At 37.3% G+C, this 144179-nt stretch overlaps 2 protein-coding genes across 4 annotated transcripts; one reads left to right on the top strand and one right to left on the bottom strand.

Moving 5' to 3' along the window:
* Positions 1-42522: 42522 nt before the first annotated feature.
* LOC141941990 (cytosolic beta-glucosidase-like) lies at positions 42523-77190 on the bottom strand. Its single transcript, XM_074864929.1, is given in 12 exon segments — positions 42523-42622; positions 42624-42655; positions 43004-43080; positions 43465-43587; positions 43590-43690; positions 43692-43737; positions 43740-43817; positions 43820-44007; positions 44009-44054; positions 49045-49272; positions 53441-53513; positions 76987-77190. Coding segments are annotated over 12 exon segments (1296 nt in total).
* Positions 77191-83124: 5934 nt separating this feature from the next.
* On the top strand, positions 83125-143564 carry ADGRA3 (adhesion G protein-coupled receptor A3). Of its 3 annotated transcripts, XM_074865905.1 has the most exons (19): positions 83125-83437; positions 98159-98230; positions 106284-106355; positions 107609-107680; positions 108561-108632; positions 110200-110360; positions 112301-112514; positions 113461-113625; positions 120084-120285; positions 123292-123441; positions 126142-126303; positions 126570-126773; positions 127838-128051; positions 128207-128415; positions 133196-133320; positions 133852-133975; positions 138210-138355; positions 141687-141782; positions 141984-143564. In XM_074865905.1, exons 1-19 carry the CDS (start codon positions 83172-83174, stop codon positions 143224-143226), a joined length of 3969 nt encoding a protein of 1322 aa, XP_074722006.1. In that variant the 5' UTR covers positions 83125-83171; the 3' UTR covers positions 143227-143564. The 3 variants fall into 3 exon arrangements, with proteins under 3 accessions (XP_074722006.1, XP_074722007.1, XP_074722008.1); XM_074865907.1 differs by lacking the exons at positions 83125-83437; positions 98159-98230; positions 106284-106355 and adding an exon at positions 106763-106825; XM_074865906.1 differs by lacking the exons at positions 83125-83437; positions 98159-98230; positions 106284-106355; positions 107609-107680 and adding an exon at positions 98800-98868.
* The last annotated feature ends 615 nt before the right edge of the window (positions 143565-144179 follow it).

Here is a 144179-nt window from a genome sequence, read left to right as displayed (position 1 = left end):
CATTAAGCTCAAAGCATTACAAACATGTCAAAAACTGAAAGATTTTTATACAGAACTAAATATTGTTCAGTGATAAAAATAGCTTTCTTAATTCTTGGTTAAACAGAAGAGAAGTACCCTAAGGGTAGTAAAGGGCCTTATCAGCAGAGAACAATAAAAAAACTGATGGAGGGAAGTAATCTTTCTCATCTCGGAGGAACTACTATAGTTGTTAACATTATACCTGTTGCAGTTTATCTATATGCAAGACCCTACAGTATCTTTCAGATTAATTTAGCATCTTAGGAATCCATTATACCTTTTGGAAAAGTGACTCAATTTGGAGATTCCTAGCATGTGTAAATGAAGGCAGTAGCTTTCATTTCAGAACAGCCTGCACGCAGTAAATATTTGAATGATGTGGTGCAGTTGTGAGTCTTTTACAAATATTTGACAGCAGCAATTGTATAAATCTCCATTATGACTTTGATAAAAAAAATTTAAAACATAGAAGGGTTGACTTTCATATTTGGGAAAGTGAAAGATTGAGAATATCTCTCTGTTTACTGCAAGCTCTTTACATAGCTCCTGTTGCCACAGACCCAGGCACAAGAAGCCTGCTTTGCAGCTCATGGGCTTCAGTCCCATCACCTTTGAAGTCCATGGCACAGGCTGCACTGATTGTATCAGATCAGGGTGAAGCAGCAGCTCCTGAGAGGCTGAGAAAGCAAGGTTTTTCTGCTCCAAACAGAATTAGGCTCCTCTGTGTCAGAGCCCTGGACAAATTTCTGAACAAAACCGTGTGAGTTCATCTTACACATGGCTGCCATTGCTTCCAGTCTCTGATCCAGAATAAGTCCTTGTAAGGCATCACGTCCTGCTTTGGATTGCTTATCAAATGCCATAGATCAGCTGAAACACAGAAGTCTAGCTGTTTATACCTCTCCCTAAGAAACTTTTGATTTTAACTTTACCATGTTTGCTCTTAGCCGAAAATTTGATGTCCCTAGAACTTAAAATAAAACCCATTCATCAGGTGCAAGATCAGTGATGGTGAGAATAACATATTTATCGTGCTGTAGGCAGACTTTAGGACACCTTTGTCATATATACTCCAAAATAAAAGGTCTGTGACATTTATAAATGTAATCTCTCCCAGCACACAAACCTTGAGGAACAGATCTAGACTAAATGTGCTATAATGATTATTAGGATAAATAATCAGAATAATTATGAGATGGCTAGTTAGTTTCAGTATGTGGAGGATGAATTTTTTGTCAAGTTAAGGTAGAGGCAACTATCTAAAGAGACAATGCAAATGCTTTAATTGCACACTATACAGTGTTTTGCCTAAGGTTTAGTCCTATAGTCAAATATCAGACCAATGAGTGAAATTTAAATACAGAAACCAGATACTACTACAGCTTGTGAGAAATAATTCCCTAACCAAAGGAGGGGAGGCATTCAGGAAGTCACTTTAAGAGACAAAGCTATCAGTCATAAACAGGCAGGCAAACTATGACGCTTCCCTGGTAATAATAAAAGCACTTACCTCTGTTTCAACTACACGGACTTCTCTTTGCTTTGGACCCATACATACTTCTCAGGAGAAGATAAATTCACATGTAATGTATCACTGGTTTTCAATTTCATTGTGATGAACCCACAGGGTGGATTACATAGTCCATCCTGTGTTTTACAGAAGAGCTAAATTACACCGTGCCCTCTATGTGGTCCAGGGGATATTGATTAGATCGTTTCAGAGTTCCAAGAAGAATAAGAAAATGTACTGAGTTTCCTCATCTACATATTTTCTTTTAATCTTTCCAATTTCTGGCAATAATTAGTTTGCAGAAGTCAACAAGACATTTATTTTCTTGCTTGAAATACCACACTTGCATTTTTATAAGAGACTTCAGGAGATCTGGGAATGTATTCTTCACATAGAAGCTTAACAAAAAGTCTTTGAGAACTCTTGTTCCTTATTCTTTTATTAGGCTGAATAACAGACATTTTCTTAATGCCTGTTTGCTTGCAACTTGTATGTACACAGTTATGTGAAAAAAGAAAGACCACAGAGACACTCCAATATTACAGGGTAAGCTGAAGTGAGAAATGCTTAATGCCATTCCAGAGTTTCACTGGCAAAAAGCTGCAAATGAAAATTATTACAATGAGTATAAAATTATTATAAAACTGTCACATTTCTAATATTTCATATCACTTCTGACCATAAGGTCCACAGCTATAAAAGCAGTATCTTTTACTCTTCAATGTGCATGGATGATGGTTTGCATTCTTCAGGGCTTATCATGTTAAAATGCCTTTAATTATGACTCAGATAGCTGTTCAGAATGCACTCTTAAACCTCTTCAAGGTCAAAACCTTCCTTCTTGCTGATCCTCAGATCATCATTCTTTGATTTCTGTTTCACTGACATAATATCTCTACTATTCTTGGGAATCACTATACTGCTGCGTAGGCCGTGCTGGCATATGATTACATCAACTGTCCCTAAAGGTTCAGGTGCTGTTTGCTGATGTCTGTTTCTCCTCTGCTAATCCTTAAAGGTCAGATAGATTGAAAACTAATGTATGTTCATACTTCATATTTGAAAAAGGTAGTAATATTGCTAAGTTACTGTTTCTTTTTTTCCCCTGCAGCTGGGGACATGAATATCAAACATATGGTAAACAGAAGAAGCATCTTACAAACTTGTGTTTTTGATGACATATAGTAATGAAAATGAGAAAGAAATGATTAGTTGCCAATCACAACCATAACTATGCACCTTGAGAACCCCAGTCTGTGTGTAGTTTGTGTAGAATTTAAACGATTGCTAGCTATATAGCACACAGTAATAGACTCTACTCCCAAACCATTAATTTAAACTCAGACACAAAAACTCAAAGATGAATCTTCTTCATGGATCACTGCACTTGTTAACAAGTATCAAATAGGATAAATTGTATATTATAGCACTGTCCACTAGCTCTGCTATATTTAAATCTTACAGTGTTTCTATTATTATAACACCCTTTTCTAAGGGAATGATAACATCAACCAGTTAAAATAAAACTGATATAAATTGAAATTTTGCCTTTTATTACATTTGCTCTTCATAAAATATTCTGGACAGTGTATATGTTCAGAACATTAAAGAAGCAAACTTCCAGCAATCTAAAGCAATTCCAAACTTCTCCAATCTTTACGACCTCTCATGCAGATTTCTTCTCAAATACACACAAACACAAGAGGCCCATTGTGAGTAGATTACTGCAAATATGCTTCAGTTCTTTAAATGAATCCATAATACAATATAGTTAAAAAAATGCAACCTACCATACACAGTAAGATAAACAAATATATTAACACTGTTAAATATAAAATTAAGGACTGTCTTCAAAGCCAGTCTGAACGTATATATGTATTTTATTCACATAATTATGAGTCAGAAAAGGAACAGTCCTTTTGAAATGAATAAAAATTAGTAAAACAATGAAATAAAATGCAGTTGTCAGAAAAAAAGACATTAACTTTCATGTAAGACAATAGCTAAGTTTAACAAATTTCCCAGTCCAAACAGACTTTCCAGTATTGATATCTTATTGAAATAAATAGCCAGTCATGTCTTATTAAATCCATATTTACTGGCTTTATATCATTATTCAAAGAGGATATTTTATTCTTCTGGACACTTATAAGACAGCTTTGCTTACCAGCAATTTAAACAGTCCAGTAAATCTTAGTTAGAAACTGTGAAGAAATAATAATATATATTTCTGCAGTCTTTAGAAGATGGAATTAAAAAACTTCCTTTCTTGGTAATAGAGTTATGCACTTAATTCTCTGTCTATTCTACCAAAAATAGAGTGCTCTGTAAAATACAGTGTCAGTTTAAGTGTTACCTTCAGCAAATCTGGTCCAAAAAGAAAAATATAAACAATTTGCAAAGATGCAGTGTCAAGAAGAAAGCATAATGTGTCACAATGGAGAGTATAATAAATTGTTACTGAATTGGTATATATGGATGGACACACACACATCAACTCAGTATACTTGCAAACTACTCTCTTCCTGACTTGACTATGACTTGCGCTGACTACATCTTGTATTTTTGTATGTGTTTTCCTTTGAAACCATAATGGTCAGGAGTGAGTGAATCACTGTTCCCCATCTATTAATCAATTCTATAGATAAATCTACAAAATGAATGAGTAAGATTTTTTAAAACTCTGGTCATATGGGGTTTGTGCATTTGCCTTTTTGTGGTGTCAACTTGAAAGGGACAGATTTTTGCATAGGAATTGTGTAGCTGATTACTCAAAAGTAAGTAGTCTATTTTTATAAGAACTCCCCCTTCTCTTCCTGACCTACAGTAATATCAAATAATTAGCTTTCAAATGTCCTTTGTGCTATATTTTTCTATATGATATTGTGCCCTTTAAAACCAAATATTATTTATAGCACAAAAAGCACAATGATTCCTGACCCAAAACTATATCATTAGAGGAGCCTGAAAGAAGCTAGTCCATCAAAGTGTAGGATATTAAACTGGTTTGTTTGTCTAGAAAATGCAGCCCTTCACACTTTTGTTGTTTTACCTGTAATTAATACTAATTAAGGCTAAGGCTCTCAAATATGAAATGGTTGAGAAAATCTGCAGGGTTTGGTTTCCTATTTGTCAACTTTTATTTGAAAACAGCAGGTTAAATTCCAATCTGAGGAATGTTTAGCCTCAAACTATCATGCAGATTGTTTTATATCTATGTAATTGCCAAAGACTATTTTGGTCAAAATTTCTGAACACTTTTTATTGCTAATTTTGGTAATAAACCTGTTAATTAGTTAATTGTAAAGCATTAGTGAATCAAGTAAAAAGGATCCATCTGTTTATAAAATAAGATTTCTTCTGGGCATAACATTTGCAAACCACAGTGGTAGACACCATTCCACCTATTTATTGATAAAGTCTTTCTCTCCTTTTAGAGCTAAAATGTGACTTTGAAGGAGATTTGTAATATATCACACACAGTTAATACCATCACAATTTTAATAATATCAGGGGGGGCTTGAGAGACCAGAGAAGATCTATACTCCCTCTTCTCTATGTCACTGATGTGAATCTGGCACAGACCGATAACAGCCAGAGATGTGGCCATATGAAACGTGTTCAGTTCTCAGAGCAAATTCACAGTATCTCCAGTTGGAGAAGAATTTTAAGAACACAGCACATTTACCATTGCCATAAGGATTATTTCCATGGGCAGGCTCAGAAGCCAAATGAAGCACCAGGTTTGAGGGAATTTTACCATTGACTTGAATGGGACCAGGATCATAGATTTTTCCAGGTGAATGCATAAGCAGTCTGGGAAGCTTACACTGCTGCTACTTATCTTTTCCATGGCAAATCAAATAGGCTTCTTTTCTCAGAGCTGTCAATGTGGCAGCTTTCATGAGCACTAAATTAATCCTTTAAGGAGAAAACATTTTTTAAAAAAATATAATGTCTTTTCTGATTTAAAGATACTGTAAAAAAAGACCTCTTTTCAATACAGAAAACAAATCTCTTGTATATTCATGTGGATTACAGAGTAGTTTCCATACCAAAATATTACATTTCTTTTATCAGAGCAAAGTAAAGATGATACAATATTCTTGTCTGAGATTAAAAAATATATAAGAATGGAATATTGATAGCAACATACAATATAAAGTAAAAGAGGATTGGATGATGTACTATGGGAGCTGATAAGAATTATATGACTTCTAGCAGAAGTAAAATGACATAAAAAGATACAGACTGGTGGCAATAGGAAATGCGTCTATAAAGGCGATCACAGGAGTAAACAGGGAATGAGTTTGGATAACAGCACACAAGCATTTAAGGGATAATGCTAATTGAATTATGCATTTGTCATGGTTTAACCCGAGCCAGCAACTAAGCCCCACACAGCCACTTGCTTCCTCCCCCCACAGCAGGATGGGGGAGAGGATCAGAAGAGTAAAAGTCAGAAAAGTCATGGGTTGAGATAAAGACTGTTTAATACGTAAAACAAAAGCCATACACACAAACAAAGCAAAATAAGGAATTAATTCACCACTTCCCATTGGCAGGCTGGTGTTTAGCCATCTCCAGGAAAGCAGGGCTCCATCACATGTAATGGTTACTTGGGAGGACAAACACCATCCCTCCAAACGTTAGCCCTTTTTCTTCCCCCAGCTTTATATGATGAACATGACGTCATATGGTCTGGAATATCCCTTTGGTCAGCTGGGGTCAGCTGTCCCGTCTATGTCCCCTCCCAACCTCTTGTGCACCCCCAGACTACTTGCTGGTGAGGTGGGGTGAGAAGCAGAAAGGCCTTGACTCTGTGTAAGCCCTGCTCAGCAATAACGAAAACACCCCAGCGTTATCAACACAGTTTCCAGCACAAATCCAAAACATAGCCCCATACCAGGTACTATAAAGAAAATGAACTCTACTCCAGCCAAAACCAACACGGCATTGTAGCCAATACTAAAAATATCTGAGGCATCTTGGCCTGCAGTGGTAGCCTCCATTGCCCCAGTCTTTCCCCAAGATTTCAAAATCTGCATAAAAGAAGTTGTTAACAGCTGTTTTATCAGTGGCTATTGGGGCCCACTTATTCCACTGTGGATGCAACGGAGCTACAAATGGGTCTCTAAAATGATGGGGAATTAGATCAATTTCAGAGTGGGAAATCATATGAGACCCACTCTAGAAGCTGTGGAGAAAACCACCACACATGGAGAGAGAAAGTGTTGCCTTTTCTTCGTGTGTGACTCATCTAAATCTTGTCACCTAAAATCAGACATCTAATCAAAGCTATTCAGCTAGACTCCTTCTAAGGTTAAAGGAGAGGTCTGGGGACACTTCCAAAGCATTATTCAGTCTTTCCATCTTTCATTTCTGTCTTGGGATGAATACAGTCTGCAGGCTGCTATTAATGTTGAGGTAGAAACCAAGCACCACATCAGTGAATGAACTATGGACCACACTTAAGAAATGACTGGCATGCTTAGAAATTAAGAAGAGAGTCCTGCTACCACTGCAGTTCAAGCCCCTCACTCAGGCAGCTCACCCACACTGTCTGCGGTTCTGCCCCAGAGCATGGATAGAGCAGGTTAGCTGATGCAGCCTGGCAGCCATCTCACATCTGCCTCCTCTCCTGTAGGAGGCCAGCCATTAACACTGACTGAAGAGATAGCTAATAATTAAAGTGTCTACGTTTGGGAGGTCTGAATACTTGTTGCAATGCCTGCTTTCCATATACCTGACCTCTGCAGAGGCATTCGGAGCCTGGAGCAAGATGCCTGGTTTACCCTGGACAGCACCCACGGAAAGAGGGAGATCTGCCAGAGGGGATGTCATCTGGGGAGAGAGGCTAGTGGGAGCCCCAAGCAGGCAGTCAGAGAGCTCAGAGCTTGCCTCAACCTGTGATTCCTCGTGGTAGATCCTACTGCAGGATTAGGCCTCTGGGGGTGTATGAGGGACAAATTTCCCTGTTGAGAAGCAGGATTAGTGGTATGTTTCTGCAGGAGGAGATGGGAACATCCAGCAGCATACTGAGCTGTGCACAGTTCTGAAGCAGGAACTGCGGCTAGACCTTGAGGCCACTACCAAAATACAGCAAGACCGGGCTGGCATGAAATGAACCCATAGACTAAGGGGCAGACACCTTACCATCAGAAGTTTCTTTACAAGCATTTAATCATTGAGACTGCTAGTCAGGTACAACCAGTTTTTGTCTGAACTTGGATGACAGACCCACTGTCATGAGGTATCTGATGAGGAGCAATGACAAAATAAATTATTTGTTAGAAGGGGTAAGGTACAACTCACAGCAGTAATCTTCAGTTGGGAAAATGTCCTTTCCACAATGTCAAAATTTTAAATGGGGAAATATTAATTTGATCTTAGAACATTGAGACGCTTTTGACACAGTCTGTGGAAGGCTGCAGTTAACTGGTGGAGCTGTGCTGCTACAGATGGTTTGGGGAGTAAGGGCACAGACACATCTACAGAAAACATGGGTGGCAGGATGAAACTGAGAGGCTCATTTTTAAAATCCTAACCCTGGGAATGCATGGTCAGGAATATGTTTCCGTGACTTTTGAAGTTATCTTTGGTTCCTCGTGCTTCCTTGAACAATAGTTCTCAGTCCAGGTTATGTAAGAAAGGGGTACAGCATGCTGCTTTATTGCCTGGAATAGAAACTATTGTTTAAAAACAAAAGAAACAACACCTCACCCAAAACACAACAAAAAATCCCACTACATGATTGATAGACTTATTTGAGAGTGGAAGACCAAAGCATTCTGCATCCATCAGAAAAACTGATTTCAAGTGATTTTAGAAGTCACCTTAGGCACCTTAATTTCGAAGAACAGTGAGTAATACTTCTCAGAGTATCATTGTTGTTTGTAGGCTTGAATTGCAAATGTTTTACTAACTACTTTTACTCCAAATCCTGTTACACTACTTTATTATTATATAGTTTCTTATAAATGTTGGTCACTGAGAATCTTAATTTTCAATATAAGCATCATTTAAAACATTTATTTTAAAATATATTGGCTGTACTTTTTTAAACAAGTTAGAAGTATTTTAGGACAGGTTGGGAAGCTACCATCCTTGACAAGACTAATTTAATACTGATCATAAAATTGGTAACAGGGTAAAAAGAATGGAATTACAGGAGGAAATCCACCAATGACAGTTTTAGCCTATTCAGAATAGTACTAATAGAATAGACTGAACAAATCAGGTCTATAAATTTCTGTCAATGAAGAGTACCTATGCAAGGTCTCATGCATCAGCTAAACTTAAACGAGGTCCTTGTACAGACCCTGTGAACAGGAGTGAATTTCACCCTCAACAGTTGAAAAACTACCTTTCATTCTGATTGCACCAGAAAATTAATGCGTTGCATGCTCCAGCAAAACTGAAACTGGTTCAGTCATCAACATAGCCTTTTGAATAACACAGTTTATACTACATTCACAAATAATGTGCTTTCAGGCTAAGTAAAGGATTTTTACTGTTTCCTTGTTAAAATATGGTTAATAAAAATATTGACATGTACAGTGTATCAACTGACATAAGTAGGAGTTATATAATGAAATAAGACCTTGACAATAACATTGTTGAGGCACATGAAGATATACTAGTACAGAAGGAAATGAAGAAAAATACCAGGAAAATTACTGAAACCAAGAAAGCAGAGCTTTAGTAAAAGGCTAAGGAATAGGAGGGGGGAGTGAATGCATGTGGAAAATGCAGCATGTTTTGGGCTTTTTTAGGTAGGAACTGGAACAAAATGGCTAATACAAAGATACTTAGGCTACAGAGAAATGGCACAAGATCACCCAAAGGAAAAAAAAAAAAAAGCAAAGGAGAGAGGCAGTAGAGCATTGAGTTTGAAAAGTACTTTTGAAGAGTATTGCATACTATATCCTTAGCAAGCCTTCTAGTGATGGGGCTCGGAGTCCCATTCCTTGGCTTAAATAACTTCTCACATAGGGCTCATATACTTCAGCCATCTGCAGGAGGGTTGATTTCACTCAATATGCATATTGCATCCTCCTAATTATCCATCTCTTTGTATTAATGATGAAATAATACAATCTTCTATTTTCTCTAATTAAGTTTATTATGGAGACATTTTTATGTGCCTATTTTTGAAAAATGAAATTTCATTAAAAGTCAGTGTATCAGATCTTATTAATTCTATTACATTACAACATGAAACATTTCATCAGGAAAAAAAAAAAAGACTGAATCAAAACCAACCCCAGACTTTGATAATACAGATAAAAAAAATCCAATGCATTCACTTTTCAATCTCATTTTAAATACTGCAAAACTTTCCTCATACAAAGTTTTTAAATCAATAGAGTGTGACTTATCACATTGTCCTACAGAAACATATTTTGTCTACTTTGCTGGGGATTTTTTTCCCCTGAAAACACTATGAAATGCCAATGCATCTCACTAAGCCATTTTTTCGTCTTGTAATTAGGAAAAACTAGATAAATAAATTGATATCAGTTACCTTTGGGAAAACCAGGTTAGACTAAAAGACCTTTTAATAATTGGAGTGGCAGTGCACTTTGCATGCTGTCAGTGCTCAGTGACAATTACTACAAGACAATTGATACACAGTGATGTTTTCTTTGTCATTGCTGGACAGTAGGGACTTTAGTGCCAATGATTTTCTGCCATCATCTGAAAGTGATAGGGGTTTCTGAATGGTTGTAGCAAGATAAAGGATCCCTTGATATCCTGTAGGGGAATTGCAGTGTTTTGCTGCTCTCCTGACATGTTCCATGGCTGTGACTCCAGGGCACACACAACTGAATGGTTTTGCTGAGGTTTGGAGTCTTATGCTTCTTGTGAAGCTACTGCTCAGCATCACCAGTGCATTACTTACACTAAGATCACGTGGGGTGGCAGACAGCAGCAGAAACACTAAGCTGCTGGTGGAGACTGAGACATTTTTATTTTACTATTTCAGAAAAGAAAGTCATAACCCATTTGAACATTTGTACAGGAATATATAGACTGTGTCAGCAGACTGAAAATTTAACTTGTAAAACACACAGTAGAATGACTTGTAGCACATACCTAATTGACTCAAATTGCTTATTTTGGTTTTCTGTAAACCACAAATTTATGTCATATAATTTCATCTCTTTTCCTTGTGCAGCAGTTTGTCATTCTGGAAGACTTCTTGTGCTGGAATGACTGAGATACAGTTTTAAAGGTTTAGGGAGAATAAAGGACTGTTTCTGACAAAGCTTGATTATGTCTATCCATTAACTTAGTATTGTTAATCACTGCAGCTGTGGTCCGTAGACCACTTTTATTCTCCCAGGGCAATGTGGCTCACCCGAAGTCCACCCTCAAAGCTCCTGTCTCTTCTAGGCAACTCTGTGTTGTGGGCAGACAGATTGTCTGTCATTAACAGAAACCTGTTCAGGAACATTGCATCCACCATGCCTCCTGCATTTGGGTTGCTAGATGAGGAGAGAGCAGTGGACATTGCTCTTTCCTCAATATAAGAGACATGGACATACTGGAGACAGTCTAGTGAAGGGCCACAAAAATGATGAAGGGACTGGAGCATCTATCTTGTGAGGAGAGGCTGAGAGAGCTGGACTGTTCAGTCTAGAGAACAGAAGGCTTGAGTCAGGGGATCTTATCAATGTGTGTAAATACCTGAAGAGATAGTGCAAAGACAACAGAGCCAGGCTGTTTTCAGTGGTGCAGGACAAGAGACAATGGACACAAATTTAAATACAGGAAATTCCATTTAAACATAAGAAAGAACTTTTTCACTGTGAGGGTGACCGAGCACTGGCACAGGTTGCCCAGGGAAGATGTGGAGTCTCCATCTTTGGCAATATTCAAAAGCCGTCTGGACATGGTCCTAGGCAACTGGTTCTAGGTGGCCCTTCTTGGGGGAGGGTTGGACACCTCAACCATTCTGTGATTCTGTGCATTGTGGACATGTAAAGAATGAGTGGATAAGTGCACTTTGATGATGTAAATTCATCATCATTTAGGGGAATCTAGTGCTTCCTGTGAGCTAGAGATTCATTGCAAGTAAGGCCAGGAGTGCCTGACTTTATTGCACAGTACTTTGATGCAGATAAGGCATTCACAGGACATGTTGTTTGCAAACAGGACAGTGAGTGATGGGGAGCATTCCAGGACATGGCTTCCCCTGGGGCTGAAACAAGGGTATGTAGCCTGCCAGGCTGAAAAGGTCTAGAGCTATACCTGACATTTGTCAGTGTGACTGGGATCAGGCCTGTAGGTCTACCCTTTCCCCGAGCTGACCTTTGGAAGAAATCAATCCATTTTTGTACCTCCCCTCCCACCTTTCCGAAGTGCATAGCAATAAAGAAAAATATGGGTAAGAGACTAGCAGCATGCCAAAAAGAAATGCAAACCTGGCTGACAGGTGGAGATTTTCAGCAGAATTGTTCAAATAAATGAAAATGAAAAGGTAGCAATATTCAGGAGAAAGGAAACCCAACAACCATGAAATCGTTCCTTTGCTCTGCCAGCTCCAATGAGGATGCTGTGTCAATGATGGCAGTCACACCCACAACACCTGGCCAAACAGCAGGTATCTCTTCTGCACAGTCCTGCCTGGAAAAGATGCATATGGATATTTCTGTCTGCTTGCTGTGAAAAATTCAGTTCAGCAAATAATTCAACAAGTGAGAATAAACAATGTAGATCCAAGATAGTGGATAGGGCACTAGACTAGAAGAATAATTAAGCCTATACGTAACTCAATGTGCTGGTTCTTCTGAGATTTCACTATTCACGTGTACACTATCTTCACAGCCAGACTATAGGCTGTAAATATTTGTTTCTGTGGAAGGCAACATCAAAACCCTTTTAAAGCTCTTCTTTGCCACTAGGGTCTTCTATATAGCCAAAGCTGGTCAAGCAGTATCCCCACAAGGACAAAGAAATACAAGGGGACAGCCAAGCTAGGTGCAATGTGTAGTAAGCAATGTGTAGACAACTCAAACTGAAGGCACGCTTAAAGTCAACTCTCTATCCCCTTCCTGGCTCTAATCAGTTTGCTCTAATTTTGTTCCAGAGTGCCCTCCAGAGGGTAAACACTGACTGTGAAACTGCTCTTAAAATACAGCCTTGAGATGGGCAAGGACATCCCTCTCACTCTGCTCCTGGGTACCCAAGAGACATAGACCCCTTCAGCTCTGTCTCCTCTTCCAAGATTTACCTTTGCAATTGAAACTGAACGCTGAAGCAAGGATGGTGTCAAATTCTGTGTGCCCTAAATGCAAGAATTCAAGGACCTGTCTCACCTGGGACATAGATGCTCCCCCAGTAACAGGGCTTAATGTAACACAAGGACCAAGTTCCTGACTCTCTAGTCAAACTACACCTTTTTGCTTTCTCCATTACTGCTTTCTGCTTACTGTTTAACCACACAATAAAGCCAGAAACACTCCCAGGGAGATTCAACAGCCTTAACACAGTGCCACTGACATGATCTAGAGTGTTCTAGACATCTCCATGAAGCTGGCAAAAATTAAAAAGGATCTGTGAAAGACCCGTGCCTTTCTAGAGTGACAGCTGGGGGTTTGGTGGGATACCCTATAGCATTTAAAATGCCACTGAGCATCTGTATTCATATATCTGAATTGTTCCCTTGTCTGCCCTTTTTAGTGGGATGGATGGAATATAAATGTATGCAACAAATTCTAGTTATGTTACTTGACGCATCCCTATTCACACCATCCAAATAATGCTATGATATGACATATTGCTCATTTAATTGTTCCACATCTTGGGACCTCCCGGACAATTTAGTGAAAGACAGTTTAAGAATTCTATTCAAATTGTTAGTTTGGCCCTTTGGACTCAAGTTACAATGAGTGTCTCGCCTATGATCCAAGTTCAATTTAATTTTTTTACTAGGAGAGAACTCTATTAAAAAAGCTTTCAGTATTGTTTACAACAATAAAAACAGGATAAAATGCCTGCTGTCTTAAAGGCTGATAATGGTACAGAGATTACAAACTGCAGTTTCAATAGAATTGTCTCTGTCTGCTTGAGAAGTGGCCTTTTTACACTATGGGGAAGCTAACTATTTCAGCTATTTCATAATATCAGTAATGAAAGAATTGCTCTTCCATTATAACCCCATTTTATGTTTAAAGCACAAAGCAGAGCCTCTGTTTCATTATTGCTTAATTCCAGAACAAATGTTATCCTCTTCCTTTCAGAGAATTATAAACTGTGTCTTTATTTACTTGCATGGCACAATTTTCACACATTTGACAGACCATTGCTCATGTTCTTCATTGTCACGGTATTAGTGAAATGTAGCATAAGCTCTAAATTTGCAACTGCTGTCCAATCAATAAGAAGATCACACCATCCGAATAATGCTATGATATGTGACATTATCTATTCAACTGTTCTATTTCTTGGGACTTGTGAATACTGTCACATTGAAAATGAACACCATTTGCGCTGACAGATTTTTTCTCTGTTCAACACTTTTAATGAATATATTTCAAAATGAGGTACCAGATTAAATAAATTTCATGTCATATCAAAACAGAGATATTAACATTATTTGTAGCAGCAAAGTTCCAAGTAAATTACATTGAACTTACATATGCACTGCATTTAGCAAGAACAGGGTTTTCAAATAGCATAAATCTTGTTGGATGTCAACTTGCCACAGCAGTGATATGTAGACCTTATTCTCCATATTTTCATGACAAGAACAAAAGTGCGCTTTGGCATAGTTTTCTAATGCATCAAATTAGTATCCAAACCAGAATTTACTGCTAACAAAAAAGTTTACTAAGGGAAGCTCTGTAAACTTCAGTAAAAGACTCCTGTATCTTTTGTTGCTCAAACAAGGCTATTTATCATGCATTCTTGCCATAAAATCTTCTATAGAGACATTTTTCCTGTGGCTATACTATTTTAATGTGTGCATTGGATCTAACAGTCTTGTTCCCTCCATGAGGTATCCTTTCTAACAGAATTATGCCATTTCTGGAAGAATGGCTCATTGATAGGTTCTCAATGGACTTAGTAAGTCTCATCCTACGTGGTAGAGAACACATGGTGTAACAGGAATTACTTGTACAGAGCAAACCAATACTGCCAGCCAGGTCCCACACAGCATGATAATGTACCAAACTTCTGTGAAAAAGTTTAAAAATGGATTCATATTTTGCTGGGTGTGATATCTTGATGCGTGAAGGCTTTCATCGTCTTCAGATAAGTGCACCTTTGTCTTTCAATAGACTGCCCTAACAGGGTTAAATGAAATTTATGGACAATAAGGTAAAGATTAACATTAGGAAGGATTGTGGGAGAATGGTTTATCAAAACTTGTATGATTTCAGAGTGTTTCAGTAACCTATTGTATTGTAAAAAATGAAATTGCGAGAAACGTCATTCTCAGACCTGTACTCACTATTGTTACAGTGCAAGCAAATCAATCTACATTCCATTAAAGTAATAAGAGCTGTATATCGTAAAAATACACTTACAAGAATACTGGAAGTATAATATAGAGTTCCCATCACAGACCCATTTATTTCTGGTGCAGTGGTAAAACCCCATGTTTTCAGTTCTGTCTGACACTAGCTTAATATACAAAGGCATGTAAAACCTGCTGCATGAAAAGACCTGGGGCTGGGTTCCTAGACTGAGGTCCTAGCTCCTAACTCTGCTAGCCATAATATTCAGCAGAGATCTTCCTCATGTCTGCCTCTCTAGATGTACACTAGAACTTGTGAGATGGTCATTCTTTAGTACAGCATTCTTCCAGTTAGCAAGGCAAAATCTTACAGAGGATGAGGTAAGCTTCCTCTCCTTCTTTGGGTGGTTGTCATTCTTTCTGAAGCTAAATGTAACCCATGTAGCCATATTGGGATCACTCTACTTAGTGTGGCAGTCAACAGAGAGAAGATCACCTCTTACTTACTAGCGAAAAAGAAGTAGATGTGTGCAAAAATTAAGGCTGCGTACATATCAAAATTTCAGTGATCAGAAAGTCAATCACATCCTTAACTGCTGGACCATCTCTCCCTAACATAACAATGCTTTTAGAAAGCCCTTTAGAAATTAATCTTTAAGTCTAGCCTAAGGAAGTATTTTTATATCCTTAATTTTAATGAAGAGAAGGTGGAAAAATGTTCAGCATTATAACTAATGTCCTCGCTCTCATTTTGCCCACTTGTAAAACAATAAGTTGGTACTTACATATTAAGTGAAAGCTATATAGAAATAGATTTTGATTGCACATTTAACTAGGTAGACATTTTCCTACTATACAAATAGATAAAATAAGACACAGAAGTTAGCTGACTCTCCTCACTGACACAATAAATTAGGAAATAACTTATCAAACCCTCAAGAGGCACTCTTTGAGAAAAAATATTTAAAATGAAGTAACATGCACATTTTGTTAAGTCTTCAGGAGCCTGGGGTCTCCAACTGTATTTTAAGACTTCAAGTACAATGTACCAACTTTCCAGCATTTGACAATGTCCATTTGCAAATTTTTAGAATTCCTCAACATTAGGTTGTTCTAAGCTGATTTATATGACAGGTTAAGAAGAAACAGATTGTGTACACCTAGAGCAGTTTTATATGAAATGAAAGCTTCTATATTTCTTCCTTTTCACCCAAAAATTGTCACAACACTGTTACAACACAAATAAGTCAAGTTAAAGATGCCATAGTGTGAAGTATTTTTTTAAAAAAGAAACTAATTCTTCAAGAAGACTTAGTACCATATTCTCAGAAAGTCACTGCACTGTAGGGAAAAAGAAATTAAAACATTTTAAGGCTACTTTTGCTTTTCATAGGTTAGCAGTATGAGTTTGCACCAGTCACACAATTCATTGTCTTATGAGTTGTTAAAAATGCCATGTAGAATGATTTCGTTGAACCTCAAGATTTTTATTCAAATATTAAAAATAAAGTGCTGTTTTTATTCTCTCTCTTTTTAATGTTTTTCTCTGAGTTTTATTGTACTTCAGGCTCTGTATTATAAGCCACGAAGGGCAATTATATCCTTAAGTATGGTGATCACTACTGAATATGATACTCCAGGTGAAGTATATAACTAGTAATTAGGCACTATTAATTCTGTTTAGTTTGATTTATAATCTGTTTCTCCAGGAATTAAATATAGTGTTCTATTTGACATGTGTACTGCTTTCAGGAATTCAACAGCATGCTAGAAGAGATTGGTATGGTAATTCCTTGTTGGTCACTACATTGCAGATTTTTTTAAAGTATTAACTGTGAATAAACTATTTTCCCACATATATATATATATAAATATTAATAACTGAAACTTTTGACCTTGACAAACTCTGATCACTAGTACTTGAGCTATCTTGAATCACTTCATTTGTGATATTCTCATTAGATAGTCAAATTAGCTCTAAAATATACCTTCTAATTGCCTCTAAAAAAAATCCTGGTCTCCTGATGAGTTGACATACTGTTCTGACACATGTAGCTGAAATTTTTTTGTATGAAATCTTTTTCAGGTGAAAAAGCCTTTTCCAAAATGAAAATTTTCAGTTAAAATGTGGTTTTGTTTTTCTTTCCTAACAGTGAAACATATCAGATTTCATTTTTATTTATCTTATTTTTAAATTTCATTTTCATTTATTTTAATCTCCCTTTCTTTTGCATCCCTCACTTTTTACTGGTATCTAGTTAGAAGATGTAAAGCAGTAAGAAGCTAGGCAACAGTTCTCTCACATTACAATTATTGTAGAACAGCTAGTATATGATGACTTACAATCTGCAGTAATTTTTTTCTATAAGTGTAAGAAATGAAGAATGAGATTGGTAAGGGGATGTGAATCAAATGGCAAGAGAGAGGGAGAACATGGAAGTCAGGACAGTGTTGTCAGTTAGTACTGTGGTCTTTGCTACCAAGGTAATATCCATATTCTTTGCTTCTGGTAGGAGTCAGGTCCTCCATGTGTTATATTTAAGATATATATAAAAAGGGACTTAGGAAACTCATGTCTCTAGCTTAGGTAGCATCCATGTGGCAATCTTGAAGGTTGGCTGGTACTTCAGATCCTTCTAAGTGCCACAATTTTTGATAGTCGTTGAAGTTTCTCATGCATAGACAGCTCTACTTTTTTGTGTATCCCAGTGTGCACCAGTTCACTCTGGTACCTATGCTTAAGGCCAACGAGAATCTACAGTTAGATGTTATTCCAGCAAACTTATCTCAGGGCCTTAATGCAGCAAAGGGATCAAGGTCAGAGTACCAAGTTCCACTGCCTTTCAAAGCAGAACCTGCAGTGGTATGCCTGCTATATTCATAGTTTGAGGATTACAATCCTCCACCCATTATTATCTGGCTGAAAAATAATTGGGCTGGGGAAAATAAGTTTTCTTAGCCACATTAGTTCCACAATCCTGTTCCACAAGTTAGGAATGTGCCTGAAGAGTCAAGTGAGTGGTGGGGACAAGGCACTGAGGACAGAACGCCTGCTTAGAGCAGTCCAGCTGCTGACAAAACAGATGTGGAACTACAGGCTCCCCTCCACTTGTGATCTGGGCTGGAGGTTCCAGTTCAGCAAAGCACTTAAGCACATATCCAAGAGTCATTAAGGAAGCAGACCTCTGTGTGCACTTGATGTAGAGCTAACATTGTACATCAACTGAGATTCTGCCCCATTAACTACAGAGGACTTAAGCAAGTACTTAAGGACTACAGCCAGAAATGATAAAGTTTGAAAAGATACCTCTCTTCTTCCCAAATCTAGTCGGGACTCATGAGCTACAGAACTAAGTAAGGCTAAATAGTTATGTTTCAGTGGATCACTCATGATTTGTTGCAAAACAGCACAGCTTCAGTGACCTGGTTAGAAGAAAAAAATTTTGTCTTTTCCTCCATCCTCTCTCCTTAATGGTCTGGCTGTTAATATATATCCCTGTGAGATGGGTGAGGTATTTAAATCCTTTCAAGCTGAGGAAAGACATGAATCCAGGTGTTCTACTTCCTAGATTACTGGTCTAACAGGGCCTATTAAATAATGGAGAAAATACTGATACTGTCTTTTTCTTTTAAACAATGACTACAGACATATTCTTGAAAGATTATCAGTCTGTGGCTGCTCTGTCGGATGTAAGGCGCTACACAGCACAGCTAGCCTCAGGATTCTTATCATCTTGCTACAGGAAGACCTCTTCTCTGCTTGCTGGCTTTTCTGTGTCCCATTCTGTGGTCTCCAAATCTACCTCAGTAGGGCCTTGAACTTGGGGATGAAGGACTTAAGTCCTGTCTCAGAGCTAGCCTTCAAGTGCTAGCAAATGGCTGCTATTTGTTGAATTGGGGTCTACAGAGGAAAACTCATGAGAGCTTCAGGAGAAATTTCAGGTCTTGCCACTTTAATCACAAATTGAGAATTAACTAATCACTTTAAAGTTAAACAACTTCTAAAATTACTTTCTATAAACAGATGCACTATTAAAGCTGTTTTGTTTTTAGAGTGATTTTGGATGTTAATTTGAGTGATAAATTAGTAGAGAGCATGAGAAATAAATGTGGCTCTGTGCAAACATTTTTAATTTTTATTTAAACAGAGCAGAAATGAAACATACCCCCTTTAGTACTCAGATGACCTTCCAGATTTCCATGTACAGTATCTACGGATTTTTAAGTATAATTAACAACTTCCATTTCAGTATTTAAGAGCTTCAAGTTCTGTTTCTTTGACAGTCAAAAGCTAATCAATCTTGTTCTCAAATGCTAATACAAGCAATTAAAAATAACATTAATTGAAATACTGCAGGGGCTGTTAGTTTTTTTTTTAACCTCTTGGCAACACTAATTTACAGTACTAATTAGTGAATTGCCCTTTGTATTATAAATCTTTAGAAGGGAGAACTGGCCTTTAAAGCCCAACAGAGAGATGCAGATGGTCACTGTACTTTCAGTAAGCTTTCATGCTACCTATCAGGATATTCACTTCACCACATAGACCAAACATGATGGATTATATTGTTTACAATGAAGAATATTAATTTCTGCAAAGAAAAACGCATTGCCCATTTTTCCTGTTGTAAAACATGCAAATACCCTTTATAGGATAGATGAGATTCTGCCCAGTTGTCCTAATTAGAAGAAAGAGCATAACTACCTCACATGAAACATAGGTAAATGGACAATATGTTATACAACTGAACAAGACAACATATGAAACACAGATAAAAATATATAACACATATTCTTTTTAAACAAGCATAATGGAAAACTGTGCAATTGAAAATTCAAAAGAACAAAAATTAAAATTAAAAACTATCAAGTAACAGTTAAAAAAAGAAATTACTATTTACCTTAACTAATTTTTCAGAAGATCCAGTTTAACGTGTTGGTATGGCATTTTTGCTCTGTAAACCAAGACATTTAGAGTAGTTTCTTTGCCAGAAAATTAACAAAGGCCCAAGGTGACTTTGATTTAGGAACAAGGTTGTGAGTCTTTAGTGATCACACTATAATCCACCCAGATAAGAATCCTGATTCTCCTTGGAAGTACCATTATAGTATCATTATAACACATAAACATGAAAGTACACTTAACTCCCTCTATAGTCACGTAGGCTGATTTTTCCTGTTCTTTTCATGTATTACTGTTGGGGGTTTTGGAAATCTGATAAGAACTTTTAGTTTTTTAGTAACAGGGGAATGGAAGTATATTGCATTGCATTTTCCAGGGAAGTCATCATCTGTGCAAGCAGAATACCTGCAATTATACTGTGTATATACACTGGGCTATAATAATGGGAGGGTGAGAAAAGTTATTGTTTGAAACAGTAAGATGAGAGGTGAAGTGAGGTAGATAACTACAGTAAGGTGTCATATGCACAGTCAATCCCTGAGTGTTTGTGTATGATATACAGGGGTTGGTATTGAAGCTCTGACCTTCCAGAAATGCAAACAATCCTGTTACAGTAGAAAATCATGTTGGGCCCTAATTGCCATCAGGAGAAGTAATTGGTCTGATTGGCTTCCTGCCAATGATGTCATCCCTCACAAGCAGAAAACATACATATGGGGAGACCCCCATTTAAAACTTATAACACATTTAGGGCTCTGGATGTGAAACTACCAATAAAGCAGGCAGCCTTTGAAAAAGAATAGGAAAGTAGATTTTTAGGCCTTTATTGGGATTTCACTGCTTAAACGGTAGGAAAATAGGATAGTAAAGACAGATAAGGTAATGATTAGTTACTAATAAATGTTGATTCAGGTAACCTTTATTTTCATTGTTCCTGTCCTGCTCCTGAAGAAGAGTATTTCTTAGGATCCTCTCCTGTCCAGCTGTGTTCCAGACAAACTTGTGTGTAAATAATCACAGTGAAAATTTGATGATGGCTACAAGTTTATGATCCGGTTCTTTGGCAGAAGCTGCAGTACCCAGAGAATAACGTAGTGGAGCTTCTCCAAAGTGCAGGTTGATGGTAGCCTTAAGAGATCAATATATCTGCACATTAGTAATACTGGGTATATCCACATTAATAGGGATTGTGTTTTTAGCACACATTCAGTTTCTTGTACGCAGAGGCAATACCATTGCCAGCATGGGCTACAGGGTCCACTGTAGGTCTCCTAATGCTGAAATCACCAAGAGAGACAAATTTAAACAATGGCATAAAATTAAACAGAAAAAGATATAGTGTTGATGACATTCTTGGAAGTGAAGTGGTGTGGGACATGGGGAAGCAAAGAACAAGACAAAAATGTAGGGAAAAAAAAAGATTTTGAGATGAGATGAGATGAGATGAGATGAGATGAGATGAGATGAGATGAGATGAGATGAGATGAGATGAGATGGGATGAGATGAGATGGGATGAGATGAAATGAGGAAACCACAGTTTTGTAGTCTAATCTTGATCCCAGCACCACTCTGAAGTAATTGTTGCCAAGGAACCTCAAGTTGTAGGTGGTAGAATCAACTCTGCCATCAGTTGTATCAAAGGTCAAGAAGCTAGCATTATGGCAGAGGCTGGCCAAATACTGAAATACTGTTGCATCTCGTAGCTCTTTTTATTCCTGGATCCTGAGAAACTGAACTGCATAGAGGTGACATGTGCCAGCTACTGGAAAAGAAAGAGCAATTGTAAGATTAACCATCAGTGTAAGATCTGAATGTAAAGCACTTATTTTTCATCTAGTTCCTTCTCCATCTGTAAAATGTGGGATACTTAGCACTCTGAGTCTTAGAAAAGTACTTTAAAGATGAAGCATGAAAGATTATTCTCAAAGTAAAAGCAAAGTATTATTACTTTTTCCTCTTCCCCTCCCTCTCAAATGCCAAAAGGAGAAAAAGAAAGTCTTGATTCAAGGAGAGCAGTTTGATGGAACACTGGAACAGGTAAAGTATATGTGTCTTTGACAAGAAAAGAGAACAAAGCCAACAACCTTACTTGCTTATATATTAAGTCTTCTTGCCTTTTTTGAACAGCTGCAGATTGCAACCATTGTGTATAAGGGTAAAACAACTTGTTTTTAATCTAAGCATCAGAGCTATGTGACTTTTTTCTTTTTTTTTTTCCCTAGGAAGTTACAGTCTTTTCACATTACTTTTTCTTATTGTAAATCCTCTTCATTAAAAAGAGGTTCAACTTTTTTCTCTCCATTGTCAGAAGGTGGCAGCTGCTTAACTAGTGCAATGAACCTCTTACCGTAAGAGTGTGATAAAGCAAGGGGTCACTAACAGAAAAACTGAATCTATGTTAATATATTTTACAGGGATGGAACATCACTTTTTCTGCATTGCTTCTGTCTGAAAACTTTTTGCCTACTCCAGTTTAGGTTGTGGCTTTCTAAATTGGGGTTAATTTGGACTGGCCATAAATTAGGCTGGTGCTCCATGAAATTAAATGCTCCTGAGATACTAATCTGAGAGAGATTTCCCTTTTTTCTTCCCTCTTCTGCAAAGAAAGTGAGCAGCCTGGGCAGTGATGTGCTGCTGGTGCTAAGAGACCCCGTATCAGTACCGCACTGGCATTTTGAAGAGGTGGGGTTTTGTCTTCTGCTGCTCTTTCTCACATAATTTCTCTTGGGAAGGGAAAGCATGTTATCAAAGTTATCAGAGGGATCACACAAAACATACCATAAATTGGACAACATCAAAAGAAATGGTCAGAATTAAAATACAGCACATAATTGCAAATGTGGGTTCATGTTCTTATATTCCAGTTTTAAATGAGTCAATGTCCCAAAATGCAACACTTACTATTTATAACCTGTTTTTGTGAATGTAATCCAGAGGATTAGTCTTTCCTTGCTGTTAATAAGAATTGGCACTAAGATGGGCAGACCCAAACATAACGTTGTTTTACTCATGGAAGTTGTTTAATTTCCCTTCTCTACACTTACACATGCTCTGATGTAGAGTGGGTTAGAGGACTATAGTAGGGCATTAAACTTCTCTCCCTTTCCTTCACTTTTGTCCATTAAAACCAATCTATACAGCATCCTTCTACCTCTCTCCTGTAGAACTAATGAGTGCAAGACAGTGTTTCCTCCTCTTCCCAGCTACATTTTTTCAAGGAAGGCTTGATTTGGGAGACTAATTTGGGGGATGGTTTAGTGTTGTGAAATTCAAGTTGAGTGAAGCACATAATTTAAGATTTTTTTTTTAACGGAACTTTTCGCAAGTTCCTCTCAACGTGACAGTTTTTATGGGATGCCTGTCTGAAGTGCACTGTGTATATATTAAGGACAAGGCTACAAACTAATTCCTAGTTATGTTCTGCAGCACAGTATACTAACAGCATGCATGATTTACCCTCCATACAGCCTCTAACTGTCACATTGCTGTTTAAGTAATACACATATGCTATAAAGCAAATTAGTATAATCACGTTATTACTTGATTTCTCTGTGCTTACATGTGTTTTGGTGCAGATTTTGTTAGATAACTAAGGCACAGTTTAAAGAGCTTCCAGCAACCCTCCAGATCTTTGTTCTTTCATTAATACCAGACTGTATTGCACTCCCCCGTATCATATGTCGGAGGCTTGGCCATATCTGTATTTGTCTGTCTACATAAATATGAAGGTCGATGTGAGACAAAGCTAACTAAAATGATCAAGTAACAATTGCCTGGATTACTATTTGGAGATTTTCTTGGAAAAACTATGAAGAGAAATTTCAACTTTACAATGCAACTTTACAATGCTCATGTAACTTGAATAATCAAAACCAGGCAAAAATGAAGTGAAGAAAACCTGGATTCCTTTGAGTGGTTTAACTAAGAAGATAAAACAAACCTACTTGGCTTCTCTCTTCCATATTGCTAGAAACATAATCATGCATGTCACTAATTATACATATGCATAACTTTTTAACAAAATATAACACAGAAAATCAATCTCTCAAGAGTAAAGGATGTTGCTACCATAAGGCAAAGGGGGAAACTGAAAAAATTAGTCTTTAAAAACACCACTGGGTCCACAGCTGCTACAATTATGTGGATTCAGTAGTGGAAATATGGCTCTGTTTTTGTGACAGGAAAAATATTGCTTGGGTAAAACCCACGAAACACCTGTTGTAATGTGTGAACTGCACAACATTACGCTTTTGTTAGAAAATAAGCCACTGAGGAACTTACAGTACATGCCTGTTTGAGTCCAATAGACTAAACAGGGAAAGAAGTCCCATCATGTGATTTGTCTGTTTGATTTATCATGTGCCTAAATCTTGAGGGAAAAAACTTTTGTGTATCAAACCTCTGCTCAAAACAGTGTTGTATGGAAAGGTAACTGAAACTGACAGGAATGTCTGTTGGTCCAAGGAAGCTGCAACAGATGTGGTAAGCACTGCTCTGCTCTTGTTTCTACTGCTTTTGACTTAAAACTATTAAAAGGGAGGAGCAAAAGCAAATCTAATTCAAAGATGAGACACAAAAATAATATCTACAGTGAACTTTTGATGCACTGCTGCCTTGGTAATGGGATGGTCTCCAAATACAATGAATTTCATGCTGATACTTTGATTAGAAAAACACATTAGGAGCTCATTATTTCTAAGCCCTGAGCACAATTTTCTAACACTGCTAGTTAAATTTTGCACCAGCTCTTGTCTGCATAGCCTAGTCAAGACATTTCCTTTTTTCTTCAGGAAGAGGGGTCACCATTACAAAACTCTATAAAAGATGTTTTTCTTGCAGCTTCAAAGCATGAATGCTTCTTATTCCTGAAGATGTACACAGTACATCACTGTAGAGAGGCCTTCCCTGCTTTTCTTATTCTTGACAAAATTTTGTTTATTTGGGGTATCTTTTCATACCAAACACATCTAACCATAACTGAAGAAAATGTTCCACTACTGGATATTTCTTTAACTGGCTGCTGTGATATCTGGATACTATGATGACAGGCACTTTATAAAGAGGTGTAGATCTCCCTGCCCTTATCATACCATTTATCACTGTGTTTGGAAGATCTCCTAATTACTCTGCCAATGTAGGTGGTCACAGTAGCTGAAGGAGTTGCCTTAGGTATACTGCCAAATATCTAATTTGTCTTGTCATCCTTCACATTAAGTGCCTATTTCTTGTAGGGTCATTTCTCTGTGCTCATTCTCCCTTGATAGTTCTGTTACCTTTGACACCATAGGCCACTTACTGCTCCACAAGAAACTCCCACCCCTAGGTTTATGTGACACCAATTTACTGTTTCTTCATCTGGCTTACAGCATTAGAGAGTTAGTGCTGATGGATTCTCTGTTTCTCTGTCATCATTCCCTTTTCCCTCTTCGCAGTCAGGGTGTCTTTGCCAGCTGTTCTGGACCCACGTATTTCCCAGTGTTAATGACTCTTAAATCTGCTCTTCTGCCTGTCCAGCCTTGCTTCTGTGGTATCTTGTGCTGTACTCCCCACAGCTTCCTTAGATCTTGCATGCCTAAAGATGAATGTGCAGCTTTATCCATGGCAGCTATTCTCCTTATCACCAGCTTATGCATGTGTCTTATGATTATTTTGACTACTCCTTCAGTTCTATCTCCTTGAAATCATTTCCTTGTAAAATATTGTAACCTCCCATCACCGTTCTTCCATTTCCTCTGCCTAAATTTTACCCATTTTTTTTCTCAAGGGACTGAATCGAACTTTCTCTGACCTTTATTCTTCCTTGGCATTGTCTCCTGTTCTATTTGTATAAAACTTGTTCATCAAGGCTATTCCCTACCTCCTTTCAAAATCAGCAAATTTAGCATATGTGTATGCTAAAGTATTTTGAGAATAAATCTGAAAAGTTTAGAAGAGTTTATTTCTTTGGAATATAATATATTTTTAAGCCGTTACGGCCAAAGTATTTGACACAATGAATACTTGTAACACTATCAAAAATGTTTACTTTATACTATGGTGGTAAACTGTGTCTCTGTGATAGCACTGTTCATATCTTCATGAACATGATATAAGATTTTCTACTGCAATGTGTTTTACAGTAATTTCTAATTATTTTCGTCTGGAATTTACAGCTTTAGCAACCAGTAACTTGGGAATGTCGTCTTCCAGCTCAAAGTTTCAGCAAAGATGATCTCTGTATCTAGTCCTCCAAAACTGATGAGAGAGCAGAGGTAAATTTTGAACCCAAGTGTCACATATTGTAGGCAAATATTCCCACAGGCCACATCTGACTACTCTTCCAGCTTCTGTAGATATAGGGGAACATTTTATTTTGCAAATGACAACAGTAATGGCAAAACAGAGAAAATTCTTTTTAATCCTCTCTTATGTAATTACATAGCTGCATAGGAATAGAAACAGTTGAATAAATGACTTATCTGACAGACAACAAGGGCATCTAGGCATGTAAGAGGAAGTTTTCTAATTGGTGATGATGAGTAAATGTTAGGTCATTTTAAGCACATTTTGTCAGATTTGAATCATCATCCTAGCAGTTCATTCAGCAACCAGCTGACCTGCTTTGCAGGTACAAAATACTGAAAGTCTACAGGTGACTGCTCAGAGATTTTAAACAGTGGTACTGCTGAGTATTTTCCACTTTCCTCTATTTTTGCTTTCATATTACAAGCTGCACTGCAACGTTAAACACTGAAGATCAGTCAAGAGGGGTAATGGGAAATAGTGAAAATTTCCTGAGAACAGCATTTTCAAGATGTTGTTCTGAGAGTGACAACTTTATAGCCCCTAATGTCTGCAGGACAAGCAGATTTGTAAGTATCAAAGCAAACACTATCAATGAACCACTTGGCATATTAATAAGGGAAAGAATAGGGGAAAACCCTGGATGTAATGTAATAAACCTGGTTATTACAACCCTGCAGCTTTTATCTGCTTAGAGTCTTAACTGGCAAGTGCTCCAGTACAGCCACTGATGGCCAGGACCATGAATATTCTGAATTATTGAGTAGCAACCCGTTATCCAGGCATGGTTAAAGAGACTGACCTCAAGCTCTGACTGTGCAAGAATCTATAGTAGAGCTTACAACTGTAAAAACAAACAAACAAACAAGCAAAACTTGAAATTTCCATCAATGAGTACCAGCATGGAGGGTTAATTTATAAGGGAAGGCTTAGGTATGCTCAGAGCTGAACTGTGTCCCACCATGACAACCTGACTGTCATTTTCTGTATAAAGCACCTTCTGCTCTCCCTTCTGTAGAGTGTCTTTAGAAATGCTCCCAGCTTTTCAAGATGCTACTATTAACATACATTGGTCTGTGCCCAACCTGAGTTCATCTGCATTAACTATTTAATCTGAGAGATGGCTCTATCTCCCTTTTTTATTCCGTCTTTAGTATACTAACAAAAATGGAAGTGTATGGAATTTGCTATGAAAATACTTGTTCACTGCTAATCTCTTCTTGTCCCTTTGGGTTCCTTTTAAGGAGAGATTGGCTATTCCTTATCAATACAGCTGGCAATATTGGTTTATTTCACACAAATTTGTGAGATCAAGAAACCCACAGAGAGTGTCCCATACAAAAAAGGAAAATGTCAAATCTTGGTTTTCATATTGATTTTATAAAGTCATTGCACATCAACATTTGCATTTACCTAATTTTACAGTGAGTACACTTACTAAGTTGCAGGTGTCAAGGGATTTTTTTCTTATTGGATTGCCATGAATGCTCTTGTTCATCATCAACCAAGCTCATTCTTTCTGAATAAAAGATGGCTTGTACATTTGTACTATGCAATCAATACTTATTCAAAAACTAAGATTCCTCATAGACCACAAAGAGAAAATTATGAAATACACTTCTCTGAAAAGTTCTGGAATTGGTATATTACAGTGTACAGAATCTGTCTCACTACCAAAAAGCATTCAATGATGCAAATGAAATATCAGGCAAATGATATATATGGATTTAAACAGATGTTTAATAACCAAAATTATAAAAAATAACAGTAATTTAATACCACGTGTATTACCACGCCTCATACCTGGACAAAGTTAGCAAATCTGACAGAAACACAAAGGGTAAAAAATTGACCTGAACAATGGAATGAGATTAGACTGAGGCTTAGATTTCAATAGCATCAGCTAAAAAAGCACAAGAGAAAGACCGAAAAAGGAAATCAAAATTCCAGTAATATAAGTGACAATCTGGGTTGCTAACACAGAAGTATAACATAAAGACACCCATACAGCATCTCAATCGTTACACTCTACAAAAGTCTAAATATTTGAATTATATTTCTCTGCAAGGAAATATGCAGAAAGAATCAGGAAATGCTGTCAAAAAATACCTAAAGAAGATTTCAAAATATGTACATCCAGTGAGATTCAAAAGATAGCCCTTCCTTTTTGTGAATGATGAAGGTACTTAGGACCTCCTACTAAATGGAGTGTGTATTCATGTATAATTACATTTTGGTCACATTGATGTTAATGGCAAACCTCTCACTAACTCCAGAATCCCAAATTTCACCTATGTGGCATGTTCAGACATCTTCAGACCACAATTCATGCCTAATAATACCAATCACAAAAATGATGGATATAAATTAGAAAATTTTGTCCCAGCTATACTGATACCATCCTAATGGAGACTTCAAGGTTGTATTGGTGTAACAGAAGGACAGATTTACCATATCATACTTACATACCTAACCAACATTACAGAAACCACACTCTAATCAAATATGTCTGAACTGACATGAAGGCTGGGTTTCAGTACGATTTCCAATTTCTCATTGTAAAAGAAACAATTTAATTTGAGTGTGATTTTTCCTCATCACCAATCAAATGTATATTTTTTTTCTTCAAAGCAAGGTAGGGGCAGGAGGAGAAGAAGCAGAATTAACAGTTCAGTAACACACACTGGCTTCCCCAAAATAGATGGATGAAGACAAGAAGAAAAACATTTTTGGTACTGAAACAGATTTGTGTTTAAAGCCTCTAAGGAATTATTAAAACCCTAATGAATGTTTTTAATTAACATTCACAGTGTCCTTTTAAGTGAAATCATTTAGGAGTTGCAGTGGAAACCTGTTAAACAAATTGCTAGTTGGGAAAAAAATCCAACTCTGCCTGTTAATAGCTCTTCTCTTTCAAATGGCTCCACACAACCCACTCGGCATATCTGTGAACCAACATTGGAAGATTTAACCACTATTTAGGTATTTTTGAAGAGGAGACGTGGGCTAAATTTATACCCAGATGGTGCAAACTGGTGGCTGCACTGCAGATATGCCAGGCTACACCAGCAAATAGATGTCTCTCTGCACCCTGGACTAGTGAAGAGAATAGATACTTTAAATAGATCATTTTCTTTAATAGATCAATATTCTGTTGTTTTACAGATTCAGGTACACACAGTGGTTTGGCTGGTAAAAAAATCAATACACAGATATAGTGTCATTTTTTGCAGCTGGGACCAGTGCAAGGGAGCAGGATGCTGTAGCAGAGTCTCTTCAGCTCATCTCCAGCTAGTCCTCTGCTCCTTTAAAATCGCCCACAATTTGTCAAACTCTGCAGGACTAGCAAAGTGTTCACTGCTCCACAAAAGTGAACCGCTTCTCACCCTGAGAAAGGAAAAAACATCACCTCTGGAGCAGGGCTGTGGTTGTTACTGGTAGGGGGCTAAAACAAGGGTTTGGTTTCACAGTGTCTAGCTTGCTTTTTTTCTGAAATCTTTTGCATAACTGTAGCAACCACGCAGCATATTCATACTTCCAGCTATCCGTGACGAAGAGGGATGTCTCCTGTGTTAGAACACGGTTTGCCTTTGTTGCACACAGTACTGATGCTATCCTACAGCATGTTTTGCATGTAATTTATAAACATTGCTTATAAATTAATAAAATTAAGGTTCTGGAAAACTTTTGTTTAAGTAAAGACATTTTTCATATCATATTAATCTTCTCCATTACAACTTTCAAACAGGTGCACACGGTTTGCTTATTTAAAAGCAATAGATTAAGACTGAGAGAATTAAAATGGACTTTCCATGACTAAAACTGACTAAGGAAAGGATGTAGCAGAACACTGCCACCTCCAGTTACAGATCATGCACAGAATATAGTGTCTATATTATTCAGACACTCAGAATAAATGAAATACAGGCACAAGCTCTGGCAACAGGCTCGGACTGACTGCCAGCGAAGAGGCACTTACACATTTGAGCCTTTGATCACAGCTGACTTTAAAAAAAATAACAAAAACTGATACCACAGAAACAAATAAAGCGCCACTCCCCACATACTAGTAACAGCATGTTGCCATGTTAGCAAAATTCTTATGAGTAGGGACTGTTCAATTAAGGACTCTAATCTCTAACATCAATGCTTTCCCCACTCAGCTTACATTTGGTGTAAGGAAAGGGAATCTACCTTCCTATTTTCCATACATCCTTGCTGTCTAGTTGTCTAGCGTGAACTACTTCTTGAATACTGCTAACATTCTGGGTGATAGCCTATGACATGGGAAAATGCACAGAGGGAGGGAATGTCCAGGCTGAATCATGAGGGTCCATGATCCACAGAAAATAGAGGTGGTGGTTTAAACTGAAGGACTGCATTGATGTGGGTTGCTTTTTTGCCAATGTGAAGAGAGAAGTATTATCCAAATCTATGTAAAACAAGGAGGGCAGAGTTGCATCTGGTGAGATAAAGAGGGTGACTACGGTGGCTGCTACCACTATATGGGTGGTGAAAAGAGATGAAATAATACCAATAAAACATGTGAGAATTCATCTCCTGAGATCCAGGTTGCTAAAATCTCATAAAGTTCCTGTGCATAATATTTCATTATGGCTAGAGCAGAGTTTCCAACTTTTATGTAGCCAAGGTTCATTGCTGCCACACTCTCCTCCTTACCTCTCCTTTCTGTCTAACCTGCCTTGACAACACACGGGAGACCTTTGTCTTCTTGCTTCAGCCACTAAGCCATGCTACACACAGCTCTGCTGTCCATATTGGACTGATATTTTTTCCTCTGTCCCTGCCTCAGCCTGAGACTGCTCTTTGTCTTTTCTTTGGCTGAAATTACATTGGTGTTTACCTGAAACACGTATTGCCTGTCAGATCAGCAATCACAACCGTGTAACACTTGTTATCAGTACAGTGTCATGTTCTGGATATGATTTGTTTGGAGAGTCAGTGAGAAATTGAATGAAGCTGAAAGAAAAACAAACCGATCAAGAGATGGAAAAAATGAATTATGAGTTAAGACCAAGAAAAAAGATACATATGCATGGTCTGGCCAAGTGATGTTTATGGCTGGAAGAGAGGCAACATGGTTACCAACAGTTGTATGAATAAACACAAAAGAGAGAAATTAGCATGGCACTTGGAAACAGTAGCAATAATGGGAAGAAAAGAAGGAAGCATACTGGGATTAAATGACATATATTAGACAGGGGAATTGCTTTCCAAGACTGAGTCTTACAATAATATTAACATTTTACTTTTAAAACAATTTGTGGAATATAATTAACCTTTTAAAAAATCTTGATCTTTAAAGATAAAGCCATTACCATTTCACATCTATATATGATTACATCATTTAAAAACCTATCACTGCCTGCATAGATGACAATGATTCTCAGAGATGAGAACAAGTGAGAACAACCAATGAGCATTAGCATGGAACGTGTTTACCTGTTTTTCTGGACAAAACTTGGGTGGTTTTCTCATTGAAAATAAACATACTGTAAATACAATTATGATGTGAGAAGGGTGGAATTCTTTCAGCCAGAAAAAAAGCAATGTGAAAAGATTTTAGGAAAGTATAAATATTCAAATTAAAAATCTCCCCAAAGAAACAGCTTGACTTTTCTTTACAAAATGAGGCATACATTTTCCAATTGTCCTGACTTCAAAAATTATAATAATTTAAAATAGTCTAAAAATTAAAATTATATATTCTGGACCACTCCATTCCTTTTTTTGTTCTGTTTGTTTGTTTGTTTTAGATTTGTCTGTAGGTCAATAAAATAATTAATTATACAGATCTATTTCCACAAAACCAGTCTCTAATATTCCAAGGGTATACCTTGCACCAGCTTGCTTTTCATGATGTATGGACAGTCATTATAGTCAGCACTTTTAAATTTATAGAATTGAAAACCAAGAGATCATAAGATCATCTAGTTTTATCCTCAGTGAATCACAGGCTTTTAAATTTCACTGGTTTTCCTGGAATGTATCTGAAACTTGTGTTTGGCTAAGGCATATCTTCCAAACTACACCCAGTACTGATGTGAAGGCAAGAGGTGCAGAATCCAGTCCTTCCAATAATTTGTGCCGATATTTAATGGCTTCCACTGTTAAAAAATGTGTCTGATTTCTCATTTGAATTTGTCTGGCATCCAGCCATTGGCTCTTTTTATGCTTTTCTCCACCAGACTAAAGACCGCTTTAGTACCTAGTATATTTTCCCTATGAAGGTACCTGTACACTGTAATCAAGTCACCTCTCAATCTTCTTTTTGATAAGCTAGACAGATTGAGCTCTTTTAGAGTCCCACAGTAAGGCATTTTCTTCAGCTCTCAAATCATTTTTGCAGCTCCTTCCTGAACTCTCTCCCATTTTTCACTGTCCTTTTAAAAAAGTGGACACTAGCACTGATGAAATATTCCAGTAGCTGTCTCACCAGTTCCTTATGCTCTTTGCTGTACTTATTCATCCTCTGAAGAAAGGCAGAGCTAGTCAGAAGGCACCATCTGGTGAGGAAGTCTGACTGGTAGGGGGCAGATTTAAATACTTAAAGAGTAGCAGAGGGGAGGGTGGAATGGGCAAAGGACATTTAAAGACTGACTTGCTAGACTATGATCATTTTTAGTTTCCCCAGGAGGTTAGTGAATTCTTCTTCCTTGGACTCCTACTGCCTGTGTTTAGAAAGGTGAATAGCAGCAGACTATAAAATATGGAAAATGAAAATTTCATTGGGATTACACATGGATGAGGAGAATCAGCATCTGCCTGCTGGAAAACACGGACTAACGAGGATAAGGCAAGCAGGGAATAAAAAAGAGAAATGCCATGATAGTCAAACAAGAACAGAAAAAATCCACAACAGTCAAAAGAATACAAATGGAAAGGGGATTTCAGGACCCTAATTGATGTTGTAACCTATATTAAAAAAGCAGTGAATTACTGAAGTCTCAGAATGCAGGTCCAATATTCAAGCCAATGCCCACCCTGCAGAGCCAACACCTGAGATAGGAGACTGATGATTTTGCCCCATTCTGGCTCTGCAAATTGTATTTCTTAGTGAAGATCCTTTTTAAAACCTTATAGAGGTGTTGAGTAAAGAACAGGATGTAGAACCTGGGAACTGTTTACTTATGCACCCAGCTGATCATAACTGCTGGGGTAGCTCATGAGAAAAAGACTGCCAGACAAGCATAAAGCTGGTTGCTGAGATCAGAGGCGACAGTCTGAGTTGCAGATATAAAAAGCATGCAAGTCCAAGAGAGCTTTCGAATGACTTTCAGAAGCTGCGGAAGCCAAAAGCACTCTCTTCCCCCCTTCTGCAAGGACTAAAGCATTTGTCTCTGGCTCTGAATTCAGCCATGCTTATTCATTCCTTTATGATCTTCAGATTGGATTTCTACAATTCATGGTGACTGAAGAATAAACTTGAAAAGTGCATGACAGCTTCAGTTGTTACAGCAGGAGGCTACTTACTGCTGTGAAGGCATTAGCCCAGGCAGAAAATATACTGCATGAGTTCTTCACTGTAAGTTCTGACCATGTATTCACAGTAGCACAAGCATTGTTTTGCCTTTTTTTTTTTTTTTTTTTTTTTAAATCATCCAGGTAATGAATAAGAATTCATTATAAAGGACACACAATATTTAAAAACATGTAATTTTGAACACTCTGTAAACTTATGCTTCATATAATTTCTTACACTTCCAACAAAGGAGAGTGCAAAGTACTGTTGTTGGGTTTTGACCATCTGACTTTTTTTTAGAAACAACCCAATACCAAAGGCACATACGTACTACAGTTGTTCCTTTTTCTGAAAAATCAAAGTTTTTCTTTGTTGCTTAAGCCCTTTACTAAAGCTCCCATAGCCTCTGCTAATATCCGTATAAACTTTATCCTTTCATACCAGTGTTCCCTGAATTCCAATAAATTAGGCAACACAAAGACCATCAACAGCAAAAATTACACTTTAGGTGAGGAGACAGCCAGTGTTTCTAGGAATTCAAAAGTCTCTGCTATGCTTAACCCATTGGTGTTACCAAGGGAATACAGACAAAGGAAGACTAACATGGAAGTATCTTAAAAACTTCTTAGTAACTGAGACACAGACAAGATATGGTGTGAGATGCAGGAGAAGGAATCTTTCCAGGTATTTTTCCCTTGTTTTGCAAACAACCAGTGCAAGGGCATTTTCTTCTTTCCTTTAATTGGCAATTAATCCCTTGAGCACACCACCAGCAAACACTTGTCATGCAAGTCCAATTCACTCCAGATTTTACCTCCCATGCAAGATGGTGAAAAAAAGCCCTATATTCTGATGCTTCCAAGTCACTTTTACACTGTGTAAATGTGCCAGGGTGCACAATTTGAGAGTAGAACACAGAATTGCTCTAAATATTGGGAAGGTCTTTCAGGTGTTACTTTTCCAGAATAAAATAGTGACACCAACAGAGGGTTCCTCCTCTCAGGGAATAACAAGGAAAATACATTTAACTGCTATATTATTGTAAGAAAATTAAATGTAAAAGTAAATTCTTTGCAAGCATTCATGAACATGATAAAATTAATTCTCCTTTTAGGAACAGCATTTTTTTACATTTACTTCTTTGTGAAGATAAATTGTTAGGGAAGTCTAGAAACTTCATGTAGCTGGTCTTTTGTTACTCTAGCATGAAGAAGTAAAAGCCATGGGTTTTTTCCAATTTATATATTCTAAATTGTGTTGCATCCAGATAGATGCACCATTCTTATAGAGGAATAATGCCTTGTACTTATTTTACTATTTGATGGTTTGATTTTTCATTTCCTAGAAATATAATCATCTACCTTTTTTTCTGGGCAAATTATTCCACCGTGTAATAGAATTATTAACTCCTCAAAAATCTTCTGTTCAAACATCAGACTTGCCTCACTAAGGATAAGCGTCTTTAATATATTTGAAATAGTACCATTTTGTATTTAATTTCCAGCTACTATGTGAGTTCAGCAGATGACTTTCCCATTAGTGTTTTTGAGAGATGTATATCGTGCATTCATGTACATCTTCATATTCTCTGATATGAATGTTTATTTCAAAATGTGTTTGTTAGCAGCAGGAATGTGACATTGCACATACAGAGTCAGAATAGGAGAGTGGAAAAATCCAGGTGCTATTCCTATTATTACCCCATCTGCTTTTTGACCTTAGCTAAATTACACTGAACTTGTGTTACCTCAATTTCCCTAGTTTAAAATTGAGATCGAGATACTTCACTCCCTGTGTAATGAAGCTAAGTATTTCTTTATATAAAAATGGGAGATCCCTTAGCAAAATTGATTCAATGCAAATAAACTAATGCAATGTTATGGTTGAGAATCTGAACAGAGAGCTATCAAAAAATGCAAAGGCAAACTCCCACAGCAATTATGAAGTAGGTCATATTGAATGTATGTGTTAATGCACTGAAGGAACATATAGTTGCTCAGTAAAAATTGCCGTGGCTTTAAACACCCAGTATATGCGAGTTCAAATTCAATACACTGTTATAGCCTGAAAGTTGTATTTTCATTTAATAAGACTTTATAACATGTAATGCATTGTTTGCATTTCATCCAATCACTTCTGATACTGTGCTCTATTGATCAGTATGGTTTCTTTCCTTTCATATTGACATTGTAGCAGCATATACGTAGAACTGCAATGACACTGCTTCATTTGACATTGTAATATTCCCTGTACAGCCGCATTTACATCATTTTCAGCCTTTTAGAATGACAATAACTCCCATGAACTCAAATGATGAGCTATTATTATCACAGAAACATCACAAAAAATAACCAGTTTGGAAGCTGGATAGCAATATATTAGCTATCCAAGCACTTCAAAACACAGATTTTTTTTTTTTTTTTAATATAGCATACCCTAACAAAGGTTCTCTTCTCATTCATTCTCCTATTTGCACTGCTAAAAACCTCTCTTGGAAAAGATCCATTCTTCAGTAACTGTCAAATAAACATAAGGACAATCATATCACAGGTCCATCTACTTAAATGGTCAACAGCAGATATTTAGACAGAAAGATGAGAAGCAGGGCATGAATACTTCCAATAGAAAATACTCAGGAATCATCACTTATGAACATCTTAAGATAAAAGTTGTACCACTACTACTACATTTAATAGCTTTCTCACTAATTTTCTAATACCTTTTGAACCAATTTTCATAATATTTTTGGTAATGAGCTGTGTCCTAAGAAGAAATATGTTTCCTGTTGTATATTAAAATGCAAAATCTCATTTTCTGGAATAGAAGTCTGTGACTAAGAAGTGATAGGTATCTAAATAGAGATGTTTCTTCTAATAAACTGGACTTATCTCTCAACTCCAGGAAAGATGTATGCCTATATGGAAAAGCTTAGCCAAATTGTATTATATATTAACTTAGTTTCTGCTATGAGCTATCCCATATATAATCCCAGGAAAGGCATTTAGAATGCACATAATGGGCCTGAGTTATTTAAAACTGAATTATCTTGAAAAAGGGGAGATTTAAATTAAAAGCTCTCTCAAAGACACAACACTAGCACAGTGCTTTTTTATGCTGTGACTCTGTGGATTCAGTGCATTTTCTCCTGAAAGGTAACTCCAAATGAAGCATGTGGCTTAGAACTGATATCAAACCCGATGATGTTATGTGCAATCCACATCTGATGAATTTAAACTCACAATTTTCATGAAAGTCTGTTTATTCATCATAACGGCTAAAATATCTTCTTTTTATTTGTGAGCGTTTTTTTCCAGTGGAGTTGCCATTATCTTTCATCTTGCACAATAAAAAAACAGAATAAAAAAACTACAGTAGCTACTTCTGATGTGGGGATTATGTTGTATATGTATAAATCACTTCCTAAGGGAAATCTCTAATGTGCAGGTGGTAATAGTTGCCTCTAACTTTCTGCCCAAATAGATATGATTTGGAGATTGGAGACTGGTTAGTTGTGGAGATCCCTAATCTTTGCTTGCACGACAGAGGCAACCAGCAGCAAAGCTGAAGACTCCTGGATTTTGCTTCAACAATGTAGTGGTACTTCTATCTAAGCAAAGCAAATCCTCTGTCTGTAACAAAAGTGATACCCCAAAGGGGGTTCTAGTGGGGACTTAATCACAAGATATCCAGCAGTGGTACAACATCCACAGTGCCTAAATATTTACATTAACCTCTCTGAGGTAACTAGTAGTCACAAAACCTCCCACACAGTATCTCTCCTCTACAGAGCAGAAACTATTCTTGTGCTGCAGTCACCAATGTTTTTGAAAACTAACCATTCACTGGGGGTTGGGGTTGAGTTACTTTTGAATCAAAGCATATCTGAGGTACTGCATGAGGATGTGAAATACTGGTTACATCCAGATTCCCAACAACTTGAACAAAAGTAGCTGCACTACTCAGTCTAGTTACCCTCTTTCTAACATTGCACACAAAGCTCCCGTGTCTTCTGCAGCCCTTTCCCCAGGGCCCATCTGATTGTCCCATAGACATCTAGCATCTGTTGCAGAATCTTGCTTTTAATTTAATCTTTTCAACCAAAATCAAGACACTGGCAAGCAAGAAATCCACTCACATATCTTTGTTTCAGAGAGACGATCTTCTGTGGGTGTACTGACCAGGTTCCCATTACCCTGGTTCCAGTAGAAATCTTCCCAACACAAGCACACAACTATGCTTTGTTACCTTCACTGAAGATATTTTTGAAGGCAGATTACAGAGCATCTTGGAGAAAGGAAATGTTACTTCATAATTTTGCACTGGTTAAGATCTGAAAAAAAAATGCTCACTTTTGCATATTAAAACATTCAGATTAAAGGATTAATGTGAAAAAATTACTTATAAACTTTCAGTAACAAGAAAATACTGCTACAAAGTGGTCATTTCTACTGTCTAGAGGTGATGTCAGACATCTTTCCTAAGAAATTATGTGTGGCTGTTCTTGTCATAATGTGAAGTTATAAACCTGGCATTTAACTGGAACTTCATGGAATCATACTTACGTATGCTGGACCTTTTAAAACTGTATTAAATATCTGATAAATACATTGTTCTATGCTAGCTATATCTTTATGATTTTAGGGGTTTCTCTGTGTGTGTGTGACTGGGGTTTTTTTAAGTTTTGGATCCCTCATAGTATTCACAACAAATTCAGCTTGATTTCAATGCTTCTGCAGTGACTACTGCAAAGCTTCTTAACTTTTACACTATAATGCAGTCAATGTATTTATAGTTCTTGCAAATGTCACATGGCAATGTTGTGCCAGGGACAGCACATCTCAGAGATTCCTTAATATGTCTGCATTGTTGTATTCTATTTGTAGAGGCATTTTTGTCAGCAACAATGAAGAAACAGAGCTGCTGCTGCAGCTCTTTCAATAACATTCAAGTTTATAGTTGACCCAAGGGGCTCACATTATGACATCCATATTTAATTTAACAATAAATCATATTTTCATGGACTACAGTATTGCATTATAACCTCACTGTTTTATGTGCATGGGAATGCAGCAAAAGCAGTCTTATACGTATCTGCAACACAGACTAAATGGTTAGTTCATGAGAGCAAGGTCAAAGTGTACAGTGACGACAATATATAAAAGGTTTTATAACAACTCTTTGAAGTCTGAGGGAAAAAAGGACAAAAAAAGTTGTCCAGAAGGGACTGCATTTAACTTAAGGTATAATTTTTAAAAATCTTAACTGCACCACCTTGCTTACTGTCAGTTTTAGTTCTACTCTGCACTTCCCATTGCAGTCAGCACTCTCTTCTGCTTCATTCAAGAATATTTAAGAAGGAAATTAACACCATCTGAATCTCAAGCTTTATCCATCCCTTTGTCCCTGCAATAATTTCTCCTAATTGCCCTGCATTATTTACTGTTGACCTTCTAGCTGACTCCAAATTAAATGTGCATATATTTTCTATTTACTCCCAAATCTAGTCCTGCTTGTTCACATTTATTCCTGCTCATCTCACTGTTATTTGCCTCTGCCCATATTACATCACATAATCATCAACTTTATTTTCTATTCCTACTAACTTCAACACTCTTTTCAGGGCTTACTTCTTGCAGTCCTCTGCAACCTAAAATTCATTTAATTCATTCTTTTCCCCCATCAGCATTATTAATAATCTTCTACCAGCCAGATTATGGAATAAAACTTCATTGCTCTTCTCCATCAGCTGCCTCTGGCAATAGTTTACCCATTATTTATTTGCACTGCTCTCCTCCATAGACTTTATGAAACTCTATTATCTCTTTTAGAAGGTTCCACTTTTCAAAACTAAGTAGTTTCAATTACCTTGTTATTGGCAGCCTTGATCTTTGGTCTAGATGTCATCCTTAACATACATTACATAAAATTAAGGAAGAGCAACTGTAGTAAAAAGCATTTCACTATTCTGATCCATGTCTCTCTTTACCTTTCATCCAGCTTTCTGTTCATCATCTCTTCATGCATTGTATCTAAATTAGATTTTCTGTTCCTTGGGGTAAGAAGACATCATTTTCATTTTTCTGTAAAGCACCATGCATGCTTACAGCTCTGTAGAGATGCTAAATAAGTATATCCACATTTATTAAAATATTGAAGCTTTTATCTATTCATATAGTGCAGAAGCAACATGGCAGCAGCCATACCCGTTTAAAAACTATTTTCCATCTATAATAGCTATAATGTGATATATTTATAGTTGCAGCATGCTGTTCACTCTCTATTTCCTAGTTCATATTTATGTTGCTCTTTCTGGTCTTATTAACTAACACTGCCCCAAAAATAAAAATCTCAATTTTCTCTGGCTGCATTGAAATATTTTTCTAAAAATAAAGCATAGGTTTAACATACAGCGGTTTTATTATTTAACCATACTGCTTGGGTGAAGGTTGCTGACCAACTCAGGACTGCTCCTGCCCTCCAAAATCTTGTAATTTAAGTAGTCCCGAGAATAGTAAAAACTTTACGAATTTTGGACACCAGTGTTCTTGCTACCTAGCTTGAGAGGCATTGAAGTATCCAATTTTCAGAGTACTAGAGCACAGCTCTTTCTAAAAAACAAGGTCTTGAAAAGGGAAGCTCCTTATTATTTTGAAAATTTTGGCTGAAAAAAATAACATAATTAGTGCAAGCACGTATTATAAAAGTTAGGAGAGTTTTTAATGAAAAAGAAAAAATGAGGATACTATCAATCTAATTACAACATATTAAAATATTTCTATTAATAAGTGCAGTAACAGCTGTAGATACACTCTCCTTTGTAGTCAAGCATATTTATTTCTTGGTTAGACAAAAAAGTAAGTAGGCATGCCCAAATCCCACAGCAGAATCCACACATGCCCCTGTCATGACCCAGAGCTCATTGCATGAATGAGCCTGTACCAATCATTTCAAAAGTTAACTCAAAAGATAAGGAATTATTGTAGAGTAGACTATGCAGAGCAATTAAACTGTTCTGCTTCACATAACACTTAATAAATGCTTAAGCATTTAGGCATTGAATAAAGTGAACATCTTCAAATATCCTGCTTCACAGGATATCTGAGATGAAAACTTGAAATGGGTTGCTCATTTGTGGGTCAGTACATATGGAGTGGCCTTAACAAACTGTTTACTCAGAGTAGCAGGAGAGAAGTTACATGGGCATAATGTTACTGGCATTTCTTCATAGAGTGCCTTACAGCTGATGGAATTCATGTTTATATTATCTTTGCATACAGGGACCTGTTTCAACCACTGTTCCACCATGCTTTTTACTAGAAAAAATGATAAACATCAATCGAACTAATGTCAAACTGCATATGTAACTAAACCTCTGTAAGGTTGCACTGATTATAGTCAGACCGCATACATGTTTAAAAGCTTTGTTGGACTGAAAAAATGGAAAAGGTTCATTTGTTCTTGATGTCTCCCATATAAGCATCTACCTCAGAGCTAGACCCCTTCATTTCCTTCCTATGCATGAAGAGAACTGTGTTAACGAATGCACTAAGGTGTGATCCATTAGACCTACCCTAAACGTTTACTTCAAGACAAGCCATTGTACATTGTAAAACAACTAGATTTGGAAATGAACCCCATTTCAACAAACAGTGAGAACTGGATGTTTATTCATTTCTTTACATCTTCAGAGAAAGTCAAATCCAGAAATCCTCTCCTCAACCTTATACGTAAACAAAATTCCTGGACAAAACTGCTGCTCCATGCCAACTATTACTCTCCAGACATGGCTTGGGGCCAGATATGGCACAGCCCAGGAAGTGCTCTCCAAAGACAGCTAGAAGATGATCTGCCTGTTTCAGATAGAAGTAGGCCCTACCAGTTGGTTTCAGTGTCAGAAAATGGTCCTTTGCATCCTTTGCATCCTAAGTAGTTGAAGAAAAGAAGTTAATTGTCATGGATGACAAGTCTAAATTGCAATTTTAAATGAAAAGGAAGAACATAGAAAGGTAGCTTTTAAATGAACATTTTAATGAAAGTAAGGATAAAATAGAGAATATAAACAGCAAAAGTAAAAAAGAAGCATGAAGATGGCAAAATGGCTTCAAAAAACTATCGAACTATGATATGACATTCAGAATTGTGATCACTTTGCACAAATATAACAGGGAGACTAGCTGTTATCTAAATGAACTGGCATTTTAAAATATAGTTCACTTGATACATAGTGAGATCTACTCCCTGTAAAGTAACCTCAAAGAATACTACCAATAGAATGAAGGTAAGGAAGGAATTTCCAGATTAGAAATTAGATCAACTTTGTTTCTACCAAAATGAATGGTAAAGCATGTTTAAAAATAGCTTCACCAGTGCTGAATACTTTAGGCCATCCTGATATAAAGGCAAAATCTGAGCTATAATGACTTAATGACCCTGTACAGGAATGAATTATTACACTGACCTCATTGTGTATGGGAGGTTGTGTTCTGTAAGGATATTATGAGATGGTCAGGTTTTCAGGAGCACTCAACTTTACATCATTCACAATGAGAAGTATGAATGATAAACACTTTTGAAGATCAATGTGGTTGCTTTGCTCAGTGAAGAACTATGGCCCTACAAAAATGAGTTTAGAAATAATGTATGTATGGACGAACTTTTCATCTGTTTCCATCCCAGGATGGGAAAGCAGGATTAAAAAGACTTGTTTTCTTTTCATCTAAACTTTTTTTTTCTAATCACATCACTCTACTTTGATTTACATGAGTTTTAGCTTCAAGAATCATTGGTCACTGCTAAATGCAAACAAGCACAAAATAAAATTATATTAAGTTTGCACAATTGATCTTTCATCATTTTAAATGGTACCTTTTAAAATTTCCTGTAAACGCAGCCTGAAAAACTTCCATCGTTGACTGTCATCAAGTAGAGCAGGGTCACTTTGGGAAAACCCATTCTGTGATGTAAATTATAGGGTTATTATATGTATCCTAGAACAAGAGAGCAGAAGTTTTATTCAGAACAGATGTAAGAAAGCCCATAAAATCAGATGCATTACCCTCTATCTTTTCTAAGCTACAAACTAAAACTAGTTTTCATCAAATTGCACTGACCCTATTAACTTAATTTTCCATGAGCTGACCTTTTATGACTAACAATGGAAAAGCAAAACTGTGCAAATATCCATGAAGACAGTGAAATGACTTATTTTAATGAGAAGACTAAAATATCTTTTCTGCATTAGCATCTGCTTATTGTCACTGCTCCTTAACCCCTTGGTACTGGCAGTCACCACACATCCCATTGCCAGGAGTAGATGCATGCCAGGAAAGCCTTACTGCTGGCATCAGAAAGATTATTTCTGGAGTTCTAAAGATGATATAACACTGGTGTGTCATTTCAAACTGTAAAATAGCTATCAAATACAAAGGCAATAGGAAAACACTAAGACTTCTACTTTTTATTTTCAGTATGCAAAAATTAGATTAAGACTCCCAAGGTGACTTGTTTATTTATATCTTGTACAATGTCTTATGCCATCCAGATGGGATCCTCAAAAAAACCCCAATCACCAGTATTACTTAGATCCCCTCATTGGCCAACTAATGGTGGTAAAATGTCCTGTGAGCCTTAGGTCATTCCTTGACATAACACAGAAGTCAGTGCAAACCCCGTGGTACTACAGCCAGCCATCAACTTGCAGTTGCAACAGGCCAAGAAGGATCCATTATTTGCTCAGCTTAACAGTCCACTGAAACACTTAGCCTCTTGTCTGTATTTTCCTGGTCTTAAATTTAACAGTTCAGAGCAAAGAAGTCAGCAGTACCCATGATTATAATTTTTTCCTCTTTAGTGAATTCCAGAAGCCTTGATGATAAGTAACCCTGCTTTGAATGCATTGCAGAAATCTGGACTTTGTGATGGCTGGATATTCACCATCAGTAAATATTGTCCTGACAAACCCATCTCAGGTAAAGGACAGGTACCCTTTAGTTGCTTTTTGCTCTGCTACAGAATTTGTTCTACCAATCTGAGTTCAGAGCTATAGACACAAGTCCACACTGTTTTCTCCAAATATCTTATCATAACTGTGTCAGGCTTTAGCATGAACTTTTATCACATTATAAGCTACCTAGTAAGCTCTGGTACCAATGTTGGGGCTATACCTTCTTCATAACCACACATAACAACAACATAAGGCTCATCAATAGTGATCACTCAGTCTCCAAATTCTCTGAAGCTATACTTTGCATGAGTATCAAAGGTCTCCATGATCTTTTCAGATCTCCAGCCACCTTCATCTTCTAAGGACTGAGGTAAGCCAAAGTGATACAGGGAACAGGATGTCATTTGCCAGGTTATTAATGATTTTGCTGTAATAATTGACTCCTGAAAATATTAAAAGAAAGAAAAAAAGGGTTAACTTAATAACTTTATTACATTTTAACACATGAAGAAACCTCTCTGCACATTTTCTCTGTTATGAGATGCAAATATTTCCTCTCAACTGCATACTGACTACTGTTACAAGACCCCAGAGTTGGCAAAAATGCTCAGCACACAAAATCTTCCAACCAGGCAGATAAAATGAAATGAGGATGCAAATTTTCAAAATAGATCAGTGGACAGCAACTTCCTAGAAGAAGTATAATTCTGATGGGTGCTGGTCACATGAAAACATAATCCTTTCATTTAAATGCCTGAATGGCAGCCTGGCTGCATGTACAAGACGCAAGTGTGTTGGAAAAATCCTGACACTTGAGAGCCTGAAGGTAGATTTGTTCTAATGAAAGTATTTCTCTCCCTGAGAACTGTGTCTTTTAAAAAGTTTAGTGCCACACTCAGCAAGGTAACTAAGCTGATCTTTTATGATTTGAACTTGGATAGCTGGGTGAGCTGTTTCCTCTAGACTGTTCCATTCTCCATCACTGTCTGCACCAGCATCATGACAAAGAAGAAACTGTCAATGCATTCAATATTTTGCAATGGTGTGAATTCAATGGTTCCCTCATTAGATCTATATGATCTTTTCATTGGGCTCTACTAGATTTTAGATGGAGTTTAGGGCACTGGTCTCTTTAGCCACAAACTCGAATAGCTTGGCAATAGTTTATCCAAGAAACCAACTCTCTTCCTTTTACACTGTCACTGCTGCAGACTGTTCAGTCCCCCTAATTGCAAGAAGGAATTAGCTCACCTCTCCAAAAGCTCATGACTTCCAACCTTGCTTGTCCCCCTTTGATAAGACAGAGACTAACTTTAATTTCCTGGATGTGTTGTTAAAGCTGGCCAGTACTGGGGATGTATTTCTAGAGGCTTAAAATGAATTCACCCTCTGTTCAGATTTAGCAGTGGCTGACATGAATACGTTTCCTAAAGGACTATTTTTATGCCGCTGAGAGGTCACTGTAAGTTTAAATATCAGGATACCTTAAGCTCTCATACAGGTATTTTTAATTTTGCAAACCAAATCCAAACACAACTGAATTGCTTTTAAGTCTTCTGAAAACACTAGATATTGCAAAACACATCATAAGCTCTGGTTCAAAGAGTATCAATTAGCTTGCTCTTTTACTTGAACTATCTGGTTGAGTGCGGTAATTGGAAAAGGCCAACAGCGGCCTTGAATTATTATTTGCTAAGCTAAGAGGCTCCAGCCAGCAATAGGTCTCCATTGTGCTGGTGGAATGTAGAAATCAGTCAGCCTTTGCTTCAGAGACTTGGGCTAAATATACCAAAGTGCTTAAGAATCTCAGAAACTTAAAATACATAAAAATTTCATGGGTTTTATACTACCACATATACTAATAAGACATAGGTGCTTATGAAATCCCTTATCCCAAGGCCTTGCTGTGTTGAAACCTAGAACTGAGAAAGGTCTAAAGTTGAAAACACAGCAGAAAGGAGGAGGAAGAAGAGTAAGTTGCAAATCTTAACAAAATATATGCTTAGGAAGTTAGGTGTGGCTTAGATTATTATTCTTACCAGTTTCAGAACCAGAGATTTTGTTTAATCCAAAACAGGAAACCTGTTCATTAGTAAATATGTCTCTATGATACTGTACAACATATTCCCTGGTATTTTCACGCTCAGCTTACTATGTATTGATATTTAAAAATGCCAACAGAGAACCCCACTTCTTCTTAAAAGGACAGTATTAGACTTCAGATTATCCTAATTTCAAATGACTGATCACAAGGATTTCTGTCAAATGCCTTTTTAAGACATTTACTGCAGCAATCAATTATGAATCCCAGATTTAGACAGTGCCATCTCTTAAACAAACAGGTGCATACACATCCTTTAGCACAGCAAGACTCAATAAGTTTACAAAGTATTTCACAATAAATCTCACAGGTAGTCTGCTTTTCCTTCTGAATGCAGCACCAGAAAAACACATTAAATTCTGAGGAGATATGTGCCTGTCCCTGAGAAGGCACCTTTGTAAAAGAGGAAAGAATATAACAGAATTCTAAACTTTGTAAAGCAAATTCTTGCAATTTACAGGAGCAATTAGGAGTAAATACTCTTTGTTACTGTTACTTTAGTACAGGGATCTGTTTGACTTCAGTGGAACTGGATATGTGTTAACTGTTTGCTGGTGGGACTACAAGATAACTACATAAACTTAAACTGGGAAAAAAAAAATCCTTTCCTGGTACAGGATCCTGTTCTACTATATTGAGAGTAATCCTTGCCTAGAAGACACTAGAGTTTCTCATTCTAATTTTCAGATTCTAAATTACTTAGTACAATTTATAACATTTAAGTGCAACCAGCTATCATTCATTTTTTACATCTCAATTAACACCAAACTTGAAAAGATTTATGCTTTGTCTTAGGAAATGAAGAGAAATAGAACTGCATCCCTGAAAAATGTAAATGTCAAGCCAAATTTCCAGATTATCTTATACCTTCCAGAGCAGCCTGATTTAGTTTCTATGGCTGTATCTGTGGGTCAGATAGAAACAGAAGTACAGAAGAAAACATTCTGAGAAAGTGTGTATATAAGGGTTTTGTGGATACACCCCAAAATTTAGGAATTACAGACATTAAGGAGCATTTTGTCACAAGAAAGTGAAGGATTGTTCTTTTCTCCTTTCTGCCATCTTCTTTCCCCATCATGATTCCCAACCTTCATGCTGAAGCGAGGCATAACATCAACCCCCCTCCCAGACTCAATACCCCCACATCTACTTCTGTCTCCCTCCACGCTGACACCTGGTGTTTAACAGCTAATTTTTTCTTCTCACGGCACCTTCTAGGGTAAAAATAATTGTACAGAAATACTTTAAAAACAAAGTTGGTGTAAATTTTAACCTAAAACCTGACACATCTTGGGAACAATACACCTACAACATCACTGCTTTAAAAGACCTTACCCCCACTGAGTTAGAAACAGAATGCTTTTAAAGGTTTTCAAAAGTCCTATGTCTTAGGTGTGAAATTGGTAGTGAATCAGTTGGTGTGAATGATTTTATTTGAAAGGACATTGCTCTAAGCTTTCTAATTCTTCACATGCTCTTTGTAAAAATGTTTATATAGAAGATGATGGCCTTTCCATGCTATGCAGTTACAATTGCTTCAACAGATCACTGCACAAGAGAAGTGAACTCCTGCCTAATGAAAGCTGGCCTAGTTGGAGTTCCTCCAATGCCCTTTCGTTAAATGTAAAGTTCATAATATTAATCAGGCAACTGCTTATACTGGGGATCAAGTGAACATGTTATGAAATTACAGCTGAGTTTTGTCAAAATTTTAGCTTTCCTTACCAAGTGCACTCAGAATGTCTGCTTGCTATCTCCCACTCTGATGTCTAAATAACAAAGCCCATTCAGTAGGCAGCTCTGTGGGGTTGTACAGTGCCTGCAGCCCCAGCTGAAGGAATATCAGTACAGGAAGGAAACCACAAGGACTCAGCCAAATTTAAATTCAACACACCACAAAAAGCATTCCTAGGGAAGGGCAAGCTGTGCCAGTGAAAGTGGGCTGCATATTGTAAATTTTGGTGGCAAAGGAAAGGCTTTCATTCAAGACTCTCCGGGATGCTGGCCTGGTTTTTGTTGTCATGGTCTGCAGGGGAAAATGGCTGGTTGGACTGTTTACAACAGATTCACCAGCCCCCCTTTCTGAATTCTTGAAACAAGGGCTCCTCCACTCTCTGGTGAAAACCGTAATCTGCAGGATACAGAGGACAGGCTGCTGCCTATTGAACAGCCAAACTCTACATGACCAAAATTCTGAAGAAGAATATTGCTTCTGCTGGTATCTTCCTAATACAGATCAGCATAAGCTGAAGAACATTTTCTAAGGAATCTTTTCCCTTTGTAGTCTTACATCTTTGCAATCTTCAAACCAGGGAAAGAAAAGAATTGCCAAGGCAAACACTGTCCCAGAAGTATAAAGATATATATCTTCTTGGTAGAACTGAGATTCAGAAGAGTAGGAGACAGAACTGAGATTCAGAGGTTCATCCAAATCTACTTTGCTTTTTTCTCCTCGAAACATTATCTTCCCAGCACACAAGAGACCTCAGCCAACTCCTTTGATTCTCCCATCCTTTCTGGTTCAGTTTCAGTTGCTTTTATTCTTCACAATTCTCTTTATTTCTTCGTTCTTTCATTCCCTACATTCTGTAGGCAAAGCTGTCATTTCCTATCTTTTCCTAGTGAGTGACCTTAATCTTTCCCCCAGTCTATACTAATGGAATTAAAATAAACTAATCAGAAGTGTAACAATTTTTATATCTGACTTCTAGCAATCTGACCAGGTCACTTATGATGTGCTGTAGCCCCTTTCGCTTTTACACTGTCTGCTGAGATTGTGAAAACTCTTCGGAGCAGAGACTGTCTTGTGTTTGTCACAGAACCAAGCACAGTTCCTAGCTGAGTCTGAAGAATCCCCTCTGATTTGCTAAAGAAAATATCTGGGAAAAGCATGTCCCTCTTAGTGCAAAATAGTTGATGTGAAGTTCAGTACATCAGAGTATACTGATAAACTATCTAAATGTATTTGCCAAATAAGATACTTGTCTGTTGTAAGCCATCCAAAAATATCCTCATGGCTAGGATCCCTGTAAGTATAAACATTCTGATAAAGCAAAATGATTCAGAGTTACAATTAAAAAAACTGGAGTAAGCAAAAAGATACATAAGAAACATAATAATAATCCTATCCCAAAAGACTGTGCTATCCAAGGGGATCTAGAATATTAATTAGTAAGTTGTTGCAAACCTATAAAAAATCATCCCATAATTACTCTGAAAAAAGTTGCAATTTCAAAGCTACACTGCAGAATAGCATACTGGATTAATTATGCCAGACTGCAGCAATAACCTTGAATTAAAGCTGCAACCTTCTATTTTTAAGAAACAATTGCCTTTCTGGTTGATGAAACCTGTCGTCCCATCAGGTAACAGACGTGACCAGGAAAGAGAAAAGCGATAATGAGTCAATCCAAGCTGTTTGATACATTTCAAATCTTCCTCCCACAGAGTGTAGCTGCCACAAGCTACATCACCAGTCTGGTTCTTGAAAACTCGATCTCCTCCCTGATGGGTGAATGTGTCCCAGACATTAGGGCCCTTTCCATCTGCATTCCAGCCTTCTGCTTGAAAAACAAAACTTGGTCGTTACACTTTTGACATCAAAAGACATATGTTGAATGTAAATATTTACCACAAAGTAGGCACAAACCCCTCAAAATCCTATGAGCAAAATGAGCAGTATTCCCTCCCCAATCCTTATATCATTTAAAGTAACTAGGAACTTTCAAGCATTAGTATGTATTTGCAGTAGGTTTCGCATTTATTCATTTTTTTCTTGCTGCTAATTATTTAAAAGTCCTGTTTTAAAAAGCATTCAGAGTTCTGACTTCATACTTCCTTAGCCAAAAATTAGATGTTTGCAACTCTTGAGATATTACAGGTTTTCACAAAGGGCATTTTCTAATGCAACTTCCCTTCATAAATGTAAAAGATCAGTCCATATCAAAGAAAACCTTTAGGGTATGAGAAATACACCCAACAAATAGGCACTTATGGCTTTCTGGATGTCCTTTGAAAATCCTGACAGTCTGTTAAAAAGAAAGGAATGCCATTATGAGCCATGGCCCTAGGCATATACAAGCTGAATTAATAACACAGCTCTGCAAAACTTCTGCTTTTTGCTTAGCCAAACGTTCACAGAAATGAATTTTGAATGCTCAAAACCCCTGCACCATTTTCTTCACTTTATAGTTTTGGGGAATTTCTTTGCAATTCCAAAATTGAGATAGACTGATTATCTTTAAAATACTCAAAATTTAGCCGTTTGAGATAACACAGTACTAACATCACATAGTACTTAAACCAAATAAATGCACCTTTCTTCATGACAAGCTTCTTTGTCTTTCCAGAGCAATGCTGTAGCAGAGGCAAACATTTCAATTTTAATATGGAGAGCTCTGTAAACTTACACCCCTGCAAAGTGTGATTTTATCACAAAATTCCAAATAACCCCAAAATGGCCAACCTCATTTATCAGCAAGATTTTTCAGAGCCCCAGTGAATGCACTGTTCCAGGGTTACTCTTCAAAAACTAAAATGACATTGCGTGTTAAAATCCTGTATAAATTAAATATCAGTTGGGTTGTAAGATTAATAACTATATAATAGCTACATATCAATCCTCAATAAAAGTGTTTTAATAATCAATTAGTATCATAGAAATTAGAGATGGAGAACTATTAGGAGGTCATTGAGTCCATCCCCTGCCAACGCAAGATTGCTCCCTTAAGTATATTCAGTACTTAATATACATCTGTCTTATTAAATCTAAGTTTAATGCAAGGTTAAGCATATTGAAGACACTTAATTTAAAGCATTACTAAAATCTGTAATATCACTTCTATAACCTAGCTTTTCAAAGATCATTGTCACATTTCATGTTCTTTACAGAATTTTATTGCAGCACACGAACACTGATACATCTACATTTGGTTGGTCAGTAAATTAAACTCTTATATGGGACAACCTTCAGAGTAGGTCAAATTTTAGATCCAGACAGTTTAAGTTTCTCTTAATCTCAGATTTTATCACAGACTTTGTGCTCTGTTTGTCTGGTCCTTGGAAAAATACAGTACTAAAAGTTTTCTATATCCTGCTTCTGATTTCAAATATGCCTGCTGAAACAGTCATTTTAGAGGAGTGCAGGAAATAACAAATAACAGTAATTCTTTTGTGGTACCTAGAATTTAGAAGCCTTTAAGAGCAGGCTTCCTGAACCATATTGACATGATATAGATCTTTTTTCACTACAGTATGAGTGAAGGGAAACCAAAAGCTTCCACAACAGGCACCTAACACACCTTCATTTAAGAATCAGCAGCTAGAGCAGATGCTGAATGATTTCTTTTTTGTCTGCCTTCCTCCAGCAAAGGAGGTGGGAGGGAGGAGGAGAAGCATCTGATTTTCAGCAGAGTATGACAGTACTACTCCAGTGGTCATTAGCCACTATAAAGCCCTGGCTGGGGCTGTAGCAAACAGATCCACTTTCAAGCTTTCCTCATGCTGTTTAAGGAGCCTCTCTGTACAGTGTAGAGTATCTGACCTAGCTAAATAAAGTGTAGGAAGCAATCTAGCCAAGGCAGCAGAAAGCTCCACATACACTAATGTATCCTGCTGAGCCACAATTAGTTTGCACAGAGCTCTCTCTGCTCTGCTTCAGTGAACCGAGCTTGCACCTCCAAGCTTGCTCAGAAACCTCCACAATACACAGCACTTCATAGTGTAGACATACCCTGAGCTTTAGCGAGCTTTCGCGCCAGGAAAGAACAGTGATGAGGAACTGATTTTACATTTCAAACACATAGGTGAGACGTAGCTGCCAAATCAACCACATAACATGTCATCAAATAATTAATATAAATTATCATGAAACGTGATGCATGTTCCCCATTCTCTGCAGTTATTACAATGGACTAAGACAGAATGTTTTTTCCATTTAAGCGAAGCTAGTGAAGCAGGAATATTACTGATCAGAGTATTTAAGTTTTCACATACTTTTCCAAGTTAGCTATTCTTCTAATTCAGTTGTGCTTTCACCTTTTGGAGTGAAATTTTCTTGGCTTGGTCTCTGCCCAAAAGGTGAAATTTTTTTTGAATTAATGCAGTTCAACTATTTGGCATATGAAAGAAGTGAAGAAAACCACTTTTACCATTACAAGAATTTTTTGCAACTTTTCCCTCTCTCAAAAAAAAAAATATAATAAATCAAGCAGAGAGTTGAAATTTAGCATAGAAATGGCCCTCAGTAAGAAGAAGTGCTTTTGAGTGTTCTGGTGCAAATTGATTTTGATTTGACTGAGTCATGAACCTTTGAAATCTGCACTTTGAGCATGCAGAGCACAATTGGTATGATTTTTTAGCACTTTGAAATATAGAGTGAAGAAGTTTGTGCTGTGCATAAATACATAGCTGACAGTAAAAAATAAAGTAGCCTGTCAGCCCTCGCCTCATCCACTGTGTATCTTGTGATATGTGCAGCAACTGAGTTTGGACTGTACAAGAACTATTGCTTCAATCATGCTGCCTCCAAGTTGGAAGGTGCACAGCTTCCAAAGCTTTCAAGAGGAGGAATTCCCTGTTGAGCTTCTTACTTCTGCGGGAAAAGGGTCATCTGAGTAGTGTCTAGACCACATTATAGATTTTTTTTTTTTTTTTTTTTTTTTTTTTTACATTTCTCCCACTCAGAAGCCTTAGGAAAGCTCATTAAAAGTACATTAAGAGAACATTACAGTTGCACATCTAGCCACTCAAAAGACAGGAAATTATAGTGTCATTCTACATGCACACACAATTCACATTTTAAAAGTTAGTTAGTAGAGCTACGTGCATTGCAGGACTTGAGTTAGACTCTGGCCCAGAGTATTGATTCCCCAGGAACAGTGAGCTGTTCAGTCTATTAGGTAAAGCTAACTGAGCTCGTTAAAAGGTACCAAGCATGGGCAAGTACTCTTGCTTTCAGCAATAACCAAGACCTAAAGGCTACATCCTCAAAGACAATTTTAGATCTACAACTCCCATTTAGGTACTGAAATCAATGGGAGTTAAGTGCCTGTATGCTGCAGGGTATAATATGAGAAAATCAGATCTATATGTATTTTAAAGGTCTGTAAACACACATTCATGAAGGGATAAACTTGGGGGGGGGCAGGGTGCGGTATGGCTGTAGGTGTCTTTGTACCTTATGGGTTTACATTCCCTAGTCTGCCACATATTTTCATATCACGCTGGGCAAACCACTTTATCAGCACCTTCATTCAGTTGGGAACAAGATACATGTCCCTGGGGAGGTCTAACTGTTAATCTCTCAGTTCACTATTTTTTGTAATCTTTGGAGATTAATTCCTAACTGAGGACCACTTGCGAGTACTAATGTCTGATGAGGTAGTTCTCCCATCCAGTTTTGGAACAGCTGATAGTAATCTACTTATATTAGCTCTAGAGAAAGGAAATACTCAAGAACTAGTTGGAAAATTACTTATATCTGCTTTTTTCCTCCCACTCTCAATAGCCAGTGAAAGGCTCCTCCTCCTTTTCCATTACCTAGCCATATTTCTGAGATTTGAAACGTCTTTTACTCTCCTTTTACTGCTCAGATCAGAAGTGCTACATTGATTTGCATCAGATGTAGCATCTATGTAACAAGGCAAAGATCAAACACTCTCCTTCCTGGATCCAGACTTCTTGTTCACTTAAAACTTCCTTAATACTTTAGCAGCTAAAAATTGACACCTTCAATTTGATATGCTGCTGTTGCTGCACCCCAAGCAAATCCAACTGGAAAAGCAATATCCTCTGGCACCGGCTGCAGAGGACAGGCAAATACACAGCATTATGCAATGCTATGGAGATGTGGGCTTCATTTGCAGACAACGGTATCTGGCTCGATCACTCTTCCACTTGTTACAAGCAGATTCTATACTGAAGACAAAAATAAACCCTGTGCAGCTTCACACACTGAAGGGTAAGCCATGCACTTTGCATATCTCAGGATTAAAGTGGAGAGGTTCAGTCAGCTAACAGTGAAAGTGGAAAAGGCAGCAGTGGAAAAGCCTAGTGTGGTCACGGTAAAAGGCTCCACCTAGTACACAAGCATTAGTATGCAGAACAGATGCCTGTTCCCCTTTCCTTCCCCCTCACCTCCCACTTCCCAACCAAAGGACTTTGTGGACCCTCTACTCAACATAAATCCTTTAGCCACCTGGCAAAAAGTAATTTCCACCCCTTTCAGTAAACTTCAAAAACCAGCAGCACCTCTTCTTTTCTGGCATCCAATTTATTTTTTTTTTTCTCCCAACACCAAAACAACTTGCCTGCAGTAGGTGGGAAAGGATGTTTTAGCCATTACATGTTTAGCAGTGGAAACCAATGAGTAGAAGAAGAAGATTTGTATGGGAGTACAGACAGAACAGCTATCTTTTTCCTTCTTTAAAATCCCATGGATGCTCATTTTTTCTAGAGCAGCAATGACAACCTTATGGCATGTGTGCCAGAATCAGCATCTGCATAACAGCCCTCAGGTCTCTTCCTCTACCTTCTGTCAATGCAGTTAGTGCTCTCCTGTCAGCAGGCTGAGAAGGGAGCAGCAGCAGGGGGACAAGTCAGGGTAAGGCTGTAACAAGTGGGATGAGCTGAAAGTAGTTTACTGTCCCTTCCCATAAAACTTCAACACCTGGCACACTAGATGGCACTACTGCAATTTTTTGGGGGGCTTACAGGAGTTTTTCCCCCATTTATTATAATACTATATCCACACTGCTTTTGCCAAGGTCAGCATCTTCAAATATTGGACTGCTAGGCAATAATGTATGACCACTACTATTTTTTCTTCTTTACTCTTCTTGCACCTTTTCGATTTTGAAATCTTTCTGGGTGAGGACCTGCTCCTGCAAAGCGTTATACATGTAAGTAAGTGATATTTTCTTTGATAATAAAAATAAGGCAAACCTTAACATACACAGAAAAGCCCCTAATACAGTTAATGCACATACTTTTGCCAGAAATATACACGATGAAAGAGTCAAATTCTTAGGAAAAAAAATCCTTTGTAGAGATGTAGAGAAGCTGATTTAATTCCAAAGTGCACATTGCAGAACCAGACAGTGCAGATGCAATGCAAAATAAAGCAGGCTTTCACAGCAGGCATGCATTTCCTCAAGTGTCTTTCAAAGAAAAGGTAAAAGCCCCTTGAATACAAAGGAACAAAGGGGGAAATGAGGCACAACATACTAACTTGTTCCCAAAACACACACTGACACATGGTCTAGGCAAACATATGTATCCTTTACGTGTTTTATACAGATGACCAAAAATTGATGCAGTGAACTAGCTAATGTTCTCTGGTTGAAGCAGCCTCCTCAGGTTTTCATTTGCAAGAAGGTAAGCATTGGACAGTTAACAGCAAAACTCATCAGGGACACCTTAAATCATGATTAATAGGTATTAATGAACCAGAGTGATAATGCATATTTTTTACATCATTAAATGTTATTGGTAGGTACCTTTGAAAATGTAAGTAACATTAAATCTTCTCCCAGAAAATCATACAATTCAATTTCACAAGAGATATAATAAATATGTAACTCAATAATAGGGGGAGATGGGCAGACAGGAGATAGTAGCAATAAAAACCCAATAAAAAGTTTTATAAAAATGCTTAACCATAAAAACAAGACTAAAAAGTGTCACTGCTGATTCCCTAGCAGGAATCAACAGAGACAGAGACGGGTTTTAGAAGAGATTGAGTGGGAGGAAAATATTCCGTAAGCAGTCTGGGGAAGAGTGAACAAAATTTGCCTCAGAGGTTAAGGCAGTTTCACAGTAATGAGATAGCAGGCCATGCCAGATAAGTAGGCAGATACTGAAAGATGCAGAGCTTCAAAATTCAGAGAAGCTGAGTTTATAGCAACTAATCTCAAACACTTCTGGCAACCCAATTTCTAGATTTGTGACCCCAATTCTGGTTGTATTTCTGGACTCATGAACCCACTCCTTGTTGCAGTAGTGGGACTTGCAACTATATTTCCACTAGATCCACTGCATGTCATGGTCCCTAGGATGTACCTACCTTCTTACTCCGATAATTTTCCCCGCATCTAGTAAAAAAACTGACCCCAGCCTGAATTTCAATATTTTACTGTCCCATTTTGTTCCACACATATAAGTACAAAACTATAACGGATCTCAGTTCTATCTAGAGGCAAATTTTTTCCAGACTAGGTTTAGGGTTTTTATATTTGCACTGACACAGATTATATGTAACTAAATGAGCTCAAGCCAAGTATTCCCAGGAAAAATCAAGCAGTTCTTGGATATCCAAATATATTTGGACAAAGATATTTTTGGCAAGTCAATAAAGACCAAGAGTAATTGGCCCTGATGCTAAGGGTTGGCAACCTAACTTTATAAAATGCTAGGTTTATATTAAGGTGAAGGATGAGCAGGCTTTAGTGTCAGGCCCTTAAGTCATGTGGGATTAATTATTATCAGAGGAATTATATCTTGTCAAAATGAGTTTTTCCTGACTGCGTCGAAGTTTTCTAATGACATATTATAAATATTTTTAATAGTGTTTACTATGGAATTTAGAAATTAAACTTTGAAGTGGTTGTGAAAATTAAAATCTCTTTCCTGAAATTTTACACTGTGCAGGAAAAGAAGGATATAGCTGCTTTGGAAGCAAGACTGTACATCTCTGAAACAGCCAAAGATAGAAGTTCACATTCTGTGAGTTGTCTTTGTAATTGCTATCCATAAATTTAGCTCCCCTCCCCAGCAACATAATGAAACTGATATTGAGAAAACAAATTTACTAAAACACTTTGAAGTCTGCCAGACAAACTTGATTTTTTAATAGTAATACAAAATTAATGAATAAAGAGCAGAAGCTATACTGTCACATGTCTGAATTTTAGCAGTATTCTGTTTTCTTTAGGATATTTTAGCACTGAGCTTAAGGTGTTCTCAATTAAGTTATGGAGACAGTTTTCACCTTACACTGTGGCTGCAGCAGAGGACTCCTAACTTTGATCTTCTAAATTGAGCCTTAATTAGAAGCCTCTGCTGGATCGTTGATTAGCCTTTCTTCTCCCATCTCCAATGTGTCAAAATTCTGTTCCCAAACTTAAATCAAATTGGAAATGAACTATCATGTTGGCTGAAATGAAGGGTGATGACAAACAATGAAGGGTAATGATAAACAATAACTTTGAAGGGAGGCATTTAGTGCAGTACACAAAGATTAGTATTACTTCTGATCTCATTTAATAGCTTCAATAATGAGCTAGAAGAGGGAGTAAATGGTACATTAATGAACTCTGCAGATCTATTAAACTAGGAGGAGCTGAGCACACTGCTGAAAATGGAGAAATAATACAAGGGGTCATGGGAAGATTAGAAACACAGGCAGAATATTGCAATGAGATTCAGTTTAGAGAACAAGAATAATATTTGGGTAAAAAAATCAACAGATGGTAACAGGTAACAATCTGGAGAGCTGTAATGCTGGAAGAGATTTAAAATTAAGAACATCAGGAAAACTAGGCAAGAATCTGTAGCTGAGCAGCAGAGAAAAACAGTGAGATTTGGGCAAAACTGTTAAAGAATAAGCAAAGAAGTAATGACTCATCTTAAAGCAGCTCTACAACCATCAGTTCTCTTCTGCATTTAGTTTGGGCACTGGAAAAACAGACTGTCAGTCAGATGGTTAGAGATTTTGCAACTATGGAATTTTTCCTGGAAGAAAAATTCAAAGTAAGCTATCTGTTTAACAAACAGTGTTGTCCTTCATGAAGTGAATGACATAACAGTGAGCCACTAGCTAAAAGACCATAAAAGAGCATGAGACAGAAGAAATAAAATATTTTCCCACTGCTTCTGGTAATTGCATCATGCAGCTTGAATTTTTTGATATTGCTGAGGAAATTGCCGATGTAATGCCAGATGCCATGAGCTTTCCAATACCAGATATATGTGCACAATATCTTGGAGAGCTAAAGCTAGTTGTGAGCAAGTTAATACCAGTTGAGGAGCTCACACAAATTAATCTTGCTGGGAATAACTCTACACGAGCTATAGTGGATGCCCAACTAGTCTTTCATCACTCCCTGTACCAGAAACAGTTTCGGCAATTCTGCACGGCACAGCATTAGGATGTATAGTACGTATGCAAAGTGATTTTCTGTATTGGTCATCAGTCTTCAGAAGTCCTTGGTAGCTCTTGGCTGTTGAAGGCATTGTCCTTTATTGCTGAGTGCCTCCATACAGTATTTTTAACTGGGCTTGGCCATTCAGGAGTTTGTCACTGTCACTGCGTTGTGACCCAACACTGACTGTGCAGAGAGCAGGGCGTTGATCCACAGCTTTAAATTTGCACACTTCAGTAGAAAACCTGGCAAAAGCCCTTTCATGTAAAACCATACATTTGGATATCCATTTATATCTCGGCATGTCCTGTCATTCCACGCTTCTGGATTGTTCACCTTCTAGGTGAACAAGCTTAAAAACAATGAGCCATCATGCAAAAATGTCAGGATAAAAAAAGGAGGATATATATGTGAAAACCAACACAAAAAATAGCAGAAGCATAGAGAGATCCCCTGGTCCCTTGTGAATGCAACTTGTTTGCTGAGACAGCACCCCTTCACTGATGTTTCAGGGAGAGCTGCCTACATTTTCCAGAAATTGAGAGTTTCAAGACATTTATAGAGCTACCTACTGGCAAACTTGCTTGATATGATTTTGCCAGGAAATTATCTGCTGTACCTAATCAGATTGGCTGCAACTGGTTAGAATGACACATCTGAATTATTTTAAACTAAACTTAACATTTTTAAAATAGAAGGCAAAGAAGTCTTACACTTGTGTGAAAGCAGTATAGCATCCCTATTTATGTCATGAATCTGTATGCTATTTCACTACACAGCTGAATTTTCAAAATCATGTACATGTAATCTTCACTGCACATACCAAGTTGTGCTTTAAAACCAGTATGCCCCATTTTTTTACAGTATCTACACTTCAAAATCCCAGCATCTTATCCAAGGGTTACCTCACTCTGGAACATCATTTAAGTCCCCATATGAATACAAATCTAAAGGTCAAATTTGACTCTTTTGAAAATGTGGGCCCAGTATCTGGTTGTTTTTATGCTTCTGAAAGTTCTCCCTTGTTAACAGCTAAATCATATTTACCCTTAGAAACATGTCATATCATTTGGGTATTATTCCTGGGAGGTTATATACATAATGTCTGTATTACTCTCCCACTCTGACACAACTTAAACATTTCCCAGCAGAGCACTGATTTTTTTTTGCTTGCTTCTGACCCCACATGCCATCAAGAAGCAGCTGCCAAAGCAGGGCAGAGCTTGTGGAGACTGTAGCCCCCATCCCATGCACACAGCCAGTCTCAGACCCTGCTGCCATTGCACTCCTAGGAGACAGAGCCATGTGCTCCCGCCACATCACACAGTGGGTAAAAATGTTGCCGAGAAGGCTGAACTCTTACAGGGACGATGAAGCTTTGTCCTCACAGTCTGCCTATCAACCCACCACTGAGATCAGTGGAAATCACTAGTCAGCACCAACCAAATTTGAGAGAGAACTAACATTTGTGAGAATATATGGTTGAATAAATGGATAGACTGATATTGGTGTTGCAACTGATGGAAAGCCTGAAAAGTAGGTGCAACTATAATATTAGGCACCAGAGAATATACTCAAAGGAGACACATTACAGATGCTGATACTATGGGAAATGCTTCAAGCAAGATGCATAAAACCACAAAAAAAACCAAAAATCAAAACCTCCAGATAAACCTGGTTTTAAAACTGAATGATCATAGAAACACTTCCCCCCCCCCCCCCCCCCCCCCCCCCAATTCTATGCAGGTTTTCTCACCAAAACACTAATAACCTAGAAAAATTCTTAACACTTTTTACTGTTTGTTTTTTCCTTTCTACTTTTTTTTTTTATTTATTTTTTTAACACACACATAGAATGAACTAGGAAAGGATTCTGCTCAGACCAATTTTTATACTGAGGATATATTGACTAAAACAAATTATTTCAACATTTATATGTATTAAGTCCTGTAAAGTTCTACATTTTGTTTTCAGAATTCGCTAGAAATAGTGCAACTAGTTTTTATAGCAGTGAAACTGTATCTTTCATTTTCTTTTCTTATAGAAATGCTGTTTCTAATGTCACCGATTATAACTAATGACATTGACTATGACTTTAGTAAATATGCTTGAAAAGCTTCTTCCACCAGTCAGGATTAAGAAATCCCATTATATTAGTTCATTTACATAAAATTCACTTCCCTATATCAGCAATATGGAACTATCTACTATTAAGCAGCAGCACACTATGAGAGACAGTAGCTGATATTACTTTTCAAAAGATTTGTGTTACGCCATTATGCTGTAAATATTTTTTCCTTTTGCAAGAAATACTATCCATTGTACTCTTCATTTTTATCCTGCAAAATATTAGTGAACACTACTGCTTGCACCTGGAAAGGGAGATAAGTAGCACAGCAGTACTTTAATTTGACAAAGTAATCCAAATACCTATTTGTAATTCAGTAAATACAGGTTATTTTTCAAACAACTTGTGCTTTATATATACTTTTTTGGTCTTCCAAACAGTATTACAGATGTGGAGCGATGTCTCAGGATTATGCTATTCTGGGAATATCACAAAACATGTACCTGACCCTGAAGCTAAACCAATAGAATCAAAAGAAAAAAATCGATACAACTGTTTAACATAACTCTCTCAAACACATAAATAAAAAAAAAAAAAAAGATTAAAGAATACAGTAGGTATAATGGTGTAGCACTGACCTTTTTATCATCACAAAGGTTGTTTACGTAACAAAGAAGTCACACGGATGAATACAGTATCATCTCATTCAATTTAAGCTCTTTAGATCTTTCCTCATGTTTTAGTTTGGCACAGAGAAAACTGAACAGTTGCATAGTGTAGATGAAATCATATACATTTTTCCACTTCTGATGAAATACTAAAGAATTTTATAAGCACACAACAAAAAAGTGGCGTTTATGGATAAACAAGTCTATTTTTTGATCCAATTCCTTTGTATCTCTCTCTCCTAACTGCCTCTTTCAAACTAAACTTGTGAATAGACCTAGTAATGGTTGTTGTATTAAAGATTTTGACTACTGAGTGGTCAATATCCAGTAGGAGGCAATAGTTAAAACTGTGACGATATGAAGGATGGGTGAACATACATACTGAGCTCTTAGAAATTTTTCTGGCTCCTTACATTCCTTACAGGTCTGTAGAAAAGTAGTGGGTGTCTATGTAATTAAAAAACTACATTGTGATATATGACATAGATTGGGATGGGGGACACAACAGCCCTTTTATTTTCTAGCCTTTGAAAAGCAGATTTTGTAAATTACCATTATTTTAGCAGAATAAATATAGCAGCTTATGAAATGCATTTAGAAACTGTCTACTGGTGGTGCTGCTACCGACATCACTTTCTTCTCAGTCTGAGCCAAGGCAAGAAGTTGTAGCAATAGAAAGCCGTTACCTTTTATGTGGGCTATTACTACAGCTTGTCATTGGTTTCAGTTGTTTCCCTGCCAAAGACTGAGTAACTTTATGTTGAGTTCCAAGTTCTGCAGCAAAGTGTTCTCTACTGATTATCAATTATTTTTATACTCTGCTTCTGGCCTGCATTCCTGATTTTAGTGTCTGGTTTTTTTAAAACAACCTTTGGCAGCAGTAGGAAAATGTCAGGGAAAGGTTTGCTTGGCCTCTGAACTCTAGCACGGAGCCTGCTCAATCTCTGTAGAAACAGCCCAATCCAGTTAATGAAAAGAAGCTGAGAGGGCCTGAAGCATTCTCAAAGTGGACTGAAACTTTGGCACATTACATAACCAAACTCTAACAAGTTCTTCAGTGAGCTCCGGTAAAGTGTGTTTCTTCCTAGGCTTATACTGTGTCCAAATTTTAATGAATCTTAAGAGATAGGGCAAGAGGTATGCTGACAAGCATGTGTCGTTGTTGTCCCAATTCTGGTTTGCTCCTTTAGTGTCTGGAGATGCTAAAGCTATCTTGTTTTCTTCCTGCAAAAATCTCATGCTTCAGACACCTCTGATCCATACCAGGACAAATTAGAGACTGAAAAGAAAAAGGCAGTCAGACTCATGGTCCAAAACAATGAGAAACAGACGCAATCGTTATTAGACACGTTAGCTGAAATATTTGCTAAGAATATGTAAGAAAAGAGCCCAGTTCTTACTTTGCCTGAGTCAGGTTAGAACATGCATTTCTCACTAACCAGATGAGTGTCATAAGCAGCGTGTATTGGCTATCCTGCACTGAATTTATAAATTCCTCTCCTTTTTTTGGTGTTCTAGATATCTTATTGATAAAAAGTGTAACACAATGCTGCATTCTGACAAAATACCTTGGTTCTAACGGATCTATCCATTTTCAACAGTAAAAAAAGATTTTTCATAAGTCATAATAACCTCTGCTTTTTAAACCTCACCTTTCCATATTCACTGTTTTCTTCCTTAGGGTGGAATTCCTCAGAGTGCAGTGGAAAAGTGCAAATTCTGTCACACTTCTGATAAGTAGAAAACAAAAAGATCCCCATTTTGGACTCTACAAACAAAATCAACACAAGCTTTCCATTAAAGTCATTGGAAGTTAGATCAGGTCTTTTACCAAAAAAAAAAATCATTTAATCAACTTGAATAAAAGGAGAAGAAAATATAACACATGAATGGTACCTAAATTTTTTCCTTGAACAAAATGTCTCTTTTCATACAAATGTAACTGATATTTTAAAAGCTATTTTCTCAGCCTTCTTTCAAAATGGATGAACTTTCACTATGGCAATGGGATGTCAAACAGGAATTGCAAAAGGGATTGGGATTTTTTCTTTCACTCTCCCTCTCCCAATCAAGATTAGCCAACTCCTCATTAACATATGCTATATATAAGATTTCTAAGGTTTTTTTAAAGACTGTGGGTTCTGTGTTTCTTTTGCAGTTACAGCACAGTCTTGGATTGATGCCTAGAACAGACTCAAGATGTGTATCTCAGCATGCTCTGTCATGTGCTATTGGTTATAAAGCTTGCAATTGTTATACAGCTAGATTAGTGCTTTAAGCATACCTTTGCCATTCAAGGAGAAGGTTTAAACAAAACAAAACCTTTGTTCTCCTAGGAAAGTTTGATGAGAATGTCAGCATGACAAAGCAAGCTGGGAATATTTTCTTAAAAGAAGATCTTGTGATTAGTATATCCTTTGTTTCTGGCAATACCTCATTATTTGCATGCAATACTTTACAGTCATTAATTTCGCTAGGCATTGGTTTATTCCCTCCCCTGTTTAAAGAAAGGTGATATTAATTTTTTGAACTTTTTTTAAAAAATTATTTTTCCCTTGAATGTGCTGAGTTTTCAAATGAGACGAGTTCACAGATGAAACAATGGAAGGAGAACACAATAAGTAGGAAATAACACTGTCCAAAGACAAAGAATCCTTAAAAAATCAACTGATATCAACTGTGTCCTGCCACAACACAGTAACCATTCCAGTGCAAAAGGTTCCGGTGCTGTTATGCAAAGATCTTTCCCTGTGCCTGAAAAGATGCTATACAGGAGAACAGAGTCCCTAGAGAAAAGAGAAATGATTTCTCGAAAGCCATACAAAAGATCAATATCAGGATCAGGAAAACATTTAGATCTTTCATCAGGCAAACATCCTTTTCAGGGGACAATATCTATCTGTACCTTCTCACATCTACTGCAGAATTACCTGGCACTGAGTACATTTCTGAAGAGTTAGGAAAATGTGCAGTTAGATGTTTTGCTTTATAATATACAATTCTAAAAATGGAAAGCTAGAAGCTTTTTTGTTAACTTTAATTGTCTTTCATATTTATGAACATACTGAAAGTAAGTTTACAGTGCTGCTTTGTTCTGGATACCATGTCTGTAGAAATGCTCAACAGAATATGAAACTTTGTACATTGCTTCAAAAACTGATATTCACGGAGCTTTATAACTCAAATGTTAAAATGTCAGAAAGAATACCTGAAACTCAAAATCACGTATACCAGCTCTGCCCTTCTGAACATTTCGTATGCAGTAACCGGTACATACTGCTGAGTGGATGCTGAAATGTATCTTTTCATCCATAACTTTGCAATAGCAAGTTTCCTGTACTAAATTTACTTTGTATTTCAAAAGTTTAAACATTGAATGATTGCCTATTAAAGTCAATACTACAGAATCTCAGCTCCTGTGGAGAAGGAAATCATAAAGTCTTGTGTTCAGTATACAACCAATTCAAAGGTGAGCACTGTAATGACATTAGAGATTACCTTTTTATCATTCAAATTTCTCCTGCGAATCTGTAGGGGAAAGAGGTGATTTTTATGAAAGACATAATTATAACTGCTTTTGAAATGAGTTGTGATCACAATCTACTAAGAGAGTGGAGAAGTATTTGACTGTAAGACTAGAATTTTAACAGATGTGGCAAATTTATCTGCAAACAATAGCTTTTTCATTGGACAGCATCAAAACACTGCTATGCTTTTCCATTGTGGTTTATCTCAGTCATTACCCAACTAGCACTTGAAAATTTATCCTCTTAATAATCATTAAAACTTGAATACAAACTCTTCTCAAACTATATTTGTGTATATATAGTGCAGATATTAATCATTATGATAAATGAAGGAAAGTATTTTTGGAAAGCTGGAAATAGCCAAAAAAATGTTTGGGTATTTGAGACTAATTCAGGGAAACCTATGGAGTAATGCCATTACCCCACTCACAGCATGTCATACCTGTAACCTCCCATGAGTTCACTTATTTCACTCACTTCTTCTCTTTATGATTCTTTAACCATTATGGAGTCTCTCCTAGATGCTACTTTCGAAAGTGAAGTCACTGCATCATCTAGTGAGAGAAATGTTTGTGTGCACTTCTTCTGAGACAGGAACCTCCTCAAGAGGAGAGAAAATAACTCAGGTTTCCAAACACTGGCAATCGCATAATTCCATCTGTTTCTTAAAGTTCTGTTTCTTTCCACACATGGACCATACCACTGAAAAAGAAACATAGCTTGGATAATCTGTACAACTCTACCAAATAGGAATAGACTGGTAATAAAGCACTGAAAGGAACATGTCTATACTAAGTGTTCTCCAAGATAAATTTCAAAGTCTTCAGATATGAGTGTTGCTTAAAACGCTGTAAGAAGAAAATCCACAACCCTTCATATAAGAAAAAGCAAACTGTTACATGACTTAAGATCACAAAGCTGGATAAAATGGTTTTTTTTCTAAAAGTTAATGAGTGACCTACAATAAAATTGACCTTTGGTCAACGATCATATCTGAGAAATTTCAGCTATGAAGGTGAAAGTTTGACAAAGTCATAAATAACTGAAAAGGACAGAAAGAAAACATTAAGAAAACTATAAATGTCGCTATGCTCTCCATCTGGAATACCATTGCTAGTACTTTTACAATGCCATACAGGCAGCAGAGTAAGGTGATCTATGGAACAACAATCCATCATTAATAAAGAGGAAAAATATCATGAAAACTGGAGATGAGACCATAGATCATCCAGAAGACCACCTACTGAAGAAAAAGACAAAGAGGAAATGAAAGTCTGTTTTAGCCAGCTTTGGTTTCTTACTGGACTGACCCTTGAACCACTAAGTCATCAGTTTCCAAATATCCAGATTTACTGGCCAATTACTCAGCAGAACATGACATGATCAATGATCTCAAAGTTTTCAGCTGGTTGTATTGATCAAATATATAAACAAAACACAACTGTCAGCTGCTCTGAGTTTACTGCTGATGAAGTTTAAAACAAGATGATGTTTAAAACAATTAATGAATTAATGCTTGAACACAAAAGAAAAAAGCCTAACTGATATAAAAGAGTAAAAATGTTTAGTGCTCAATTTATTAATAATTTGCCTTCTAATTGATTTTTTTAATTGCTTGACTGGCAAAACAGAGGTGTGAACTATAGTTACCAGCTACATATAATAACTGATTTTTAAAAAAATTTCTGTTAATTATTTCTAAAGTGAAGGAAGTAGCATCACTGAGGCCACAAAACTCTCTTTGAATTATTGGTGTTAAAAAAATAAATATCATAAAATGCTAATTATTACAAAATGTGAAGGTTGATTACTTTTTGTAAAAAAAGGCAGATGAGCAAATGCTATGAAATGCTGAGGTAGGGCTGGGGCACACAAAGGAATTACAGTAAACTAATGAGCTTCCAGGTGTCGGCTGATCTTGGGTAGCTAACAATATTTGCACTCTTAGCCTCAAGCAAATCTGAAGCAAAATGTGTTAGATAAATCTTCAGGGAGAGCACCCTCTGTTAGCAGGATCAGTCCTAAACAAGAGTCAAGTTTGCAATGATGCACCACTTCACAAAGAACAACTTACCTCATCCCTCCTTGTCCTGATCTGAGAATAGGAATGATTTCAAGTTTTAAAGGTAGCAATTTAATTTCCCTCCAACAGCAACAGAATGATCCAAGACTCAATACTATCTCACCTTTTCAGAGGAAGTATCTATAAAACAGGGGCTGCTTTCAGAAAGAGATTTGGATTCAAATCCCATATTGGTCTCACTGGCAAATGTAATTTATGCCTTGCTTAGCCAGGTAAGATGGGGATGCAATCTAGCTGTTAGAAAATAAGGACCTGAGTTAAAGAAAATGTAAGGGGAGAGAATCAAGCATGAAAAGAACACTGTTTAAAGAAAGGGTGAAACTGAGAGATTAATTTACTGTTAGTTCTATTTTATCTCTTGTAAGTACATTTTTTTAATTCTTTAAATCAAAGTTCTCCTGCTCTATGCATGTTGCCATTATTTCCCTGGAATTGAAAATGTCTGTTTTGTTCAGCAAGAGCATGTTAGAAATCTTGGGCTATTAAAAGATGGTGCCAATGGTAACTATTATACAAAGGACTAAATCTTAACTAAGTAGTATTAAAAAGTGATTCTATAAACCTTTAGGTTAGTGGTACTTCCAAGATTTTTCAAGGAAAAGAAGAGTAATATGAAGGATTAATAGTTAAGGTTATGCAAAATCCACTTAATCAGCATGTCTAATTTTAGCTTTAACTAAAGCTGCTAGCAACTGTGTGCATTTTGCTTTGGGGCTTTACTTTTGAAGAGTGTGATGAATACATTTTTGAAGGTAAATTTATCTTAACTGAGAGTCTACTTAATGCTCTTTAATTGCTGAAAAAGTGATTTTAATAGCATTTGCATTTAGAAGAGGAAGGAGGTCTTCAGCTGTGCATCTTTAAGACCCTAAAATAAGCATTTTATTTTCGCATTTATATAATATACCGATTGACTATAAAACAGGTGAGTTTTATAAACAATACAGTCATCACCATGGGCATTGTTTATGAAGAAGGAATTGTTCTCCTGACAGTACATAGCCTATTCAGAAAAGAGCCTAGGAAATTGGAGCATACTCTGATGGTCTGAATACAATAACTTGCCAGACTATCCAGAGCACAAATGCTGAGCGTCTTTCATTGACAAATGCTACCTAAGCAAGGCAGATGTACAGAGTGTCAGCTCAAGCACCCCAGGCATTTTAAGCCAGGAATATAAACTTGTTAATACTTACAGCTCTTTTACCAACTCCAAAATCATAAAGGATTAGGTCATTCAACATGAAGTGGATTAGATTAGATATGGTTATGCTCTTAGTTAAAACAAAATGATATGAACACTGTTTCCTGTCTGGTGAAAGTCAGATAAAATCTGACTGCAGCTCAGACTGGTGGGGTAAGGTGTGGAGAAAGCAAGGGGGTGGGCATTTGGTGAACTCAGCTTTCATAAGATTGTGAAAATCTTGTGGGAGGAGCTACCCTTTATATTACAAAAATTAAGAGCCATGGTCATCATTCCACAGTGGATTACAAAAGGCTTTTTCTAGTGGGAAAAGTGGGTAAGCCTGGGAAAATTAGACTATTGATTTATGATGATGTTATCGCAGTTGGAGGCACAAGTGAAATTTGGATGAGCATACCTATGTTAGCACACTGCTATTATTTATACAAACAAGGTAATGCTATGTTGAAATGTATGTCTAGATCCTAGCATACTAGTATAGGATAATTTATCATAAGCTGAAGTCTTTTAGGCACCGTCAATACTACTTTTTTCCTGTGTTATGAATGAATTAATTGTAATTCATGTATCTTTGCCTCCCTACGCCTGCTGTCATGGCCTGAGAAGGTCATCTCAACTTCCCATTTCTCTTAGGATATTCGCTACTAGTACTTTTTTAGTGGAACCTGTTTATCAGCTAGGAACGTAAGGGGTGATATACTAGACTGGATTCAGTGCATCCACCTATCTGTATTCTGTGTGTGGCAGTGATCAGCACAAGATGCTTCAGAAAAAGCCACATGAACCACCAGTGAGCAAATGAACTTTCTCTTGCTCTAAACTAATGGTTGGAGAAGGCTTAGGCCCTGTGTATCAAAGCTGACAATTGCATGTGATTAAGTCTCTTCACTCTATGTAAAATTAGGAAAAGTTGGTAACTGAACAAAAAGTCACTTTATGGAAACAGGGAATCCCAACAGCAAGTCAGGACTGATGGTCTTCCTTCCAACAGTAAATTTATGCTGTAATGAAGGTTATGATTAGCATTGTGCACTTACAGAGGTTAGAGTTTCAGCTAACTAGTTTAAGTGCTGTTAGCACTGTTATTGAGCTAGCAATTGTGGTAAAGATTCACATAAATATTTGGATGGCAAGCTTGCACTGATCTTGGTGCTTCCATGGCCATATGACTATCCACAGCTGTGTTACAGGTTCCCTCTGCTACAGCTAGTATCTGCAAGAGTTAGTTTTCTAGGGGTTTTTTTTGAGTGCAGCACAGATGTCTTGAAAGCCTTTCATGTCTTGCCTATATGTCCCACAAGAGGTTTGAATCATGGCTATGCTAGAAATGTTTTCTTCCAGACTGCAAATGGCAATTAGATTGACTATACTGAATGAAACTGAGATAATACATATTATACTATTTCCCTTGGCTAAATGTAATCCAGTAATACAGTTATGCCTGTTTAAAGTCTTAAAATATGCTCGTGACTTGGATGGGCACACGCTTCACTGAGTAAAAAAACTGGCTGGATGGCCAGGCCCAAAGTTTTTGAGGAGGCTGAGGGGAGACCTCATTGCCCTCTACAACTACCTGAAAGGAAGTTGCAGAGAGCTGGGGGTAAGTCTCTTTAACCAAATAACAAGCGATAGGACAAGAGGCAATGGCCTCAAGTTGTGCCAGGGAAGGTTTAGACTAGATATTAGGAAGTATTTCTTTACAGAACGGGTTGTTTGGCATTGGAATGGGCTGCCCAGGGAGGTGGTGGAGTCCCCATTCCTGGAGGTATTTAAGAGACATAGCGCTGAGGGATATGGTGTAGTTGAGAACTGTCAGTGTTAGGTTAATGGTTGGACTAGGTGATCTTCAAGGTCTTTTCCAACCTAGATGATTCTGTGATTCCTGTTCCTGCCACCTAATCTTACTCAGATACTGTCCTTGATTCTTGACTTAGACCACTGCATAGTAGACCACTGCATGGTACTCTTTGCTACACCTCAGAAGAAGTTCTATCTCTTTTATGGAAAAAATTGTTGGTAGAGATTTGTGGGAGGTATGTCTTTGAAAATTAATTATTTTAATACTTCACTTAAAAATCTTCCAACTTTTGGCTTTTCTGTTTCTTATTGTAGACTGGCACTTGGAGAATAGTAATTATGAGCAATAAGCATCTGAGCCTGAAATTTTATATACAGCTGTAATTCAAATTTCTTCACCTTCAGGGTATCACACAACCCCCATCGCCTTAGCAGTTGCTTTTTTTTGCTGGAGGCATTCACAAAGGACATATGTGTAATTATCTCAACAATTGTTACCTTGTTTTGTGTTCTTACACGGGCCCAAATGCACTTCTATGGGGTACATCTGAAAAACACTTTAAAACTCTTTGAGAACTATTCATCTGTGTGTGTTTGTACATACATGTTTATACTACAGTTTCTCAATTAAAAAGGAAAAAAGTGCTCTTTGGTATCTTCTAGGAAACCTCCCTAAAAATGTATTTTGAGCTATAAGCTCTGACCAGACCTCCCTAAATCAGATGTTGTAGGGATTTTTTAGGTGAAAGTATTGTTACTTATGAATAAATATTTAGGTATGCTATAACAAATGGTTTTAGTTCTAGAGTAGAAAGTTAAGTATTTAAATCCGCTGTAACTTACAAGAAAAAATGGTAAAGCTTAGAACCTATGTAATCCTCTGTACTGTTCACTGTGCTGCTTCAAAACACTGATGTCTAAAATAGGCAGGCAATTAGCTGGAATGTAAAAATTGGAACATTAGACAGAATGTACTATTCCCAGCAACTTTTGTAAAAAAATTACTGTCTATTACTGCCTCAGAAAAAGGTACTGGTGCGTGTGGGCTTCCTAAGTGGCAGAATATTCAAAAGTTATGGTAGCTTCTGTATTGGAAGTTGAAGCTTTACAATGCCCTTAGTGCCTGGTGAGACTAATTTAACATATATCGTGCCTTCTGTTTTGACACTGCATCAACTCTAGCCATATGGGTCTCCAGTATCAGCAGCTCCAGTCACTCTTGTTTACTGTCTAGTCCATTCATCATAAACAAAATTTCCCCTTTGTAATTTGCCTGTATCTTTTATTTTGTTCTCAGCAAGCAATATGTGCAATCTAATACATATCTGTATTTGTAGGCTATTAAACGTTGCTGTCATTCTTTCCTATGAAATGAACATGCCTACCTAGAAACTGAGTTATACGCGAAAAAATCTAAATCTATTCATTTTTATTATATGTTTTGAACTCTTAAATGTATCTTATGATAATATTGTGATTGTACTAGTACACACATTTGAGGTAGCATTCATTGTGGAAGAGTGTTACCTTGTTCTTTGCATCTTTATATGTGATACTTCCCCTGAAAAAACTCAGTGCAGTATTTTTTCTATTATTTTAAATATAAGCTCCCAATTTTGTAACCCCAATATATCTAATGATATTTTATGCTTGTCCTTTTTAAAATTAACTATTCAAGTCATGTGGTACTCGGCTGAAATTAGAAGGCACACTGCTTATGAGTGCAAAGCCATTTCTGGAGAAGTCAGAAGCAATTCTGCATTTATTTCAACTTTAATGCAATCTGGACTATATTAAAGGCACAGAAATGACTGTGGCAAACATTTTCCTGACTAGGATTTTATTTGTTGCCTATATCTTACTGGTTCTATTCATTATACTTTAAAATAAATACTACTGCAGTCTGTATGGGCAGACAAAATAAACTGTTTAACAATTAATGGTATTTGCTTTTTCTTTGTGTAAAACACTGTTAATTGCATCTGCTTATTCTCTGTGCTCTGCATTTCAATCTTTTTCTACAACTGATGTCTCCTTTCAACACTACCTTTTTATTTTAATATCTAAAATACATTTATTGTGTTTTATTGTCAATTTGATTAACTCACTCTCTGTTCAGGTGTGTGCTGCCCTTCTTGCTTGGGAAGGTTGTCTCATAAGAATCTGCAAAACTAATCTGATAATACTTTAAGACTTCTAAAAATGTTCCTTTCCTCTAATAGCTGTGAAAAATCTTGACAATGATGAGGCAGCTGATGTTCTTATTACAATTGCTGTCTATAAGTCTTACAAAAAACCTCTTGCTGATACCTTGGGCTCTATCACCTGTTGTCTCTTGTCACATCAGCTTTTGGGATAAGAACAAGTTTTCGTTCTGTATTCTTAAAAAAAAATATATTTTTAGGTGTCAAAATGTGCCATAACTGCCAAAAGCATGCCTGTTTGCTGTGGTAAAAACAAATAGATAATCATAAGAATCTTTATTAGTTTTTATAAAGAAAACAGAGTAAAAGTTCCCAGAGACATGTGATGCCACTAGACATCTTTTCTCACTCAGTCACAACAAAAAGGTATAAACATTTCATGAATCATGCGATTTTTAGATGAATGGACAGAAATATCAGTCTACAGAAGCAACATCAATAAATAAGTTTGAGATAATCCTGCAGTAATCAAAGCTCTATTTAGATATGCTTTGGAGTATTTAATACATCTAAATAAAGAAACTCAGCTGTGTAGCAGAAAAACGATGCTGATGTAAGCTATTCTGGTGCTGGCATAGAACCAAAATGGCTGTCATTTTTGCTGGTCTGATCAGTTTCTTATTTAGGTGTTTCTTACACTAGATGCTGTTTTATGGGTTTTTTTGGTCTTTTAAAAAAAAGGCAAACAAAACCCCTTCACATCTAAATTGAGCTATGTAAGATGTTTGACCTTCTAAAGTGTTCTTGATCTCCACCCAGGTACCAGCTCAACTGTTCACAGAGTTTCTCAGTGTTTTATTTATTTACCTGTGTATTCATTTTATGTTGGTTCCATTTAATCCAACTTTATCTAGCTTCTTTCTGAGAATGCCATGTGCAACCAGTATCAGTGTCTTACTAATACTAAGAAATTCTGTGTCTACCACTTTTGCCTTATGCATTCATTATTTCATCAAAGAAACCAATTAGTTCGGTTTCACTTGATTTGTGTTTTTTACAAATGTGTTACTGATTTATCACTGCATTTACTTCAAGCTGTTTACATACTGATTGCTCTTGCTTTACTAATTGTAGTTATTTGTCAGGTATTGAAGTTAAATTTAGTGGCCTATAATTCTTCTTCAACTTTCCTCAACTCTCACTTATTCTCTTTTAAATTGTAATATAATTTTAGCCTCCCCTTGGTTTCCAGAGGCAAAGAAATGGAGATGGATATTAAACTAAGCAGTAAACTAACCCTTCACTAATAAAATCTAGTTTGATCAACAGATTACTTCAGCAGGCAGAGAAGAAAGCTCTGCTTAAACTGCACTAGAGAAGTGGCTTCCATCTTGATCTCACAAGACCATAACCTCTTTGGTTGCTTGTACTTCTTGTTTTTCCTAAGTGCATATTTCTTCAGGGTGAGAGGGACAGTAAAGTAAAACATTGGCACGGTTGTTTGCTTAGTATTTTTGGATCACGAATCAGCTGACATTAAAGATCATTACTCCAGCCAAACTAGAGCTAGGGCTACAACATCAGTGTTAGGGCAGTACAGTAAGAAATAGATGGCAAGAGCCATAAATTATGTAATTCCTGGTTTTTTATGACAAATAAAAATTGAGTCCTATCAAGACAAAGAAAATGGGCACTATTTGAAAAGTGCAAAGAAACATAAAATATCTGGCTCTTAAGTAGCTGAGAACTAACCCACAAAGACATTTATTACTTAAATCTCATCCACTTTTTGGATCTTGGCCTTGAACTCAATGGTCAGCCACAAAGAGCTAAACAATGTAAAGCGTAGTAAATCTGTCTATATTATTTCTTTAGCTAACACAACTTAACTCTTTTTAAACACTCCCTGTTTTCTCAGACTGGACAAGATTATGAGGCTTGCACTCTTTCGTGGCAGTGACTGCTGTCAGCTCCCTCAATATTCAACTTCCGTGGGAAAGCAACCACTGGATGATGAAGACCCTAGAAAGAGCTGTGGAAGAGCCCTCACCAACACTGTTTTATCTCTGCAGCAAGTACAGACTCAAATTCTAATAAAATCCCATGCAACAAATGTGAAGCTAGCCAGAGAGGCTCAATGCTAGCCTGTACTTCAGGAATGTGCTTTTTAACAGCAATCCTTTGCTCACCCGATGTGGCATATCATGCCAGGCTCCATCCTGTTCTGTGACTTTGCCTCCCAACAACAAGTACATAGTTGACATATCTGGCATGCAGTGCTATTATAGAGTGGGAGAAAAACTACAACAAGGCATTGCAAACTTATGAGAACACAGCCCAGCTGCAAGATGCTGCAAAATAGGAACTACTGGACAAACTTAAGAGGTCTGCACAGGAGCAGAGAAAATATAGTTGAAAGCTACATATTTCATATTTGGAAGTCTTGTGCCTCATAAAAATAACACATTTGATTTTGTCTTTTTGCTGTAGTCATGGAGAATGTCATACAACATCTATAAAGAATACTATTTTTTTTTTCAGTGCTTAATTATCTTGTGGCTGAGATTCCAAGGAGAGTTTGCTATGCATCTCTCTTACTCAGAGATGTTCAATTACTGCGTCTTGTAAAGTTGAATGAATTCCAGAGAACAGAAACAGTATTACTGTTGTGCCAGTGTTCAAAGCATAATGACCAGTGTGAACTTTTAATCTGGAAAAGTATAGCAAAAGTCAACATAAGATTGATCAACAGGGAAAAATTATAAATTAATATCTGTCATTTTTTTCAAGTACAACTCTTAAATATATTTGAGCTCATTCTTTCTTGACACAAAGTTTGAATGATTGAAGTAACTTCATAGATATGATTTCTCTGAGTGCTATAGCACCATACCAGTTTAAAAGAAATCAGTGCTATATGTTAATAGTAGGATACATGTTCTTCAGGTTAAGCCTTCAATAAATAATACATTTAAAGATTCCTTACATTGAGATGTTTCTAGTGTGTCTCATGAGAGACTCAGTTCTGGTACTATCCAATGTTCTCATTTCAATTCTGGAAATAAATAATGCCACATGACAGTGATGGGTAATATGTACAGGGTAATAATACTGATCCCTTCGGATTGTAGCATGGCAACTTGCATGGAACTTGGATAAGAACTTGTACAGAACTAGGTAAGGCCCAGAACAACCTGATCTAACATAGAAGTTGGCCCTGTTCAGAGTGGAAGCTGAACCAGATGATATAAAGAGGTCCCTCCCAATCTAAATTACACTATGATTCTAATTTGAAAATTGCAGGTTTCAGGGGGAATAGTTTTGGGAAAAAGAGCCAGAACACTGTTCTGCTGTGCTTGTGGTTTGGATGTTAGATGTTATTATAGCATCAATATAGTAGGTCTATCAGTAGGACATCAAAAGCTTGATTTCAGAAACATGGAGTCTTTCATGCACAACTAACATGCAATATGCAGAGCAGCCTGCTGTACTGTTTGTATTTAAAAATGGATATGCATCTTCATATTGGTACATACTTGGATATATCTAGGCATGGTATCTAGATAGGACAAAGAACTCAAGGTAGATCCACAAAACAACAGACTGTTCAGTGGGCTCCTGAACACTGATTCTCAATGTGCAGTGGCAAAAAACAAAAACACAATCATTGGAAATAATGGTAAGTAGGAACAAAGAAGTTATATGGCATTGATGAGACTAATATTGGAATACTGCATACAGTTATGGTGACTGCGCTTTTAGGGGTGTTGAGAAACTGGAGAGAGTGAAGAAAATATCCACAGACAGGCCGGGAAGACTTCTGTATGACAAAGAATGTTTGGCTTTAAAAAGACTGAGAGGTGATATGATTAGGGTGTATGGATACAATCCTGAGAATTAGATACAGGGTGCTGAATAATGCCTTTATACTAGCTTTTAAAAATAGCATAACTGAAGGCAGAAAGGTTCAAATTGGTATGTTTATTTTTAAATCTAAAGGCGAACAGTCATTGGGAATAGATTGCTAAAAGAAGCAATGAATTCTCTAGCTCTGGATGTTCTTAGAAATATCTTTCTAGAGAGCTTGAATCAGATACAGTTTACTGAGGTCAGTACGGGCTTTTGATGTCTTCCTATAGTATATGTTAGACTATATGATTCGACAGTTTCTTCTGGCATTACTTTCAAGGAATCTTGTCCCTTTCTCCAATGAAACATCTCAGTTCTCAGATCAAAACACTCTGATGTCAGTTACTGCTCATGGCTGTGCAGTCTTCATCAAATAACAGAATCCAAGGTCTAAATCCAGCATTATTGCAGCTTCTCACATTTGTTATGCAGAGGATTGCAAGGCATACAGTCACTTTCAGATCACTTCTGTGGTGATTCTGATTCATTTAAAGTTTCAGAAATTTTCAATCTTACATCCCTTCCTGAGAGTTGATCATTTTGTAAACCCAAAATATGCAATATCCCACAGAAAAAATTTAACTCACTGATTTTAATGAACTGCTGAATATCAGTTCTTTCAACAGGGATTACTTTTCCTAAACAAATATGTGATATTTTATTATCTTCAGGTAATTCTAATTATACTGGAAGAAAATGGGAGAGAGTCTTTAATATCACTATTAGCAGAGAAGCTTGGCAAGAACGTGATTCACAGGTATTCAGAGCACCTAGTAACTATATTCTAAATGAAACAAATTTACTCTGTCTTTAACACTAATTTTAATGGAAAAATATGAAACAAAGTTCAGATCTGCTGGGAAAATAGGTAACCTTTTAAATTAACATTCCCTGAGCCACAATTAATTTAGATTTAATAGGACAGTTAATGTATGTTATTTGAATACTGATTATGAAATATTCACCAAGGATTAAACGTTACGTAATAGATTCATAACTGTGAAATTGATATGGACCTATTGCATAGCCATAATACTCTGCAAATGTTTTAGTATATAGTTGCTATTTGTTTAATATATAATAACTGTTTAATGAAGTCTAAATTAAATACTTAAATCTCAATTGAAAAAATATCTGGGAAGTAGAAAACACAATGTGGAATATGTTTACCATGCTGTGTTTATCAAGATAAGATCACATCGTTTTGGAAACCACAAAAAAAAGTGAGTAGTCTGTAGGGCCTGCTTGAACAAAAAGTTTTCCCTAGATAGTTTCCTGATGAAACTCCCATGAAAGTGCCTAGATGTCAGGATGATTAAGCACCCAAAAAGCAGGATCCAGAAATTTTGCTGATGTTGACATCAAAATGCATTGTTTTCCCCATTCCTTTTGCCTTGAGAAGCAAACCTATAATGATGTATTAATTGCTATTTATTATTATGCTTCCTATTGCTTCACTTTTTATGGCTTGTGGTTGCTTGCCAGAACTAGAAGTAATGCTATGGATAAAATGGACTGGGAGAAAAGACCAGTGCGAGTGTTACTGCAGATTGTTTGGACCGTATTTTTATTTTGTAATTGAGGGTGCCACAAAGACCACTTCTCTAATGACAGGAGAGCGCTAGCTTTGCAACCAGACAGGCATGCTATAACCTACTGCTGTGGCTCCACCTGCTGAAAGGTATGGGTTTGAGTTCAGGAGTACCACGGTACGACATTCTCCTATCCACTTACTGCTTTTTTTGCACCGCTGCATGGTGCTGGCTGTGCCGTGTATCTGTATGCCATGTAGGGTGTAGATGTGTCTTGGTTACTTGCCAGCAAGGATCCCAGCCTCTGTCCCAGGGGCATAATGTTACTTATCGTCATCAGTGTGTCTGTAATGCCTGCTCCATCGGCTGCGGGTACACCTCTGAGCCCAGATGTGCTTCTTATCATCCTTCCCTTTTGCTTTTTTGATTATCGCCCAGGCCCAGCTCAGTCCTGTAGGATATTGTCTGAACTACATACCCATGTCAGTGTGGGACTCAGCTGCCGCTTGCCTCTGGCCAGTGTAGCCGTTTTAATTTTCTTTAACTATCACATTAGACTTTTCACTTCTGCTTTTCCTTCTGAATTTTCTGCCTGAGTTCAAGGTACTGTGCAGGGAAGAGAAAGAGAATCTCTTGCTTCAGGCGCCATTACGCAGCCAATAAAATTGGGACTTCTAGAGTTAATGTTCTGTAAAATCTAAGGTGATAAGATTTGGGAGTGAAGAAAATTCTTCAAAGTATTCATGTTAAGGAAATTTAACTTCTGAATCATTTGAATTGCTTGAGCATCAGACAGTTTTTCTTTCACATGCATTGTTTACACAACAGTGCAAATCCCCATCTATCTAGCTAGACATAATCACCACCATCTTGGAATACCATCACCTTCTTTTCAGCCATAAGCACTGATGTGTTAGTAATGAAGTAGTTCAGCTTTTGCTTTCCCTACTAATTTTTCCCCACAACTCTGTGTGTTTGGATCCTACTTACATTATAATGTCTATTAAAGTATTTAACAAAGTATAACGAGTAGAAGGAAAACTATATTTCTGTTTTTATTAGTAGATTATTGCTTGGAAGCCTGTAAGTTTATTAATGCTGAGTAATGTGTCTAACTGATAACAATCTTTTCAAAAGGGGCTGAAATGGCAGTTACACATTTTAGCAAAATTTTTAATATGTGAAAACTATATCTCTTCCTCTTGTATTTATCTTGGTATGAAAACTATATTTATATCTATCTTTATGCAAATTCATATTTCTATTGCTCTACCTTTATGTTGTTGAAAATTCACATCAGGTATATAGAAAGCCAAGAGGTTTCAAAATTATATGAAATAATTATTTGCAGGCCAAACACTGAAAAAGTGGTGATGGAATTGCATGTCAGAAAGAAACCTTGCACAACATATTTTATATATTTTTGAGCTGCATATATTGCTTTCTAAAATTTAGTGATGGGAGTGTATTTCAAAGTCAGTGTTCCATCTACAATTATAGACTAGAACAGCAGAAGAGGAGTGAGATCCCTGTATGAGTCTGCTGAGTCCACACTGTATGGGGTTTTTGTCCTTCACTCAAGGCAAAGAAAATAATGAAAATCAAGCATGAAAATCTTCAGGGCTTGAATTCTTTCTGCAGAAGTGCATCTGGTGATATTTCAAGTTTTAATACACAAAATTTCAGTGTCTAATTCTGGCTTAATTTGGGATTTATTGATAAACAAACTCAGAGACTTCTAAATAAACAGCTTTAAGAGCATTCCCATTTTAAGCATTTCCAAAAAGTTTTCCATAAGAAGTGTACAAACTAACCCAACTAATGTTTGCTATTCTGCCAAAGCATTCTTGAAATATGTCTACTTAAAGGAACAGTCAGGTAAAGGGAAACAGTGTTTCTCCTCAGACTCCCAACTGAGTGTGAAAACTCTATTTTCCCCAGTTATACTACTGACATTGAAGATCTCTGACCCTTGACTGCAGTAGACTTGGGAGAGAGGCTTGCAGAGAACATCTCTGTGTCTGAGAATAAATGGAGGATGTCCGACATGACAAACATCAGCCAAGCATCTGGAAATACCTGTGTTTGTCACAAGCAACAGCAGAACTTAGGGTAACTCAGTGAACAGTCTGACAGAGACAGGGATATAATACCACAACCTGCACCTGAGTAAGAAGTAGTTGTAGAAAGGTGAATCTGTGCCTGCTTGGATTTAGTGGTTACCAACAGCAACCCAGCATGTGCCAGCAGTTATCATCACCTGCCTGTACATGGAATAGTGAATAACCACAGTATTGCAGACATAGCTGAGGGCAACCAACTGCTTCCTCTTCCTTGACAACTGCTGTAGCAAAGAAAACATAACTGATGATGCCCCAGTCCATTAAGGGAAGAGATGAAATGCGGTAGGTAGAAGACTCTGCGGCAGTGAGAAAAAACAAGAGAAAATATGAAGGTAGTGGCAGCATGGGAGTCTCCTGAGAGGAGAATTAGGGAGCAGTCATTTCAGTGAAGGTGATGATAGCCCAGAAAAATGTGCAAGGATGTGAAACCTGAACTGATAAAAGCAAAGGACAGGAGTAAGCAAAGAAAAGAATCAGAAAGGAAGACAGACAAAAATCACGTAAAAGCTCCTATTTATCTCTCTGACCTGAGGACAAATGAAGGATTTGAAGTGCTGCCAAAGCTACCTTTGTTTACACATAAACACTGATAAGAATTTCTTTGCCCTTCCCTCTTTCCCACACCCTTCTTAATATCTTGGATACAGGAAGTCAGTAATTAGTAGACTAGAAAGAAGAGAGGAAAAATTAATTTTCAAAATTGAATGTACTAGTGACAAATTTTATGAAGGGAAGGGAAACGAGAAAAGGACAAAGTGTACTTGTTTGCACTTGTACTCACTTTCCTCCAGCTCTGGCACTCTTTTAACCCTTCCCTGAGTTGATTCAACTCAATAACCTGGCAGAAAACTAAACTCAGAAAAAGTTAGCTTAGTTGTTGAGTTGAATTGGTTTATTGAACAATCAGATGACTACCACAGGTGAAGCAAGAGTGAGGGCATATAACCTAAAGGTAGAGGCGTTGTTGGAAAGCTAGGAGGAACAGGACTTTCTGTTTTCTGAAGCAGATGTACAATGTAACTTTGTCCTTCCCTCCTTAGACCACTACAGCTACAATAAAGGTAATGTTCTAATAAACTTGATAAAGGTATATTGCTGTTCAAAAAAACCACACATGAAATTTGTTAAGTGACTCTTATGGGACATATGTTTTGGATTAAGAGCTTTCCTGAGTCAATGTAAGAAACTACATTTTCAAACCTTTGGCACTGAATGAAAGTTGCAGTGATTTGCATGAAAGAGAAAAGATGAGGGTAAAAGTACAAGCCTTCAAGAAGAGCCTTTTGCTTGAAGCCTTCAAGCTTTTTGAAGACAGGTGAGCAGCAATATGCCCTGGAATTAGATTCACTGCAGAAGCAGACAAACTAAGAGGATATAAATCAACAGAGAACAACACTTCAAGGTTTCAATAGTAGCAGTTTAAACAGAGGCATAATTTAAAATTTTAGGATCTTTGCAACTGGGATCCATAGTTAGAGACCTTAGTAGGGGTGGTCTCAGTAGAGTGGAAAGACCAGAGTAGATAGTTCAGAACCATCAAGGGCAAGTAACACACTTGAATCTATAAATTAGAAGGAAAGGAATTGGACATGACATTAAGACGAAAAGTGGTAGCAAGAAATTTGTCTCTCCAGGATTATGGGAAAACTGAGAGTTCAGATGCTCTATGATCACAGTCACCAGAAGCAACACCACTTCCATCATCATCTTTAGATTATGTGACCATGTGGATCATCTCACTGATACAACTAGAGACTAATGGGGTCAAAACATATGCATTGCCACAAATGCAAGACAAGGGAGAGGAGCAAGTAGCTTCAGAAGAACATGGGAATGTTCCCTTCAGTAGCACTGAAGTGCAATCTTGATTGGCTATGCTGAAACTGTGGCGATGCCAAGCCAAAATTCTGGTAGAATTAGTGGTTTAAACTGGCATAAATTTGCTCCACTGCCAGAAAAGGCAGCTGTATGCCTTATCTCCATGTTGATCCTTAGCCCAGCACAAACTTTTTATGTAGCTGTGCAGAGAATTGGAACATGTTATCGATACTGCTGAAGGTTATGGGAAGAAAGTAGCAAAAGGGAAGAACTCTTTAACCCAGCACTACTTCTGAGTATCTTGGACCATGGTTTGATATAGTCGATCCAGCTTTAAAGCTCCTGGTGCCAGATCAAAAATGATGGGGCTCCATCACACAAAGCACCAACCCAATACAAATTCACTCTGCTTGAATTTGTTTAAAACAAAGCCCAAACTAGAAGAATTAACTTTACATGGGCGAGTTTTGCGCTAATTAAATCCCTCTTCTCTTACAGTTGGTACAACAGCAGCGTAAGAGCACAAAGGCATTGTCAACTTTGTATTTTGTGTCCTGACCTAATTTAGTTCAAGAGTAATAGTGGCTTCACATCTCACCCAGATCAGGTTGGTCCTGCTGAATGACTCAGTGGCATGCAAACCTAAATTAAAGTTCAAGGACCTGCGTCCTCTTTGCATTCTGGTCAACAATTTCAGTACATGGGACAGGTTCCATATTCATTTGTAAGAGGCCATACAATCAAGGAGAGAAAACATGATGGTGGGTAAAGGGTATCTACAACAGGCCCAGGTAATTGTGATGTTATTGCTGTAATCTTGTTCCACTTGCCTAATCCACAATTCCTAGTTTGCCTGTATCTTTCATTAGGTTACATTTAAATCTGGGTCACAACCTGAGTGTTTAACATTACTCAAGGATACCTTAAAGATTTTGTAAGACTCATTTTGGCAGCTGTTATTGCCAGTGCCTTAAATTGCATTTCTGTGCAATAACAGGTATTTTGCAGGGTGTTATTTGCCAGTGCTCTTCCGTAAGGATGGGGCATTGTGAGTTCTTGGTTAGGGACCAGAACTTCCTATCGGTTCTGCAAAGTCTCCCTTAAAATTTTTAAAGTAGATGCTGTCAGTTCTTGTAATTTGATTGCGAGTTAGTTAGCAGTTATTTTATTATCCTCACACCTACTGGAGGCAAAGAACGTATTGAGAATTTCAGCTGTCATTGGCACAAAGGCATTCGTGTCTGGCTGTCCTGGCTGCAGGGAAATGTGAGAACATGAACTAACTACACCCAGAAAAGCAGTCCCAAGTGTGCGATGAAAAGACACATTGTAGGTAGGTGAGGGTTTTTTTTGCATTTGAGATTGATGATATTGAAATAACTTTTTCCATCATTTGACTCTTTGGCTGTCAAGGGGGAATAACATGGTTACCTCATTTTACAGGGCTGATTTGAGGACAAATGTCTTAGAAGCAGAAGACACTTGGCGTTAGAGTACTGAAAGCCATTCAGCACTTAGGCAGGGGATTATCCTTCCTCCATGAAGCGTGAATGGCAACAGTCCCTCCTGCAAGACCAGGGATTTGGAGCCGGGGGCAAGAGGCAAGGCATGGAAGCAGAGGAGAGGAAAAGCAAACCGCTCCACCCTATTCCTGCGAGGGGGACAGGGCCCACGAAGCATCAAAGGGACCCTCGGCTCTACAGAATGTTGTGGGGCCCAAAGACACCGGGCATCGGCGAACAGGCCACGGCCGAGGCAAAGAGCTCCCGCTGGAGGAAGCCGGGGTAGGAAGGCCCCGACAGCTGGCAGGGCCGGTGCTGCGCGGAGCGGCGGAGCCGAAGGCAGCCTCAGCGCTACCGACGACCGTCCCAAGGGCGCTGCGGCAGAAGGCGCCCGGCACTGCCCCTCGGCAGGGGCCGCCCACCGGGATGCCGCTGCCCACCGGGATGGCGCTGTTTCCCCTCAGAAGCGCTGCCCCCTGCGCCGGGGGGTGCACCGCCCCGCCGCCTCCCCCACCCGGCGGCGCGCAGGCGCGTGGCAGTGCCGCCACCGCGGCGCTTGCGCAGTGGGGCCGAGGCCCGGCGGGCGCGCGCGCTCGCTCGCTCGGTGGCTGCCGCGGGGCTCCGGCACCGGCGGAAGGCGGCGCTGCTGCTGCTGCTGCTGCCGCCGCTGCGTGGAGCCCGCCCGGCCCCGACACAAAGACGAGGGCGGCCGTGGCGGCCACGGCTTCCGCCCGCCCGCCCGCAGCCCGTCGCCCCCGCGGCACCACATGGCGCCAGTGCTGCGGCCGCGCCTGGCGCCGCCCCCGCGGAGCTAGGCCAGGGCGAACCGCGGCGCCCCCCCACCCCCCACTGCCCCGCGCGCTCCTCTCCCGCCCGGCCCGGCCGACCCCATCAGTCCCCGCCGCCTGCGGGAGAAGCAGAGCGGGGCCCTGCACAGCCCCGCCATGCTGCCCCCGGGCCGCCGCGCTCTCTGCCGCCCACAGCGCCGCCGCCGCCGTCGCCCGGCGGGACTCCTGCCCGCGCTCCTGTTCCTGACGGCGCTGGGGGGTGGCGGAGCCGCGCTGCCCCCGGGCTGTAAGTACGACGGTCGCCCTAAAAGCGCCGGCAAAGCGGTGGCCGGCGGCCCGGTGGAGGTGAAGGTAGTTTGCAGCAACCTGGAACTCGCTCGGGTCCTGCCTCCCGAGGCGCTGCCTAACCGGACGGTCACCCTGTGAGTACCGTCCCCGGGTGGGGGTGGGCGGCCTTGGTGCGACGTGGACGGGCTGGGGGGGAGGCTGTGCCGGCCTGAGGTGAAATGGGGTCAGGCGCGGGGGGAGGAGGTTGACCCCCTCCGCTGCTGGGGAAAGCCCCAGGAGCGGATTTTTTATTGGCTGTACTTTTAATGTGTTCCCTTAGTTTCCTGGGATGGTGATTTTAGGAGGGGGGGAAAGCGTCCCGTTACTCACCGGCGGGGCGGTTCCACCCCGCGCAGCCCCCCGCGCCGCCGCCCGCCCCGCCGAGCAGCATTCCCCCCCCCCCCGCCTTGCGCCTTCTTTCTTGGGCTACTCTCCATCAAAGGGTTGAGGCTGGTCAGAAAGCTTAGGTCTTCCTTTATTAAAAGTAATTACACAATTTATTTTTTTTTTTAACTTCCCTAAATTTATTTTTTTTATCGCAGAAGAAACTCGGCTTCGGAGTACCGTGCGTTGAGGTAGTTCTAACAACCGAGCACTAATAGCGAGCATGAGCGGTAGGCTAGGTGGGCCTGAAGTTTTATGGTAGCAAACAGCAACTTGTTTATTGCAGCTTGCAGTAAAACCAGCCGAAGGGATTTATTTTGTTTCTTCTTTAGAAAAAAGGTCAGTTTACTTCCATGTAGCAATAGGCATGCTCTTTTTATGTGGAGGCCATCCTAGCTCATCCATTTGAATAACAAGTTTCAAACGGGATGTGCAACTTATTCCAAAGTAAGAAATATGTCGCTATTTACTTAGACATGAGCATGCACATCTTTGCGAGACATTAACTGGTCACTCTAGGAGAGAAGTTTATAGATTCACAGAGTGATTTGAGTTGGAAGGGAGCTTTAAAGGTCATCTAGTCCAACCTCCCTGACATGGACAAGGACACCAGCAGCACTGTATTTCATTGGTGGATGGTCCTAAAAGTGGAACCCTGTCCCTTCTTTAGAGAGCCTTAAAGTGCCTGTGCTACCATAGGAAGACTCAAGCGCAACCAAGTAGTATGCAAGAAAAACAATGAAAAGAAACTGGGGTCTACCTTAAGATATTTATCTACTTAACTGGAAATCGTAGGTTTGAAAGATCTACCAATACAAGTTTAACAAGCAGAGAATGTATATAGTTATGTCATGAGAGTAACACTCTTGACTCCCTGCTTTTGTGAACTTCGACAGCACTGAACCACCAAGGGCAGGCTTCCTTCAGGAGGTTGTAGTGAGGTGTGCACCTGGTCAGCGAGGGAAAGCCAAAAACAGGGAGATGATTAAGGCTAAAGTAGTAGTTCTCACTTGGCAATCTGCAAGGGTTCAGAGAATATTTGTAATTTACCTGTGAGAAGTGACCAGCAATATTCACATGTGAAGTTTCTGAAGTAGAAGAAGCAAAAAGTAGGTGGTGATGGCTGTTTGATCAGCAAATCATTTTAGTCTTTGTTAGCCTCAAATGCTTTGCAGCTGATTAAGTTAAGGATACAGTATTAGCCATTAAAATTTTGATAAAAGTAGATGTTAGTATGGTTGATATGCTGAAGTTGACTGTGGGCGTCTTTTGGTTCAGAAAACTTGGAGCCATAGCTCTCATTGCTATGAAAGACAAGCAGATCTCAAACACAGCAGCCTTGCTGTGAATGGACCTTTGTTCATAACTGCAGTGACATAAGAAATTGGAAGAATGGTTCATCTTTCATCTTGATTTTTATACTCCTTCATTATCTAGAGTGTATCTAGACCATATCTACATACACTAATTAATTGTTTTCAGTTTTAACTGGCCTTTGAAGTTCGTGATAACTTCTGAAACATTTGGTTTTCCCTTTTAAAATTTTTAATAGCAAGAAACAATTGTTATAATACACAAATGTTTTTCATTGTTCTTTGTACTAAGTATCATAACTGTGTTGATGCAATTAATATGAACACACACTTTGACATTTTACTGAAATACGAGGCAAAGATTATTAAACCAATGCTCCTGCTTTTTCTAAGAGAGTGGACACAATAACTGTCGTGATTCAGGATCTTTCAAGTTTGTTGGCTCTCGAGGCATGACTTTCCATATTTAGGAGAGGGCTTTTTTATTGAATCCCTGTTAACCTGGTTAGAAAGTTTTGGTGATTTGTAGGGTGTGTTGCCAAGTGCCATTTCACTAACATGTTGATTATTAGCGGCTGGGTTAATCATTATCTAATCTTTTGCCAAGAATTACTTTTTTTTTTTTCCCAAGCTGATACTTAGAATTGCAGTACTTGGTGGATAGTGGAAGGTTGTCTGATTAGAGTCAAACTGCCCTGAGTTATCTTGAATCTTGATTCTTGTGGGATTCTTCTATTAAGATAAGTACTAGTTCTATTATATCTTTTTGGATTAGTGGATCACTGCAGAGATAAGTAGCTGAAAATAGATCACTGCTGTGTAGATCAGCTGCATTTCAATTCAGTTAATTTCCTTTTATGTTGACTCTTATTTTGCACAAACCAATTTTAAATACAAGGACCTATATAGTTTTATATAACTTTTTGCTTTTTGAGTGAGCCAGGAGTGACGCAAATGAAGTGATTATATTAATTTTAGAAACCCTGATTCTATCCTTATCACTGATCAAACTCTTAGACTTTCAGTAAATCAGCTGCTGTGCATTTAGTATTTACAATTATTTTCCCCCTCAAATATTCTTGAGGACAAAAGTCTCTAAAAAGTGGGGAAATAAGGAGTGGAACCTAGGATAAATGAATAGCATCTGAGGATTCTCGCCAGGTTCTTCTATTCTTGCACACCATTGTAGTTAGTGGTTAACAATGATATAGGTAAATTGGGCAGGGTCACTTAATTTACGAAATGCCTTGGCCTTTGTTTGCCACAAAACATGTTATTGTCCTAGCAATTTAGGTCAGTATTATGTAAAATCTTTAGTTACAATTCAGAAAAAAATATCCTAACTTGATTTCAATTGCTAAGAGACAAAGTACGTTTATTTCGTGATTGAGGAAGGAAAGCAAACACTGGAAGAAGAGTATTAAAGTACAGAGAGATGTCTGTGGGAGAATAAGTAATGTTTAGGATTTCTGGCAGTACTGTAAATTGAGATTCCTTTAGAATCCAGGTAGAATTAACTGGTGCTTTACTGAGCCATTAGGTCCAATTCCAAGGTGAATTCAAGTCTAGTTATAGCTAAGGAAGGGACTTTTTCATAGCCTCATATAATAAAAACTGATTAGGATGCAAATGAAGGGTGTATCTACATGAACGCCATAGTTGGCTTTGACCTTTGTAGTTTAACCAGCCAGATGAGATGCTTTTGGTGTGAAGATAACATAACTGGGTGAATGTAACTCTGTGCTTTGTCTGACATGCTCTGTATTTCAGTAGATACTGAAGCTGTTGCCGTGTTTCACATTTAAGTAAGGAAAGTACTATACTCTTGTAATAGAAGTCTGAGATAAGATATCAATTGCTGTTGTGTTTCTTGATGCAAGCTCAAATGATGATGTCATAACTTGTTGGATATTAGCCTTTAGTTCGTTCTTTGGAAGAGAATGTGTGATCCCACTGAAGACAAGCCCCTGAAGTTGTAATCCTTGTAAAGTGTTGAGAATTTTAGTTGCCTGTTACAAATAGGGTAACTACACATTCTGTAGGAATAGGAATCTAAATAAACAGAGGAAAAGCATATATATTTAGTAAAGAATTGTGTTTCTGAATCGAGAGCCTTACTGGTCTGTAACCAACTTTGCTTACCCACATATCCTGATAGAAACATCTGAGTATCAGTGTTTGCATTTACAAGCCAGAGCATCAGCCTGGATTTGTGTTCAGAACTGTTCAGTGATGTGCTTAACTGGGTTGCTGTTGAGATCAACATCTTAAAATGTCACAGTTTTTGTCCAGCTCCTAACCATGTCAAACTACATCCATTAAGCAGCTGGAAGGCATACGTATTTGGCCTTCCAGATATCGCACAGCCTTTCTCTTCGTAACACAAATTCCTGAATTCTTAAAGTTTCAAAGCAAAAGGTCACTCATATTGCAATATGTATCACAATATGTGATTAAATTGTAATTACATGAATTATGTGTCATTACATGAGTATTTTTTTTATTCTTGCAGAAAAAGGACTCACCAAGTTTTAAAAAGAAAGCAAATAGATATTATGTAGTGACTTACATTTAGGGTTTTTATTATTATTTTATTTTTTTGAGGCATGATCTGATGCTTTGCTAAACTTTTCATTGTCTTTGTTTTACTTAGTTGGGCCTTTCTCTATTATGTGTATGGAAAAAAGTGTCCTTTATCAAAATATTGACAAACAGGAAGTATAGGCATAGTATATGTCTTCTGTGGAAATTTGCTTCTTCTTTCAAAGTACATTTCCATTATTACCTTGAAGGTACTCTTGACAGCTTGTATTTTCTGTTAGGCTTGTGTTCTAATAGACCTATTCATTATACATCTATCAGATTTTGTGTATGTCTTTTACCTTGAGAAGATAGCATTCCACATTGGAAATCAGGTTAATGCTTTGCTGTATGCCCTATTCTCACACTGATTAGTTATTGTGGGGTTGTTATCATGGGATATTGAATACATACAGTATTCTTGTATGATTGTGTATGTGTTTGTGTATATTTGAGTACTGCAAGACAATTCTGAGGTCACAATTTGAACCACACTTTCTTCAAAATTGCAATATTTTCTTCTACCTAAATAACTATTCAAGTTCAGAAGACATCATGTTATGTTGTTAATACATACCCACTGGGATACCCAGTCAAGTTTCAACAGTGTTCTCTTGTTTCTTTTAGTGTTGTAAGAATGGCTTTAACATACACGGTTAAGTTGTAATTGGAAATAGTCTTCATGCAATAATGATTGTATCAATGCATACTGACTTTTTTTAAAAGATTTTTCTTCTATATGAGCATTTAAAAATTGTTTTAGGTGCCTTTCACAATAAGATTATTGTACTTTTGATTAAATACATGAAGTAATTAGAAATATGGCTTCTATACCGTAGATACAACTGTAGGCAGTTGTTACAAGCCTGGGGCTCAGATACTGAATGAGAGCTATGTATTGATTACTACTGAGTTGAAGATAAGGGAGGAGGACAGAGATAAGTTCTGCAAAATTCTGGAGAGCAAACTTAAATTTTTTAAATAAGGACAATTTAATTTTTTTAATTCTCCAAGCCACAATGTTAATGTAGAATTACCCAATACATTTATTCCCCTGCAGATATCCATATAAGCAATGCCCTTTGTGTTTTCATTAGCCCTTCAGTGAGTATGAAGTGTTCAATGTGTTGCGCTGTATCTAGCCTCAGGAAGAGAAGTTTTCATCTTCAGGACTAATACTTTTTTATTGTTGTCTTTTATTGGTCTGTAGTATTCCTGGTTTTGTTTCAGTTTGGCAAAGTTAATGCCAAGAGTTAAAGAAATAGAACTGGAATGTATGCTGCAGTGATGAAGAATGAATAACTATGTGTGTCTCATTTCTTTTTGCTTGCAGTTTGTTCATGTTTCAGAGGTTATTTTTGTAATTTAAACCACGTATGGAGCTGCAAGATTAGATTTTTCAGAATTTAATGGTTCCCATATGTACTTTGGATGGGCCAGATATGTTGCAGGTTCATGGATTTGTCATTACTGCCTTATTTAATCTGTATCTTCACCATAATAGTCTATAGTTTTTAAATCTATACAGTTTAAATGCTGTCTTTGTACCAGTAGTTAATCCACGAAGACTAAAAACAGTTGAGCGTTTCTTTTCATTAGTAATAATAGTTTTAAATTTAAGAACTTCAGATAACTAAAGTATGCTTTTGTCAGTTTTGCTTTCTGCAGTGAGATAAATGATTTAAAATATTAATTTGTAAAATATTAAATCTATTAAATATCTTTAGTCTTTAGCAGAGTAAATAGGGGAAAATTTTATTTTTGCCTTGGGATTTCACTGTTTGGCTGTTTAGCAGTGAAAACTGCAATGTCTTGTTGCTTTTAGAGTGCTACAGTGGGACAGCTCATATCCATTAATTACTGCTTATGGGCATTACTGTGTTGTGACTCTTGTTTTGGTAATGTCCCCTTTGGACACGGGACATGTCTGCCGGTGCAGCACAGTACTGTCCTCTGAGCTGCCTTGGAGTGAAGGGGATGCCAGTGCACTGTGGTGCAGAGCTGCTAGGTCCCAGAGTAGTGTAGTTGCTTTAGTGGTGTGTGTAATCCAAGCTAGTTAGCCAGTTTTGGCAGGGCTGCAGAGTTGTTGCTTTTGGAGCAGGAACTTGACCTTTTTGGTAAGGCAGACCAACTAAGAGCTTTTTGGGGGGAAAAAAAACCCCAAACCCACAAACATAATAAATGCAGATTGATTAAAGAAATTTAAGAAATACGCAGCTTCATTCCACAATTCTGTCTGCACTGGATAGTGTGTTCTAGGATTAATCCAGGCAAGTATCCAGTATTACAGATCTAGGTGTCTGTGGGCTGTGCTGTCTTCACGTGCTTTGTCTAAGAGTACAATCTGTGCCCTCTGCTAGATCAGTTCAATCTAGGGAAAAAAAGATCCTTTGAGGTACAGGGAGGGAGATTAGGATCTTGATAGGAAGTGAAGAAAGGCAGGAAGATTGGATTAAAAAGCAGAAACTACTATTGAGTCAGGGAGGAGTTGAGATGGGAGTGTGGGTTCCTTTGCGTGCATGTGTTGGTTATGGAGATGGGAAATCAGAAGGACTTCAGAGGAAGTGAATGCAGAGCAGATAAGGTGCTGAAGGGTGTGTGTAACTGGTTTAGTGAGAGATGGGTGAGAATTCTTGGAAATTCAGCAGCTACCCACAAAATCAGTAAAGGCAGGATTAGTGACTGGATGTCATTAGGAGACGATGGATCATATAAGGAAATGGTAATGGTATAACACAGTCTGAGAAAACTCTTCTGGTATTGTCCATATGATGCGCTATTTCCATCTGAGGAGATGAGCATAAAGGCTTATTTCTGTCAGATGCAGGAACTCGTTTAGTTAGCCTGTGTTGTTGTAGAATAGGTTTTAACTTGAAACTTAGTATCAGGCAGAGTTTGCAAGTTATGCTCAGATTTCTGAAAGCATCCTGTACAACATCCCAAACAACTGATTCTAATACCTCAAACTGTTGGCCTCCTGTTAATACCAGAGGCTGTTGTCCTGATTTAAACCAATTCTCAAAACTGTATGTCTGTGGCTCATTAAAGTTCCTGTGGGTTGCAGTGAGCTGACCTTACAGCTCTGTACTGGAGAAGGGAGGTCCCCCTGCTTCTGATACTGGGATGATCAGGAACAAGGACAGGGGAGAGGAAATCTACCATTCTGAGTGTGGAAAGTTATATCCACATCCAACTACCTGCAAAACTGTAGCCTGAACTGGAGCTGGTGTGTTCATACCTTCACTTCCCAGTATCTCGCTGTGTGGGTGGTTTTTTGTTTGTTTTTTTTTTTTTTTTTTTTTCCCCCTCCCTTGCTGATGTGCTGGCATTTGTTGGCTCCATGCCTAGTCAGTTCAGGGAGCTAAATTCTAAAAAAATTGTTGACTTCTGTAGGATTAGGATATAATTTTTGTGAAAATGTATCTTCGTGTGCCAGCAGTTGACAGGAAGTGCTTGCGAACGTGTCTGGACAAGGCACTTTCTAGAGAACACGTATACCTGATAGGAAATGCAAATGCACATGTGGCTGGGTGTGACAGCATATGCTATAATTAATACTACTGTCACATGACACATAGAATGTATTAGCCATAACAGCTTAAGTTAGGAGAGTCTGTCTAGGCATCTGTGTGTGTGCAGTATTTCCTGTGAAGTGAGTTACTCACATGTATGTATGAAGGTTGGAGGGATAGGGAAAACTTGCACTAAACTGCAAGTAAGTAAGAATCCTAAGAAGTGTACATGTGGTGGGTAAGAAGTGGAAAACTCAGGAGGGAGCAGAGCAGAGGGGAATAAGACAGGAGGGTTACTACAGAAAAAAAGTTGATCATCATCTCTTAAACTAATTCAGATGCTACAGATGAGGCAGTGAGAAAGAACTTGGAGGAAGTTTCCCAGAATGTAATGGTCACAAGGGTTAGGTTACCAGTTTTGGTTAGCTTTAGAAACAGCAACTCAGAGTTAGTGTTGGAAGAAATGGTATGTTGCTGTGTCCTCTTAATTTTCTCTCAGGTAGGCTTTTCAAACCTGGATAAGTACTAGAAAGAGAGGTTTGGTTGGTAAGGTCATAATTTCACAAGAATTTCTTTTGACAGTAGTGTCATTTTCAGCAACATAGCTACTCGTTCTTGGATTCTGTTTTGCACCTCAGTTCTGTACTTCTTCTAAGATGATTTTTACTTGGTACTTTTACATAGAAATTTCACTGAGGTACTCCAGTGATTGGCACTGTATTTCATTAGGAATAAAGAATTTCTGTCCTTAAAGAATGGTTTGTCCTTAAAGGCAACAAATAAAGCATGTGACCACATACTGAATATCAAGAAAAAAAAATCTTTAATAGCAGCGCACAAAAGCGAGTGTCGTTGCTTGAATGATGAAGGGATTGTGTAGGGGGGGGAAAAAAGGTCCATATAAAGTTAGCAGATTCCCAGTTAAAAATGGAGCAATATAAATAGACACAATTTTAATTCTGTGATTTCATTAGTTCTGAGTGTTTTAGTTCACAATCTTAATATTGTTTAATATGCATAATAATGAAATAGTACAGGAAATCTTTTATGTGTTGCAAACTTATATTTTGCAAATATTTTGTTGCTATGCTTCCTCAATTATAATGTTCTTGTTAAATGGAAAATACTGTCTCCTTTTGTAGGGGCTTTGAAAAGATTCATAATTCTTTATATATTGCTTGTGGAGTGTTTTCATATTAGGCTTACTTTTAAGCAAGTACTGTTCATGTTCTGCTCAGTCTATTCTTTCCCTTTGACACCAGTAACTCACTAGAAAGCAAAATACTGTTGAAAAATACTGGGGTTATATCCTTGTTAAATCACAGCTTCTACAAGATAAACTTCGAAAAATATATTTCTTTTTGCATGTTCACGGCTTTCAGCAGAAAGCATTTTTCTTGGTTGTACAGATGGTTATTTTAGTCCAATTTTTGCTGGTGGCCACTTTCCCAGTCCTTAGAGTATACAGCCACCATCATGAAGTGATCTGATTTATTTTCTATTTCCTGGCTCTTTGTTTGAGTCTCTTAAAAAACGTTCTGGAAGCTACTTCAGCATTCAGCTGAAAGTTACACTGTCTCCCAGTCTTTGTACAGGTTTCCTGGAGGCCATTTTGACTATTTTGTAGTAGTGTTAATGGATGTGTGTATATTTTTATAGTATCCTACAAAATGATTAATTTGTGAACTTTGGAGATGCATTCTAAATTCCTGTCTAGTTGACTGCTGTCTTAGTGATGGCTGTTTTAGAGCTGGCAAACCAAAATTGTTTCATAGAACAAAACTTTTTTCACTGAGTGCTTATCACCTTATTCTAATGGTAAAAACAAATGAAGTTGTCTTTTTTTTTTTCTCCTGCTGTATCAAAAAGAAAATAATGATTACATCACCTTTAGTATCTGTTGCTAAAACTCTCTACTACAAAAGACAGACTTTGGGTTTGACTGCATAGTTACGTTTTGCATGCTAGCAACGGGGTATCTATTGCTAAAAGTCTCGCCAATAAGTTAAAGCCAGAGTTGAGTTTCTTTAGAGAGTTTTGCAAAATTCTTCTGCTACTTTATGAAGCAAAATGGAAACAGGGCTTTCAGATCCAAGCTATACTCAACAAGGGAACATTTCATCAGTGTTCTTGGAATGGGTGAAAAGCTGGGGTGGGTTTTGTTTTTTGGGGGGAGTGGTTGTTTTTGGTTTGTTTTTTTTTTTTGAGGTGTGTTGTTTCAGATCACCTCTTTGTCTCTACAATCATTCTGCTCAGTCAAAGGAGAGGGAAGTGTGTTGCTTTAAGGTGACTTGAGACATTGTCCATAATACTTTCTAGAACCTACTTTTCTGCTGCCTTTTCTTCCAAGTTTTTTGTGTTAATTCCCATGGCTGTGAGTGTGTTTGCATGCAGTAGTTCCACATCTTATTTTCTGTTATGTAAGGGCTGGACAAGCAAAACCAGGTATTGTTGATCATTCAAAAGAAGAAAAAAAGCCCACCATAAAAAAACCTCATCTGGAACTTGTAACACATACATGTTACAACAATGACACTGGGCTATGGAAATCCCTTCATGAAATCTCAAGGTACATTTGTTAAAGAAGAGTTGAACAAGATGGGGATGAGTGAAGATCTGTAGCTCCCTACAATTTTCCCTTTAAACTTCTTAATGATGGAAGAATTTGCATATTTTCAGAATTACTTGCCTCTTAGGAAAAATTATGGACTTAAACTAGTAACTTAGAATTATTATTGATCACAAATAATTTTCTGTGTCTAAGTGGTACATAATAGTCCATCATTTCACTGTACATTAATGCACAGAAATTGTGAAAGTGACTATAAAACATCTACTGAGGTGAATGCTTTATTGTGTTTTGTCGTTTTATGCCATATCCCTTAACACTTCAAGTAATGTATAGACTAAATATATTAATAATAAGTTTTAAACTGCATTTTTTTTAAAGATTACACTTACAACATTTTTAAGTGTGATGAAATGTCTTAGGTTATATGGAGTGTTGTAAAATCTATCATTTATTGTACTAAACCTTTATGGTTGAGTAACTAACAGCCTCTGCAGAGAAAATACTAAATCAGGCTGACTATAATTTGTACATCACACTCCAGAGAGAAATTTACCTAGTGCACAGATATTCAAAGGCTTCTACTTTAGGCCTATTATTTTACAGGCAATGTCAGAAAACTTTTTTTTACAGAACTGTAATTTTATTTAGCTTAGATTTAGTTCAGTCAGTTATAGCTACTTTTGAAGTGGTTTCTGCTCCATTTTGAATAGCTCCTTTTTCTGGAAAAAGTACAGGTAAAAATCAATAAATCTTTAAGATGAAGTAATTTATAACTAAAATACAAATTATTTCTGTGCTACCAAAGGTTGTAGCTTGCTTGCTTGCTTATGTTGACTTGGATGTTTTCTGAACCTCATGTTTTTTCTTCTTACTTTATCCATAAGTCTGAAATTGGTCTGTGTTTTTTCTTGCTGCTGCTGTTATGCCTTACGTTCAGTTTGCATTAACTACTAATGAGGTTTTTTATAAACTCCTTTATTCATTTCTTTATTTTTCTTCCCACATATGTTTCTGAAACCAGGAAGGATGTTGAAATAAAGGTGTGCTTCACTCTGAATAGATTTGGTTTGCAGAATGAAACCTGTACCTACCATTTCTACAAATATTTACTATTTAGCTTGAAACCTTTTCCTCTTTGGGTAGAAGTAAAAGTAGTTTCAAAGACTTCAAGATGTGTGATTTTAATGCTTCGGTTGAATTTTACTAGTTTTGTAGGCATTCCAAGTTGTAGATGATGATGATCATATTTGTCAAACTTGCAGTCTTGCAAATGTGTATTCTCATTTTCTGTTACATGTTGGGCCTTCCTTGATGCAAGTAGTCCTTGAAATACATGTAGGTTTCTGAAGAGCACCTGGGATTCTTTGATTTGTACATCTGTTTTTAAAAAATACTCTGTTTCATTTGTTCAGTCATCTAGGTTATCACAGCTACAACCAAGGGGCAATTTTCCTTCCTTCATTCCTGTAAGTTAGCTTAATGTATTTGACTCTAGACCTGTATTTCACAAGAGCAAATTTTCTTAGCTGACACTCTAGTGAACATTACAGGCTTTATAGGCACACACAACAGCAAATTCTCAGTATACCGTTAAGTATTTTTTTCTCATCCTTTCCACCATTCCTGTGATCAGTCTTCACGTGGTATTAGCTGAATGTGTAGCATGCAGTGTTGATCACACTTTTGCACTTGGCATATAACTCTCTTGGAATATGCTTTGGGTAAATGTGTAGTTTAATGTTAGCTGCTTGTGGAGCAGTGGGCACCAGGGATGACTTGAGATGAACTGCAGAAATACATGGTATGACTGTAAGGGAAGAAGGAGGAGTTTAGCATCAGAACTTTTACCTTGGTCGAATGATTCAACTTTAATTTAAAGAATTTTCAAGCTTTCCATCCATCAGACTGGAAATGGAAAGATTTTCAAATAGTTTGTTCAGCTGTCTTGATTCTGTGTATGTGAGATTGAGAGAGAGAGATTGACTCAGTGCCAGAGCTTTGAGACCAAAAAAAAATTGCCTGCCCTGTGTTTGTCTAAACCACAGAGGCTTGAGGCAATCTTTGAGAAACCTGGAGAAGAAAACTACTTCATGTAATACATAGTTGTGTCAAAATGATGCTGTTTTCATAGATTGGTATTTCTGCATTTTAGTTTTATTCATGATGTGTTTTGAAGTACTAATCCTTGTCATTAGATAATAAATTTTATGCATCAGAGGAAAGAGGGCTCTGTGTGTGTGTGTGTTTGGTTTATGGCTATTGTAAAGGATATCTGAAAGATGTAATAGACTGGAAAGAAATCTCCTAGTGGCAGTTGTAAGTGTGGAAGTAGTTTTCCAGCCTGAAGATGTAATTGGTGTAAGTGAAGTGCACAGACATGTTGGATCTGCAGGATGCATTTGATAGAGCACCTGTCTGAGATTGAAATGACTGTAGCAGAAGTTGTGGAACAAACTGACAGAGTGTGAATTTGCAGGACAAGATGGTGTGCACTGGAGAGCTTTTAGAAGAACTCAGGGATGAAGAAGTCAAATGATAAATGTCTGAAGTCTTGCTCAGAATGAACTTCATTTTTGAGGACTGGAGGGATGGCAAATGTTGATTTTTATAAGTGCATCAGGAGTTTAGGGGAACTGTGTGGTTCCAAATCTGATGTTTGTGTTGGACAAATCAGTGGAATTTATAATAAATTTATTGGATACCTGGATAAAGAGAGAGATGTACTCTGGAAAATTTACATGTCCTATAATGGGAAGCTCTTCCCCACAAACCTTTGGAGTTCTTCAGAATCAGCAAAATATTTACAAAGGTGATCCAGTTGGTATAATGAGACATGGATGCTTTTCCAAAAGGTATATCTCAGTCCCTCACCAAAGGCATTTGATGAAAATTGTATGTCAGTCTAAAATGGAAAACCATTGTATGAGCAGCTAATTTGCTGAAGGATAAGAAGTGGATGGGGAAGTAAATGGTTAGCCCTCTCAGTGGAGTCTGAGACCTGTAATGCATGGCGTATTTCTTAATGGCCTGTAAAAGAGTGTGAGTAGGGGCTTGACAGTTTGAGTTGCTTGATGTAATAAGGATGAGAGTAAAGTGAAGAATTTTGGAAGAAGTTTATGAAACTAATAACTGGGCAATAAAATGACAGAAACAGCACATTGTAGAAAAATGAAAATAGTATTGGGGATGACAACAATTCTGTCTTTATATATAAGATGATGGGCACTGAGCTGACCGGAAATCTTCAGTTTTTATTACAAGTAGTAAAGGTAGATCAGATGTTAGGAGTTGCTAGGAAAATGGTAAGAAACAGAGAACATAATTTTAACACATGCAGATTTGTAACTTGTCAGTGTGTTGAATACTATCAGTTCTGGTGGTCTTATCTTGGATTTTTTTGAGTATAATAAAGCTGGAAAGAGCTCAGAAGTTAAGGTGGCACAGAATGACTTCTGTTTGAAGAGTAATTAAGTAAAATATGAATCTTCCATTTGGCAAGAGACCGTCTAGGTTCTACATAATTACGTGTGGTAAAGGGAAGGTAGGTAGGGATTGATTACTGCTTGTTTCAGTATAAGAAGCGGGGAGCATCAAATGAAACTAGCAGGAGCTGTGCTCAAAACGAATGCGATGAGAGATTCTTTGTGGAACAGAGCTTTGTACTGTGAAACCTTTCATAAGAGGTGTTGTGGATGCCAAAATATTACGTGGTTCAAAAGGAAAATAGGCATTTTTGCAACAGCTGTATAGAAAGCAGGTCCTTCTCAGTAAGGAAGCATCTAGCTATACAAGGGATTTCCTAACTTGAGGATAATTTGTAGATGGCTGTGATTAGAGAATAGGGCACTTGGCTAGATGGGCCTGATCCAGTTACTCATGTGGAAGAGGGAATTTGTGGTTGTGTGGTCCTTTAAGAAAGGATAGGTAGAAATAAAGGAGTGCTCGATGAGTTTATTTGCAGATGTCTTAAAAAGCTTGCATTGAGGAGAAGGATGAATGTGAAGGATGGCTGGGAAGGGTGGCACAATGTGGGTGAAGTGAGAGTGTGCAAGTGGCTGAGGGTGGCAGCAGAGGAAAGGGGAAACGCTGCGTGGTTTTGAAAACCAAAATGGGTATGGAAGAACAGAATGTTGAATGTGTAGATTGGTTGTTTAATACTTAATTTTCTAGTATGCCAATTCTGGTGCTTTATTATGATAATCCTATATGGGCGTACTTTCTTTCATATGTTAATTACATAAGCTTGCATGGTACTTAGGGCACATAACATAGAAAATCCTCCTTTTCTCCTTCATAATATTTAAGCAGTGGTGTTATATATACCTCAGACAATGAGCGAGGCATTGTAGTTTGATACAAATGCTGTTAAACAAAAAGATTTACACCAGAAGTGTAAGCTGCAGCAAATAATTTTGTTACCAAACCTACAATATTTTTCTCTATTTTTGTTTACAGGATTCTGAGCAACAATAAAATAACAGAGTTGAAGAATGGTTCCTTCTCTGGATTACACCTTCTGGAAAGATTGTAAGCACTTAAAAAGCTATTTCCATTTTAAAAATTAAGTTATATACTATTTATGTTTCATTACTAATTCTGAGACCAAAATGTCTTATTTAAAAGATGTATTCTTACTTTGTTTCGATGGGGTTTTTTTTTTGTGATTCAAGAGTTAACATAGTTAAGCCTTCTCTTCATGAATATCAGGTGACAGCATAAAGGGATAATCTCACCTTTGGGTGAGGTTAGGGCAGTTTCAGTGGGAAGTTCAGTGGAATGCTGTGATGACTGGATTTGCTTTGTTGTTGTTATTCTCATAATACAAAAGTTTATGTTGTAAAGAAAGTTTTTCTTTAATTTCTTATGAAGTGTTAAACCCTTTATCAAACAATTGTATACTTGTAGGGCAGGTGGATAGATATATTAGAGCCTCTAAAAGAGGCTAGATTCATGGCAAGTTTGTAGACATTTATTTTAACAGTTCTGCTGCTTAGTTTACAACTGCGGTATATACTGTACGTATGGGAGGGAAGAATGGGAGTTTGATGGGAGTAAGTTCTTTTGCTTCCTGTTTTCACTTTCCCTTTCAGATGATACATCATCTGTGGGATGAGAAGCAGCGTTGTAGCTTCTGTTACAGTCAGCTTTTTTCCAGCTGGTAGAAGGTCAGGATTGGCAGGTTGATCTACTTGGGAGCAAGCAGAAACTTTAGAGATAAGGATTTTTCTAGGCCATTTGACTGGGAAGGTAGCCAGTTTCATAATCATCTTGCAACATCTAGGAAGAGTTCCAAACAACTTCTGGCTTCAGGGGATTAAAAGTATTTTATTCTTCCTCTAAAACTTGAAGGCTACAATCCCAGTCACCTGGCTAAATAAATTCAAACACTTCCACCGTTCCATTCCCCTACATGCTAGAAGAAAGATTTGTCTTCTGCACTGGCAGATGAGCTTTATTGTAGAAATAAACCATTGTGCCAAAGAAGCAAGGTTGTCAGCAGTGATGGCATTCTAGATCTTTACATGTTATTTTGGCATCCTTGGTTAGGTAATAAAGGCATCTGCTGACAGTTGTTATTTGTTGTAACTCATTATAATTTTCAGACAGGAAATACTTGAAACTCTGATTAGTTTGAGATTATATTTGCTCTATGAATCCAAATCTTAATTTTCTTTAAAATCATAAGAACCCAGCTTTCTTCCATTGAACTCATGTGATTTGTAAGGATTCTTTAGGTTATTTTAATATCTTCTTTCATGAAAAGAAAAAGAAAGCGATAAGGAAGACGACATGTTTTGAGCATTTAAAGTGATCTGAGAAAGCAGTATTTTAGATGATATGGTGTCTTACCTGAATGAGATAACATGCTTTATGTGTGCTGGTGTAGGAGTTAATACATCAGCAAATGACTGTTAATGGCCAGGTGTCTTCATAAAGGAAGGGTTAACTAGCATGATATGCTAGTCATTAATGAGCATCTCTTTTTTTTTTTGTGTGCAAGACTTATTTAAAAAAATCTATTGAACCACAGTAAAAGTAAATTTTTCTGCTTTAAATGTTCTTGTGACCTTGGACAGAAGCTACTCTTGTAATTAAAATAATTTTTCAAACCTAAATAAATAGTCAGTGGAAAAAAATGGAAGGCCACAGTAACTATTTTAAACATCATTATGTTCAACAGTTTCAAAATATATTCCTTAATGTTCACTGTGGTAACTTGCATGCCTTTAAAATTGCACTTTTTTGACAGTTTCTTACTTTTTTCTTACTATTCATAGTCCTCCTTATTTCCTTAGGAGTGTTTTCTTTTTTTGTAGATACTCTCTTTTCCTCACTTTTAATCTGAGATGAAACAGAGATAAAAGAAATAAATTCAGTCAGCATTTAAATAGTTATTTCGGACAGTAACTTTGTCACTTAACATTACTGCTTACCAGGGGAGAGATTCTGTATTCATTTAATGCTTGTTTGTTCGTTTCTTGTAATGTTATACTGCATAGCAAATATTTTTGTCATTTCTCCTTAGTGGTTTTTGGATCAAGTTTAGATGTATAGATATATTTAACCAAAGCCATAAAAAAACCCAACAATCTAATACGTCAGCAACATGTATCTGCATAATAATTGTTTTTAATTGTATTTTAATCAATATTTTTGAATCCTAAAATATAGTTTCAGAACTTCATAATTCATCTTGTTTTCTCCTGTTTAGTTCTTGGACATCTTAATGAAAATTTACATGTTTTTAAATGGTTTCTGTTATTTTTTCAGTTCTTCAGATAATCTTGGGCATATGATATCTGCAGCTGGCAAATTGTTGCCTTTTAGGTTATTGTTTTGATCAAACACGTTCTCTCTTGACCTTATCCCCATCTGACAATTTTTCACTGTTACTATTGAAGGGGAGAGGTTTTATTTGTTGCTTGTATGCGCCAAAACTATGGGAAAGTACATTAAAAATGCTGACTGAAAGTATGAATTTCAAATCTGTTTGTTAATAACTTTGTGCATGTATGTTAATTTATGAAAATGTAGAATGTGGTAATGCATTATTTTGTAAACAGGGTGATAAGATGACCAAAATAAGAGTTTTGTTTTACTGGAGGGTGAAATGTTTGTTAATTATGGTAGAAGATGACTATGCTGTGTCTACATCTAACCTTACAGGAAAAAATTCATGCAAATGATAGCTGAATAACAGTAAGCAGGTCAAAGATCTTTACTGCCACAAGTGATAATTAAAATGTCTGTACAAAAATTTTAAATATTTTAATCTCCACTGACTTTGTTAGTGCTGTTTTGCATGTGGATGCATTTCCTGCAGTTTAAATGTTGAAGTAACTTCTTGCACAACTAATTTGTGACGGATAATTTTTCATCTAGTAGATACTTGACTTTATATAGAGTTATTCAAAGTGCAGCAATGCAGAAGTAAACTGCTGTTTTCCATCTAGAAGGTAGCTGATGCTGCCTGTTGATTTTTGCGAGAATAAGGAAGATTAATTCATGTATTTATAAAGTACTATTTTTCATTGTACATGAGGGAGAGAAGAGGAAGAGACAGGCGTGGAAATCAGTAAGATATTTAGATAGCAAAAGAAGGGTTTGGTATTTATTAACTGTAAATAATGGCAAGGGTTTACCAATGTGTTTTTAGGGTGTACTAATATACTTTGAAAAGGGAAAATATGCAGTGTGAAGGGAGTGTTATTTGTGGAGAGCCTCATTTTTTTTTCTCTCCTGTTTTTACAGCACCAATCTACAGATACACGGATGCCTTAAATAAAAATAGGAGCATCTAGTACTTTTTCAGACAGTAGCAATTTCTGATTTTAATTCTTGTTGTGATAGTGCAGCAAAGCCTGTGAAAAGATGGACCTGAGTTCTCCTAGTGGTGGACCTGAACTTTTTTCTTTGAAGTCTTTAAAAGTGATTGGAAAGTCTCAGTATTTCTTGTTTGAATATTACTGAGCAGAGAAATGATTTTATGAATATTCAGGAACTTGTTTTCTGCTCTAACTTTAGTTCTGGTTTTGATTCTGGAAACTCCATCGCTGTTAGCCATGGCTCTTTCAGGAGAAGACTGAGAGTGTTAGGCTAACAAAATACTTATTTTCCTCATCCTCACCTGCTTCTCAGGTAACCTCTGAAAGATGAGTGGTTGCGGGGGAAAATGTTTCTAGTCTCTGCTGAAAAATCTGTGCTGTGAAATCGAATGCTTAGGAGTATTCTAAACTGTTGGAAGTACAGAAATTATTTGAAGGAAACAAAGGTTTTCTGGTCTAGATTCTAGCTTTTGTTTAATTTGCAGAAGTGTGGTAGTCTCAAGCATATTTTTTTTTTTTTCAACTTTTTTGTATTACACCTTCGGGAAATTTTTACTATTGTGTTTCATCAATGCATGCCATAGGTGATGATGGGGTAAGCAAAACAACAAAACTAAGTGGTCTAAGTTGCTGTCAATTTCTTTAGATGCAAGAGGATGTCAAAAGCATATGTAAGTACTTTTCAGAAAAAGTCAAGAGGTGATTTTTAGAACCAGCTTTTTACTTTCCATTTGGAAAATGTTCAAGTCTCAGAACTGTCTGTTGTCTCCTCTTTCATGGTTCCTTACAAACCTAGACTCTCCAATTGCTTTCTCTTCTTGTATTACTCTAATATCATCGAAGTCAGTGATAGATTTGAGCCAGTTTTCCTTTCCTAGAGAGAGTTACTTGAACCTGGTGCAACAGCTCCAGCAGCACTTGATCCTCACACGCAATTTGAATATGTTAACCTGGAACCAAAATTCTATGTCTGAGACCAACATACAATAAAGTATTGGGATTTCAGTTATCAGCAGTTTTGGTAGTACCCTAAATATTTGTTATACTGATGGTGAAAACTCAAAATAAATATAGCTCCCTATATTTTAGGGAGAAATCCTATGTATGTATGTATAGTGTAGAATTTAAATCATACACGGTGAACAATGAGGAAATGTAAAAATTGTTTAATCAATCATAAGCTTTTATTGGATCTGCTTGCATAAAACCTACACCCTATAGATCTGTGGGAGGGATAGACTGACTTTATGTAGTGTTTAGCCTATTTTTATAATTTCTTTGTCCTCTTCCCCCATTTCTTTTTTGGACAGGCATTTCATATAGTAAGAGTCCATGGTAGCTAATGTGTTTTGTGTTCAACTTTCAGGTTCTGCTCAGGAAGAAAAGATAGTTTATACAGTGGTGGTTGAGAGCGCTAAATAATGTATACATGTCAGTATGTGTGTATATATATGCATTGTTTGTTTGTGCCTGCAGGATGCTTTAGTAATAATTAAGACAATCTTCATTGTGCTGAGACAAAGCTGTAAATTATAAGTAATATATATCCATACATAAGTATTTTTTAAATATGTATATGTGCACTTTTAAGTCATAGACAACTGGCCACTGAAACATTTCATAAATTCTAATGAAGTGAAAGGATTTTGTTATTTACATGGCAAACCATAGTTACATTTAAGTAGTATTAAGATATTTTTCTTAAGGTAACATTAGGTGCAGTTGTCAGGCTTTTAAAAATGGTTTTGCTTGTTGGTAAGTTACTATTTGCTTATTGAATCACAGATTTGAGAAAGGGCTGTTCCAATTGGACATAAGAAAATTCTTCATCATGAGAATGGTTAATCACTTAAAGTTGGGTCATGAGATGGTGAAATCTGCATTTGTTGAGTTTTTCAGGACTTCACTGGACATAAAAGCAGGGCAGCTGATCTGATTTAGTTGTGCTTTGAGCCAGAAGTTGGACTATGTGACCTCAACACATCCCTTAAAACCTAAGTTTTTCTATGATCCTAATCTGCTAGTCACCTTCCCTGGTAAATACAGGGGCATCCTCATCTGCAGTGTTGTTTAGATTGAAGAGAAAATTAATTTTTTTTTTATAGGTTCTCAGTGTAAGATTGCTGTACTGCCTGGCTTGTGTTTTTGTAGCAGTATTTTTAATTGCTAGATGAAAGATGTAGTTACTGTAAGATAAAAGATGTACTAATAAGCTAGAGCTTGGAGAAGTTGCAATATTACCATAACTGAAACCCTCTTCTAATGGATTTCTTTGGACAGATTTTCTGTTACTTGGACAAATAAATATCTGTAACTATATCCTGTAGCTTGAGCTTTGCAAAAGAAAAAAATATTGAAATCAGCGTTAAAACCAACAAAAACTTGAAAGCCAAACACAGCTTTCTAATGAGATTGTCTCCCCCACCTCCCTTTTATGTGGGAATCCTATCAGTCTATTGGTTTAACCACAACTGTCATCTCTTCATTTAGAAACCATCCTAGATCCTGGAGTCCTGGCAGTTGCACGAGCCTGTGTATCACATCTTTTACAGTTTCTGAAGAGCTGCCAGACCATGTCAGCATTGTGTTAATTTTGAGATCCTTAACTATCTCTTATTTCACAGTTTTCATCTGCTAATATTTTTTGATAGACAAATATATAGCTAGTGCTTACTAATGACTGCCACTGGGAGGGGGGGAAAAAACCCCAAACAGAGACTCAAGGGGGAAAGAACCCCAAACAGAGACTCACCAACTGTTGTAGTTTCAGGCTGAGAAAATGCTAACACTTCGGACATTCAGGGTATTTCTAAAAAATTACTTTAGTATGGTGGTTCATTAATGATTTGCTATCTTATTTACAAAGTATAGAGTATACATTGAGTTTTTTGAAAGCATGAAAATTGTTGGCATTTCTTTTTAAAAAGAGTTTATTAATTTTAGTGGGATTATCCTTCTGAAACTGGTATTAAGACCTACTAAAGGGAGGGGGGAAGAAAGCAAGGACATTCCATAAAGAATAGACTAGTCAGTTTTTATCCACTACTGTAACAAAATGTGTAAACAGGTTGTGAAAGTAGTAAAACTCTTGCTTTTAATTTCAAAAATATGTTGCTTTTTTTCATTGAAGCAAGGGATTTAAGAAGGAAATGTATCAGGGAATACGCTTTGAGTTTAAGTAACAAAATTAACGATAACTGATAATCTAGACTTGCGGATTTCCAAGGTGTGTTGTCAAGTGTGTTTTCTCCGAGTGTTTTCCACACTGAGATTTTAAGTTTAAGTGGGAGTTACATGATTTTTAAACTGAAATTTAAAATACCAACAGTAAGTATAAGTTTTCTTCCCTGTCCCAAAAACTGATGGTAAATAAGTGATGAATAACACTTAGTATTCACAGATTTGTCATGGTCTTGGTACTGGGTTTATAAACCCACGGAAGGAGGCTTGAAAACATTACAGTTCTTCAGGCTCCTGATAATGCTTTGGAAGTAGTTGGCAGTCCCTGCCACCATACAGGGCAAGAAAATAAAGTTAAAAGGAGTGTATATGTCATAGTTTTATTGAAAATTAATATTACTGTACGGCAAAGTAAATTTAAAATGTTTCAAGTATCTAAAATGTTTATATTAGGTACAGCACTGAAGTGTGATCCACATGGCATGACACTGTCTGTTGTACTGTAGTTTCTTAATCCAGCTGCAGGAAATGCTATTGTGAAATCTTGGGATGAATTTATATTTTTGCTCATGCATATTGGTGTGATAGTAGATGTAACCCTCTCTTACTGTTCTCTTTCGGGCAGAATTATTAATGTAGTGTTGATTTAGGAGATGTTTTTTCTACCCTTGCCTACTAAAACATTGCTTTTAATTGAAATTACTTTTTTTTTTCAAATGCAGAACATTCACATATTACCAAGGAATGAGAAATTTTTCTTTAGTGTAGTAAGTGCTTGCAAAGTTTCAGATAGTAGTATAGTAAAAATCTTGGATGAATAAGGAGGTAGAAATAATTTTAGCATTCATGCAGTGATAAAGCTTGTTCAAAACTTTGTAGATGCTGGCAGGTGCTTTCTGTGACCTTTAAAATTAAGCTGTATCTGCAGAATGTCTTGAGTTAGTTAAAACTCCTATATCACTTGTACAATTAATAAAGCAGTTTAATGACATAGTTACTTTAAATTTCTCCTTACAATCTTCTATTCTGGAAATTTAAGATTTTAAAATGTGCTCTTGAGTTTTTTCACCAGCTTTATTTGGGATTCTCAGCCAGGGCTTTGCTTTTGTGCCAGTAATGCTGGTAGAAACTTTCAATGTTGTGTCTTTGGTGTATTTTTAGGATCTTGTTTTCCTTCTTCTGGTAGATGTTGGGCACTACTGAAATATTTAAAATTGGGTAGGCTGAAGAAGACAACACTGCTAAACAGTATTGTACTGTGTAATGAGCAAATGTCACACCCTGAGCAGCTGTAATCTATATGGACTCTGTGTCAAAGTATCTTTAACTCTCTACCCTTTCATGAGGTAGGAACTGATAGAATGTTTAAAGGAACACACATACTGTTTATATTCCCCTTTCTAACTAAAATGCAGATTTTCAAATTTTGAAAGATACTGTGAGAAATTAGAAATGTGTTGTATGGATTTTTTGGGCAATTTTCAAACAAGCTGAGACAAGTGTATCTTCATGCATGTATATCTGTTTCAAGGGGTAGTTTGTGGTAAATGTAATGTCTTAATTTTTCTCCACAGGGACCTTAAGAACAACCTTATTAGTACTATAGATCCAGGAGCTTTTCTGGGGCTTTCATCTCTGAAAAGACTGTAAGTAGTAGATCTAGCTAGTTGGTTTAAACAAAACAAACAAAAAAACCCCTGAGAGTAGAGTAAGTCTTAGGTTCTGGAAATTAGACAGCAAAGCTATTATATATAATAAGTTGAATATGTATATGCTGTCTAAATCTACGCACACACGCACATATATATATACATATACATAAAACAAAGTCTGCTTTCAGTCTTATGACTGAAGAACATCCACTGCTTGTGGCTTGGCAGTCTCACTTGTTCTTACTGACAGTCTTTTGTATTATTCCTTCCTTTTTGTATTTTGGTGACTTGAAACGTTGCTGGGTGAACGTTCATTCAGAGCTTTGATGCCATGAAGTCTTGCTTTGTTAAATGTTAAAACTCCTCACAATTTTTTTTTTCCCAAAGGTCATAGTGGAACACAGAGTCCCTTGCTATTAATACTACACTGAAGTTACAGGACTGTTAATGCTGCTTTATTGAAGGTTGTGCCAACATTCCCATTAACACATATTTTCGGTATTTATACCATGGCTGTAAAAATCCTGTCCCAGATGAAACTTAAAAAACAAGACCTTTTTTTAAAACACTCCTCAGATTTCAGAATATTTGGGACAGCTTTTAAGTCTTCGTGATTTCCTTGCCCCCCGCCCCCCCTTTAGTCAGCATACAGCTTTCCTTAAATTTTTGTAGTATGTATGTTCCTTCGTCACAGATCAGATGATCTGGCTCACTTAAAAGGAAATCACGCTGAAGGACCAATTCTGGACCATTACTACTTGCAAGCTTAATTTTTATTCCTTTAAGAATTTTTGGCAATCTGATTTAAGACCTACCTTGTAAAATATATACTATTTATGTAATTATAAACATAAAAGTGGTCCTATTTATGTACAATAAATGCACTAGTATAGGTCTCTGGCACATCAAAAATTTAAGTGACGTAGTACATGTGATGAATATTCTGTACAAATATGAAAATTTACTTTGTAGTGATGTAAGCCAAGCCTGTTCAAAGGGATTTACCAATAAGGCTAGGCTCATTTAACTGATATGGGCAAACCATTATTACTTTAGAAATGGAATAAGGACTCTATGTGCATGTGTGTACACCCATACAGCAGTACCTTTTGGGTTTTGCAGAAAAAGACTAAGTGTATATATGGCGCAATTTGTTACTTATGAATTGTAGTTGAAATACTGTTTGCAGATGATATGTCACTTGCAAATAAAAGTTTATTCTGATTTTTGCTTTCTCCTATTTATAGAGACTTAACTAATAACAGAATAGGCTGCCTGAATGCAGATATATTTAGAGGACTTGTAAATCTTATTAGATTGTAAGTATAATTCGTTGTATATAATTTCACTTGTGTATCTTAAGTTTTAGTCTTATGTAAGTTAACAGTCTTTGTTTCAGTGGGAATTGTTTAAGTGTCTGCCTGAAAGACATGCTGTGTGGCTATGATTGTGGTTTGTTACTCAGTAGCAAAATTTTAAAAACAAAAAAAAAAAAAGGTGGTCGGGGCAACCAAAACCATACTGCTCTGTCTGCTTTGCAACTATTTTCAAGTTTCTTAGAAGGTATAGTTGGGGGTGGTGGGAGTAGCAGACTACAAAATACTTTCCCTAGAAAAATATTTCATGGTTATAGAATCTTTTAATATCCAGGCCTTCTACCATGGGATCAGTGTAGTTGTGTTCTGCCGGCTTGCTTTCACATTTTGTAGTTCTTCATTTACTTTAAGAAAATAACATAGAAGATTATGGAATGTTTCTTTGCCCTAGTTGTTAGCCTCTTATGCAGTGCTTTCACTGATATAGAGAAAGTGGGATGTATAATATTTTAAAAAATTATTCTGCTAGATCTTACATGCTTCTTACAGCATGTTAACAGCAACACATCAATTCACCGGTGAACGACGAAGTTAATTTTTAACATGAGCTAGTTGTTGCTTTAAATAAAAATAAAGTATTTGCTTTCAATCCTTGTTCCCAATCTTAAAATTCTTCAGCTAAAAAAGAAGTATTGGGGAACAGTTTATTTGGGGATTTTTGCTAGGCTATCAAGCCTGATTGTTATTCTTAAATTCTTGTGAACTATGACAGAATGTCATAATAGTATCTTGTAGGTTTTTAAATAACTTTATCTTGAAGAGGGATTATTTTATTTCAAATGTCAGTTGCATGAGTTGAAATCATGATACTTTCATTTCTTAGGAATCTTTCTGGAAATCTGTTTTCTACACTTACACAGGGAACATTTGATCATCTTGGTTCACTAAAGTCTCTGTAAGTACTTACTGCATCTAATCTTAATTTGCATGATCATTTGTGTTCTTATCAAAAACCATTTTATATACACTTGTACTATAGTTTTACATTTTTACTTTTAAATCTCATAACAGTGTTTTCTTTATCTAAATAAGCATATAAAAATATATATGTACAGATATTTGTGTGTTTATATAACTTCCTTCGAAAGATGCTTGGCATTTGTTAGATACTTCTAACAGAACAAAGCTATACTGGCATCTGGGCTTCTGAAACTTCTATTATGTATACATCATTTATAACTTCATATTGAATAGTGTTTTACACCTTTTTAACAATCGAGAAAAAGTACTTTTAAGGAAGGTCTTAGTCCTTGAAGAACAGTATAGTTTTGTTTCATATAACAGTGGGTACATCTCACCCTCAGGTTATTTTTCTCTAATTTAATGAGAGTTGTAATCTTGTGTAAGGAAGAAAGGAAATGAAAAAAATCATCAGTGCTGATGATTAGCTTGCAGCTTGGTAGTTGTGACAGTTGGCTCACTGTACTTGGACTTTCTCAAAAGCTCTGACTTCTGGCTTTGACACCAAGTTAATTTCTTGTTTGTAAAGGCAAATGTTTCTTTCCCTCCAGCTTCTTTTAATTGTTAATAAGTTGTTTTTCCTGGTATTTTAATTGTGGTTTTTTAATCGTTGCTGTCCAAGAATATCACAGTTCTGATGAGAGAACCTGGATATAACTGTTGCTAATAAAAATGCATGTGTCTGGAGGAATTCCTGTGAACAAAGACCAAATGGAGTTTCACAGGAATGTTGTTTCAGTGTTTGAAGTGTTCTGCCTGTGATGTCTTGTTATCCTCTAGACATTTGAAAAAAAAAAAAAAAAATTTTTACTAGAGGTAAAAACCAGTGTAGATACAGTGATATGTTTTGATACATTTTTAACTATTTCTAAACAGATATAGTATTTTCTCTTTTAATTTAGCTGACACCTATGGGGGGATTTGGTATGTCCTTTTAGTAGAAAGTATTAAATTATACAGAGAAGACTTTATGAATCAATGAAAAGCCTTATATGGTTTTCATATAAAGCAGAATAAAGCTATCATTAAAATTGTGTGAAGAGTGGTTCTGAAAAGAGAAATAGGTGAGAGGCTGTTTTTAGATTCCTGTTCATTTTACTGTTAAAGCATTTGATTGCTAAAATGAAGCAATGAAGTATGTTCTTAAGTTATGTTGATGCATATTCAAGCAATTCCTTATTATTGCTCGCTTAAATAACATTAACTCTTCCATCAAAGAAATTACTAGAAACTTTTTCATGCACAGGTATTAGGTGTTCCTCGTTTAAGGAGAAGATTCCTTTTCTCAGGGGAGTGTGTACTTTTGTTCTCAGCCCACAGTTTGCAGAGTATTAGAGTATCTTCCAATAAGTAGTGGTAGGCAACTGCTGTATTCTGGGGTTTGACTGCTTGTTGTCTGTGTGTCTGTGACAATGAGAGGCATTGCGCAGCTGTTGATGTCAAGCTTTCAGACCTTTTGAGTGTTTCATTTTGTCACTGTGAAGGCCTATTTTGTGTTGCAGAGAGTTTCAGACTGATTATCTTCTTTGCGATTGCAACATACTGTGGATGCATCAGTGGTTAAAAGAAAGAAATATAACAGTACGTGAAACTAAATGTGCCTATCCCAAGTCACTTCAGTCGCAGACGGTGACTGGTGTTAAGCAGGAGCTTCTAACCTGTGGTAAGCACTCCTGACAACTGATACTTATTTTCTAATGCATTCCATATTCTGTAAATATTAGTGAACAGACTTTTTATTGCTTTGTTTGCCTGAAATTCAGCACTTATGATAGTGGTGTGGTGGGTTGACTCTGGTTGGATGCCAGGTGCCCACCAAAGTTACTCCATCGCTCCCCCTCCTCACCTGGACAGGGGAGAGAAAATATAACAGAAAGCTCATGGGTCAAGATAAGGACAAGGAGAGATCAGTCACCAATTACCATCATGGGCAAAACAGACTCAACTTGGGGAAATCAGTTTAATTTATTACCAATCAAATCAGAGTAAGATAATGAGAAACAAAGCGAAATCTTAATAACACCTTTCCCCCACCCCTCCCTTTTTCCTGGGCTTAACTTTACTCCTGATTTTTCTCTACCTCCTGCTCCCCTCCTCAGCAGTGCAGGGGGATGGGGAATGGGGGTTGCGGTCAGTTCGTCACATGTTGTTTCTGCTGCTCCTTCCTTCTCAGGGGGAGAACTCCTCATGCTTTTCCCCTGCTCCAGTGTGGAGTCCCTCTCACAGGAGACAGTCCTTCACAAAGTGCTCCAGCCTGGGTCCCCCACGGGGTCACAAGTCCTATCAGCAAACCTGCTCCAGCGTGGGCTCCTCTCTCCATGGGTCCACAGGTCCTGCCAGGAGCCTGCTCCAGCACGGGCTTCCCAGGGGCTCACAGCCTCCTTTGGGCATCACCCTGCTCCAGTGTGGGGTCCTCCCCGCACTGCAGGTGGAGATCTGCTCCAACGTTAACCCCCATGGGCTGCAGGGGCACAGCCGGCCTCACCATGGGCTGCACCACGGGCTGCAGGGGAGTCTCTGCTCTGGTGCCTGGAGCACCTCCTCCACCTCCTTCTTCTCTGACCTTGGTGTCTGCAGAGTTGTTTCTCTTACGTATTCTCGCCCCTGTCTTTGGCTGAAGTTGCCCCTGCAGGGTTTGGGTTTTTTTTTTCCCCTTCTTAAATATGTTATCCCAGAGATGCTGCCACTGTTGTTGATGGGCTCAGCCTTGGCCAGTGGCAGGTCCATCTTGGAGCCTGCTGGCATTGGCTCTGTCAGACATAGGGAAGGCTTCTTACAGAAGCCACCTCTGTGGCCCTCCACTACCAAAAACTTGCCACCAAACCCAATACAAGTGGTAATAGCGATTCTTTTCAAAGGCTGATCTTTAGTTGTGATGGTGGTGTTTGCTTTTGGAAATAAATAATAAATAAATTGTTGATTGTGGATGTTCATCTGAAGAAACTAAGGATGGGTAGCGTTCTCTGGAGATCAACTCCTTTTTCCTGTTAATCCATGTTTTTCAGGGATTTTTTTTTACCTAAGCTTCACAAGAGGAATCAGAAACTATTAATTTTTATCCAAAGTCCACCTATCTGACTTAAGATACCAAAATTATTCCAAGCTCAAATTTCTGAATTTACAAGGTCTTCATTTTGACTTACTTTCCTAATGGTGATTCTGTTGTTGATTAGCCTTCTTGCTGTGATGAAACCAATTTGCTTAACGTCTTTGTTGTGTTAGAATTATTCCATCAAAATAATAAAATATATGTATTTGTCATTTTGAAATCTTAATAGTGAAAATTTGTGAAGAAATAAAGTGCATAAATATATTTTCCATTCAAGTTTATATTTTTCACTCTTTTGGATGTGGCCTAGCAAAAGATTTTAAGTGTGTTACATTAAAGGAATACACATTTTGAAAAAATATGATGAGAATTTGTATTTTTCAGTATCTGATGCATCAAATGTAGTTTTTCGATAGATCTTGCAAGATGCAGTTTATAAGTTTATAAGTTATATCAGTAATTGATACTCATTTAGTGTATTTTTCTCCTCTTTTGAAAATTATGTATATAACACATACTTGCTATTAAGTGTGCTTTTATTTCTTGAATTCTAGAACCGCCGCTTGAGTTACCATCTTTCTATATGACTCCATCTCACCGTCAGGTTGTCTTTGAAGGAGATAGTCTACCTTTCCAATGTATGGCTTCATATATTGATCAAGACATGCAAGTCTTGTGGTATCAGGATGGAAAGATAGTGGAAACTGATGAGTCCCAGGGTATTGTTGTTGAAAAAAACATGATTCATAACTGCTCACTGATTGCAAGGTGAATCTATAAAGAGAAAAATATTTCCCACTCATTTTCTGCGCTGATTTAGTGACTCCTTCCATAACCAGTAAGGACCCCTCATATCCTTGCTGAGTGAACATGTGTAGACAGAAACATCCCAAGTAGGGAAGTAGTCTGTAACTTCACACATCTCTTAAATTACCTGGGTTTGGTCACTGTTGCTAACTGTCAAGTTTGAAGAGGCAGCTGTAGAGATTTGATTAGTCAAAAGCCACCTGCTTAAAACAGGGTTAGCTAGAGCAGGTTACACAGGACTGTTGCAGTTGGGTTTTAATGATCTCCAAGGTTTACCCAATGCAGTTTATGTGAAATATGTTTGTGGTAGGCTACATTTGTTCTCTTGGAACACGAAAATTATGAAAACAAGGCATTTAAGTGAACTACTCATGGATTAGTTCCTCTTCCTTTTGACCACACCACATTTGGTACTACTGAAGTTCTCCAGCAGAGATCTATAAATATAACTTATTCTGCCTGCAGCAGATTTTTGACTCATTCAGCATCTACAGAGTAGTTATATATCCTGTAATTGTATTAGTAGATTAGGGCTTCTAACTTTGTCACAAATTATGCATTGGGGAAGTTATTTTAGTTTGGCCTTTCTGGAGCAACTATAAAACACTTGGGGAATTTGGACTTCTCATCTCTTCTTTCTGAAGTCAAGGAACTTTTTCACATGGCTGTTCTTTTTCTTTCCTACCTTGGAAAAATTGAGAGCTAGAAGAATAGTAAATATTCTTTGTACATACGTACAATCAGTACATTGATTCATAGATAGCTCTGTTTTTGTAAGATCACTCACAGTTGTATGTAAGTAGTTGTTTCTTTCACTGTCTTTCTGTACTTGATTCATCTTTTGATAAAAGCTTATATAAATGTTATTGTGAGACTTGGGTTTTATTTGTTTATTTTATATTCCCAGTGCACTGACAATCTCAAACATTCAGGCTGGCTCCACAGGAAACTGGGGTTGCCATGTACAAACCAGACGTGGGAATAACACAAGGACAGTAGACATTGTGGTGTTAGAAAGTTCTGCGCAGTACTGCCCTCCAGAGAGGGTTGTGAACAATAAAGGGGATTTCAGGTTGGTAACCGCTTTTTTTTTTTCCAGAGAAAATTCAAGTCCATTTAATTTTGTTTTTAAATAAGGTAGTATGCTTTCAAGGCACCTATGTGGATATTTGTTTGTAACTGGTGTGTAATACTGTTCTAAATTAATGTGTGTTGAAAGAAGTGGACACAACTGTACCCTGAAATGTTAAACTTTGAGCCTGTTAACTCACATCATTGGAAGAGGTGCAAAGTAAGCTATGATATTTGAAATGCATAGATGAAGTTATTGGAATAGATGATCTGTGAGTTTAAGAGTTGGACTGCATACTGACTGGGGGGGGTTCCACCAGGTTATCATTGCGTTTTTAAAACCCTCCTGCTCCTGTAGGACAAAATCACTGTATAAGAAATATGTAATAGAGGTTTTTTTTTTTTACCCTGTGAGTATTAGCATAAATAGTATGAGTGGTGCTTCCTTTTAATGATTGTTGGGACTGTAGTGGTAGCTCTGATGTTCCATTGTGTTGGGTATTGCGGAGTATTTTATCTTTTGTTCTTACCTCTTCACCTGTTTTCCCTTTTCTGATCTTTCTGCTGCTGGTCACTGTAACAACACGTTACGCCTGGAGGTGCCAGCTGTAACAGGTAGCTTCTGTATAGATTCTCTATATGTAAGGTAATTCCCTTTATAACTACTCTGTGTTGTACCTCCCTGCAGTAGTTACTACTGAGAATTAGTGTATGTTTTCACTACGGTTTGTAGCATTTCTTAATGTTGTAATAACTGCTTTTACCCACTCATTTATTTTTACTTACTCTGCTTGGCTGTGTTGATATTCTCTTTACATGTATAAACTTGTCTTCCTTTCGCTGTGTACTTTAGAGTTCTTTAAAGTCATCGTCTTTCTGTACAGCTAAGCTAAGACCATAAATCTTTTAAGAAATAAAAAGTAAGTTAAAGCATGTTGCTAGGACATAGTTTGTGGGGGAGAGAAGCTTTCAAGTGCAGAAGGCCGCCTCCAGTTGTAGCAGAAAGAGAGGTAAAGTCTTCACTGAGAGCATTTGTCCTGAGTTCATCTTGTTTATGTTCATCAGTTTGGACAGTTTGAGAAGGGTGGCTGAGTATGAGGAACTGTAAGGAGAAGTAGTGTTAAGATAACTTGCACAGAGGCAATTTGGAAGTGCTGAAGAGTGTCGCTTTTGCACTGTAAGGAATTATTTATATAAGAAACTTTTTACACTGTGGTTGTTTCAACTGCAGGGATAAGCATAACATTAGAAAATGAGAACTTCCTGCTTAAGATAAAAGGTGAAGAAAGTCAAACAGATGCATGCTGTATTCATCAAAGAACACATCTATTTAAATCACTTATGCATTTTTTTATGATACAAGTGTGAATCGCTCTTCTTTGATTTGCCATTAGAGGTGAAAACAGATGGTAAAGGCTTATTTCAAAGTGTTTTCCATTAAATTAACCTGTGCTGTTCAGTGACTGTTCAGTGTAATAGGATTTACCCCCTCTGGAATTCAGTAGAAAGAAATAAGATTTCAGGAAATGTTCAGCTTATCAAAAAGTTCACTATGTCTGGTTTTACTATAACAGACTTCCATTTGTAGTTTAGGTAGAGTAATAATAAAGAGTAATTTTTCACCTTTGAGACCATATGGAAATAAGGCTTTGACTAGTGAGAAAATGGTTCTGAGCAGATGGCTGTAAATGATCCTAGGTGAATTTGATTTTATAGTTTTTTAGTTGGAACTGGTTAGTCATTTTAGCTTGGAAGCTGTTTCAAAACTGGCAGCTAGATTTTTATCCCTTCAGAGATAGGACAGCAAAGTGTAGTGAAGGAGGATGTTTGTCTTCAGTGTCTTTGGCTCAGTAATAGTTGTTTAGCATGCGTTTATAAAGATTAGGCAAAAACTGTCTTCATCATGGAATTTATTTTTTTTACCTTAGATATCCTTACAAGTCTTACTCAGATAATATCCCTGAATGTTACAGTCTATGATTAAACTGAAAATACAGTTTGCATGTTAAAATGTAACCTAATGCTTCAGCTTCAGTAAATCCTTCAACTGCTGTGTTTAGAAAAAATTTACTCTGGTGGTTGGTAGAATTCTTTCATATATAAGAATCATCCCTTTGAAAACATATTCACTGGGCATAATTAATCTTAAAACTGTAATTGTCATTCTGAATTTAGGGAATTGCTAGGATGTAATAAAAAAAATTAGACTACCTGTAAGCTAATGAAATTATGATATAAAAACTCATTGTAACTGTGAGAGTTAGTGCTGGTTTAAAGAAATGAATGCTTTCAAAACAGAATTAATATGCATGAAGCAAAGGATTCTTTTATAATCTCATGGTCTGGCTTTTTTTCCTGAAATGAAATTACAGTACTTAAATGTAAATGAACCATCTTTTCCCTCACAGCTGTCTACTCTCATGTATATGTGATAAATTCTGAGCACCTAATTATAAACAGTGATGAAATAAGAGTGTTAATACAGTCCAAATTTGCACTTCTGCTAGCAGTTGGGTAAACTGTGAAAGATATTCAGGCTTAGGCTCACAAAAAATTAAGAATGCAGCCAAACTTATGTAGCCTTTGTTTGCATGATGAGAATTTTGTGTCATTAATTACCTTTTGAGCCTGGTGGAGGGGTGTCCTCCTTGGCTTCATGGGAAGTGGAGACTGCCTCATCAGCTCATCGCATACAGCTATTAGGAGGAAACAGTTCATGACTGAGAATGGTCCAGGTTAACATTCACTTAGCAAAAATAGGGAATAAGGGAAGCATAGTTACATATGAAATCAGTTACCCTATCTCATTCACCACTGGGCTGCAAAGAGATTTGTACCTGCACAAGGGGTGTTATGAATGGGAAGGAAAGAGGATAAGGGATGCTGTTCTCCACGCAGTGCTTCTCTTTGTGACACTGCGCATTTGTGTAATTTTTGTGTATGTGAGATTATGGTAGAAAGCTGGGAGTTTTAAATTGCCCATCTTTAATGTCTGGTTTAGTGGAAAGCCTAGCATAACACATTATAAGTAATACATTAGTTTTATTAGTAAAATGTTTCTGTAGGTATCTAAATTTGTTATAAAGGTAGCACAACTATATGACTGACTGGCATTGCTAGTTTTCTTTTGAGAAGAAGATGGTAGAATGCTGTGTAGGGAAATGAATGAAAAGTAAATGTAGGAATAAAAGGACAGTAACAAAAGGGAAGAGATAGATTAAAAAAATAGGGGAAGTAGAGCGAAGAACAGGGAGAGAAGGCAAATAATCTTGTGATAATCTAATAACCTTTGCAGTAGTGTTAGAGACTGACACTCACTTTTTTCCATTTGATGACTACAGAAGTTCCAGAAGATATATATAGTTTAGAAATTATGCTTGTTTAAAAAGATAATAATTAAAGCTCTTCTGAAAAACTTGTTTTTCATGTGAGTCTTAGTGTTTCATTCTTGTCTCTCTTTTTCTAATTCTTTAGCACTAGTTGTGAATAGTGAGGAAAGGAATGGCACATGGCATTTTTCAGTGAAAATATTTGTCTTGGAGGTTGTGTCATACAACATCTGTCAGGACCACAGTCTGTAGGGTGATACATTCAGTCAAAACTGAGCTGACCACACTTTAACTAAAATTGCTTTGGAAAAATACAACTTCTAGAAAACTGTCTCTAAAGACACACACAGCTATCCCTCTCAAAGTGGCATCTTTGATGTGGAAACCTAAATACAAAAATTTCAGTGTTGATACAATTGTTTTGGAAATGGTGTTTTGGCACTCCAGTGTCGGTGTTTCTGGAAACCTGACTCTGCATTCTGGAAGATGAGGTTTGGGTGTATTATGCAAGGTATTTGTGGGCCTGCATGTCTTCCAACAGCTGTGCCAGCTGACTTACGAGTTTGTCCTCATTTGCCTGTTTTCCTTTTGGCTTCATTCTCTGAAGGCTCATTATATGTCCATAAGAAGTGGGAGCATAGAAGTAGCTCATCTTTGTACTTGTTTTTCCAGTCTGTGTTGATCATACTTTATTTTAATTTGTCCACACAGAAATTTCAGAGACTTTGATATATTTGCATGTATTGTATGCCCTCATCCGCCTCACAGGCGGCTGTGATTTTTCTAAGGAAGATTTTTGTCCTTTCTGCTGGCTTTTCTTCTATATGGGAGAAAAGGTGATGAATAATTTACATTACCATTGCAGAATCTATATCTGTTCTTGAATTAATTTACATTCTTCAAAATACCTGTATATAATTCCTGGCATTGCTAATTCTTTTTAAATTTTTTTTTTTTCTTTTTTAACCATCTCCATTGCCACCAGTTCTGGTGTAAGTTTTCATTTCTGATGAAGGTTGAATGGTGACACTTTTGTTAATTTCTTGGTGGCTGCTGAAGCTCTAAATATATGTGTATACATATTTGCTAGGCTGGATGAGTCTCTGCTACAATACCCATATAATCTTCTGTCTCTTCTAGTATTCAGATACTATGGTGATGGTCATAATAATAAGTCTCCATTTCTTAGCTAAATGATGTCACTACAATATGGAGAACTGATTTGTAATGACAAAGCTGTTATAAAAGGTAGTAAAATTTAAGCCTTTGTTTTCTATTTTGGTTTGTTGTAATTATTGTCTAGTCTTTTCCATTAAATTCCATACTGACTTTGAATTCTTTTATGGTTGTTGCCATGACCTGTGCATTTTAAGGATGCCACCAGCAGCTATCTTTGAGTTGCTTGCTGCCCAAACCTAAGTAATCTTTGCCAAAATGGCCTGAAATAAGAGTGTCTTCCATTACTGAGCATGCAGAAGTTGTTCTGTTGGAGCTGATTAGGAATAAATAGGAATTTGAGAGAGAGATGACTTTCAGTATATTCCAAAATATTAATCTCTTGCATAATTTAATCAAACTGAAAAATGTAGCCTTTTGCCTTGGTCCATCCCTGGAGTTATGCTCTTCTTTGAGAGAGAGCTGTTGATAAATCCCAGTGTCTTCAGTAAGAGAAGTTACTTAACTGGTGAATAAGGAAGGAAAATGGTGCTGACTTGTTCAGTTTCTTCTTCTTTGGCAATATTACTTAAATTTTAATTTCCTGAAATAGAACACTATTCAAGGTGTTTACTCCGTCCTTCTGCAAACACAGATTTTATTTTTTTTCAAATATAGATGTTCTGAGCATCTCTTGATTTATATTATAGTAGTGACTTAAGTGGCTTTTTGCTGAAATGCAGGCCAGATATAAAAGCAAACTTTAAATCACAGTGTAATCTAGCAGAATTTTTTGTTCGATCATTTCAATTTGCGGAGACAACTACTTTGTTCAAAACCCTCTGAGATACTTAAAACTGAGAAAAAATATGTTAGCTCTTAAGACTGTTCAAGGAGCTTGACTTGATTGTGGTAGGGAAAGCCTTGGATGATCAAATGAAGCTTGATTTTTTTGCTCTCAGTTTTAGTTAAACCTTATGTTGGGTTGTTGGATTTGAGATACTTTGTATTCTGAAATTTAGATATGTATGCTTTTTGCTTTTTAAAAGTGTTAGTGTTCTGAACGATAAAATACTGCTTATGTATATCCTAACAAGGGAGAGGGCTGGAAGTGGGGACAGGCAGACTGGCTGGCATTCCTTGTCCCCTCTCTCTTCTCAGCACTGCAGCTTAATTCAGGCGTAGCTTCCTTCTATTCTTATATTCCCTTTGAATCAGTTCTGATCTCATGAATTACCATTGTACTGGAAGTGTATTGTAATTTAATTTTCTTTATTTATTCTTTATTTCATTTTTATCTGTGTATATATTTATACAGATAAAATATGCAGTAAAATTACAGAGAAGGTTGAGGGAATGTTAGACATTTTCTCAAAGTGCTTAACTCCACATACCTTTGAGTAAAAGGAACTATTTTCTACTTTCTTAACATTATGAACATTTTCTTTTCCCATTAATTTCTATTTGGTAATAAGTTTATTTGCAAAATCAGTCAAAGTGGTTGTACTCTGCTACTGTTTCTTAATTATTATAAATGTAGTCTTCTGTTAATACCTGCAGTTTACTGATATGAGTGCAGTCGTTTGAAAGTTACATTGATGCATGTGAACAGGACAAGTAGAAAGCTTGCAGGGCAGTGTTTAACTGTTTGTAGTGTTAGTATGGATTTTTTCATGAAGTAGGCAAGGTTTTTACAAAAAAAAAATTAAACTATTTTTAGTAATTTTGTAAGCACCTTTTTCTATCCACCTGCAGCCTCATGAAAGAATTCAAAAAAAGCATACTAGCAACTCGTTTTGTTAATAGTACACAAATATGAACAGCTTCAAAATACTGAATGCAAGCCAAGGTGGCCCTTGAAATAGTTTAGAGATGCTTAGTTTTGAGTGTCTCTTTATTTCCTGTTGTAGTGCTTAATCCTTTTATTTACTTGTCATGTAAATTTGTCTAATTTTTTTTGCTTTTGACTCCCCAGGTGGCCTAGAACATTGGCAGGCATCACAGCATACCTGCTGTGTACACGTTATTCTGCTGGCAGTGGGATATATCCTGGCAACTCACAAGATGAGAGAAGAGCCTGGCGCAGATGCGACAGGGGAGGGTACTGGGCAGAAGAGGACTACTCCAGGTGCCAATATGCAAACGATGTGACACGAGTTCTTTATATGTTCAATCAGGTAATTTGTGCATTTCTACAAAATCAAATTATTTGAAGAAAATAGAAACTCAAAAGTCTGTTTCTCCATTTTTTTTTAAGCTGGTAATACAGGTGGTCTAGATGAATTATGACGAACCCATGCCTCTGAGTACAACACTGAAACTTGTAGGTTTATGTTAAGAGTTCGGTTTAATACCTATTTTGAGTGCTCCCAGATGGAAAGTACAAGGAAAATTTAATTTTTTGGTGTACTTGTGTAAAGCATAAGAGAATGGTAGTTATGAATGTTTTTGTCAACTTAATACTGTGTCTTGCCCACATGCTATAAAGGAACAAGGCAGGCTGAAGCTGTAATGGAGAACAGCTATTTTCATTCAAACAATATAGGGTAGTCAAACTCTGCTCTACCTCTGTTGCTGTAAGCCTCTAATAGAATCAGTGTGGCAAATGAGAGTTACCTAGGGAAAATAGTGAGTATTAACTAGGCTTTTCTAATCCAATAATACTCACCAGGACACAAGAGAATATTCTAGATTTTAAATGTAGCTATGAAACAGAATGTTTCAGCTCCAAACTCCTTTTGAGGCTTATCTCTAGTTAATGCATACTTTCACAAACACTGTTGTGCAGTGATGTTCCCAACCTTGTTCGTGTAGGTACTGTATTTTAAAATACCTCTGGTTTAAACTTGATGTTTTCAAATGTGTACTGTCATACAGCTAGCATCAGTGCAACAGGTGAAATGGAGATATGAGAATGGGTTTGTTTTGGTTGTTTTTTTTTTAAATAATACAGCTATGCCGCTTGAGTTGATGATGTCGGTAGCACTGCCTATGTTTAACATGGGCCATGGTGCTTTTCTGACCTCAGAGTAGGATTACGGTGTGTTGTGGCTGTTCAGAGTGTTTCAGTGTGTGAGCTCACATTCTTTTAGAGAAAACCTGACACTGTGTATCAGAAGCACCACAGCCCTTAACTGGGACAATCACAATCTAAACTGCTATTTGCCCTTTGGATGTCTCCAGTTCATACACACAGTGTGGGCTTGACGTCCAGTGGCTTGGCCTAAATCTAGTTTGAGGTAAAAGCATTGAACTATATATATACAAGTTGCTGACTTGCACCCTCTGTGTTCAATTCCTTACTAATGCAGACATAGCTTTTTACCTTCCTGCTCTGGTTCCATGAGCACCACTTGTGTAAGAAAGATGGAAAGGGTGGGAGGGAGAGAAAGGGACTGCCTGTTTCTGGTCCACATTAAACTTAGGGGTTGACATAACTTTGTGATCCACTTTCATTTGTAGCACTAGAAGTGCATGACATGGCTTGGTCACGAGAAACAGGTTCGAGGGCTGAAATGGGTGGTGGTGGTGCTTGATGACTGGCTAGCAGGTGGGAAATGATGTTGGGGATCCCTTTGTCATCCCTTTCTGGGACACAGCAAGGTTGAGTGTTTGTGCTTATTGAGAGCTTTGCTGCTAGTTTGCTTTTTCCCCACCTGGGAATTCACACCTCCCTGCAAGGCCTGTAACAGCTCAGTACTACTCCTGCCTATGTACTGTAGACCAACTTCGGAGTTGCAGCTGCTCAAGAGCCTCGATTACTTCATGTTATAACTGCTTTTGGTAGAAGTATAATTTCCATGTGTGAAGTAGATAACGTCCTATTATCTGCTTAAAAATACATGCACACAGGTATGCTGCACTGAAATACAGGTTTCAATTTTTTTTTAAAGGGAGAAGTGGCATGTTTTGGATTTAGGAGTTGTCTTTACTCACTAAAGCCTTCCTCTTTTTATGTCTAGTAGGTCTGGAATTCTTTCTAGCAGTATTCTGCACAAATTTATTGTCTATTTGAGAATAATACTAAATGTAATAATATTATAAGCATCTTTAGAGCCTTTCAACACAAAGGTAGTTGAGCCATTTTAAACATCAGAACTCTGCCAAGCAATTTAAGTCAAGTAGAGGTGTGAGTATAAATGGAGCCAAACCTTTGTAACATTTATACAAGAACATTTACATTTCATTGTTCTTGTTTGTGTATTGTGCACATAGAGTTTTAGGTGAAAATAAATTCATGTTTAAAGAAAAAGTTCAAAGAAATTATGCAGAATATCTGAATATGAAAGTTGACTTTGTTCAGTGTGTGTTATGACTTTGAACTTTATTTACACTTTAAATGCATGACTTCTAGTGTTTTGAAAAAAATAATCTTCCATTAATTGCATTTAAATCTATGTACACATGCTAAGACCAGCAGGGAAAAATATATAGTTGTGCTTATGTGGCACATTGCAAATTTAGTAGGGCAGACTGGACATGTGTACACCAAAAAATGGAGACAGGACATCTCTAGTTTGGATTATCGTGGCTAAACAGCACCTGAACATGAACTGATAACATTTGAGCAGCGTTCCACTGTACTACATGAAATTTCCCCTTTTTGGTCCCTGCTACCTCGGGCATGTTGATGTTTTGTACTATGTAGTGAAGAATTTTCCATCATGGTACTTGTTTCAGGAATGAAATTATGAGCTTTGTCATAGAGCGGATCTATCTTGGTGGGTGTTTTGTGTATGTTTCATTCCAAATGCTTTCTGTAATTACAGAATCAAGAGTGAATGTTACAGCAGTGGTGTGTTTGAATTTCTTTTGGCTTTTCTTGCTATAAAATGCCATATTTTAGCAGCTTTGTGTTGTTGTGCCTAGGCTCTGGTGCAAAGGAAAATAGACATTTGACAGTTACGTCTTTGCTCCTTTTCTTGGTGCAACATCTCTCTCCCTTCTAGGACAACAGGACAAAACCCAGTTTCTGGCTGCAGGTACAAATGCTGGTTCTCTGCCTTGTAGGAAATGTTTTTGCTAACAGATAAGGTGATAGTCCCTGGCTACGTAGAACACTGTGATCCCTGTGGGGATTGCTGTCCTCTTTGGGAAGATGCTTAATTGTTAACTGCTGAAGTGTTTCCTCTATCTACTAGTTAATTTTCGCTTCAAAATGCTTATGTTTCTTCTCTATGTAGATGCCGCTCAACCTTACTAATGCAGTGGCAACAGCAAGACAGCTCTTGGCTTACACTGTTGAAGCAGCAAATTTTTCTGATAAGATGGATATTATTTTTGTGGCTGAAATGATAGAGAAATTTGGAAGATTTGCTGAAAAATATAAAGAGGTAACTGGATAATTTGCCATCACTTTAAAGATAATCAAAGTGTTTGTCATTAAGTATTCTGAGCAGTGAAACCTTCTCACCGTTAGATGCAGGCACTGAGTTAGTGGATTATCAGATTCTATTCCATGTTTTTGTTTGTTTAGTAGGTCCCTGAAGTTGCTGACCCATGGTCACAGACTTTGCATTCGCGCTGAGATGATCCAGCATTCACTGGACCTGTAATGTGAGTAACACCTCTGGTCAGCACTGGAGCAGGGAGATAGGTACAGTAAGTCTGTTTTTATTTAATATGGAGTGGGTCATGCAGGTTTTCATTGGTATGTTCTTATCTAAAAAGACAAATAATGAAAGCCTCAGAGATCCTCTCAATAATGAATAAAACGAGACTTATCTTCTCCCCTCCCACCATGGTAGGTTGTCTTTATTCAGTGTTGAGCTGTATCTCTAAGGTTTTCAGTTTTCCTACATCTTGCAGGATATCAGACAAGACATTAAAATAAAATCTTAGAGAACGCTCATTGTTGGGGAGAAAAATGCGAGTGGTTGAATAGTCCCACCAGTGGGTAGGAACTCTCTGTTTCACTGCTGAACAGAGGTTATACTGAGCTCACTGTACAGTGCGTGTTGGGAAGTTGGAGACCGCAGTGTCTCCGTTTTAAACCTGTGCAAAAAAAAAAAGCCAAATTTGTCCATCCATCCTCAGCAACCCATAAATGCTGGTTGTAAATTCTTTGCAGAACTCCTTGGAGAATCTTCAGGCTAAATCTCCTTTTTACAATCATAGCTTGTATTTTTTTGTGTGTGTGTATTTTGGAATTATACAAGCAGTTCATTAAATAGTTGGTTTTGTATCCAGTTGAAAATAGAAACATGTTTTAGTTTGCTGCATGATTTGTTACATTATAAGGATATTCTTTTCTCAGCTGTGATTTATTGTCTATAGAGTGACTCAATCTGGCTTTACTTTGCCATGTTTGAAGGTAATAGATGACGTGAAAAAATCTAAGTTAAATTCATAGGTAGTTTTGGTCTTAGGCAATGTAGTTTTTTCTCTTAATTGGTTTGATTTGAACTCAACCTTTGATTTGCTGATATATTCAAGGAGTGGAATTTAATTTTTAGTAGCTATTAATAAGACACATTTCTTATTAGGTCATTACAAACTTTTTCTTGACACTGTAATCACTTATATCATCTGATTGTCAGCTCTTCAGTTTGTGTTACAGTGGCTGTTCTGAAAGATAAATACTATAAATTATAAAAAGCTTCATTTAATAGTTTTTTTTATGTCAGAAGAAGAAACAAACTGAAGACAAATGTTCAGAAAGTTCTTAGCAGATTGTCTTAAGTTAGAATGCAGTTGGAAAAACTTGTGCGTACCTTTATAAGCAGGGGAAAGAATAACGTGTAATATTTTTAAAAGTATGAAACAACTTGAGTCCAGTCACCTCAGGATCTTAATACTGATAACTTACTGTAAACCCACGATTTGTTGATGTGTAACACATGTTAGTAGTTTTCAAGTAGTAATAAGTCATAATAAGCATCTTTAATTAAACTTTGATTTGTTCTTGAGAATTTAATAAAAAGGGCTGCAGCCTGCAAATGCTGTTTGAGGTTCTGTGTCAGCTGTTGGAAATGTTTACTGATTGTGGCTTCTGTCCCTAAAAGAGACAGTTCTTAAAACAGTAAATATTTTTTATATTCCTGTTCTTGCCTTTATTTTTAAAGATTAAAAAAGAAACTACTGTGTTCTGTCCTTACTAGTAATATTCTGAAAAGGAATTGGGAAGCCTGGGTGGTAAAGGAGATGTCTTCCCCATCCTGTCTCTCTTTATGCAGAAAATTCCAGTCCCTAAATTCTAAATTTAGGCACTGTGAATTGTATTTCAGTCAGTTCAATGAGAAAATAGATTCACCTTCACTTTTGGTCCAGTATTTGTCACTATTTCTTAAATGTTGTGGAAATCTGGTGTAGGTCAATGTTGTCAATGTAGGTGCTCGTTAATTTTGGCAGAGTGGTGACCTAAATAAATGACTTCCCTTTATAGTTTGCATTTGTCTGTCATACAGAAGACAGGGTAGGGAGTGTGAGCATAAACTTACAACAGTGTAATTGGTGGTTTGAAAGCAGCTGTGGTACCTACGGGTATTTGCTGTCTCTCATGTATAACCTGTGACCTAAAACACTTCATGCAAAATTGAAGGCAAGTGAGGAAGGAATCAAAGAAAAGCCAACGTAGCAAAAGGAAGAGAAGCAGAAGGGTTGCATGCTAATTTTGCCTGTATTACTCCTTTCTTATTATCTTCTCCCATATATGCAAATTTTTATTAGTCTTGATTTATAGTTTGTTTATTTTAGGTTTAAAGTTGATTATAAATAGTCCTTTTAAATAATTACTACATTAGAATGTGGAGTATGACACACTTTGCTTTTAATGAAATACCTGTATTTCTCATGGTTTTGTTTTCTAAGTATAATATAAACAGATGAATTTGGCATAACAGCTTTCTTGGATGGAGGTAAATGTCTGAGCCAAAGTATTTCAGTATTTCAGAGTGACAAGTGCTGATTGAAATAGGAACAACCCATTTCCTTTTGCTTTTTGTGCTGACAAGTCGCTTTGTATTTTCTGATAATGATCCTACTTGATGAATGCTTTCACAGATGCAAAATGTCTTATTTCTCTTCCCTGTTAGCTTGGTGACGTGATGGTGGACATAGCAAGTAATATTATGTTAGCTGATGAACGTGTTCTGTGGATGGCACAAAGGGAAGCCAAGGCTTGCACTAGAATTGTACAGTGTCTACAGAAAATTGCTATGTATCGGCTTGCAAATGGAGCTCAAGTTTATTCTACTGTAAGTATAAATTTATTTATTTAGAAGACATTTTACTGGCTCTTGAGTTTCAATAGCTTTTTATTTCTCTTAATAGATGTTGGCATTATCTGAAATGCCTAGTATTTGTGTAGGGAGAAGAGAAACATTCTGAACAGATTTATCCCTGCCAGATAAACAGAAACAGTTTTCTGGGTGTTTTTTTCTGTTATGGCAGAGAATCCCTTTAAGATTATTTATTATTGTGCTGTGTAAAATTATTTAATGATTGATTTTTGTCATCACAGTATTCTCCAAATATTGCTCTTGAGGCTTACGTAATAAAGGCTGCTGGTTTCACTGGGATGACATGCACCGTATTTCAGAAAGTGGCTACATCAGACCGTACAGGACTCAGTGATTATGGGAGAAGAGATCCAGATGGAAATCTAGATAAACAATTAAGCTTTAAGTGCAACGTTTCAAATACATTGTCAAGTCTGGCTTTAAAGGTCGGATACTCATTGTTTCTCTACTGACTTTGTAATACCTTAAATATTAACTATTTGGAAAGCAAGCTTATATTAATTTCTAGTGTTAAAGTAGCATTTTTATGTAATCCAGAATGACTGTGACAAGAGATAAAGTGGCAAACAATAATAGAGTTTGATTATAGAATAATTTTTTAATGGACACAATTTTTAATGAGTAGGTGTGGTCTTTATTAAAACATCTTAAGTTGACAGATGCTATCAGACCTTTTCATAAGTATAGAAATTGAAATGCTCCCTAGTTCATAATAATACTTGGCTGTATTTTGCTATTTTTTCATCTTCATTACATATTAAATCAGATACTAACAGTCTCCTTAAATATCTGAAATACTCTGCTCAGGGTGATACTGTAATTAAGCATGAAGTAGAAAATGGACCTGAAAGGTGAATTTTATTGTGTGTGGACGTACACAGACATACACACACGCATTTATATGTGGGTGCGTATAGAATAGAAACACTTCCTCATATTCTGTAAAAGTGTTTTTTCGGCTACATTCCCCAACATACCAGTTTGCATTTTATCACTGTGCTTGAACTACACTGCAGGGTGTATATTTGAAATTATATTTATGTAATTCTGTGAAATTGCATGCATGTTTCCCTACCCCGAGTATGATTTAAATACAAGTTATAAAAACCTGTTTGTATACAGTGTTTCGTTTGAATAGTACTAATGCACTATTACAGCATTTCTTTGTCTGCTTCTAGTTGCCAATAGTCTAATCTGGAAAACTCTTATAATAAATTTACTGATACCAACTTCAACATTATTCTCTGTAACAAGTAAGGTAACTACAGAATCTTAACTTTTTTTTTCTTTTTAAAAAAGTATTAAGACTTTAGTAACCTGACTTGACTTTTATCATGGATTACTTGGAAACACTGTCAAATAGGTTTGTCACAATACATAGTGTGCTAAATACATTCATCTCTGACACTGTTCAGTTGGAGGAGTTGCTAATTTAATCTTTGTAAAGAATTTAATTTTCTCTTTAAAACTTCAAATTATTTATTTCTAGAACACAATTGTAGAGGCTTCTATCCAGTTGCCAGCATCCCTGTTTACCCAAAAGCAAAAGAGAGAAATCAGACCAGCAGATGAATCTGTCTACAAGCTTCAGCTTATTGCGTTTCGCAATGGAAAGCTTTTTCCAGCAACAGGAAATTCAACAAATCTGGCTGATGATGGGAAACGTCGTACAGTTGTAACACCAGTTATTCTTGCGAAGATAGGTTTGTTTTTTATTATTACTTCTTAATGATCTTTAAAAATAAGAAACATTTTTGACTCCTTTGTTTCGACTAGTGTATACCTAACAAAAGATTTTTAGCATCTAATGTGTTACGTGTTGACACATTTATGTGCAAATATATTTCTTTTGTAACAGATGGTTTGAACCTAGCCAGTCACCATGTTCCTATAAATGTGACACTGCGGCGCATTGCGCATGGAGCAGATGCTGTTGCAGCTCAGTGGGACTTTGATCTCCTGAATGGACAAGGGGGATGGAAATCTGATGGCTGTCGCATTCTTCTGTCTGATGAAAATATTACTACCATTCAGTGCTACTCCCTCAGCAACTATGCAGTTTTAATGGTATGACACTTAGAATTACATGTCTCTTTCTGGAACTTAAAAATACTCAAAACGCAATTCTGTTTGGGTTTTTGTTTTTCTTTTTTTATTAAAGAAAATGGGCATTCCCACATTCCATTTCATGTAAAGCTAGACATAAGAAATAAATGTTGATGTAGGAGAAGGTATAAGTGGAAGTCTGTCAGAGTGGAATTAATTGCTGAATATACTAGACACAAAAGAATTTTCATATAAAAGTCCTTTATTATAGGAAGCCATTTTAATGAGCTACTTAATCAAACGAGCTTTTATGACTGTCGGTCTAATAATGACAGTTTAAAGAAAGGTAACAGTCGAAAAAAACTTTCTTCTCGGTGTTAGATTAAATTTGTTAGCTTTGTCTGTTCACAGGAGTGTTTTCCTAGTTATTTCTGGTTATGGATCACAGCAAAAAAAAAAAAGCTATTTCACTTCAAATTAGCTATTCATTCATTCACTAGTATGAACGTCTGTTACCAGAAGACATATATTGAGAAAGGAAAAAAAAAAAATCAAAACACTCAGTTACTATCCAAAATATTTTTGAAATACGGCTTAAAAAACAGTATCTGAACTGTAGTCTTAGCATAGTGATGTCAATAAAATGGTTGACTAGTTCTAAAATACAGTGATAGTGAAGAAGGGAGTGAGACACCTTCTTTTAGTGTTCTACAGTTATAAAGTAGGATTTTTTCTTTGACTCTTTCCAGAGCTCTTAATTTCAGAATTTAGCCTGGGAAGCTTGCCTTTTTACAGATGGTGACTGCTACCCTGCTCATCAGTCATCACCACAGATGCTAAATGATAAAATGTAATACATAAAAATGGTAGGCTAGTAGGAAGCTGAGTGAAATAGTAAGAGGTTTAGGAAATATTGTTAACTTAAGTGTAAACTGGTGTGGGTTTTGTTGTAGTTAATGTGCTCTGTGTAGGATTAAGTATGTATTTTTATGTAATCATATATGGAAGAAGGATTCCTTTATGATGATCAGTGCATGAGAAGTTGCTATTTTTGTTTTGCAAGTCTAACTTTCAAAAATCTTTCTCTTAAGAGGATTAAATAGTAGAATACCAAAAAGCTAAACATAAAAAAAGCACTTAAATACCAAGCTTTTGAAAAGAGCTCAGAGAGCAACTTTTCACTTTACCTCTGAAAGTACTGTTTTAAATTACTTTTAAACTGTTATAATCCTATAGTTCCCTTCTTTGATATTTTTAAAATATATAATCCTTTCCTAAAACATAATAGCATTCTTTAAAATGAAAATAAACTTCATTTGTATGTGTAGTAAGCATGTAAACAGAGAGTATGCTTTAAATTGGTCACATTTCTGCCATCTGGAGGAAGAAAAATGAAGAGCATATTCAATCTGCTGTAAATTACTATATCTAGATTAATACATGGTAAGATTGTATAACTCACAATAAGATATTGATATAGAGAACTGTTGACAATCAGAAATCAAAAAAGGTAGAGGAAGGGGCAGCTTTTTTCCTTTTCTGCTAGCTCAAAACTGGTATTCCTTAAATATTTAGCTACTTCCCAAAATGTTAGGCTGTAGGGACTGGAGAATAGGGCATAGGCGGAGGAGAACGGCGTAATGTTCATCTGTTAGATGTTCCTTGCACACAGTTAATACGCTGCAAATCTCTGGATGTCCTAAGTAACTGCTGAAAAAGGTTTTAATAATGTCTATCCATATATTAACTAAAAAAGCCATAATAGCTATTTAATTTGTAGATTTTCATAGTGTTGTGAAAGTCTGGGTTCTGGTCCCAAGCTCCTAAGAAATTCATTTGGGTTCAGTTTTAGAAGTTTGGCTTTTAATTCAGCAGTTGTCATTAACATCAAATACATGAACAGTAGTGACAGGAGGGACCTGAACGCAATATTCCATCATCCTGGCTAGATGGTAAGTGACTTAAGCAGAGTTATTTTACTCCTTTTTACTCTACTTTACTTTAGTACATATGTTTGTAGAGGAAAGCAGGTTGTCATAAACTGACCTGTCTTTATACATTTCAGAACATAATGTAAAGTTCTCTCGGATAAGGAAACCCATAACTGAGTGCCTACTTTCCTAATCTAGATACAGTTATAAAATTTTGTATTTATTTGGAAATCATTTTAACCACTGTTAATAATAGAAGAGATGACCAGGAGGTTCAGCTGAAATCTCATTACTGTAGGCCTACAGTAGAGGAGGAAAATCAGCAGTGGTAGTCGAGAAGAAACAGAGTTCCGCTCGTTGGCTATAAATGCCCCAGCGCTGTTCTTAATGTCATCTCTACTGTTACTTTACTGTCAGTCTCTTTTTATTAAATTATTATTTAGGATTAGTTTAGCTCAGAAATAATGTTATTGGCTCCCCTCACTCCTTTTAGCAGATCTGATTTAAAATGTCAGTGCAATCAGTAAAAACTCCATTGACTCAGTTGATATTGGGTCAAGGCCTTTGCTAGCTAGGCTAGGCATACTGACTTTTCTCAGATATCTTAGAAGGTTATTGTAAACCTTGCGATTTTGTATCTCTTATTCTCTTAAGTTCACACCAATACATGCATGACATCTTGTTACCTGTAATCAGTCGGGAAGCAGCAACAGGAATTCTACAGTTTGTTCTCCGATACTCACTGGTTGTGTGTGACAATACATTTGCTCATGCTTGTAACGGCAGTGAGTTCCTAGGGATCTCCAGCTGGATATCAACCAGGCCATGGGTAGTGTTGAAATTGGATGACATTGGCTGCCTGAGGCATAATATCTTACAGTCTTTCTCAAAGGGTTTTTTCCAGGTGCCAAAGAAAACCAAATACATAAAAATCAAACTGGCAATCTGATTAAATTAGTTTGAAATGAGCTTGGTGAGTTAGTTAGGAATAACAGATTTATATTCTGATGAAAGAACAATTGAAGGAGTGGTGAAGAGACTGCTGACTAATTTAATTGTAAACTTCAAGAACTCTTCTCCTGTCCATGAAATCAGATTACCCATTTTAATCTTAAAAACAGATTGTATATCACTGTGATTTTTCTCAAAACGACCTGAAGCTTCCTCCTAATGTTCTACTGTTCTTTGTGAATGCTAAATTTGTTCTTCTTTACCTCCGTACGCTTTTGAACTTTGCCAACTCTAGAGGTTTAAGAGTGACTCTCACTCAGAATTATAAGTGAGAGAATTTTCTGTATCCTGTCTGTTCTGAAAAAATCTTAATTATCCCACTAATCTTTGTTAAGCAAACTTGTTTTATTTTGTGCTGGGACTGAAGTTGGTTGGGTTTTTTTTTTTAGTGTTCATTACCATTATGAAAATGGAACCCTAGTAAATCGTAACAGCATCCAGACAGAATTATTTCTTCTTGCTGTTCTTGTTAGTAAATGAGAATATCACTCCTTAGATATTATTTGAAATACTGCCATGCTTTAACAGTCCAAGGTTCCATTTCATGCTTACTCCTCAAGTAATATTTTGATGGGTGGGTTCAGAAAACTTGAATGATGCTAAAGAGCTGTTGAATAATAGTTGCGTTATCAGCTATCTATTCTGGTCAAGCAGTAATCATAGAATAACAGTCTGGTAGGAACATCATGGTATTATTTGGTGCAATTACCTGCTTGAAGTTTGATCAGCTTCAAAGTCGGATCATACTGCTCCAGATCATATTCAGTCAAGCTTCAAGTATCTCCAAGGACAGAGATTATACAGTCTCTCTGGGCAGTATGTGACCACGTTCATCAGAATTTTTTTCCTATATCTAATCAGAATTTTTCACATTGCTGGTAATGTCCATTGCCTCTCACCATTTCATGGTTCATCTCCAAGAGGAGTTTGACTCCATCCCAGTAGGTAGCTCGATATAATAATGAGACTTCTATCTTCCTTTTCTTAAAGATGAACAAATGCAGCTTTTTCAGCTTCAGCCTGGTAGTTGTCCCAATGATCTGTTAGATTTGCTGCATCCAGTATGTCAGTGCATTGTGCTGGGGAGCCTCAGATCGAAGACAGTTCTGCAGGGGTGGTCTCACAGTGCTGAACAGAAGGGAATAATCAATTCATGTGCTTGCTGTGGTTTTGCTCGTACAACAAAGTGTGGCCTTGCGCTGCAGGCTACACTGACTTGTGGTCAACTTTTGCCTACCAATACCCTTAAGTGGTTCTTTGGTTGCTTTCTGTTCAGTCCAGTGCCCAGCCTGTATCGTTGCGTGCATGGGGTTAGTTATTCCATCCCAGATGCAGATCTTTTCACATTTTCTTTGCTAAATGTCATGACGTTTTATGAGCCCGTTTCTCTGGCTCACCAACATCCCTCTGAATATCATCCAATCTATTGATCAGTCTCCCCAATGTATAGCATCATCTGCAAATTTGCTGAGGGCACTAACGTTCATTGGGTTGTTGCAGAAGATAATAATCATAACTGAAACACACAGTTGTTCTACATGCTATACATATAAGTAAGAAGAAAATGGTGTGTGTCTATAAGCTGCTAACATTTCTGTGTTCAAGCATATATGAAGTTTAAGTGTTTTATAAGATGTGTGACTGCATTTATAAAGGTCAGCCACAATAGCAGGTAATTGTGGAAGAAAGGAACATCAAATAATAAATAATTGGAGGGTCGGGGTTGTAGCAGGGGGAAAGGAATTTCATCTAGAAGGTTCCTGTTATTTCTTTATTTTGTGTTTCCTCTGCCATTCTCCCTGCCCCTACAAAATGAAGAGATAATGTGGACTAATGGTCATTTTTGTTTTTGTTGTCAGGACTTGACAGGAGCTGAATTATATACGCAGCCAGCTGATCTTTTGCATCCAGTAATTTATGCCACTGCCATGGTTTTGCTAATGTGCTTGTTGATGATCATAGTCAGTTACATATACCATCACAGGTATGAATCAAAATTATGACAAAAAAATTAGTTTTGTAGTGCTTAGGACTACTTTTTGATAGGAACACAGTATAGTTATCTGCATTTGGGGTTTTTTCTTTAAACCTTGTTATTGCAAAGTAACAGTTAAGCCAGTAGCTATTTCATCTGTTCTTGAGGATAACAATTTAGCTCTTATAACCATGCATCTCTTTAATTCTTCACTTCTGCTTCATGATGAAAGAACAGACCACTCAAGAATGGTGGTAGAATTTAACAAACTGTTCAGCCTTTTATATTTCTGTTGATGTAAAAGCTTGAAGCCTAAAATTTTTCAATCAAGCCCCAAATAGTTGTATAAAGCTGGTTAATAGGAGGGTGTTTTAATTTCTTGGAATAAAAAACAGAGATTATATTTGATTACAAAGTATGTGGTAGTCAAACAATCATTAACAGTAATTGTATCTCATTTATCACAAGTGTATCTTGCTAGTTTCTGAAATACAATAATGCAGCTGTGTTTTATGTTGTCTAATTTGTTTCTTTTAACAGTGTGATCAGGATCAGTGTAAAAAGCTGGCATATGCTAGTTAACCTGAGCTTTCATATTTTCCTGACATGTGTGATGTTTATTGGAGGCATAACTCAGACCAGGAATGCCAGCATTTGCCAAGCAGTAAGTAAACACGCAAAACTTGAAAAAAGTCAGTTACCGGTTTCATAGTCCTATATATGTATATGCCCACCTTGCCTCCTACAGAACAGTAGTACTATACAGTCATTTTCATCAGAATGTAAAATTTAGACCAAAAAAGTCAATCTATTTTTACCTTAAAGATTTCTCTTGTGTTTTTATCCAGCCACGAAGATAAAATCAGTTTGTTACTTGAAAACTGGAAAAGTATTTCAGAAGTGCAAGAGAAATTTTTTTTGCCCAAAATGGTATCACAAAAAAAGTTTTACCTGTTTTATTTTTGCGACGTATTATGAAATTGTTTTATAAACCTGTATATGGCCTTTACAGACCATGTGAAAACTGATTTCCATGGGTATTAAAATATTTATTTCCATTTGCTCAGTATAACCTAAAGAGAGGGAGAGCGAATTTTTTCCAGTCAGAGACCCATGCTTTCTCTAAACAAGCATTGCTAGCTTTGAGACTGCTCTTTTATAATGATTTGTTCTTCTAACATTTGGCCATCTCTAATTCAGTTGCAGGGTTTCAGTATAATAGCAGTTGCTGCTTTGGGATGATATCAGTAGTATTTTTTTAATATTTTCTTTTTTCCATCCAGTAATTCATAGAAGTTTCTGTTGTGGTTTGAACTCAGCTGGCGCCCAAACACCATGCAGCCAGTTGCTCAGCTTCCCCCCACCCTGGTGAATGGGGGAAGAGAGTGGAGGGACACAAGGAGAACTTGTATGTTGAGATTTTAAAAAAAAAAAAAAAAAAGTTTAATGATTGTAATAAAACAATAACAATAATGGGAAGTACAAATGGGTAATGCACAATGCAATTGCTCACCACCCACCAGCCGATACCCAGCCTGCTCCCGGCCAGCAATACTGGAGAACGAACATCCTGCTCTCACAAGACAAACAAACATCCCCCTGTCAAAAAGCGAAGAAAACAGAAGTGAGAGAGAACCCGCCTACTTTATATACTGAGCATAAGGGACACCTTCCACTAGACCAGGTTGCTCAAAGCCACGTCCAGCTTGGCCTTGAACACTTCCAGGGAGGGGGCAGCCACAACCTCTGTGGGCAACATACTCCAGTACCTCACCACCCTCACAGTAAAGAATTTGTTCCTTACCTAATCTAAATCTACCCTCTTTCAGTTTAAAATCTTTACCCCTCAACCTGTCACTCCCTGATAGAGTCCCTCTACATCTTTCCTGTATCCCCCTTTAAGTACTGGAAGGCTGCTATAAGGTTTCCCTGGAGCCTTCTCTTCTCCAGGCTGAACAACCGAAACTTTCAGCCTGTCCTCATAAGGGAGGTGCTCCAGCCCCCTGATCATTTTAATGGTCTCTTCTGGACTAGCTCCAACAGGGCCGTGTTCTTCTTATGTTGGGGTTGCCAGAGTTAGACACAGTACTCCAGGTTGGGGTCTTATGAGAATGGAGAGGCAGAATCACCTCCCTTGAGGTGTTGGTCATGCTTCTTTTGATTCAGCCCAGGATATGGTTGGCTTTCTGGGCTGCAAACACACATTGCTGGGTCATGTTGAGCTTCTCATCAGCCAACACCCTGAAGTCCTTCTCCTCAGGACTGCTCTCAATCCACTCATCACCCAGCCTGTATTTGTGCTTGGGACTGCCCTGACTCATGTACAGGACCTTGCACTTGGCCTTGTTAAACTCCATGAGGTTCACACAGGCCCACCTCTCAAGCCTGTCAACGATGTCATCCCTTTCCTCCAGCATGTTGACGACACCACACAGCTTGGTGTCATCAGCAAACTTACTGAGGGTGCACTCAATCCCACTGTCCATGTCACCAACAGTGCTGGTCCCAATACTGACCCCTGAGGAACGACACTCGTCACTGCTCTCCACTTGGACATCGAGACGTTGAACACAATTCTTTGAGTGTGACCATCCAGCCAATTCCTTATCCACCGAGTGGTCCATCTGTCGAATCCATGTCTCTCCAATTTAGAGACAAGGATGTCATGTGGGACAGTGTCAAATGTTTTGCACAAGTCCAGGTAGATGGTGTCAGTTGCTCTTCCCTTGTCCACCAGCACTTTGACCCCATCGTAGAAGGCCACCAAATTTGTCAGGTGTGATTTGCCCTTAGTGAAGCCATGTTGGCTGTCACCAATCACCTCCTTATTTTCCTTATGTGCCTCAAATAGTTTCCAGGAGGATCTGCTCCATGATCTTGTCAGGCACAGAGGTGAGACTGACTGGTCTGTAGTTGCCCAGGTCTTCTTTTTTTTCCATTTATAAAAGTGGTGGTTGTTTCCCCTTTCCCAGTCAGTGGGAACTTCACTGGACTGCCATGACTTTTCAAATATGACAGAGAGTGTCTTAGCCACTTTATCTGCAGTTCCTTCAGGACCCGTGAATGCATCTCATGAGGTTCCATGGACTCCTTCAGGCTCGAACCTGATCTTCTCCTACAGTGGATGGTTCTTTATTCTTCCAGTCCCCGCCTTTGTTTGCTGCATCTTGGACAGTGTGGCTGGAGCATTTGTTGGTGAAGACTGAGGCAGAAAAGTCATTGAGTACCTCAGCCTTCTCCATGTCCTGGGTCATCAGGTCTCCCGTTTCCTTCCAGAGAGGGCCCACATTTTTCCCCAGTCTTTTGTCACCGGTGTACCTATAGAAGGTTTTCTTGTTGCCCATGGTGTCTCCAGCCATATTTAATTCTGTCAAGGCTTTAGCTTTCTTAACCTGATCCCTATCTCCTCAGACAACTTATCTGTATTCTTCACAGGCTACCTGTCCTTGCCTCCACCCTCTGTAGGCTTCGTTTTTGTGTCTGAGTTTGCCCAGGAGCTCCTTGTTTATCCATGCAGGCCTCCTGGCATTTTTATCTGACTACTTCTTTGTCAGGATGCATCGCTCCTGAGCTTGGAGGAGGTGATCCTTGAATATCAACCAGCTTTCTTGGGCCCCTCTTCCCTGCAAGGTTTTATCCCATGGTCCTCTACCAAGCAGATCCTTGAGGAGACCAAAGTCTGCTCTCCTGAAGTCCAGGGTAGTGAGCTTGCCCTAAGGATCCTGAACTCCACCATTTCATGTCACTGTAGTCAAGGCTGCCCTTGAACTTCACATTCCCCACCAGCCCCTCCTTGTTGGTTCACAGTAGTTTTTATGTTGCCAGTTGAAAGTGTCACTATAAAATATGTCCCTGACCTTTCTCCTACCAATACAAGGAGAATGGTAGTCTGTGTGCATGCATATGCTGTGCATACATACACACACATATGGCGATGAGGAAATAGTTTGACAAACTGTAATCTTTTTTCTTGCCTTCTTGGAGACAGTAATCCTCCAAGAGAAATTCCAAGAGTTGTGCTTTTACTGGTGATTGAAACTTGCAAAAAACCCCCATCTCCAGTCATCTTAACAGAAACTGAGGTGTTACCTCTTCCATGCATGTGTGCTGTCATTTAAGGAATATATGAAACCTACTTCTTGCAGTCACTTCATGGCTTATAAGTAAGGAAATAAAGGACAACCAGATTGTGCCTTTTCCTTGACAAAACCCCAGGGACTTGGGAATTCCCAGAACTTATTTTAAGAAAACAATGTTCAGTTTATAAAGTAATGCAGATGCAAAAGGATCTGACAGACAACCATTTTCTTAACAGTGTAGTGCATAGTCAGTCTGTGAGGCTGAATTTGCCTTAATGTTTGGGCTGGTTAAATATCTAAAGTATGACACTTTTTTTTTTTGCATTATGTTAAAATTGCTGATGAATTAGCTGTTTATATTTTGCCACCTGCTATGTAGTTATCACAATATCATTAGCTTGGGGTTCCCTTACTTGTTTCAGGTTGAATATCTGTAAAAGAAGACATTTTAAAGTTAAGTGTCTTGTAAAATACAGTTTCCTAAAGTGTGTGATTGATATGTAACCTTAAAAATGTTGGCCAGCAGAGTTCTTCCTCCATTACTACGTTTTCCTTCCACTAGAGGCAACTGCAGCTATGTAGCCTTCCTGGACTCAACTGATAGGAAGATGGGTTTGCATAACATATTTTACATTTTGAAAAACCCAGTGACTTGACATTTAGAACAGTCATAGTAAACTAAGAGGGGGATTCTTTCTCTTGAACTGAGCTTTTGAAAATTCAGGCTTTATGCAAGTTGCATGTTAAATGATTGATTTTTTTTTAACTTGGTGGAAAGGAAATGTTTGGGCATTTATTTTTATTTTTACTTTTTCTAAGGTTGGGATAATTCTCCATTATTCCACTCTTGCGACAGTACTGTGGCTGGGGGTGACATCTCGTAATATTTACAAGCAAGTGACCAAAAAAGCAAAAAGATGTCAAGATCCTGATGAGCCACCTCCTCCACCCAGACCAATGCTGAGGTGAGCCTATTGTTTCTGCATCTCATTATTTCCCAGGTTGCTATGCTTATATTCTGACCAAAAAATGTAACAGGTCACTACTGTTTCTGCAAAGTGCCTTTCATAGAAGTTTTCTTTCCAGGTCCTTAAAGTCCCTTCCAGATTTTTCTGTTCCTCAGCATTATGCTAAGGAGGATGAGGTGAAGAATGATTCGACATAGTGTATTACCCCTGCAGTGCTGTGTTCCTGATTTGTAAATTAAGAAATCTGAAGTGTTTCAGCATCACCACTGGGGCTTTGATTACGACTTTAGATAGCAAGACTTCCCAATAAATTATCATAGAAGAAAGAATCTGGAGAACTGTGTTATCACACAATTAACAAACACTGCAATTTAAATAAATAAAGTTTAATATGTTTTCCAAAGATTGCTAACAAATAATTTGAAGGACAGGTATCACGCATTATTAAATGAAATAGTGGGTTTTGTGAAGCATTTCTCTTAGAATTTTTATTTCTGAAATCACTGAAATGGGATAATTATCTGTGAAATACTTTTAATAGAAAACATTAACATACTTTGTTCATGTAGCTAACTGAGCCTTTGGATATTAATTAAAAACTGCTAAGCTGAAATTCTCCACAAGGTGGCAGAAATTGATTAACTTTGATTAGTTATAGGCAAATACTTAGAAGGCTTGATTTTAAAGTACAGAGACTGCAGAATATCAGAAATGCTTTTCTGAGTATCACCAACTAAAATTTGTAGTACTATATACAAGCATACAGAAATACTTAACTGATCAGTTAGGTAGAAGGTTAATATTTTTATCACTTAAGTGCTGTCTTTGCTTTCCTTAACTTTATTATTTTTCTTTTAAGTAAAAGTAAATCTGTTGTATTCACTGTAGGATATCATGCCCATCACCAACTGCATGCCTTCCAGCAGGGTACTGAGTAGCCTTTCTAACATCTGTTCTGATTTATTTTTTCCCCTATCCCTTATTATTTGTTATGGAGTTCTTGGTTTGGAAAATGTTGCAGTAAAATTACCAGCCTCAACAGGTTCAGCTCTGCATAGACATAAACACGTACATACCATTTCAGACTTGGACACCTTATCTGTGACAATGGCAGTAACTCTGGAGACAAGTATCAGAACAGAGCAAACGTGCTTCATATTTTTCAGATTTTCTCAATGTCCTACTTCTTGCAGATCAGGAATTTCCTCAGTCAGATGTATGATGTTTTTGCATGGAACAGCTATAGAAAGATTATTTTTTTTTTCCATTCAGTTGTCTTTTAAACTTCCCATCGTGGCATAGAGCAAAGAGGTTTGTGCAAGAGTTCTTGCTTGTGCGGAACTAGTCACCTACTGTTACCAGGCCCACTGTTTCTTGATTTTAGAGACAGAACAACTTATTCTCTGTTTGCCTCCACCCTGTTTGCCTCCTCCATATGCCTTTTCAGAATTACAAAGGGTCTTTTGGAACAGGAAAAGAAAAAAACCCTGATAAGTGTATGTCGGTACACATTTTTCTCCTTATTTGCCATATGTAAATTATTCTGATTTATGCTCTTTGGGTTTAAAGAGGTCCACCTTGCAGATGATAGGTAGACATGATGTTTACACTGATCTTCATGTCCTGTAGGTATTTTCTGAGGGTGGACTTTCATACCTGTTAAGCTTCTTTCCCTTTCCTTCTAGCATATATAAGCTTTATTCTTTATTTTGGAAAATTCATTGCGTGTAAGACAATTTTGTGGGAGATGATGATACTCATTCAGTGTGTGAATGGGACCTTGTCACAGATCACGAACAAGGTGGAAAAGATTTGAAATGGATCTGGTGTTCTTCAGAAAACAGCTACAGATGTTAGAGAGGAGATTTGCTGTGGCTCACAGTAGCAGTGTTGAGAAGATAGTGCAACACTTGGCACTGGTTGGAATTTCTTAACTGTGAAAAACTTTATGCCAAATATATTGCATTGCCACGCCAGGCAAGAAGGTGTAAAAATAACATGTCCTTAGCTGCAAATCACAACAAGAAAATGGAGTTTGTCATGCAGAAATGGTATTTTGTTCAGCAGACTCCAATCAAAAGGAAACGGTTTCAGATTTTTTAACTAAAAGAACTACTTTATAAAACACCTTGCTGAAGATCTTAATAATGGGCTATTCCATGTAAAGCATGAAATAAAATAACAATACAAATACTTGTATTACTATAATGAAAATACTGGGTGAATGTTCTACTTAGAAACATAGCATTTCACTATTTACTGGGTGTTATTTTCTGTTACCATCCTAACACTTACTCTTGTATACCTCTTGTCATTAGATTTGTTTTTCTCTTTTTTATCTAACTTAAGTTTTAGCTTGTACAGCACTGTCCCAGAATCTTAATATTACTGCATCTCCTCTAGCATACTTTGCATATGTCTTTTAGTTACTACTCTGTCTGTATAGCTCCTTGTTGCATGATATTTTTGGTTTGTAATTTGTGCTTTTAAGAATGGGTGAAGATTTAAGACACAACAATACACAAGTGGTTTGGATTTTGGGTTGGGGTTTTTTTGGTGTTGGTCCTTGATATCTTGGTATGGTTCAAGGTCGAATGTAAACATGTTCCTTCAATACAGCAAACTGAACTATAACTACAAACAATCCATATTGCCTCACTCTTCTGCCAGTAACAATTTGCCTTGTGTAGAACCAGCTTCACCTAGCTGTTCCTGTGTGAGTAGTGGTTCATCTTTGAGGCAGTGATTTAGTAATTTGTAGTGAAAGATAAGTAGAGTAAAATCTGCCACAAAGATCTGTTTCATTTGGCCGGAGGTGTATACTATGAGATTACAGAGTCCATTGAAAATAAATAAATAAAACCAACACCAAACCCCAAACCTCTCCACACAAAAAAACAAGTAACGAGTTCCTATGGCTGATCTTCTGAACATGGTGTCCGTAATATTAGGCAAGATCATCTCAGGAACGAGAGACATACCACTTCCTATTTTCCTTCTAAGTTTCCATATTCTTTTCCAGCAGCTTAAAACTTTGAACTGCCAGCTTTTGCTTCTTCCTTCTAACCATGTATACCTTTGTCCAGTGCCTGCGAGGGAGGTGAGCAACTGTGAGAGACAGGTGGTTTGAAACAGGAGGAAAAAATGTGTAGTGAGGAAAACTTAAAAAAAATCGATATTGCCAAAGTTCAAACCTGAGTCACCCTAATTATTTTCTTAAAGAACTTACACTTTTCCAGAATCTTGGAGGTGTCTCATTTCCTTCATGGTGACTATATAAAATCTATTCCCATTAAGCAGCCACTGATATACTGGCTTTACTTTTTAGATTCTACCTTATTGGTGGAGGGATCCCTATCATCGTTTGTGGAATAACAGCAGCGGCAAACATCCGAAATTATGGCAGCAGACCTAATGCTCCTTAGTAAGTACCATATAACTGAGAGCTCTGTCATAAGACTTCATGGGTTTGCTTTTCTAAGTACTCATTGCAATTAATTCTGATTCTTCCAGAAAATGTAACAGCCAAGATCATTTCAAAGTACCATTATGAACTGATAAAGCCTAACTTAAGTGACTTGTGAGAAGATGTTAATTTTGGTTCTTTGGTTTGTTTCTTTTCCAGTTGCTGGATGACTTGGGAACCTAGTTTAGGAGCATTTTATGGACCAGCTAGCTTTATAATTTTCATAAACTGTATGTATTTTCTCAGCATATTCATACAACTAAAACGTCACCCTGAACGTAAATATGAACTTAAGGAACCTGTTGAGGAACAGCAGCGTCTGGCCACCAATGAACATGGGGAACTGGCTCATCAAGATTCATTGTCGGTGTCACTAGTTTCCACATCTGCTTTGGAGAATGAGCACAGTTTTCAAGCACAGCTGCTGGGAGTGGGCCTGACTTTGCTTTTGTATGTTGCTCTGTGGATCTTTGGAGCTCTGTCAGTTTCCCTGTATTATCCCATGGACCTGATCTTCAGCTGTTTTTTTGGGGTAACATGTTTAAGCCTCAGTGCCTTTCTTATGGTGCACCATTGTGTTAACAGGGAAGATGTCAGGCATGCTTGGATAATGACTTGCTGCCCTGGAAGGAGTACGTATTCAGTGCAAGTAAATGTTCAGCCCTCCAGTTCCAGTGGAACCAATGGAGAGGCCCCCAAGTGCACCAACAGTAGTGCGGAATCTTCATGCACAAATAAAAGCGCATCAAGCCTAAAAAATTCTTCTCAAGGATGTAAACTAACTAACTTACAAGCTGCAGCAGCTCAGTGCCACCCTACTTCTCTGCCATTGAATACAGGTCCTCAACTTGATAACAGTCTTACTGAACATTCAGTGGATAACGATATCAAAATGCACGTAGCTCCCTTAGAGGTACAGTTTCGGACAAACGGACACCCAAGTCGGCATCATAAGAACAGAAGCAAGGGACATCGTGCTAGCAGGCTTGCAGTATTGAGAGAATATGCATATGATGTTCCCACAAGTGTGGAAGGAAGTGTGCAAAATGGCTTACCTAAAAGTCGACAAAGCAACAGCGAAGGGCATTCGAGGAGCCGAAGAGCCTATTTGGCGTATAGAGAACGTCAGTATAACCAGTCCCAACAAGATAGCAGTGATGCTTGCAGTACACTTCCAAAAAGTAGCAGAAATACTGAAAAAACAGCAGCTACCAACAACAAAAAAGATATTCTAAGGAAACCGATAGCGGTTGAACTTGAAAACCAACAAAAATCTTATGGCTTAAATTTAGCCATTCAGAATGGACCTCTTAAAAGCAGTGGACAGGATGGACCCTTGCTCACTGCAGACAGTACTGGTAATATTAGGACTGGGTTATGGAAACACGAAACTACTGTGTAGCATTATAATTCATTGCGAGACAAATCCATATGAACTGTGATTACACATTCCTTAAAGCTATTAACACTTTTAAAGGCTGTTTACAAACTCTAGGTACTTTATGCAGGGAGGGGACTAAGATACTCTGCCAAGCAAAAGATTGTGTGCATTGTTATCTTTGGTGTTCTTACAAAGATGAACTCTTGGTATTTTGTGAAAATTTTTTTGAAGTGTCAGTCTTGAGAGACGCAGAAGGTGACTTTGTACGTTTTTATTTTTTACCTGTAACCCTGCAGATGTGTCCACAACACATTTCAAATTTGTATTTAAATGTATAATAAATGGTATTTTCCCCAGCAGCCTAATGTTGCACTTATTTGTTGGGTTTTTTAAAGACTGTTGCACTGAATGTCAGCTTGATTTTACTACCTCAGTATCTGAAACTTAGGGGTTTCAATTACTAAAGAAGATATTCGGTGTCTGAAATACACAATGCAGGTAGCTCACTTATATAAGCATAAGGCCTAGACTTGTTTGACATGAAGATACACTTAAAAGAGATTTTTAGTATACAGGCAACTTGTTCACTCCAAAATCACTGTCTTATGCTTGCTGCATAAGTTAGGTGTATTTTTAGATGGCTGTGGTTTATTTTGATGTACTTCTTCCACAGTTTTAGTTTACTTCGTAGTGTTTTGGATAATATATTTTGCTCTCATAATTACCTGACTGGGGTGTTTTTTTAATTTGTTTTAATCATTTGTAATTAAGATGGTTATGATTGTTCACAGACAATAGGTGCTAATTTGCAAAAATCATCAGTACATGTCAGTGAAAACTCATTCAGTGATAATAGTGTGGAAGGATAATAGTGCAGGTGTTTTCATAGGTGGTAGTGGGATAATCTGTTAAGAGTATGATTGGTTTGCAAAATCAGGGTCTTCAAGTTCAGTGTCACTGTACAAGCTGACTCT

Source organism: Strix uralensis, chromosome 4 (assembly GCF_047716275.1).
Source record: "Strix uralensis isolate ZFMK-TIS-50842 chromosome 4, bStrUra1, whole genome shotgun sequence".
In the NCBI taxonomy this organism is placed as follows: Eukaryota; Metazoa; Chordata; class Aves; order Strigiformes; family Strigidae; genus Strix; species Strix uralensis.
This window is presented reverse-complemented; position numbering and strand designations above follow the sequence as displayed.

What these genes read in the sequence shown, in the direction of transcription:
- ADGRA3 (XM_074865905.1), top strand. Translation starts at nt 83,172, where the DNA reads ATGCTGCCCCCGGGCCGCCGCGCTCTCTGCCGCCCACAGCGCCGCCGC. An exon ending in TTACACCTTCTGGAAAGATT is followed by an intron (nt 98,231 to 106,283) that starts GTAAGCACTTAA and finishes TTTTCTCCACAG; the next exon opens with GGACCTTAAGAACAACCTTA. An exon ending in TTCTTTATATGTTCAATCAG is followed by an intron (nt 120,286 to 123,291) that starts GTAATTTGTGCA and finishes TTCTCTATGTAG; the next exon opens with ATGCCGCTCAACCTTACTAA.